This window comes from Rhyacophila brunnea, unplaced genomic scaffold, assembly GCF_057557595.1.
Source record: "Rhyacophila brunnea isolate RB1 unplaced genomic scaffold, BYU_Rbru_1.0 scaffold_9, whole genome shotgun sequence".
Lineage (NCBI taxonomy): Eukaryota > Metazoa > Arthropoda > Insecta > Trichoptera > Rhyacophilidae > Rhyacophila > Rhyacophila brunnea.
In genome coordinates this window covers 41,796,089-41,940,267 of record NW_028233361.1, presented here as the reverse complement: position 1 = coordinate 41,940,267, position 144,179 = coordinate 41,796,089, and the positions used below count along the sequence as shown (strand labels likewise).

Sequence of the window (144,179 nt, the reverse complement as noted above, 5' to 3'; positions counted from 1 at the left end):
ATTTATCACTTACTTGGCAGTGTTGCCGTATTTCAAATAATTCTAGTGTTGCAAAGTGTCAAATATAATATTTTTACTGGATTTTAGGACGAAAAAATAATATTAATAAAAACATCCGGAGCAGTGGAGCACTACAAATTTTGGTGCTCCTGCTCTGTGTAAAACTACATTGCTCTCCTGCTCCGACCTCCGCTCCAACGTTCTGTTCACAACAGCTGATTATTTATCTATGTGGTACTTTACAAAATACTTTACATAGGTAATTAATATTGATAGGTACATACTGTCACCTCTTCCAGGATTACGTGATAATATGCAAGATCACCGAGAGTAATCATTCGTGTTGTTATCACAGGGAAGCTTCATTTTAGATATTATTATCTGGTATAAGCCTCTAAAATGTATTCCACTGTGTTAAACCAATATAACTTGTCTCCGTTGAATTTTTTACCACAGTGCATAAATGATTGGACCACACACTCCACTTGATGGATAACTAAAAGATCTAATCTTTATATAATATGTACGTCATAATATCCATTGTTTGACAATTACACTTACAAATTAAATGAGCACACCCTTTTTTTCTTTCTCCAGCTCGACACATTGAACATTTACGCATCTTTATGGCATGTCTATCGTCGTCTTTGCGTCCCTCTACTGTTTCTAAATCAAGGAGATCAGGATACATATACTCCATTATTCTGAATATTGGCGAGTGCAAGCAGTGACGTCTCGTGGGGGTAGGCAGATTGAGCGTCGCTTGGGGGTGGCAAATCGAGGAAAATCATTTGGAATATATATAAATAGCTACCTACATAAACTTAGTAATAGCGAAAATATCTTTCCATAAAAAAATTCAGCTCACTGGTTTTGTCGGGTTCGGGATATATAATTTACTTCTGTTGCCCTTCGACGTCCTTGGTGACCAAAAACTACAGGTGCAGATTTGCGAATAATAAATCTGATATTTTGTTAGTAATGTATCCATACAACACATTTCTTAGATATTAGACTTATGGAAGGATGATAAAAATAATGTATAAAAAATGAGGCGGCATTTTGGCGCTGCCTAGGGGCGACATTTTATCTTGGACGTCACTGAGAGCAAGTACGTTAAAACCAAAGTTTATTTATTATTAAACTGGCGCTAGGGGCCGTTCAGGTCCATGGCCGACTGCACAACGTTTTTCCAGGCATCTCTGTCCAGCGCTCTCTCTTCCCAGTTGACTATCCCCAGCCTTTCCGCATCCCTTTGAATGTTGTCCGCCCATCTCCGTCGAGGGCGGCCAAGAGGTCGAGTGCCAGCTGGTGTGCCTTTGTAAATCCTATAGAGAGTTCTAGATCGTTCAGATCGTACAACGTGGCCCGCCCATCTGAGCCTTCTTGACCTCAGAATATTAGTGATTCTAGGTTGGTATCGGTCGAAGAGCTCAGCGTTTGTGCGGATGCGCCACCGGTGGTTCTCATTGACGGGTCCAAGTATTCTCCGGAGGATTCTGTTTTCAAACACTTGGAGCGCCTTTTCTTGTTTTTCTGTTAAACCCCACGTTTCACATCCATACATGACGATTGGCTTGATGACCACGTTATACAAACGGAATTTCGTTTTGATGGACAGCATTTTGGACCTGAACAGACGACTCAGCGCGAAGTACGCTGCATTTCCACTTCTCAGTCGGTCAGAGAGCTCTAGGGACATTTCATTTTTAGAGGTAATGTTGGAGCCCAAGTACTTGAAGAGAGAGGTTCTCTCGAACGAGGAGTTTCTTATTCCAATGTTTCCAGAGGGTTCAATGCCTCTTGTCATTTTCAAATACTTGGTCTTTCCCACATTTACTCGTAGATTCAACCTTTTCGCTGTGTCCTCCAGAGGAGTGAAAATATCTCTGACTTCTTCTTCAGATTCTCCGAGCACCACCAAATCATCTGCGTAGTATCTGCGTAAACCAAAGTTTGGAGATCTTTATTCCATCTATAAGTCAAAATTAGTAGATAGGTGTTTATAAAAAATTACAAAACATGATTTCCAATATTAACCAAATTTAAAATGACACCTCAGACGCATACTGTTTGTTTTGATTGCAACGATACTATGGCTGAATAATTAGTAAATTATACAGATTGCGATAGATTTGGGTTCAAGTACGATATGGCACAGATTTATTTATTTATAGATAATTTAAAAAATGTCAGGTACGAATAACATACGGATAACAAACTCATAAAAATAAAAACAGTAAAACAAGGAATATAGAGTAAGTCATCGACATCCGCGAATTTGACTTACGTCAATTCGTACTTACGCGATTAAAAATAGCATGTATTTTTTTTATTTGGCTGCACTTTGTTTTCTGTGTTAATAATAAAGTATTACAATTAGATTATAAGATAAGACACATATATTAAACAAAATAAATTTACAAAAGAAAAAAATAAAATAAACTCCAAGACTCAACACAAAAGTTAATTTTCTGGAACGCCTGAACGAACGAAAGGTATTTAACATGTTGATAGAGAAGAATACTTAGACGATTAGACGAAAGATAGATAGATACGAGTATTAGAGGATAAACGAAAGAGAATGAATCTTTGGTATCCAAGAATGCATTGAGAAGTTCGATCCATAAAAATGAACGTGAAACGAGTCAAATATCTATTCTTTTCTAATATTATGTACAACAGCTGTAGATTTTCTAAATCATGTGTGTCTAATAAAGAACGTTACATTGTTACATACATTGTCCATTGAATAAGAAATAATAAAATTTTATAAACGTAATCATAATTAACAATAAAAAGTCATTATTTTTAATCTGATCAAATAATTTGTAGATACAATTTATTTTCTAGCAAAGTGTTGTTATCGTATTATTAAAATACGTTTCGTAACATTCAGTGGCGTAGCTAGTTGTATATTGCTCGTAATTATTGAGCAATATTTATGTTTTATTAAAAAAATAATTGTTATTGAAAATTTACTATCAGTTATATAGGAAAGCGTCTGTTATCCTATTTGTGTACCTACCTACGTTATGTATCCACTTGTTATCAAGGATTAGATTTGACGGTACCCTTGGATAGAGAATTTTTAATGTGACTATTCCACATCAATCGCGATACAGTCAACGGAGAATCGAAATAGAATGTCACACAGGGCTCGAAAAGTGTAGCTCCGTTTCGTAAAATCCATCGGTCCATAGACCATCGGTCGGTCGCATGAAAGTTAAAATTGCATGAATATACCTAATTAAATTTATTTGATTTACATTTTTTTTATTAAAGTTAACACGAAACTCGACGAACATCTGATACAAATTAACGTTTGTCATGTCGTGCAAGTCTATTTATACAAGTAATAATGAGTTTTTTTTGTTATTTTGTTACAAAGATTTTTTTTGGGATATTTCAATTTCAGTCTTCATCGAACAGATGTTTTTTTTATAAGAAACATCCTATTTTACCACGTTTTTATTAGCTCGTATTCTTGTTTGTTCAGTACATTTTTTTTTCTTATTTGTCCAAAATTTGTATTGGACAATTGAAGATTTTTAACTAACTTCCCGACTAGCTAGACATTTGAAACTTTTAGAATATATCAGAACCCGACGACAATCCATTCTTATAATACTTTTGACCATCTTTAAGCAGAATTGAATTCATTTTCAGTTAATTCTGTTTTGTATGGAAAGTTATTTCGGAAAAAATTCGTAAAAAGTAAAACACTATTATTGGTTGCTAAGGGGGTCCTAGCCACTAAATTATTAATATATACGTGCGTTACTATGAAAATCAATATGAAAATGTCAAAATAACATTTCAGTATTCTATATTTTATTCAGTATTTCTATCAAGTACAAAAAAAGTAAGTATTAATTAATACATATAATTGTTCAATAGAAAATTTAAAAACGTGGTATATAAAAAGTTCTTTTTATCTTTTAATTATTCTAACCTAGTCATTATAATTAAAGATTAATAGACAAACATAAATGAATGCACGTAAATATTAACTGTTGTAATTAATAATATAAATTTTGATTAATGAGTGTTCTGTGCTATTCTATAGGATTTGGGTTAGAGTCCTGGATTTCGACTTCAAACATCTTCAGAGTCTGAATATATGGTATGTTATTACTGTATTAACTTGATTAACGATCGTAAGAAATACATTATTTTAGACATACCATGCACTGCTTATGGGTGACAGGACTGGCAGGTAAAGGAATGAACGAGAATCACACGACTTTTGAGAGTAGATTTGTAAGAAATTATGTTTACGTTACGTTATGTTACGTTATGTATTGAAAAGTTTCAGTTGAAAATGTCCCACTGAGGCGGACGAAACCGGTCCTAATATATTAATTAAAGTGGAATAAGTACTATAAAAAAATGCGTTTTATTAAATAAAAACAACAATACAATGCAGTTCCACCATGAATTGATAGTTAGCAAAATAAAAGAAAAGAAATTATGTCTTTTATCACCTGCCACGCTGGCTAGTTTTGACTGCACGAATCTTCACTAGATCATGCATGTCAGATGTTGTCCGTCCGTACAAAATAATTATAACAAAAACGAGGGTTCTTGTCGGTTTAATTAAAGGAAGCCAGCTGCAATTTTTTTTTTGAAAATAGCCGATATACTTACTGAATTATTTGTTAGGTTAAGTTAAGTCATTGCTTAGGTTAAGGGGGGACATGCTCAGCGTAGGTCAAAATGGAGCCTTTGTTCTATTTTGAAAGCATGATCCTGGACATCCCTAAACGTTGTAGATAATCTATTTACATAATTTTGAAGCCTTACTATCCTTTATATTTATTTTAAATATTTGATGACTGCATAAAGTATTTTTATTACATAAAATGGTATTCTTTTAAACCTCTCGCTCTAATGTTTTAGAAAGTAGTCATATTTCAGTACGTCCATGTGCAGTGGTGTTAAGATTTTTTATATTTATTAATTTTTAAACGCATTTATAAAACCATCGGTATAATTTATATTGACATTATTATAGTGAAATATTTACGATAGAAAATGATATTGATAATCTCTGTGATCCCAAATTTGACAAGAATTAGACAGTTTATTATTCAAAAAATGGGCAAGATTAACACATTTGAAGATAATTCTAAAGATACTCATTATACGCTATGTCTTTGACCATTCAAGTGTGATAAACATTCTACGAATAATGATTGCTTTATAATAATTATTGACCTAAGAATAAGGTAGTGTTTTTTTGAAATACGCCATTTCTTTTGGCATTCCCCAGTGGTTAAGCTACAACATATGGCCGTAGCCATAAATTGACAAACTATAATTGAAGTAGGGAGTAAAATTATGTTAATGCGCGTGTTTGAACATGTACCGTTTAAAAAAAAATCGGTTAGGTACATGTTCAAACACGCAGTTATCGGTTAGGTTAAGTTAGGTTAGGTTAGGGTAAGTTTTCATTCTTGAATTCATGAATTTTGCAAAAATCGGCCATGAAAATTGGCGTGGTTAAGTAATTTAAAAATGTCGAGCTTTCCGGTTCGTTAAAAAAAACTATGTCGAGCGCTGAAAACGTACATATTTCACTGTTGGTGCAGTGTTACACGCCACTGTGAGATGGACAAAATGATAAAATCCCCACTAACTCTGGCACATCTGACACATTCTGGCTTTAATGCCCCCACATGAAGACTCTGCGAGAACTTAACAGTCCAGAACGACAGATTTACAGCCATTATAACGCGATAATATTTTGTTTTATGTCCTCCGGAAAAGCTTGAATTATTATTACTAACTGAGAATTTTCGTCATTTTTTTTCTGCAATTTCTTCGCGAATACAAAGTGCAGATTGTATTTTTTTATAAACGATAGACCTACCGCAGAAGTAGTGCACATATCTGAGCCAATACAATTTTTAAAAAAATTAAATCTATTTCTACAGACGTCTTTGACGAATCAGTATTTACAAAATATTGAGTACTTAACTACGTACAACGTACAGTTAAGGCGATGTCTTTACCTACCAGAGGCACGTAGCGGAAAAATACGAAGCTTGCAATTTGAGATATGTTTTTGATAATTTACAATTTCAAATGTATTATAATTGATAAATAAATATCAGAAAACATTAAAAAGAAAAATATTTTTGAAGTTATACTTCTTTAGGCGTGTTTGGGAAATCAGTTCAGAGTGCATGTTTGGCGTGTGACATGTAACACATAATATATTTCTTCACAGAAAAAAAAACGCATTCGATTGGATTCGAACCACCGATTGTTCGGTTATCACAGTATGACACTGCAATCGTGACGATTATACAGTATAATATTATAGTTTAGAATTGTTCCGTTGCCTAGGCAGCGAATTTATTGTTGTCGGCCATTTGCAATTCCTTACGTAAACAAACTATTAGTAAGCAATAAGTAATTGTAAAGTATTGTAAGTGTATAGAAATAAACCAACGGCGCTTCAATAAGCGGCCCGTTTTCTTAGGTGTGTAATTTAACAAAATAATTAAGAGCTAGTCGAAGAATCTAGGTTATCACAAGTTTTGTTTTTCTTTTGTTACGCCAAAGAAGTATAACTTCTAACGCGCGTACGTAAGTAAACACACTGATTTTTTATTTTAAGTCATAGATAAATTGAAAATTGTAAAAAATGTAATAAAATGTGAATTTGTCGCAGGACCCCATATTATTATGACATATATTTTATGGTCATATTTATTATTAAAATTTAGTTTATCAAGTTTTCTAATATTTTTTATATTTATTTTAAAAAAACATCGATTTTTATAAAAATAGAAATGTGTATAACTTGAAATCCTTTTTATTTATGTACGTTAGTTTTAAAATAACACTTGTATGGTAACTATGCGTCTAGTATAATACATCAATGCCTGCAAGTCGCTTTTAGCGTGCCCATGATACCAGTGCATACTTATTTACCTGTCCTATAGGTACAACAATCCTTCAATTCGCAAGAATCAACTGTTATCAAAGTTTTGACAACGTGAATGTAAAATATACCTACTTACTTACTTAGGTACTTACTTATTATTTACATTAAGTCTACTTAGGACTTAAACAAATGCTTGGAAAAGTGTGGAAATGTCTTTTTCCGCTTTGCTGCCGCTATATTTGAGTCGCCAGCGAACAGAAAGAGGCTACTTCCAGCTTTTCCTTACTCTTCAATCATCAGACTCTCCATCCGGCACCTGAGGAATACAGCGTGGTATCAAATGAATGGAGTGGAGGATTAAAAGAGTACCTATTATAAAATATTATTTATTTTCATTGACTCTACAATCCGATGTGAATCTCAACCGCCTAACGAAAAGGTTTAACACTTTGCTCAACATATTAAAACAAGCATGTCATTCTAACCCGAGATCAACGACTTCACAAGCAAATACATAACCGATAAATTATCATCGATATACGGTAAGTATATTTTTGGTGTCGGAGCTGTCACTGTGTTTTTCACCCTCCTTCCAGCGCCCGAAATAGAAGAGTTTACGAACCGGAGCGCTCGATAATTTTTCGAAAATATTTTCATGTTTATGTGATAGTTGTAGATACGTATAATATGGAAAAAATCACATCGCTATCTAAACTTTAAACCTTATTCATTACACAGCTTGAGTTGAATGCGAAGTGGTTCATTTTCGCATAACGCCAACCAATATTGTGAGTAATGGTAACAATTGTGATGGTTTACAGTGATTTTTGATACCCAATATTTATTTATATGACTCGATGAATTTTGAATCACTTTTGTTATGTTGCATGTTGTGACCAAAGAATTTCAATATCTGTTTCATCACTGTATTCTATTAGTATTTACATGTTAACGTCAAAAATATCCCAGCTCTGTTAAGGTAGAGGTTCGCTCAAAGATTTAAGTCTGTGGCAACCAACGAGTCCTATGAGAACAAGCTGTATCAGCACATATCCGTGATATATGAGTCTTCTCAAATTAATATCATTTCATTATTTTTATGTACATTTTTCACAAGCCGTCAGCGGTATCGGCTAATGCTAAGTCAGTCAGAAACGCCGACGGCGAAAAATAAGATTGTATATCACAGGGATGGCGAACCTATGGCACGCGAGATGATTTTGCATGTCACGCAAATGTTTCATTTTGAAAAGAAAAGAAATTACTATTACATAGTATTTAAAAAGATTTTTTTTATAAAAAAGTGTTACAATTAAATAAAATATATCTACTCACTTAAGTACTTATAGAAAATAATAAAAAATAATGACGATATAGCCATGCGTATTTTCTTCGGTTTTTCATATTACATTGCGCAAACGGAAACGACGAAATTCATGCATAAATGAAAAATCGCATTGTATAAAAAATAGCAGGCAAATCCTTTTCAAGATAATCATTACGTTTAATGTAAATATACAATTTCATATATTATAATAGGTCGGTCCTTTGGATCGGGCAATTAAAAATAAAAATATTTAGTCAACAAACTTTATGAAATTAATTATCGGCAGCCATTCAAATATAATAACTGCTTGTTATTTTGACTCGAAGATAATTTCTAAAAATGGAAAACCGTTCAGTGAAAACTGTTAAAAAAACTTTTTTTTCGCCATGAAAAACTGCTTGGCACGACAGTCGATAAATCGTCTCTGTTCTGGCAGAACACACTAACTGGAGAATACTAGTTTTGAGTAATTTGACTTTGAAGTTGTTAAAATGTTTGAAATGGTCTATCATGCGAGTTTATTAAGTAATCGTAAAAAGGATGACTTTAAAATAAAGACTGTTTATTTATTAAGAAGGTCTCCAGACGGTAAAGTTTGACATAAGGAACATTTTGGTATAACTAACTCAATATGTAATTTTTTCGAATTAGTGTCTTCTGCCAGAACAGTGACGAAATATTATTTGGGAAATTTTGGCACTCGTTCGTAAAAAGGTTCGCCATCCCTGGTCTATCACATGCATTTCAAACGAATCTAATTACGAGTTACAAATAATAATTTTACATCAATAATATAAATAAAATTATGATTATTTGCATTTCTCAGGCCGTCAGCCAATACTTGGCCGACCGAAATTCGTCTGAACTTCAGTGTCAGCAGTATTCAATCGTGTGGGCTCAGTAAACAGCCTACCACGATTGAATTAAAATCTCACTTCGCTTTTATCTTGATCGTGTAACAGTCACTCCGTATCGTCGCGTCAAATGCCGAATATCTCACTCAGTGACGTCCCTAGACAGAATGCCGCCCCTAGGCAGTGCCAAAATGCCGCTCCATTTTGTATACAGTATTTTTTATCATCCTTTCATGACTCTATTATATAAGAAATGTGTTGTATGGATACACTATTAACAAAATATATACCACTAAACATACCAAATTAAATTTATAAATATTTTTAATTAATAAGTCAGATTTTAATTATTCACAAAACTGCACGTGTCGTTTATTGTCACCAAGGATGTCAAAGAGCAACGGAAGTAAACTAGACATCGCGGACACGAAAAAAATTACAGTCCTGTTAAAACTTTTATGTTAATTAATACATTTTGTTTCCAACCAGTGAGCTGATTTTTTAATGGAAGAATATTTTCCTTATTATTAAATTTAGTTACCTAGCTATTTCTAAATATACTAAATAATTCTCCTCTATTTGCCGCCCCCACTCAATCTGCCTACCCCCACAGGACGTCACTGATCTCACTCCATTTTTCATTTAAATTGTATAACTGTCACTCTGTATTACCGCACATCGGGATAAATGTCTCCTTATTATTATTGTAGTGTGCCGCTCCTGTATCCATGCAAACAGCTGTACCTGTCAATCCTCTAAATAAACACGCAATCGTTCTCAACAATCATACTTCAGTTCTTCGCATACATCACACTCATTCTTCAGGTCATACATCACTCATCTCCTCATCACACCATCATCCGCTAACATCCAAAAGTCTAAAACACAATCGAGATCAATGAATAAGGAACATAAAATTAGGTTATTTTTACGGATATTCTTACGAAATTCAGAACTGATTCACCATGTGTATTATAATATAAACTGATCGGTGCGCAGTGCACGATAACGGACGTCATCGGGAAGCTTTATTTAGATTTGTATATTTCATTACAAGACGCATTTTCGTTCTCGTTCATCGCACGCCTTCGCTATAAAAGTTTTCGTAAGAAAGTTAACAGATCCTTATTTATAAAAAGCTCTCCCCGAGCTTTTGGCGCTTAAAGCGACGGTGTGGAAATCGGCGGCCCCGGAGCCATAACCTTACAAGCTTATACAGCATATAATATTACTTAATTATCGACTGCACATACCGGACACGCAGTAATATATTTTACAGATATAATATCGACTGTTAAAACGAAAAGGGATTTAACCCACACACATCAAATTTGACACAAAAATATTTTTGTTATGGTTTTCAGTCAAAGTATTACTGTACAATCGAGCTAAAAAAGCGGAAGTCACATTTTTATCAGTTTTGAGTAGTTAAGTACGCAGATTTAAATATGTATTGACGTTCTCTTAATGCTGAATAGTTGGGAGTCCAATTTCACAAGCTTTTCAAGATACTTCTAAAACAACGGTAGTCCAATTATTATGCTTTAATATTAATAATATTAATACTATCGACCGAAAGTAGTTGATGGAATTTGAATTTAAGGGCGGACGTGCTCAGCGTGGGTCAAAATGGAGCTTTTATTCTATTTTCAAAGCATTATCCTGGACATTCCTTAAATGTTGTAGATAATCTATTTATATAATTTTGAAGCCTTATTATCTTTTATATTTATTTTAAACATTTGATGACTGCATAAAGTATTTTTCTTACATAAAATAGTATTTTTTTAAACCTCTCGCTCTAATGTTTTAGAATATAGTCATATTTCAGTACATAAATGTGCAGTGGTGTTAAGATATTTTACATTTATTAATTTTTAAACGCATTTAAAAAACCATCAGTATAATTTATGTCGACATTATTATAGTGAAATATTTACGATAAAAAAATATATTGATAATCTCTGTGATCCGAAATTTGACAATAATTAGGCATTTTATTATTCAAAAAATGGGCAAGATTAACACATTTGAAGATAAGTCTAAAGAACTAATTATAAGCTATGTCTTTGACCATTCAAGTGTGATAAACATCCTACGAATAATGATTGCTTTATAATAATTATTGACCTAAGAATAAGGTATTGTTTTTTTAAATTCCCCATTTCTTTTGGCATTCCCCAGTGGTTACGCTACAACATATGGCCGTAGCCATAAATTGACAAACTATAATTGAACTAGGGAGTGAAATGATGTTACGGCGCGTGTTTGAACATGTACCTTTAAAAAAAAAGATTTTTTTTTTCGGTTAGGTACATGTTCAAACACGCGCGTTAACATGTTCTTACTCCCTACTTCAGTTTTAGTTTGTCAATTTATGGCTACGGCCGCATGTTGTAGCTTAACCACTGGGGAATGCCAAAAGAAATGGCGTATTTCAAAAAACACTACCTTATTCTTAGGTCAATAATTATTATAAAGCAATCATTATTCGTAGGATGTTTATCACACTTGACTTCCAGACTTTTAGCTGTAATGCACATTAATATACAATTAACATAAACTTTAAGTATAATATGATGATAATTAATTTGGTGTTTTATTCCAATCTGAATACCATTAAAGAAAAAACTAATTAAAATGATGGTTAAGTCTTTTTGACCGCTTCACTAAATTCTATTACCTATTTAAAATTATAAGCTAAATTTAGATAATAATTCGGCATTTGCAGCTTACATCTTTTGAGCAGAGCATGTATTTAATCGTGTTCAATGTTATTATCCAAAATCCAATAGAACCTATTTTGAAAAAAAAACTGAGGGTTAACTCCTTTTTTCTCTTTCTACAGTCGATATGATCGCATGTACTGGGTATGTATTCATATACTATCAAGACTCAAGTCAGGTCAACCGTCAATCGGACAGAATGGCAATGCATACTGTTATTATACTACGATTAAAAACAATACTTTGATATAATATTATTACGTATAATGAAACATTAGCAGCATTAGAAGCTTTTTTCATCATCTGAGTAAATTTCCATTTAAGCTCTTAATCAGAACATAATTTAGCGGGTCTTTTTTTTACGAGAAATGGTTGTTAGATATTCATATATATATATATATAAGGTATATGCCAGGGATAGGCACACATGAGGTCAACGAGAGCCATATTCTGGATTTTCATATACTTATATAAAGAGCCACACCATAGTCACGTTCTCACGTAGTATTAAATACAAAAATTCAAATTTAATTAAATTAAAGGAAAAATATTAGTTATTAATTAACTAAAGTTGAACTCGGTTATTACGATTACGGAAATAGCGAGATCTCGGATATAATGAGGAAACATTCGTTGACATTTTAGTTTAGGATTTACTTCATACATTTATTCACTTTTATAACGAGCTTCTTATCGGATATACCGAGAAAAAATATCGTTAAAAATTTTCTTAAAACTGTTAATGTGTCGATCGTTTAAAAACATTTTCGACCCTAAGCAATAAAATCCGACTGGGCAGGATGCCGCCGGGATCGGATTCCGTTTATGATACTAGTTAAGTGTCTAAGTACCTAATTGGTGTTTTCGACGACAACTTTGTCAAGTCAGTAGGTACCCATCAGCGTTCATTACAATAAACAACTTCTTTTGTAGTTTATGAATGCCATGCTTGTTTCGGGGATTTTTACGATGGTTTTCAGATTTTTTATGTTCTATGGTACACTCAAGACACTCGCGAAAATACAAGTATAATGGGGAAAGAAAATACCTATATTTTTATTAAGAGATATTGGGAGCCGCACTTAACCCAACGAAGAGCCGCATTTTCCCAAATCTGACATATGCAATTAAATCCTTATTCAAGATTTTCGCAATGTTTTCTGCCGTGTTAAGTGACCTTATCTGAAGCACGATTCATCTTCGATGCCACTAATTACGACCACATTTAAACATGTTTAGGCACCTACTCAAAAAATAAATAGTATTCAACCAGGGAACACAAAATTAATGGGGACCGGATTACCCAACCGGGTGTGGTATAAAAGGGTACCGGCGACGAGGGGTGGAGGTAGACCGTTAAGATCCGACATAAATAGTGCACACTAAACTTTGCCAGTCATATTTATTTGTTTTCATTTTCTTAACTAAAACTAAACTGGAAATGATGCTGGTGTTAGTTTTTAAAATTAAATTAAACCCTTCCTAAACCAAACCAAACTAGTTTAGGTATGCTACGGGCGATCCGACAAAAATAATGCACACTTTTTCAGGCATAAGTAAGTGCTCATTTTTGTTTTCGTTGAATTGATAATATGTATTATTACAGATGGTTTTGGTTAGTTTTTAAAATTAAATTAAACCCTTCCTAAACCAAACCAAACTAGTTTAGGTATGCTACGGGCGATCCGACAAAAAGAATGCACACTTTTTCAGGCATAAGTAAGTGCTCATTTTTGTTTTCGTTGAATTAATAATATGTATTATTACAGATGGCTTTGGTTAGTTTTTTCAATTAATTAATCCCTACCTAGACCAAACCATAATAGAGATAGGTAGATTAATATTTTTTCTATTGTGGTTTGACCACCATAAACTAATTCCCGACTTGACTCCTCATAGATACTGGCACAATTCTACCTTATTAATATATTATGAGTCTTCAACGCTGATGTAGTCAGTGACGTCCCTTGGGGGCAGGCATACTATGCGCCGCATAAGGGCGGCAGTTATTTCAAGGGCGGCAAATTCAATAAATAACGAACCGCCTAATATTCTTTCGATTAAAAACATCAGTTGACTGTTATCAATGATATGTGGTCAACTAAAATACGTCGGGATAAATTCCCGTGTCGTTAGATAACGCATATGATATTCAGAAATAAATCAATAACGAGCCTATTTTTTATCAGACGCAAATAATACTCTGGTAAATGACAGAATAATAAAACAATACATTACTAGGTACTGTGGAAAAAACAAAAAAATATTCAGATACCGATGATATTGTAGGTATTGAAAGATTAATAATTAGGGTCCCCGCGCTCAACTCGGCTTTAATCACTGTGCGACCATCAACTTTTTCAATTAAAAATGTTTTATAAAGCATAAAACTCGTTTTTACAAATGCTAAAATGTACGATTCATATAGTCGTCAAAATATTCTAAATACGTGCCAGATCTGACGGACATTTTTTTTGACAAATAAGTCATTTGAAGATTTCAAGCTAATTTTGGCGCCATCTCATAGAAATTTAACAAACTTTTAAAACTAACCCAATATTATGTCACATTTTTTCAAAATATTTTATAGGAGAGTACCTTCAATGATTCAAAGCAGTGACGTCCCGTGGGTAGAGTTGGGTTTCGGGAATTCTCGAGAAATTTTCGAGATTTTCCATCCCGAATCTCGAGAATTGAAATTTTTAACATTTCGGGAAATCCCCTTTTTTCTCGGGATTCGGGATTTCTTTATTATCAAATATTAATTGAAAAAACGATTTTATATTTGAAAAAAGTGGACAGTAAACACGAAACGTTCAAAGACTGATCGGGGCATCACAATTAAATGATCGCAATTTTTGCAACATCAGGGAAAAGGCGTACGCGATTGTCAGACGCAGCGATTAACATTCTGTGTTTTTTGAAACTCCATTTTAAAAAGTAATGTTTTGAACTATTTTTGTTTTCCTACTTCTATTTTTAAATTTCCCGATATCTCGAGAATTCTCAAGAATTCGTTTTTGGAAATCCCGAATCTCGAGATTGAGATTTTTTCGGGAAATACCCAACTCTACCCGTGGTGGTAGGCAGATTGAGCGTCGATTGGGGGCGGCAAATACTCGAAGGGCGGCAAATCGAGAAGAATCATTAGGTATATATATAGAAATAGGTACATAAACTTAGTAATCACGGATATATCTCTCCATTAAAAAAATCAGCTCACTGGATGGAAACAAAATGTATTAATTAACATAGAATGTTTAACCGGAGTGTATCTTTTTGTCGGGTTTGCGATGTGTAGTTTACTTCCGTTGTCCTTGGACGTCACATTCTTAATGACCATCAATAACATGTGCAGATTTGAGAATTATATTTGAATTATAGGTAGATACATATCTACTCGTACTTGCCTAATTAATTTATCCAAATATTTTTGCCAGTCACTCACGAGTTTTGAAAGTTGTCAGGTGTATATTATTGAAATGTATTATATGAAAACCGTGGACTCGCAATATTGTCTTTTGAAGTAGAGGTGGCATTAAAATTAGACATACATTTTGTTAGTAATGTATCCATACAACATATTTCTTAGATATTGGAGTCATGGTAGGATGATAAAAAATATTGTATAAAAAAATGGGGTGGCATTTTGCGCTGCCTAGGGGCGGCATTTTGTCTAGGGACGTCACTGATTCAAAGTGTGTTATTTATTATTAGGTCATTTTAGAAATAAATCAAACATGTCTTGTGTGCTCTTGAGATATTTAAAAGAATATTAACAAAAAAGCTTCCCGTCCTTTAATCAAAATATACAAAGATTCAGTGGCGCACCCAGGATTTAATATTGGGGGGGGGGCCAAGGAGGAGAATGTAAATTAGTCCCATAGTCTCCTTTTCTTCTTCACAGCCTATTTTCTCGTTTATCGGTATTTTGTCTATTGCACTCGGTGTACCTACACCATGGCCCCCACATCCCGAAACGGGCCTTCAGGCTAGGATATTTGGCGGGCCCCCTACCTACCGCTAAGAATAAAGGCAGTGTGAAACACTACATTACGTTTTTCAAATTGTGTTTTAGTTCAAATTAAGGTACCTACTTATAGTGAATTATTGGCGATTTTTACTTTTTTTACTATTAAAGCTAGTTTATGATGTGTGTTTATCTCACTTATCTGGTCAACCGGACACGCTGGGCCCCCCACAGCCCGGGCCCCCAGGCTAGAGCCCTGTCAGCCTTCCCCAGCCATGACCTACACCACTCCGGAATTCGGGTGGACACCGAGAATTTTTTGACAGTTCCATTAGGGATTGGATTTCTAAAAAAACCTGACATTAATGTTTCGAAATTTTTGTGTTGGAAATTAAAATCTAAGAAATTTTCTAAAAAGGTGTTGGAGAATTACAAATCATTTTTTTGCCGTGTTATTTGTTTAAGCCCAAGGTATAGTTTATTGGCTTTCAATTTCAATGTTTAAAATCATTCTGATAATTTTCTTGTTTGGGGGGTGCCAGGGCCCCTTTCCCCCCCTCCTGGGTGCGCCACTGCAAAGATTTCACCATTTCTTGAAATGGATTATCCCTAGATCAATCGTCACATCAGAGTTTGTTATTAAAATTGTGTTTAAAGTGTAATCATATGTGTTTGTAATACTTATATATATTTTTCACTAAATTCTGGCACATCGTTTTGATCCAAATCACGTCGTATTATTCTAAATATAATTATTAAATAAACTGCTTTACTGAATCAGAAGCGATCCTCATCGATGGCACACAGTGAGAGTCAACAACTGTATATCTTCAATGTCTTCTTCTTCTTTGACCATGTCCGATCTAATAAGGTCATACGGGCGGGGCCTCCACAGAGTAGAGGTTTGTATTAAGGCTATACTTCAGCTGAGGCATGATCGAAAAAGATCGTGACTACGCGACGCGCAGATTGTGCAAACGACGCGTGACGAACAAAACATAATTTGTCATAAAAATTCAACATGCGTCCATTTAATGTTGTGTTTATTGTTATTTAAGTAATAATAATAATATATTCATTGACATGTGTTGTTTTTCAAGTAAATACGTAACGTTTTTTAGTCATCTTCACACGATTTAAGAATTAATTCCTCCGACACCATCATAAAACAAATTGACGTGCTCACAGGTCGACTATCGCTCTCCGATTGGCAACGAGTGCGAAATTACGTGCCACCTAATGTTGAAAATTATTTGCCGTTTCACTGAAGTATGTTCTTAATCTGTTAATACAAACTTCCACTCTGTGGAGGTTTTGTATAAGGTTTTTACGAGAAATGGATGTCAGCCACTTGCTCAACCTATTAGGTCCATACTCTGACTCATACACAAATTGAAAAACAATATATAGTGTACTTGTCAGACCCAGGATTCAAACCTGAACCCACGACGCTTAAACCGCGCGGCCATCGTGGAAAATGTCAAGTAGCGATAATATGTATGAAGAGATTTCTCGCAGAACCATCGCCTATAGTATCTTCAAAAGTAACCTTTCATTGCGTAAGATGTTCAACTAATGTGTGCTACCAGTCGCTCACGTATGCGTGTGAAACATGGACTCTTAATGTAAGAGAAATCCAAAATTTGCGAAGCGCAACGTGACCTGGAAAGATACATGTTGGACATAACGCGGTAAAACCACACAAAAGAACCCAATGGATAGGAAGGTGACACGAGTTCGCGATGTGATAGAAGACGCTAAGCAGATGTCGTGGAAATGGGCAGGCATGTCGCTCGGCGAGTGGACAACCGCTGTTTAAATGCCCTCATACTGACGGGGCCCTCTACTGCCACGGCTAGTTCCAAGGGTTTGGAAGCAGAGGTTGTCAATGCCAAGAGGAGTCACAGGCCAAGGTCTTCAGATGGTTGGTAATCAGAATAAAACTCATAGTCGGTAGATGGTCCATATATTGTTCAAGTTCACAAAAGTTCACAAAAGTTCACAATGGTTCATCATATTATAATTATTAGCGTTCAAAAAGTTAATATTATTCACATAAATGTTCGAAGCACAGTATACGGTCATCCGTCAAATGATAAAGTACATTAACACTCCTAACAAAGAAATATTAATTCGGAGAAAAGTTTCATATATTAAACTTAGATTGACAGTCAGGTTCATGCGACCCGATGAGCAGCAGTTAAAAGTCGAAAAGATTTAGGGCCTCCGTTGAGGAACCACTGTACGAAACTATACGTCTCGTTCGAAAATACTAAAGTACCAGATAGGTATTTATGTTTGAAAATTATTCGCGAAATTTTTCTAAGTCGGGGTTAGGTATTTATAAATGATTTCTCGCGCCGAAACGACAGAGTCCAACTTTAGGTATTTTACCCGCAGGAGGAAAAGGGGGAGTTGGGTGGTCCCAAACTCCTGTGCGACTTGCACAAATATATGAATTTGTATGGAAATGTCAGACCGACGTCCTGCGTGGACTCGGTCCCGGAGGCAGTGGAAAACTGGATACAGGATTCAAAAATCCTGGGTTTTTATTTGAATCGGGAGATTTCATCCCCTAGGACGAGCGTTCCACGGGTCAAAAATCCACATATCATTTTCACTATGAGATTTGGACTTAATCGATTGCCCCGCGAAACCGCAAGTCGCGAGAGAGCTGAAATCAACTGTATTCGGTGGGCGCGGGCTGCTGGTATAAATTCGTCGTCGCGGTATCCCGCCGAGCGCGCGATTTCACTTAGCTCTTCATACAATGAGTGCCTTTTTTAGCTTGTATTGTATTTTTAGATTTTAATTAACCAAGTGAAAACTCAACGCATCGAAGAGTGTGATACGTCAATCTGCTCGTCTCCGTTCAAGCTAGCATATGAGTATACACCTTGCGACGCAAGTCTCGCCCTGGTTGAGCGGCGGGAGCTACAAGTTCGGACCTATAAGTGGGCCGCCTATGCGCTACATAAACATTAATGACAAAAATTAAAATTATTAAAATACTAAGTCTTATTCTCTATGCATACATATAAATGTTATATCTAATTAACTTATATTTAAGGCGCTAAAATTTATCTTGTCCTGAGCTCTATATCTCGCGAACCTTTATGGTTACGCGTACTATGGAATAACTGAAATCTCCGCGGTCCGTAGACGCGTACGTCATTTTAAATTTTACGTTGATCGGACATGCGCAGCTCTAGCTATCATTAATAATGTGTTTGTATGGAGATCTCGCGGCTGTCACAGATTGCGTAACAGGGACGGGGCTCCACACATGAGCGAGGAGGCTGCAGTCGCGGTCGGGATAGGGAATTGATCCAGTTGTGCGAGGGAGACAACTGTCCGGTTACCGACTGGCGAACGCAGCTCCAAGAGCCGGTCATATGTTACATACGACCCGCGATAAAAACCGCGGGGCAATCGCGCGCGAGATGCGTGGATTACGCGTATGATATTAATATGGAAGTGATGAAAATTAGAAGTCAGAGGTATTCAGTACCTCGTGAATGTTTTAGATGCTATGTAGATGCTATGTATGGAGCCCAGGTCTAGATCGATTCTCGTCTAATTAACTTAATTAAAATATTGATTAATTATTATCTAGCTTAATTTCGCGGGTCTAATTATGTTAACATTATACTCTAATTATGGCTACAGATTTTTATACTAATGTCGGTTTACAATTACACACGCTGACAATACCTAATCATCGCAGTTATACAATACAAGCTTCATTTTCATTTTAATTACGTTATTACCTTTACTCGAAGTCCAATACAGTATTATGCTATTTTAACATTTATATACCTATCAACTATTTATTTACATGGCAAAATATCTATTACTAACATGAAATACCTATTACTACCATCTTAATTAGGACACATAATCTTTGTACTACGAGCGTAGTTATCTTATTAATTGGATTTTAATCAATACTTTATTATTACTCCGTCGTTATTTACATTCTTACCATCACTCCTCATGGTCCTTGTGACCGACTTATCTCATCTACAGTTCACCCTGGGGAGCAGTGGGACCTGCTGGGGCAACTGTAGGACTTCCTCATACATCATATATGGCTTGGCTTTGTCGGGGGTCGTAAGCCTATTACTTTATAACCGGTGGTACATTGACTATTTTGATCAGATCGAGCGATTGGATGGTACCACTCCTTATGGGAGTGTCCTCTCAGGAGCACACTAATCGTGTTCGTGACAATACAGTGATACCCAAGGGGCACTAAACAACCACGGACGCTCTAAAACAACACACTTATTTTCATAAAATACACATAAAATTAGAAAACTATGTATTTATATATTTTTATATAATATGTAAATATTTTCGTAAAATTATCGAGCGCTCCGGTTCGTAAAATATTCCATTTCGAGTGCTGGTTTAGACGGTTAACTTAATGTAGGTATCAATTTACTGCCTCAATACATAAATATGATTAACTATCGTCGATAGCCGCATTGTGTATAGAATAGACCCACTGTTTCGAAATCACTATCTTGGAGGGATCCATGATTGTGGTATTTACGGATAGATGTTGGTAAGACTTAGGCCAGGGGTCGGCAGTTTGTCAAGTGAGAAGAGCCAAATTGTCAAGGAAACGGGATAACAAAGGTACCAGAGAGCCCCATATATGTAATATACATAATTATTATGCATATGGTATGGATTTTTAGGAGGGGAAAAGTTCAAGATTTTTTATTTAAAAAAATAATTAGAACGGCGTTCATGCATCACTTTTGATAACTTTACTATATCTGGCAAATAGCTAATTATTTTTAATTTAAAACATAATTGTAAATTTTCATCCGTTATTCTGCATCTAAGTTTATTTTAGGGGAAATGGAGTAAGTCTATTCTACCATCACCACGAGAGGTGCCCTGGTTTGTAGAGTCTTATTTGACGAGGAATGAGCTTAAGTTAATACTGAGGCCAAGAACACGGCACACCATGGGCAAAAGATTTGATGTCCTCATGGGAAGAAGCGAATCGCAGCTCTGTGATGAATGTCATGTTTTAGAGAACATTGTACATATAGCACTACAATGCTCTAAATATGAACTTCACAGAGTACAGCTGCGAATTGCGGATATCTATGAGAATGTCGACGAATTGAAGGGTGTCCTGGCGGTGGGTAAGACGGAAGAGCTAGGCAAAATTGTAAAGTTATTTAACAGAATAGGAGTGAGGACCTGATCGACGGATCCCCTTCTAGAAGAGACGAGGCGATATGACAGCGAGTCGCAGTCAAAGCCTCGGTAAAATCACAAAAAAAGTTATTTTTTATTTGGTTCATACATGAGAAAGTTTGTTCGCATATATATGTTGAGCCAAAGATTGTGAGAATACCAAAAGCTAGTTTTTTTTAATACGTCATATGTTTCAGTTATTTATTCCATGTATCAAATTGTTTCTATTTTAAGCAATTGTTTTATAGCTGTCCACTTGTGTTGAGAAATCAAATTGGATTCTCTTTTACAATTTCTTCCAAGCGGCTGGTCAGATTATTTTTTTTAGTTATTGCTCCATAGTTCCTTGCTTTTTAAATCTACTTATGACTACTTCTGGAGTGAACCAGCATTTGTGTCGAAGTTAGAGTTTATATCTGCAGAGCCGCAAACGTCTATGCAAAGAGCCGCATGCGACTCGCGAGCCGCTTCTGTCGACCCCTGACCTAGGCTTATATTTTTATGGAGGCGAGTCTTTCTTTTCTTGTGGACACTTCAGGAGTGAGAAATATACTTGTTTGTAGGAGATATTCTTTGTAGCTATACGTTATGTACAATCTAATTTCATCGGATTGATTTACGATGTGTGAAGTTATGCTAATTTAATTTTGCTGGCGGCAATTAATCGAAACACAATTTTTATTCTATAAAGTGTGATAGGATAGCGTCGTTTTTGCTGAATCACACTTTGAAATTAATTTTGATAGGTGTTTCGGCGTAGGTGATAAATTGCAAATAAAAATCGGTCGGCTTTATTAATAAAAAATGTGGGAGGGACACGCGTTCGTCAAAAAAAACAAAAATCGGCACACCAACCCGCGGATTCTCAACAGATGTGTCGCAACCTTAGAATGATAAAGATAGAGAATGGCTTCAATTGTATTTTCTTTATTGTACTTGGTTCTTTATTGGTACTTGTGAAGTCAATTACTAATACGAGTATGCATGCAAGGGTAGGGTAATTAAGTTTTTTGAGTCAATGCATACTTTATTCTACCGCCCGCGATGGACAAGACGTAGTTAACAATCAAAACTGGACATTTCCCAATTCAGTGGCGAAGGGTGGAGGTAGACTGTTAAGATGCGGCATAAACAGTGCACACTAAGTTTCGTCGAATAAGTTTTCATTGAACTATGACTACAATGTGTAGATAGTGTTTGTTAGTTTTTAAAAATGAGTTAAACCCAACTTAATCCAGAACATAGTAGATAATAGTAAACAAATATTCGTTTCTATAAAATAGGTATCTAAAATTATGCCATTAAACCATACATAATTTTAGATATTTTTTTGTTTTATAATTTCTCAAAATATGGTATTATTACCTTTATTTTAATCAGTTTTTTTTTTATTATATCCGTACCATTTAAATATATATATAATAAAATATATTATTACCTCACTGTATAATCTACTTATTTGACATGAAGGTATATAACTTAAAGTTTGAATACCTACATCTCAATCTTGTATAATAATAATATGTACCCGAAACTGTGTTTCTGACTGATGTTTCATAAAAATATCATCAATAAAGATAAGTAATTTTTTGTAGCGACCACACTCAGTATACCTACTATCGAAAAGTTTCACGTCCATACCCAACATTGTTCCATGGTCGCGCCACACCGGTGTGTCGCCAGTATTGTTAAATATGCCAAGAAAAATTATGGTCTAATTCAAACAATCCACTATTCAGTGTAAATTCTTTACTTACCCATTAATTTATCATGAAAATAATAGCTACAAAATACACCAAAATCAGTATACAATCAAGGCACTTATTCGTAAAGTCAAAATAAGTATATTTTCGCTGGATTTAAAATTGTATTTTCTTCAAAAGAAGACGTTTTTGTTAAGAAAGTTGAATAAATATATAGCGAAACAAAAATTATACCAACAAAGAGTCATATTATGAAGGTAATTAATATCAAATTTAACACGGTCGGACCCTAATGGTCGGCGAGACAGGTGTGGATAAGTACGACTCTATAACTGCGTCCCAGCGGCCACTTTATATGCATAGTCAGATTGCAGCTGAATCGAATATTATCGTTGTATTTTGTGGTTACATGTAAATAATTGTACGTGTTACATTTCACCGTAGCACAGTTCGCCGTGAGCTTTCTTATCGGAAAGAGATGAAAACATTACGGGTTGTTCGTGGGCAGACAATAATGTTCCTTCAAGAATGAAAACCTAACCTAACAAATAATCCAGTATATAAGCTATTTTCAAAATTTGCTTGCCGCTGGCTTCCTGTAATCCGACAAGAACCGTGTTTTATTTAGACATGAATTTTATGTCAGTAATATACGACCCAAAGAGGTTGGACGGTCTTTAATATACGACCATATATTTCCGATAGAATATTTTCCGGATACGCTATTTTGTAAAACCTTCATTCATTCAATAGCATTACCATAAGTGCCCGAATAACTCAGGGGGACCGAGCCTCCTCCAATACTTTCCTCTATCTCCCCCTATTCTGGGCCAGTATCCTCCAGGTGTCTGCGCCTGCTGCTCTGGCATCTTTGTTGACACCATACAACTACCGGAGTCTGGGCATGTCAGTCGATCTCCAGTCCATCCAATATTCCCCTCGATGGTTGAGCACTGGCCATTCTTACTGCATGGTCTTCTATACATGCTACATCGGAGTCCACCAAGTTTAACGAATGTATTTATACGTCATTCCTCTTTGAAGAACTTGTAAAGCTTCAGGTTGTGCCAAATACGTCATATAATAAACAAAATAAATTCAAAACACATTTATTTTGCTACTTTCGCCCAGTGCCAACTTCGCTGATAATCTCTCCAACTCCCTACGCTAGTCAACCATTGAGACGGTTACAATAAATGTAAATTGTACGTAAAACATTTCACCGTTGCACAGTTCGCCGTGAGCTTTCTTATCGGAAAGAGACGACCGTATACTATACGGTCTCCAATTGTATTAGATTCAATAACTTAATTTAATTTTCATAGCTGATTTTGGTAAAATTCATGAATTCAAAAATGAAAACCTAACCTAACCTAACAAATCTATTTTTAAAATTTGTTTGCTGCTGGCCTCCTGTAAAGTGTAAGCCGACAAAAACCGTGTTTTATTTAGACATGAATTTTATGTCAGTTCTATACGTATACGACCCAAAGAGGTTGGGCGGTCTTTAATATACGCCATATATTTCCGAAACAACATTTCACGAACGGCGAACTGCATACGCACAAGTTTCCGGACACGCATTGAGACATGTTTCCGTCACATTTTTCTGAGATAACTGCAGTTCGATTAATTTTCTCAAGATAATTAATGTTCTTTCGTCAAAACCTGATCAGCAAGTATCTTTGGAGGAAGCTTGTTTAGTTGGCTATCAACTGCTGAAATTGAGAGTAATCTTAACTATTTTAAGATAATTAATGACGCAATATTTCATGTTGGACATCTCATAAAATATTTAAAATTTATATCTGGGGGGAAAAATTCCGTTATGATAAATTAGATACATATTCGATTTAATTTCCGCAGCTGCTACGGTATTTTAACAAATCAAAAGAGAGTTTAGTAACCCAAGACCAAGTTGTCGTTGTTGAATTTACGTTAAAATCAAACTAACAAAAAATAATAATAAACTGAATAACATATTGTCAAACATCCATATAAATAATGTGACAAGTGTGTACCTATATCACGGGTGTGAATGGGCAGTGACGTTCCGTGGGTGTAGGCAGATTGAGCGTCGTTTGGGGGCGGCAGTTACTCGAAGGGCGGCAAATCGAGGAGAATCATTAGGTATATATAGACATAGACCTAAACTTAGTAATAACGGAAATATATTTCCATTAAAAAAATCAGCTCACTGGTTGGAAACAAAGTGTATTAATTATTAACGTAAAAGGTTTAACAGGACTGTAACTTTTTTGTCGGGCTCGCGATGTCTAGTTTATTTCCGTCGTCCTTGGAGGTCACTTCCTTCATGACCAGCAATGTCACGTGCAGATTTTTGAATTATAGGTAATTTAAAATTTATCTAAATATTTTTGGCAGTCGCGAGTTTTGGAAGTTGCCAGGTGTTTTTTTAAATGTATCTGAAACCGTGGGCTCACAATATTTCTATTGAAGCAAAGATAGCATTTAAATTAGACTTTGTAGTATATATTTTGTCGGTAATGATCTATACAAGACATTCCTTAGATATTTTAGTCAGACGTCACTGGGAATGGGCAACCATTTCACGTCGCAAAGCTGAATTAAGTTAATTGTAACACTTGTAACCACAGAACAGGTTAATAAATAGAATTCTGATATTCTATACCAGTGCTTCGCAACCGGTGCGCCGCGAGACGATGCTGATGCTAGGTGTGCCGCAGTGCATCGCTTCAAAAAAAAACATCGCAAGTAAATTTGTATTATTAAACAATACCTACACATGTACACAATACATATACATGATGCACGAGCTCGCAAACGAAAGCTTGAAAGTATGTTTAAAGATTAATGTCGCAAAGACAAAAATTGAGAGGATCAACAGCTATGTCTACCTCGGACAGCAAATGTCTTTAGATGGAGGCATAGATGACGAGATTGCTCAAAGAGCCAAGCTAGCATGGAGTGCATTCGGATCTTAACAGCCTACCTCCACCCTTCGCCACTGGTAGGTACAATACAATATTTATGTAGGTAGGTACTGATATTTTTATATTTATTTATTTACCCTTGTACGCTACTGTACTGAGAGATAAATACGGTCGCAGCGGGAGTGCACTATTCGCTTCTTCTTCGCTTAGCCGTCTAATATCTTTAAGAGCGACCTTCCAATATGCCTGAAGCGTAAAGTATTCAACCAGTGTGTGCTATCAGTGCTAACGTATGCTTGCGAAACATGGACTCTCAACACACGATAGATCCAAAAATTGAGAGTTGCGCAACGTGGCATGTAAAGGTGCATGTTGGGCATAACGCGTAAGGACCGCAGAATAAACCAATGGATAAGAAAGCAAACAAGAGTGAAAGATGTGATAGAGGTCACCAAATTGATGAAATGGCGGTGGGCCGGACATCCGCTGGGCGAATACAGTCATTCAGTGGTACCCGAGGGGCACTAAGCGGCCACAGGGTCACCCCAAAACCCGCTGGATTGACGAACTTGTCAGGTTTGGTGGAAGTACGTGGCAGAGAAAAGCAAGGAACCGATAAGAGTGTAGGGAGCTGGGGGAGGCCTTCATCCAGCAGTGGATCGACCCCGGCTGAAAATATATACAATACTTACTCAAAAGCCAAATTTGCGTACATGGCTGGTAATATATTTGAGCAACTGAATGAACTTAATAAAACAATGAAAGATCAGAATGGAAATATATTGACATGCTCTGATAAATTAGAAGGATTCAAAAATAAACACGAACTTTGGCAGAAGGAGTTAAGACAAGGATATCTATAAATTATGTATCAAAGGATCTACAGACCACCATTGAAAATAATCAATTAATTTTGGATCCGGCTCAAAAACATTTAACTTCGCTGCAAAAGAAATTTCATCATTGCTTTCATACAATCAATACGACTGGATTCAAAACCCTTTTGCAACCAATGCCAATAAGTCTATAGAAGCGCTTTCCCTATAAATTCGAGAGTAATTTGTTGAATTGAGGAACGACGGGACGCAAAAACTTAGGCCCAGGCTTATGGGAGAGCCGGTGAGCCAGGTCATCCAGATAAGTGAGATAAACACAAAAAATCTAAGACTAAGGTCACCATGCACTCAAACGTGCTTTGATTGAATTTAGATGACTTTAAGTTAGGTACCCATGAGAGAGGTGAGCACGTAGAGGCAATATTAAAGATTGTAGTAAGTAGGGATTCCGATCCCGGGATCCTGAACTATTTTCGATACGTATGAATCCCGGGATTGGTAAACATAATCCCGAAACTTTCGAGATTGAGTTTTTTTATCATTTTTTATGGAAAATAAAATAAAAATGAAAATATAACAGAAAAAATACTTTTAATAACATACAAAATACATTAGAAATAAACTGAGTTTGAATGAAGTTTGATTTATTACCCATTCATTTTATTTTTTCACATAAATTAATAAAAATGAGAATGGTTGGAAAAAACAATGCTTCGCACTTTTAACTAAATGATTCCACCATGTTTTTTAATGCATTTGTAATTTTTTTTTATTTTAATTGAACTTGTATTTGTTATCTTTTCATAAATAAATAAAACTGTTTTACTTTCACATTATTATTTATACATATTACAATATTATTTACTCCATTAAACCTATGTATTTCCAAGATTGAACGTACACAATATTAACAATAAATGTCTTAAATAGTATAAATTATACTAAATTTATTTTTGACCGATTTTATCAACGTTATTTTTGTAGGTATATATAGAAATTTTATATTAATTATTGAAAAAGATGCCAATCCCTGGACCAGTCCCGGGATTGTCAAATCGTAATCCCGAAATCAAGATTTTGGCTCGGGATTGGACTCACTAGTAGTAAGTAACAAATTAAAGCTAATTCAAAACTGCCGAACATTCTAAGTGAAGAGATTACGTTGGCAGTATGACGCCGCAAATTTTCTAAATGCAATAAAATTTGCCTTTGTGGCGACCAGGTCGGACGGTCCCAACACCTGGTTGAACCGACTTGAGCAGCTCTTCCCTTTCCGTACACATTTTAGGCCATTCCCAGAGGATGTGGTTGCATCCTGTATTTCTACGCCACATGGACATGTTGAACGGGTAACAAGGCCAAGCTCAAAGAGCCTGTCAGCGAAGCCACCATGTCCAGTCAAGAATTGACTGGTGTAATGATCTGGAGTCAAAGCGGTTATCTCCATTCGCCATTTGATATTTGGAAAAAAACATATAGGTATGTATGCCTGCCTTTGGTGGAGGCATCCCATTTTTTCTACCAAGTCTTTAACGCCACATCCAGCGTCATTAGACGGATAGTTCGCTTCCTCATGAATAGTTTTTCACCAGCAAGGCGGGGAGGCGGCGTTAGATGAAAGTCACCGACATCCGCCTACTCGCCTTATAATTAATTTTACCTCGAACATTTTGGAAAACGCTGCTTAAGAGGATTACACTGCCTTTAACCTTAGCGACAGGTAGGGGGGCCCGCCAAAGATCCTGGCCTGGGGGCCAGCTACAGAATGTGGGGTCCATGTTTTGGTGAATAAATTGTTTTTCGTGTGGTGTGCCGTGGAATTCTGGGAGGACCTTTAGTGTGCCGTGGTTGAGAAAAGGTTTCGGAGCACTGTTCTATACCACAATACACCACATTTTGACGCAGGGTTTTGAATGTGTGAGTGTCCTACGAAAATTAACCACACATTATAGACTTGCAATAGTGTATGTTGCAACCTTCAAATACACCAATATTGAATAAGTGTCATTGCATAAACCGAGAGTAGTTGTCAGAACGAAGGACAAGTGTATTCTCTTGACACGTGTTTAAGTTTATCCCATTTATTCCACACTCGAGATCTGTTGCCTGTTACTCCACACCCATTAGGTATATTTTCAGTTCCTATTAATTCTGTGCTCCTTGCTTGTAACCAAGGCTTTAACAAAAACTAACCATAAGTGCGAGTGAGAAAATTTTCAATATGTGCTAGGATAAGATAGGCGACGTATGAATAATCGACTGTCTGAAGCTAGTAAGTGAAGCAGGTAAATATTGGTTTGACTTATATTATATTAATATGGGCTTAGGGAAAAACCGGGAGTATGCGTTGCTGAAATATATAGTTCTTCATGCGTAATATAATATTTTTCGTGTGCCTTAAACTATATAATATAGTGCCTCTTATTTCTAAATTTACAATAAAACATTTAATGTACTATTGCTAATAACCATTGTGACTTCGAACAATATATTATCTGTGAAAATACCAAGTTTCTTTTTATTTACTTTTTCGTGGATGTGACGTTCTCCGACTTCCTATACCAACTCTGGATTCCAGTTCCTTATCATTAACACCGGGTTTATGGCTGTGACAGCCCTGACAGTGTTAATTATTGATACTTGACATATCGACCATGTTTAGGAAAAAGGGCGTAACCCTCACAGAACAAATTTTACAGGAGGCAAAAAACGTTTTATGTGTGATTTTAGTTTAATATATTTTTTTTAAATAGACACAGACATTGGGTGCATGATGATTGATGATTTGGTGTAATATATTTTCGATCTAATAATAATAAAAAAAGTTATTACAGAAAAATCATTAAAATTGAGGATAAATGCTTTTTTCCATGAATTAAAAATTAATTAATCTCAATTTACCTGAATTTATTTAGATAATAATTCGGCATTTGCGGCTTACTTCCTTTTTATAGAACGTGTATTTAGTTGTATTCATTGTTAATATCTAATAAAAAGCACTTTTCGAAAAATTGAGGGTTACCTATGCACTTTTTCCTAAACACAGTCAATATTATTATTATGTTATGAGATTTGCGATTGTGATTTAATTTCTTAGAATTGTACCTGACTTTAACATACAGCCCTTATAATTATAATATAATATATTTAAATCTAGTAACTTTTCTACTATGTAGGTACTATTATTAATTATTGTCACCGAAGAATTAATCTTGGTGGAACGACATACTATTACATAAATAATACTTCAAATGTTCAGTTAAAATTTTTATTAGTATTCCATAAAATATTAATCTAACTCCAAGATCAGTTTCATCCTGACAGACATTCTCAAATAGTGTATAAACTTTACAACATGGCCGCCAGACTATCATGTCAGCATACTTTAGAGTGGTCGGCAACCTTTTCCACATATGAATACGTGTATTAATTAAGGCGCTAAGTACCAAAAAAATAAAAACTGATATTTTTATAGAAAAATGCTCTACATACCAACGCCAATAATGTCAACTATGGTCTAAGTGCCTCAAGCAAGTCAAAAAATACAACAAAGTATTTAAATCTGGCGACGTTGTAAGTCCGTTGGCGTGTTTTATTTATAATGGTGTAAGTACCACTACAGTGGTCAACGGCATTCAATATAAAATGGCTGACGATGGTGTGTTGACAGTGGCGAATTCTTAATTCCTAAAATTATGGAAGCTGCCGAGATTGCTTCACACTGTGAAAACACATTTTTCAAAAGGTCTTCTTCATGCAATTTTACTGCAATGATTCAGTATTTTGTAACCACAGGCAATACTACTTTTTGGTACTTAGAGCCTTAATTAATACACGTATTCGTATGATGGAGTGCAATACCATTGGATTTATGTTGCAATGGATCAGAGGTACTTTACGAATGTGGATCGAGTACTAATAAGAAATTGATTTAAATTTTACTCCTCTGGTGATTTTTTTATGAACCATACCGTTGCTTTTCCGTAAAAGGTAGTTAGTTGTGCTTACATAGAGATGATTACGTATTTGCATTTGTGATAGGTTAAGATATTAAAAATTGTCTAGATTGCCAGGCCAAAATTATATATTTCGTGTAGTGTTGTTGTGTTATTTTGTTGTTTAGTTTCGTTCATCGTTCATAATGGGTGGGTATATTAAAAGTCATAATTTTGGTTCATCAGCGTAATACTGAGTTGATAAATAGATTTATTATATTTCATAATATTATAATTATTATAATAGGCATAATCGTATCACTATAAATATTTGAGAGAAATACAAACATGAAAATTGTTATATTACAAAAAAGATTAATATCATAGATCTACATCATTCTTTGCTACATTATGGTGTGGCCTACATAAGTGACTAAAACGTTGCAATATAAAATAATATAGTAACATTATTGTGAACACATACTGCCCTCTGAATATAATAATTAAATACATTCATACAATATTACACAAAAATCAATTAACCCTTCATTTAAAGCCATGTTGTTATCGTTATTTGAATTTATTTTCATTCGTGAACTGTTTGACTGGATCCACCTTCTTCTGGATGGTAAGCAGATGGTTACATGTAAATTGTACGTAAAACATTTCACCGTAGAACAGTTCGCCGTGAGCTTTCTTATCGGAAAGAGATGACCGTATACTATACGGTCTCCAATTTTATTAGATTCAATATGAACATTAATTCAATTTTCATAGCTGATTTTGGCAAAATTCATGAATTCAAGAATGAAAATCTAACCTAACAAATAATCCAGTATATCGGCTAGTTTCAAAATTTGTTTACTGCTGGCTTGTAAATTACTATAAACCGACAAGAACCGTGTTTAATTTAGACATGAATTTTATGTAAGCACTATACGACCCAAAGAGGTTTGACGATATTTAATATACGGCCACATATTTCCGATACAACATTTTACGGGTTAGTATGATACGGCGAACTGCATGTACAAGTTTCCGGACACGAAGCAGATACCACATTATTTTCACTCCAGTCTCCGAGCATCCGCATGGGCTTGACAAGCTCTATCTTCAACCAACTTATAGTTGCACACAGGCTACTGTTCTATTTTGTGACAAGCACATACCGGTTGTCAACGTGTGCAAACCCAGGAATGGCTGTGGGATAACACCACAAATCAAAAGTCATGGAACTTAAAAATGTTGAATGCCGAATTCTAAAATTGTGTCATGAATACGCAAGTTTGTCGGCAGATGCATCAGTCTTTGATGGTGGAAACCTCACAGATTATGTAATTGTAGCTGACCAACCATGGAACCTAAGCACATGAAGTAGGCAGGTGTTTTGCCAGAGTTTTTCAAGACGAAGCAGAATGTGTAATTTACAACTGTTTTCTTTGAAGTGCTTTACCTGACTCGATCATTTACATCCATCCATCTTCAGTCAATTTACTAACCACATGGCTAACGCCTGAGCGACTTATTTTTGAATTCGACATAAAATAAATATTACTGGGTACATATTCCTTAATTAAAAAAATATTATTTATAGTTCCAACCATCTTTTTTTATCAGATAATTCTTTGCAGTTATAAAATAAATGCAATGCGAATTTATTGTTAAATTAAGAATAATAAATTAATCAGTGCATTGGAACTTTTTTTTATTTTGCACTACACCACTGGAAATCATGTGTAATAAATAAGTTTTTTTTTTACCGTTTCTTAGGCGCAAAGCCCACGGAAAGTGGCAGGTCGGACAGCATAATCGAGTCGTTTATTTTAAGCTACCAGAGACTTGGTTAAAGCCGTGCATCACCCAAGCCACTTTCTTACTCGTCGTCAGTTTTCCAATATAAATGTCAAAAAAATATGCCATCAATTTACTTTCTGTGATAATGATAGGCAAATATTTCACTGCTTCGATACTAATGAATGAGCAGCAATCTACTCGTGAATTCTACACCACGCCACGTTACTTCCAGTCGGCTGTCTTATTTATACCTTGTCTTTTCGGCAAATGTATCATGTAATAAATATTGCAATAAAATGATATTCAGCTGGCAATACTGTGTGTTCACAACACGTACAATATAATAATAGACATAGCAAAAAATTGAGCGAAAGTAACTATCCGGTTATAAATAAATTAAAACTATACCTGTATAATTATTTAATCGTGACAAATTAATGTTGAATATAATGAAAGAATACCTAAATAAGTTTAATATAATAGTTCTTTCAATTTCAAGCAAACTTATCATTTGAAACAGTTGTCTATAAAATTTCTATCAATAAAAAAATATATATACACGAACATGAGAAATTTCATAAAATACAATCATAAAAATATATATTCAATATAAATATTATGTATAATAATTAATTAGATATATTTTTTTATATATATAATAATGTGTAATAGTCTGCGTATATGTGTTTGTGATAAAGGGTGCGTATTTTTGCATGGAAAAACACTTTTATTATAATATAATGCTACGCTTATAGCTAAATTTATTTATTTATTTATTGTGACGTTGAATTAAAAAGATAATTTCTATATTACTACGAATCGGTAACGTCATCGAAAAGCATCGATTGATGAACAGGAACAAATTCAAAATAATGTACTTAATTATTATCTAAGTATATAAGATTCGATAGTTTACACGTGAAACAACAGACGCGATCTAAACACTGTCAGAGATAGTGACCGTAACTTCCTGCGCAAAGCGATGAAATTGTATTTGCACATTTTAATCGTTGGCGGTAGGAACCATTATAATATTGCTGAGGTGGCCAAGTAAGTCTGTAGACCACAGAGTAAAGATTACATTGACACTCTTTTCACGAGAAATCGTTGTTACATTGTAACAATTAAACCTTGTATTTTTATATCTTGATTTTACTGATTGTGAACTGTACTCGAGTTGACAATAATGCATCACTTTCTCCCGCTCGGCACCCTACCAACTATGTCCAGTTTTCTATCAAAACTATCAAAGCTCTCTGTAGGGCTGTCAGTTATTTCCCCATCAATTCGGTTTAAACATCCGTGCAAATACATATGTGTTAATATGCACTAAATAAGTTTTTCCATCCATTAGCTATTTTTATGGTCCGATCCCAAATTTTAGGTTATTCGATAAAATATGAGGCATATGGATGCAATGCGTTCTGTTCAGAAAACAAGAATTAACCGACGAAATCAGACCATCTGTAGGCATGACATTTAAAGGCTTGTTGAAAATGCAAATCTGCTTGCAACTCGGCACCATCATGAATTAATTGTTCCTGATATCTCCCGGCATTTTTCGACAGTGTTACCGAAATGGATTATTGTTCTTCATATGAGAATACTTCATTCTTAATATTACATAAAACTCACCTTTGTGACGGTAATTGAGAAATATAATATATACCCAGTGCTTATTTTCTAGAAACAAAAAATTGGATAGTAAGTATACTGTGTTTTTTAAACAATTACGCCTGTTTTTCAGTTGCTGAACATTACTGCTAATATTGTCTTATGCCGAGATGCATAGAATGTCACTAATCACTAAACAGCTGTTATTCATGTAAATAATGTTAAATGAATAACAAGCATGCGCAATTAACATGCATGCATGCGCGCCGAAGTGCCACTAGTGGCTAAGAGTGAAATAAATCAGACAGCGGTTTTACACCACATGTCAAATAAATACAGTTTTTATGTCATTTACTGAGTACTGGTTATCTACGTAAACACGAAAGACTAGTAGTATTAAAAACAGCTTATTATATTATGTCAATAGACGCCATCTTAATAACATCTGTAATTTCATTGCGATCTCAATAAAAGAAAACGAATTATAACTGGATAAAGCAATCATTAAATTATCGTATAAAGTTCATAAATTTGTTTGGTTTGGTGCCAACGTTGCCTTGCTAATATTTTTTTTGCATGTCATTCTATTTTTAAATATGCATGACTTTTAACAATATTTAGATTTAACATAATGTCGACGTTCTATGCATCTGAGCCTTAGTCAACAAAGAAGATCTTTAAAAAGTTGATATACTCTTAAAATAAATTGAAAAAAATAAAGATGTTTAAAAAAAGGTGGGAATACGGTTTATCCCCAGAAAAAAGCACTGAATTATATTTTATGTATAGCTTAATGAATAGGAATAATGAATTTTAGCTTATGGTATATTATTATGAAAGGAGAGAGGGACTGCAAAACAATTGGCTTGTGAAGTTTCACATCGCTACAATAAATGTTATTTTAAAAGTTGTGGATATAATATATACCTATATGTAGCAAAAATTTGATAATTATATAATATGAAAATCTAACTACACATTGTATGTATGATGAGAAAAGGGAATATTTCCCTAGAATAGAATTTTATTGTAATAATTGGACACCATTATGTATTTACAAAGTAATGTTTTTGCGTAATTGAGAGAAGCTGCTTTCAAATGCAGAGAATCGAGAATCTGATGTCAATAAAGTGCTAGATACGTTTATTCCAGAGTCAAAATAGCAATATCGACTCAACTATCAAAAATATAAGCCGTCTAAGCGTCATTGAAAAAAATCAATAGACAGAAAATCTGTAATTTTACCAAATAAGATGTATACAGAAGTAGAAATATGACAAAACCGCCGCTTAGACAAAAAAGACATTATTAGGATTGTCCGCCATTGTTGTGTCGTAAGTTTAACAGATGGCATTAGTAACAGCTTCAGCCAAAAGCGACCAATATGCCACATCACTACAAATTTAATTGCACACACTTTTATTATTCTGATTAACAATACTAAGTCAACCCAGTATACATCAGTGGATGTGGATGCAAAATTAATGTCAACCTAACTTTGTCTAATTGCTGGAAAACTGCTTACTTCAAAACTGTCCAAAACATATTCAACAACATTCTTATTTTAGTTGAAGGCTTCACTAACAGATGGCAATCGAAACGCATAATAATTTGTTATTTGATCCATCGATACATAATGCGGTCCAATTGTGATACCGTAGAGTAATATAATTCTATCAAGTCGATTTATAGCGTTAAATGAAAGACGATTCACATTACCGTATTTCAAGCGACATGATTATTTTATAGCCTTATTTTCCGCCCCTGTTCTGATCGAGTGACACCGATACAAACAAACCAATCGCACACGTACAAAACATACACAGATATTACATTTTTCAAAAACATTTACAACACGTAGCAATTTCAAAAAGCACTTGGGTGTACTAATTTATATATATGATTTTTTTACAGTGACACCTTTATTAAATAAATCATATCAGAACAGGGCAATTTACAGTACAATTCGCATGCTAAAAATTCGGTAAACTTCTGAGAGAATTTTTAAATAGTTTTTAAAACTTATTTGGCCTATGGCTGTCTTACATACTGGCAGTCACGTGGACATCGCTGTATTAAATTCATAATGATTATCAATTCATCCATTTACAAGAAAAAAGATAAATTATTATAATAATGCAAATGAGCTTTATTATTGTTAACCTATTATTTACCTCTATATACATATTATTATTTTGTATGATTGTTTATGGTTGATATTATTTGGTTGTCCATAGTAGATTAATGCTGCGATTACATTATGATCACATCACATGCTGTCATGTGGCACGGCGACAAATTTAATCTATGGTTTCGTCATTCTGCAGAATATTTTGAATGAGCACTATCTCTACAAATTCAATTATGAAAAGTGCCAACTCTAATTTATTAGTATTTTGAATTATTATTCATCATTTATGGTAATTTCAATTAATTTTAACAGTTTACACGTGTGCGTACGTTAAAATTACTTGCGATATTGGATCCATAGATAATATTTTGAACAGAACCCAACCAGCAGACCATAGATAATAGACGTAAACACCAGAAAAGATAATAGTTTAATAGAAAATCCACAGAGAAAACACAGAACACGCGATGAGTCGAAAATGTGTAGGCCTGCAGAAAATAGAAAAAAGCGTTTACTGACTAGTGCGGTTCATGATGTAGCGCGATACGCGTGAGGTGACCTCATTGTTGTTCTGGCGATTTTGGTAGATTTTGCTAACTGACAATGTTCGTTCAAAGGTTCAAAATGTGCTACGGGATGGGAGCATCAGTCTGATAACATTTTAAATACCAATTACCGACTACAGATTTTTTTCCCGTAGTGGCAGCTTACTGTGACAGCATGTAACATGACGATAATGTATTTGAAGCATTAACTGCATTTTTTTAAATTTACTGTGAGTTGTCATCCAGACATGTGTAAAAAATCAGTGTTTAATAGAAAATTGTTATGTTGAAGAAATTGTTATGTTGTTTCCATGTTACTATTTTGTTTCGCCCTGAATTTATCAGAAGTAGTATAAAGAAGTCTCTTACAGACGTAGGTTGTTCGGAATATAGAGATATAAATTACCTAATTATAATACTATTGAAGTAGGCGTTTTATTGTTTATGATATAATAATACAATATCTTATATATTCAGAGAATTTATGGCCATTAAGATAATGGCTTTCTATATGATTACATAAATTATTTCATTTCGTTAATAATTTTGAGATCAAAGCATGGATCCAAACGTCATACTCCAAACACTACATAATTTTATTATCCAATATTACTTTTAATTAATATAATAATAATTATAGTATATACACTGCATCAGTGGTAGGTCAGTTTTAGTGTTGACATTACAATAAAATTATTGGTGATACTTGTAGCAGCAATCCAAAAATAATAGTATATCCCATAGACAAATTTCATTATAGATTTCATATTTTATCATGCTACATATTACTTATACAGAGAAGGCTACAACAATTAATATCATACTTAAATATAAAAGATGTAAGATATAAATCAATATAATTATTATTTTCACAATTGACAACATTTATATGAATTTATAAATTGTGGGTTACTGCCATAAGTTGGTAAGTCTCGAAATCATGTTATGGAGTTTGACATGCCCTCTAAAATCAGACATAATGCTAATTTCTTTGGGCTTTATGTGCATGTTCTATATATCAAATGACCTTAATTTTTTTTTCCTAGCATACATATTTATATATAGACACATAATCCATCGCTAACTCTAAATACCTAAATTATCAACTTACCAACTTTTGGCAGCAACACCACAAAATTCGATACCTCGGTAGTGAACTGATCTACTCCACATACATTTAAAAAAAGTCAAGATGTTATAAACATACCACATAAACGTGAAGTTCGATAGTTTTAACAGAAAATATGACACTGTTAGAGCGAAGCCGAACGCGAGAAAACGATGAAATAGGCTTCATGTAAAAGCAGTTGGAAACAATAATTAAAATTTATTTTACGTAATTCATGCACAGTAAACGATATCGCAATCTACGCAATTTTAAGGTTATGTTCTTCGACTGTAAAATATGCATTTAACACTTCAGTTACTTTTTGAATAAATTCCGTTCCATACTTTGTCGTCACACTGATTTCCCATACTAGTTTCCCGTTTTCTGTGTAACGTGATTTGACATCACAGTACGGGAAAAGTTAATGAGTCATAATAATTTTAAGCTTGATTTGAAATTTATGAATGTGTAATAGATAGGCCAGTTCACCAGCAAGGCAACGAAATAATTCTTAAACATTATTACACGATAGATTTTCCTCGAATACAAAACGAATAATGCAACGTTAAAATGTCACAAATTATAATAATACACAACGATCACACTATTCCAAATCATTTAATCAAATATACACATCGTTGACTACTTCACTCAACACCTATATTATGTAAAAATTAAATATAAATAATATTACATACTACACAGGTGACCTTATATAACATAACCTAACTAAATGTACGAACGCAAAATAGTTGCGATTTATTAGAAATTTACACATCCCGATAATAAAGACATTATTTCACTGTGAAAATAACAAACCCATTACAAGTGACTGTATAATCCCTGTGGAACCAAATTATCAAACGTGGAGTGTAACATAATAGCGCCTGCACACGTCAGTGGCGAAGGGTGGAGGTAGGCTGTTAAGATCCACCATAAATAGTGCACATTAAACTTTGCTGTCGTACGTATTTGTTTTTATTGAAAAAAGACTACAATTTACAGATGGTGATGGTTAGTTTTTAAAAATCAATTAAGCCCTGCCGAAACCAAACCATAACAGTTTTGGTATATTTTGGGCAATATGACAAACTTGTGCACACCTCTTCATTCATATCGATTTGTTTTCATTGGATTGAGAATACACGTTAGACATATTGTTTGTTCATTTTTTTAAATTCATTAAGCCCTGCCTAAGCCAAACTATAATAGATAAAATATATTCTATCCATAAAATATCTATTATGTATGATTTAATTGCATAATTTTAGATATTTTATGGATAGACGAGTAATTTTTGACTATTATCTATTATGGCTTGGTTTTCGCAGGATTTAACTGAATTTTAAAAACTAACCAACACCGTCTGTAAATTGTAGTCTTATTTCAATGAAAACAAATACGTATGACTGAAAAAGTTTAGTACATAATATACACTATTTATATTTCATAGCCTACATCCACTCGTTGCCACTGCAGTTGACAATATCTGTTTAAACAAGCTCATTTTCAGTTTTGATTTGACGCTTGAATGGCTTTCACTTTATATGTCTTTCGCTTTTTATTTACAAACTGAAACAGTGTTGCCATGGAAACGTTTTAGTTTGGCTAACAGTTAACAAGCGACACCGGGTAAGCTACTGGTTGGTAATTTAAATTTCAGTCAAGTCATCACATTCACTGCTGACCATTTAATCACTTTAATTAATTACCACATTTAATTATCATGCTAATAGTATCTAATGGCAACGCGCCAGTTGCGTTGTCAGCGCTAAATGAGTATCTATCTCAGTGGGCGAAATGCCTTAAACTCATTATTGTTTATGATAATTTGACTCCACAGGGATGATATAGGTATTTAATAATTAATAAAAACGTTTAAACACTCGTAGCTAACCCGCCTCAACACACAATGCTATTTTTCGACACCAACCAAGCACCCAACTCTTAAATATTTAGAATCACAGGAATAATAAAAAAAAAAAGCGAATAATTTAATATCATAAGAGCTGCAACTAGGAACGTAGCCAAAAAATCATATTCCAGGAATGTCTTCCGTGATAAAAATCGTTGTATAAAATATTTTCCGCTATCGATAATTGATTATTATATTTATATGCACGACTACGTGTCAAAATATTCTGCTGCCTACAAAATTAAATAAAAAACAATTTTCATAGAGAAAAAAGTACAAAGATTCGGCTAAGTTTAAAAATAACATTACAAATAAATTTTCTACTTAATATTACGATAGCATTTGATAATAATAAATTATAAAAAAAAAATTACACCATAAGGCCAGTTTTAACTATTTGACCTCATCCATTTGAACTGCGATTGCTGCAATGTAGCGACCAACGAAAAAACGCAAAGTTTCACTCACCAAGCGGTATTACCTCTCTTTATAATCGCAAATTGACTTTTGAAATCGATTTACACAATTTGGTTACTAGTACACGTGTATTAATTAAACCGTCAACATCTCATTTGTTAAATTCAAAAATTCTCCCAACATATCAGCATACAAAATTTTGGCTTCTTAATGTATAAGATGATAGCCTCATTTAGCAAGTCTTTTCAACATTCTGTTATTTGCGTGTTCAGGGAAAACGTAACAACTGAACAATTGTATAATATATGCAGATAATTATATGGATATATTATATCATTTCACCTGTTTTCCAACTAGTCCTATATTTGAAGTACTGACAACCTAAAACGAATCAACGCATTGGTTTATAATATCAAAGGTCTGGCAAATACACATATTGTTTTTAAATGTGTAAGTGTAAGAGTATGGACCTAATAGGTTGAGCAAGTGGCTAACATCCATTTCACATAAAAACAAAAATCTGTTAATGCCAACCTTCACTCTGTGGAGGTCCTATGATCTTCTTAGGATCGGACGTGGTCAAAAAAAAAACCGATGGGAATGTTACTGAGTTCTACGAAGCCTCAAAACTACAGTACCTCAGCCACATTGTGAGAGGACAACAATACAGCATTCCCCAGGTCATTATGTATCCTAGGAAAAATACAGTAAAATTTGAAATCAACGTAATCGAAAATTAAATTTAAAAAAATCTAATTATAAAATGTATGGCAAAAGAATAGTAAAACTTTGTTAAAAAAAAATATTTTTGTTGCAATTTTATAACATTGTTTCCGTATTTTTTCAATTTACAGCGAATTTCAAATGAACCGTGCGTATTAACGGGGTTTTACTGTATATGAGATAGAGGAAAACGCTGCATTTTGTGGATTAAGAACCTCTGTGATTGGTTTGAGTGACTCTTCGGATAACGATAAAGTGAAAATCAGGGTGGCAGGGAGATGACACTTTACAATGCGAACTCGTTATCGGAATGGGAATAGCTGGGACTCACGGCCGTATTCGGTTAAAACCTAATGTCGTCTGTTTGACGCTTCCATTCTAATGGTGCTGGTTTTCAGTAGCGAATGCTCAGAACAACCATATACTAAGCTTCGACAACAGATGCTTGCAGTAGATCTCATCACATTGAAAGTGAGGAAGCAATATTAGAACTTATTCACGAGTCTCAACCTGGCCTGCCCTTTACTTCAAGCCAAACGGATTTCAACGCTAAAGGGTATACACAATGGATCTACGGGATGATAGCTAAAGACTGGCGAGCGACAAAGATTTCTGGAAGCACCGTGTGGTGTCCATGTGCTCTAATAATAAAATTAAGGAACAGAAATGGACCTAGCAAGAAAAATTAAATTAAATTGCTTATAATTAGAACTATATGCCTCTAAAGACAAACGAAATTGATTTTAATTATATATAAATATTCACATTATTTGATAATGATGAATACATAATATTATTACAATATAGCTTAAATATTATGTCTTTCAAGAATGACGTAATCAAATTTACACTAAAAGTTAGACAGGAATATAATATGATATATATTTTGATACAATCGCACCGTAGAATCACAGATAATGCGACTGCAGTCTGTTTTATGATCTCTAACATTTACGGCTAGCCGGAGAACGATTATGTCGTCTCCGATTCGAAACAGCTTTCATTAGAGGCTACAGTTAACATTTTTTGTGCTTTCTCGTACTTACCGGAGAGTTAAACATATAAATAATGACTCAATAATGTCATACGAAATATATAATATGTAATCATAGTCTGGCAAATATTCCACTCGCCTATAATAAATTTGACAGTTCATACTTGTCATAGTTTCAGAGTGTTAACAATAATAATTTACCATTTGTTATTTACTAATGTACCTAATTATAAATTTAATTAGGTCGATAAGTTTCCAATAAAATACAGTTGAAAATAATTGTCAATAAATAATTTCTACAGCCAATATTATAAAATAATCAGCTGTTTACACATAAAACACACATTATTACAAAATAAATGATTTAAATTACAATTTCTATTATTTTTAAATCTTTCACAGGGTCCAACAAGTAGAGTCAAAGTACGTAATCTAATTTTTTTGTTATTTTTATGCAACAGATTTTGTTTTACAAATTTTCTCAGTTGACAACACTGTGAAAATGAAAATATTTTATAGCCATGAAAGTAGTCTTCTGTTGCAACAATTTATTATGTAATATAATTTAATGCATTGATTTTTTTATTTAAATACAACAAAGTTTACATGTTTCAATGGGTAAATGGTTTTATGGCCCTTTACTTAATAATATGTCATAGTAAACTAATTATTGGGCATGATTTCAGAGACAATAATTGCCTTTGTTATTTATGGTATTCTTAAGTCAGATGTCAACAACAAGATAAAGGGGTAATTTTGTAACTATTGAAAAGTGAAATTTTAAGCAGCCATCTTTGACATAAAATATCATTTTTCATAGAAAGTTTTACATAATATAGAAATATTTACAAATATAAATCAAATGCGTAATGTCATTTTCATCAAAATATCTTATAATAATATTATCTCTTCCACATAAGTACCAAAAAAAAGATAACAAATAATCTACGAGAGATTGTTGATTTCACATTTTGTTTCAACTTTTCTTTACAAATAATAGGATAAATTTTGGCAATCATAAGATCAAATGTAATTTTCGTTGGATCTCTACAAAATCACATTAAATACATTTTACATCAACAACCAAAAGCACTTAAATATCTCCATTAGTTATCCAGCAAAACTCATTAAATAACACTATTGTATATATCAGAGAAAATGATAATTTTGATTTTCTTCTTATAATATTACGCATGAAATAAATTAAATAGTGATTTAGTCTAAAATAATTTGGAATATGTACAAATGATGCGTTTTTGTGATAGATATCAAAATTATCACGAAGACAAACGTACTTAGTGAGTTTTACCTTTAAACTGACGTAATAAACTTCAAAAAAAAGTCATTAAAATTCGTCAGGTAACATTATCCTTGTGACAGCTGGTTTCATTCATAATACAGTGAGCATTCTTTCTCATAAACATAGTCAAAATTTCACCAACAGATGTCCTACCATATTATTTTTTAGTCTATGGAAATATAGATCTTTATATTGATTGACTGCATATCAAATTTATCTATGGTAAGGGCACATCTGCTATTTAATTTTTTTAACAATAAAGAATTAATTTTTTTCTAATACAATCTGCCATTTTGCATGGCTTTTAAAAGACTTAGTCTATATCTACTAATCCAAAATTTATTTGACAATTTATTATTATCTTTAGAAAAAAAGACCCAGATGACTTGGGTCTAATTAGTTGGTTTAGATATAGAATAATAAAAATATATCTAACACCAAAAATATTAGTGTTCTATTTAAAAAAAAAAGAATTCATATAGGAAATGATACTTGTTCATTAAGGTTTACTCGATCTAATAAAATGTTTTTTAGAATCGATTTAAAAGAATTTTTTCTTTCACATTTACAATTTTAAATGCAATTCGACAATAGTTTTATGAAAACAGGTAAAAAAGCATTTAGCGAGGTAGTAAAAAGATAGACCTAGTAATCGATTCAGATGCAATCAAAATTGTGTGTATCCTACACTGTCAAAAACACCATACATTAAAATTGTATATTAGTCTCAAAATGATATGGGGTACTGATAAATAGTGTAGGATGCTCTTAGCTATACGAAAACACTTCAGAAACAATGATGCCATCTGCACAATAAAAAATTGTAAAGTTATCAAATTCTGTCGGTATTCTTTTGTTTCTTCCAATTGAACAAAGATAGTAGTATTCAACTGTCTTATAGTATCCAATATTCGTTGGTTTTTTTTCGATGACAATTGAAGTGTTCTGTCTTCGAATAATTCGAAATTCACCTTCCCCGACCGTAAACAATAAACAAAAAAAGAGCGCTCTCCATTTTCAAAGAGAATTCATTGAAAGATAGGTAGGTAATATTGACCGGTGTTATTGTTGGGCTGTTGTGGTCGGGGACTAATCGCACTTTGTGTCGCCCCGTTCCGCGGGTCATACGAACTCCATGCGTTGCTTGGAAGAAATGGACCGCCGCTGCGATTGCCTCTCGATCAGCTTCTTGATTTCGCTTACGATGAACACGCTTGACGTTAGGCAGACTAGGAACAGTAGATCTGAAATGCAATTAAATTCACAGGTCAATAAAATAGCATCCATAATTCAATTTCATCAGGAATTAAGGCTGTTTTTTAGTAGCCTTCCATGCTAACAAATTGCTAATACAATAAATCACAGCACACTTGTGTAAAAATGATAAAAATACTGCAATGAATCAGTATATTCCTTCCTTTCTTTTTTTATTCGTTGAACCAAACCATAATATAAGATAAAAAATATTCTTCCATCTCTAAAATATTTGAAATTATGACGATAAATCATACATCATTTTAGATATTATTTCATAAATACAAAAATATTTTGTATCTATTATGGTTTGGTTTAGGCATGGCTTAATTGAATTTTAAAATCTAACCAACACCATCTACAATTTTTATTTTTAGTACAATGAAATCAAATTGTAAGTATGACTGACAAAGCTTAGTGTGCACTATTTATGTCAAATTGTCAGATCTCCACAGCATACCTCCACCCTTCGCCACTGTAGGCTAGCATCGTCTTGAATTGAGAAATTGTTAAAATATCTAACCTCCGGCAGTAAGAGCTTCGGTCTGAAAGACCATCTGCAGCGGTGGAAAGTAGATGACGAGTAACTGTCCCACGAGGCTGAGGGTGACAGCCACCAGGAACATCTTATTGGCGAAGAGGCCGATGCTGAAGACCGATTTTATCTGCGAGCGGCACGACAATGCGTTGAACATGTCGAATAGGACGAAGCACGTGAATGTCATTGTGGTGTCGCGAGGAGTTATCTTATTGTCAGACATCTGTAATAAAAAAATTATTCAGTTTGGTTACAATACGATTTCAATTCACGCATAATAATGTTGATCTGTTGTCGTTAGACTTGCAATTAAGAAGCTGATGATTAAAAGGATCCAAGTGCATTATGTAACCAAGTCAAGTGGATCAATATCAAAGTAAAATATGCGATTGTAAAATGATCCATTATGGCTATTCCAAGAAAAAATATTGACATTTCATAGTGTATAAGGTGTACCTGCACCGTCAACAAAAACATTCAAATTAGATATGTTGCGATGAAAATATTAACAACATTTTATACACAGAAGTTCATTGAGTGTAATCCAATATTAGGAATAAACTTTTCATACAAAACAGTTACACGTTTGAATCCTTTTTCACTTAAAGCTAAAAAAAAGTTGAATGTGATTCTGAAGGAAAAATATTCAATTTGCTCGTTAGAACATACAATTTTTGGAGACTGCGAAAGAATCTTTATACACTAAGGGCGCGGTAAAATGGAAAAGTTTGGAAACCTTTGTTTTATTGTACAATATATACTAATTTGTCTTGATTTATCTGTCGGTCCATCTGTAACACAGCGCACAAGGCTCTGTGGGAAAGAGGGAGAAAAAAATAATCATATACGAAGCTGTGTGAGAGAAATAGGTAACGTAAACGTAATGAAAGAGCTTAGTTGAAGAGACAAAATAAAACATGTAAATGTGTAGGAAAGAGCGAGACAGGAAGGAAAGTATATTAAATAATATGTAGTGGTAAAGTAAGACAGAACATACACGTAAACGTATGAGAGAGGGGGTGACAGAGGGAACATGTTTAAAAAAAGGTGAGAGAAAACATAATGTATGTAAATGTGTGTAAGCGATGGATAAAGAAAGAATATAATTATTTAAAGTGGTTAGGTAAGATATAGGGAACATAAACATATTGAGAGAGCTCAGTTAGTAAAATATAGTATTATTGAACGCGTCAACAAGAATGTTCACAGGTGGCAGTTTTTTTCCAGTATGATTCATGCGTTTGGTGAAATAATGCACGCAACATAATATTTAAGGATATGAGTTGGTGAAAAAAACATTATTTTTATACCTCTCTGTTGAAAACCCACAAAGTCCCTGCGATGATGATGGCAGCGGAGAGTAGAACATTGAGTACGAGTGATCGGGATATCATGTGCAGTTTCGTATCGCGGGGTTTCTGCTTCACCACTTCGTGGTCAACGGGCTCCACTCCGAGAGATTGCGCTGGGGGACCTGGAATGTTATTAACAGATAGCAGGACATCCAAAGACTTTGCGGTTAAAACAAATCGTTTCGGCAGATTTATCAAGTAAATTTCCAGTGTACTCTTTATCAGCGTTCTGACAATTTCCATGGTATTATTTATTTATTTATTTAAGAAAACAAAACATTGTGAACATAACAAATCTAAATTCAAGACGTACATAACATGAGATCCAAGTGTCTGTTTATAACTCAAAAATTATTAGAATCTCAAAACGTTCCAAAGCGAGATAACATACCGCACTAGCAACAATGCGTCACAACTAGATAAAACAGTAAACTAGCAGCAGTGGAGTGGTGGGGTGAGGTCCCGACGATCATGTCTGAAAGATTATACTAATGCAGTTGGCCGTATCACAGTTTACCATGAGATGTTGTATCAGAAACCGACGGCCGTATGGTATTGATGAATTGAATTAACGTCTAAACAAAATATTTAAAAAAAAAAAATACGTAACAAAACCACCAGAATACATACAAGGGAAAGATAGAAAAAAATAGTAAGGTAAGTAAATTTGAAATAAAATCATTTTGTATGCATAAAATATACAGTATAACCTCGTTTTTACGTGCCCGGAATTCACGTTTTCCCGGCAATTACGTGTAATTTTTTCAGTCCCGATGTATTTCAGTACATTTAATACCCGCATTTACGTTTTTCTTTCCCGCGATTTACGTCGGAAATATTCAAAATATGCGAGTTACGCGCGCTTGATAATGATTGGGTCGTGACATTCGAACGGCGTAAGGTGTTTGGAGATTGTTGACAGTCATTTAACACCAGCAGACTTGTCTGCTGAAGAACTGTCTGATGAAGAAGAGGTTGATGAAGAAGAGGTTGATATTCCAACAAAAGAAGAAGCAATGAGGTTCATCGAGGGTTTAAAAACCTACTTTACAAGCTTTGCTGATATTCAAGATGACACTTTTAAATGTTTATATAGTCTTGAAAGAAAATTACATAACAAAAAAACAAAAATGCAACAAACTAATTATACATGATTTTTTTAATAAAAAATAAAAAAAATTTCAATAAAAATTTAAATTGAATGTTGTTTTTTAATAAAACGTTATTTTTTTAGAAACAAAATTTAAATGTTCTTTTTTTCAATACCCCCTTTTTACATTTTCCCTCCAATTAGGTTTTTTTTTTCAGTCCCTTAAAAAACGTAAAATAGGGGTTATACTGTATATTTATATACAATTCTGAATGGTTCAAAAGTAGGTTAACAAGTAGGTGATAGTAAGTATCAAGTCGTATCCATCAAACAAATGTTCTTATTGAATCTAATAAAATTGGAACATTACTATCTGCAAACAAGTGTCGCATCTAAATGGTTTTGTAACATACATACAACTCACTTCACGGTGAAATGCTCCACGAACAATGTGTAATTTTTCGATCTCAATGCTATATGGCCATCTAATTCTGATAAAACATCTCACGGTAAACTGTGATACAGCGAACTGCATACATACAATTTACATGAAACCGGTAGATCTAACTGATGTATATCTTATTGATTTCAAAAAATTCTAATTGAATAAGTAGTCTATTTCTTCTCTGATCTTTCTGTTGATACGCTTGCGGTTTTTGACAGACACGAGTGAAAAAAAAACATTGTGAAGTTTGCTACAAATAAACATATGAGTTTATTAGGTACACTTTAATATTTCGATGACCCAGTATTAAACGGCAACAAGTCAAAAATTAGACATTTCGCGATATTGGTATCAAAATACTCGTAAAAATGAGCTCTTGTCGGTTTTGTACAGAAACAATTCGAAAAAAATAATTTAGATACCTTGAGAGCCAAAAAACCCATACGAAATTTTACAAACTTTCAAACAAAACCAGTTTTGTACAGATCCATTTCGAAATTGTTTCCATTTAAAACTGGCGATTGACCATATGTTTCAATTTAAAATAGATAAATTCTGACATGTATCCTTTTAAAACTTGTCAAATCTTGTGTATTGTAAAATATTCAAAATATTAAAACATGATTATCTCAAAAATACATTTTTGAGTACCATTTAATAACTGGGTCCATCGATTTAATAATGATAATTAATTTTGAGTCTATATCGCGAGTGGAGGACTACAAGGTTCCAAGTGTTTGCCTTTGGCGAAACAAAAGTAACAGTGAGGCAGCTTAGAATACTAACTACTTCACTATTGGATTTATTTTCTCAAGGATGAAAAACCTTGTAGTATTAGACTCACGATATAATATAAAGGAAGTTTTTTTCAATGTCTTTAGTTGTATGGGCAAGACTTACCATCCATAATGATATTTATCCATAAGATTTGCATAGCATTGAGCGGATTGGGAATCCCCATCAGAGTTGCCAGCGCAATCAGAGAGAGCGCCGCTATCGAGGTGGACAGTTGAAACCTCACAAAGTTACGGATGTTGTAGAAAATTCCTTTGCCCTCTTCAATTGCAGCACTGCAAATATTAAACATTATTATATTTTCATAGGTTTACCAATTTATTAGATATCAAAGGTAATGAACGACATTTTGTTCAAAATACGTTTTTTTGCATTATTTAACTCTTTTACTCCCAGCTGATTTAGCCTAGCATATGCGAAAACTCCCAAGCGTTTTTTGACAACAAATCGTCGATTTAGTTTTTTTTAAATAACTAATTCTACACATGTTTTAAAAATTTGAAACTTTTTTTGTGTGTTCTCAATGGTGTATAAAGCAATAATAAGTAATAATATTGATAGTTTACATCAATAAAACAAAAGAAAAAAATAATGTATCAATATTTATTTAGAAATGAACGGATAAAACTATGTTTGAACAACAAAACAAGTGTGACAACATTTTTTTATTTATAATTGATATATCAAATTTTATAATATAATCTATCCTTATGTAGTAACAGAAAAAAAAATAAACATATTATTATTTCTCTATGAAATAGAATTTTTATAAAGTAATCAAAAAAAATCGTATAGTGTCAAGGTATTCAAGAATATTATTCAATTCACGAAATCGCAAGAGAATTCGATACAGTAACTGATATGGAATGAAGTAATTTCAAAAAATAAGTCTCAAAGCACTAAATCATTTATAATATTATTTATATTCATGTATTTTTTCACCATCGTACCAAAAATACAGTGGCATCCATTGTTAGTTCAAAAATTACAAATTTCATTTTGTAATGTGATATATGAATCATAAAACAACTAAAAGAAATATCAGAATTTAAAATGTGTCATAAAAATAATGTTTTATTATTTTTATGACCCTCTTTGGTCTCAAGTTCGACAGCAGAGCAATTATGACTTGTGAGTTATTAGGGTATGGCATAATTATAAACAATGCCGACACTAAAATAAATGTTAGTCACCACCCAACACACAGTGAATATAATGCTTCGTCTACATGAACGAAATATGACGGGAAAAAATTTGGAATAAATCGTAAATTTGGTTCCAAACTTTCGGCCGATGGATCGGCCCAGATGGAGTTTTCGCATAGGTATGGTGGGCCGAAATATCGGCCCCGTGGGAGTAAAAGGGTTAATACAGTCGAACTCGGTTATTACGATCACGGAAATAGCGAGATCTCGGATGTAATGAGGAAACATTCGTTGACATTTTAGTTTATGATTTTCTACATACATTTATTCACTTTTATAATGAGCTACTTATCGGATAGGTATACCGAGTAAAAATAATGTCAAAAATTTTCTTAAAACTGTTAATGTGTCGATCATTTAAAACATTTTCGACCCTAAGCAATAAAATCCGACCGGGCAGTTGACTCATTCGACGCGGATGACACGGCTGCAGTTGTTATTTAAATGCGGTAATTAAAAATTAATTAAAAGGTACGCAGCGATTGTGTTAACTAGACCGATGCCGCCGGGATCGGACTACATTTATGACACTAGTGAAGTGTCTAAGTACCTAATTGGTGTTTTCGCCGACAACATTGAAAAAATATCCACGCATATGGTTGAAATTTCATGTAAAAAATCCAAGCTGAAGTCAGTGGGTACCTACCAGCGTTCATTACAATAAACAACTTCTTTTGTAGTTATGAATGCCATGCTTGTTTCGGGGAAAAATCCTAATTATTGTGTATTTTTGTTTGAATTACTTTTTGTGTTATGTGATCGCTGATTTAACAAAACCTATTCTCTGATATAACTAGTAATGCTTATAACGAGCAAATTCAGTCGGTCCCATCTCTCTCGTAATAGCCAAGTTCGACTGTATATTGCTAGTATTGGCATCTACCGACGAAAGCTGAAAATTCTTAAAAAAATATTTACATAGCCCCTAAAAACGTCTAAACGATATTTCTTATCTACTAAGTCAACTATTCAACTAATCAGGGACGGCTCTTGTATAGGAGTAAAGGTGCACTGATCTCCCAAATTATTACGTAACTATGTAATAATAAGTACGTATTCAAATACCTACACATTGTATGAATTAATTATTGTAAAATATCTTTATTTTGTCGCCCGTCTGCACGCATAAAATGCGCGTAATTTCTGGCGGCCTGCATGTATGCGTAGGTACGTCCTTCGTAGTATTAATTGTGCAGGAGAGAAATCGAACCGCCTGGCGATGATTTTTTTTCACGCTGCCGATAATGTGGGCTCAGTTGTGATCTTTTTTTATTTCCGAACGTGCAATATTTACCTCACTTGGGACACTGTGCCTCCCAATCTGAGCTTACGAGCGCAGACGACATTTCACGACAATGCTGTGTTTGACTGGCGCGAATAATAACAACTCACAAACGCTTTTGAAGTCCGTACAAGATTCCCGCGTAATATTTCAAATTATTATATTATTATTTCGTACGTTATGAGGTAAATGCTACGTTGTTTGCCATATAATATTGAATCGATCAAAATATCGATTAGAGTGATATTGTGTTCATTAAGTTAGGTGTAGCAATCTCAACATACAAATACCAATTTTATAATTATTTTACCTTTAAAAATTAAATAATTTTATTATGCCTAGAGCAAAATAAACTTGTAAGTAAGTAATTGATAAACTATTAATAACCTTTACATAATATAATATACATACTACAATTTTTTACGTACCTACTTATACTACTCTAAGAGAAGTAGTTATTTAACCCTTTAACAGCCACTGACGAGTGGTTCTCGTCATGGGCATCTACTTTCGTGCGCCCGTGACGAGCGAAACTCGTCGCGCCGTTTTTGCGCCTAATATGAGTCATATATTTATTTTTTCAATTTTAATACGTGTATTGACATCTATGGGCAAGCTCTGCAGGCAGAAACGTTTGAAAAGTCAAATACATCGCGAGAATAAAGGGGATTCCCGAGAGGCCCATTCAGGGTTACCGATTTCTTCCCATGTACTGAGAAATTGTTGACTCATTAGTTCGCCCCGCGATCGCGTAATACTTGGTCGTCGGGATGATAGTCTGATTTGCGTTCTAAATGAAAGATTTTGCATTTTTTCTTATTGAAATTTAATTTGTGTTGAGTTACGAAGTGTTGTGAGTATTTATATTTATATTTTGCGTATGATTTGCGTATACAAGTGTTATATTTACGAGTTTACTTTTAGATTGAATTGAAACATTTTCGATATTTTCAGATTGAAAATTTTATTTGTGTCGAGTGACTAAGTACTGTGACTATTTTTATTTATATTTTGCATTCAATTTGGACAAACAAAAGTGTTATATTTACGAGTTTAGTTTACCAATTTTTCCAATTCAAAATGGATGAATATTGTGAAGATGGTGAAATTGACAATCTTTTAGAAACGATTGAATCTGAAGACGATAGTGATGATTCCGAAGTTGATGAAGTTGACGATACTTTGGAAGTTGAAGAAAATGAACCAACTACATCCGAAGCTACTGAAAGGCCGACATTTGAGTGGAAATCGGATTTATTTGACCCGCGCGCATTTTCATTCGATGATACTGAATCGGGATGCAAAGCAGATAGTTTAGCTTCGGATGCACTTGAAATGGATTATTTCAAGTGTTTTATCCACATTTCCTTTATTGAAATGATAGTGCGAGAGACAAATAAACAATTTAAATTTGCTACAAAAAATATCACAGTTCTGAGTGGGTAGACTGCACAACCGATGATATATACACATTTTTGGGAGTGTGCATGCTCATGTCACGTAATTCTCGCAACAAAATTACTGAACACTAGTCTATCAAAAATATAATATCGAAAATAATACCGATATTGCAAAAAAATGTGTACTTGTAAAATTTATAAATTTTATAATTTTTTTTTTTGAATTTTTTAAAAATTATTTTTGAACTATTTCTTGTAAATTCGCAGTGTTGTGATAACCCTAACCTTGGTGCAAATTTTCCGACATTTTCATGAAATTATGAATGAAAAACCCTTTCGACGAACTTCAAATGATGTCTCATCATATGTAAGTGCTAGATATAAAATTTTCCACTGGTAATTTATTTTTTTATATATTATTTAATTCTTGGGCCCTGGAGTTATACCTAGTATTATCAGCTGGGCTGCTAAAAGGTTAACAAAAGCGTTACATTGTAACAATTTCTACAATATTAGGTATTTCAATAGTGTATGTGGAGTATGAGCGTTATTTTGAACGTAAAAGAGGATAAAATATTTTTTAAGAAGATGAACAAAGCAATTTTCCAATGTCAATTATTGAAGAAAAGAAATATAAATTATTCTATCAAATACAATATTCGTGTTACCGAAGTATTTTTCATTTTGAATACGTCTTTCAAATCAGTCCCATTTGGAGTGCAATTCTGGAGTTGAGGTGTACAAAGTATTAGCAATTTTTTAACAGATAGTAACTATATCCCGTTGAAAAATCACCGATCCATAGTATTTATCAAAATGATACAGCGCGTAGGTATATGCAGAGAATGTGGGATGCAAATAACCGAAAGGGGAGTATAAGATATGCCCGAATTGCGTCAGTATGTGAACTTCAACCGACCATAACCCGCGTACTACCTATCGGAGCTACACAAATGAGGAGTTTACGGCTTTGCACCAATGACATATTGTCTAAAATACTTGCATCAGTTATAATTTATGGAAGTTAGGAGTGTCAAACGTGGAAACTACGTTGGCACATATGAAATGTATTACAATAAAAATCGAAAAGAGTTTGTATGCCTTTTGCATCATACCTATCATTATCCAGAAGCTTGGACTTTATAACTTTGACAATAAATAAATGCTGTCGGTGAATGTGAGCGTCGTTTCGTTTCTCAACCCCCCCCCCCCCCCTAAGATGTATTATATATTTAAGCATAAGCCTACCTCCACTCTGAAGGCTATTGCCGATTTTTTTCAATACCACAAAAAGGAAAATGCTTGTCTTTGCATGAACTCCCTAATTTTATGATCACCGGCCGCCACTGCAACTAATTATAACTCATAAACGCATCATTTTGTTTGCAAACCACCTGTCAGATGCATGCAAGCATTCTTCATACTACATACATACATTATTCACTATAGATGAAAAACATTGATTTGTAATATCAAATATCATACACATAGCGTGCAGGCGAGTTGTTTCCCTCTCCTGGAAAGTTGTTATTTTGTCACTTATGAGGTGTCGTTTCTTAAACCTCGATGTTTGATTTACCTGTCTATCGGTAATGCAGAGAGAGAAAACATAATCATATACGAAACTGTGCGGGAGTGAGAAGGAATATTAAAAGGCGTAAAAGGTGAGAGAAAATATTACGTCGTTTCCATTGCAAAATTGTATATCTGCAAACTTTTCAGGGGAGCATAAAAACAGTTTACAAAATGTATGGCACTCGAATCAATTCAAAAAAGGTTTTTATAATTACAGCGAAAATGCAATTTTTGTAAATTGTGTTGTTTTGCATGTGTGTAAAGGCGATTTTTGCAGTTTTAATTATACAAAAATATCAAAAACACATATTTTGCAATGGAAATGACTATATCGTCGTTGAAACTAGAAAATTGTGTAACTCCGTTTTAATCGAAAATTGACTTTGAATGCCATCTAGTGGCCGTTGATAATATCTATCCGTCTTGCAAATTTTGTAATTCCAGAAAAATTGTATCATTGTTAAATCATGGATGATTTCACTCCAAAACCATACATTTGTATAGGAAACCATAATGTTTTTTGTCTCTCCTGTAAAGTAGTGTTTTTGGAGTTACACAATTTTCTAGTTTCAACGACGATATGTAAGTGTGTGTACTTGAGGGAGAAAGAGTATATTAATATCATTGGCGAAGGGTAGAGGTAGGCTGTGAAGATCCCGACAAAAATAGTGCACACTAAACTTTGTCAGTCATGTGCGTATAGTTATTATTTTTATTTAATAATCATTTATCTCTGCACAACTGGCAGTCTTGGCATAACCTAATATTTTGCTGCCTTTGATAAGAAACTTTCACTTACATGATGGTAGCAAAATCATCATCAACCAGAATCATGTCAGCGGCCTCTTTGCATACGTCAGTTCCGTTCTTTCCCATCGCAATACCAATGTCTGCCTTCTTCAAAGCCACACCATCATTGACTCCGTCACCTATAAGATAGGAAACAATCAATAAGTCAATCAATACATTTGACTAGTGACTTTTCAATACATATCGATTGCGCTTAAGTTAAAAGAGCGTTAGACAAAATTTACAACGTTACAAGAGAGCTATTTTAAAAACAACGGTTTCATTATATTTTTTTCACCAACTACTATTACACCGCCAATTGAGACCTGCTGCACGTAGATCACTTTTGACATGGTGAAGGAATGTTTGAGGCTATGCTATTAGCATGTGGAGTATCGCATTTTCTGGCGGTATCCAGTAGCGAATATTCTTGCTTACGTCAGTTACCGAGGACTGACGTGTCAGCTCACGAAGTCGAGTGTTTGTAACGCGGTTGTACAAGTATACCAAAAGATTCGGTGAAGACATCGGATTCACAAAGTTCAATTGTCAGGATCTTTTCGGCCTGGTAGGAGCACAGGTAGCTTGCACACTTTGAATAAACAAAATTTGGTTTTCACAGAATACAGTGTTGACCTCTATACGACACCATTGGCTAAATGCAGACCCTGCCATATCCATGAAGATTTCATATTTAGTAGCAAGACCGCCAGCGTCGGAAACTGTGACACCTAAGTGCTTGGCCAGAGTGAACGCGCGGGTAGCAGGACAGCAGCGGCGTGTGAAACTCAAACGTATAAGCGTGTGTAAAACGCCCAAAAAAAAGACACTGTATACGAAAATAGCAGTATTTAAACGTAGTCACCAGCTTGACAGGCAGACTGTAAACCCACAGAGGAGTATCAGTGTCAATGTGTGCAGTTTGTAGATGGATTTGGTCTTCACTGCATTCAAATGAAGACTTACACGGTTCAAATTCACGGCGGGCTTGCAGTATTTAAGGTGCCGTTTTGACAAAAGAAGCATCACTAACCTGTCATGGCAACAATTTTTCCTCGTCTTTGCAGAGCTTTTACGATCGCCAATTTGTGCTTTGGTGTTACCCGGTAAAATACACTGACCTGTTGGAGAAAAGACGTTTTGTAGAGTTGCAATATAACATTATCTTCGACGACAACAAAATGTATGTTAGTAACTTAATAAAATAGGTGATAATTTAAATGTTACAGTAAAACCTCGTAAACATGAACAAACATTTTTTAACAAATTTTCTGTCCCGTCGTTTTCGAATTAACAGGGTTTTACTATGGTTATTTAAAAATATAAACTGATTACTAACGTGTTCAATCATATTGTCCAATTGGTCAAAGTCTAAATTGTCGAGCTGGTCTCCAGAGAGTGTTTGCATGTTGATTGTATCCAAGCCGATCATTTGAGCTGTAAAAATAAAGGTATATTTCAATTAATCAATTAGGATTGACCTCATGAATCTAAAACGGCCGCTAATGATCTAAAACTGAAGCTGAAGCTAAAGATGCTTTTAAACAATCAGTTTTGCTGATCGATTTGTCTCCGTTTCAGTTATTAAGAATTGTTAGAAGAAATTATTAAGAGTGAGTCTTTCCATACAATTGCTGTGAACTGTTTAAAAGATTATGACAATATGATAATACATAACCATCAAACAATTCCACCTTGTACTACATCCTGTGTTAATTGATATCTGCAGTTGTTTGGTTTTAGAAAATCTCACAAAAAAGATGAAAGCTCCAACTTACCGACGGCGATTGCAGTTTCCTGTGCGTCTCCGGTAACCATCTTAACAGCCACGCCTGCCTGACGCAGGGCGGCTAGCGCGGGTGGAACACTGGCGCGAGGCGGATCACAAACACCCGCCACTCCCAGGAATGTCAACTGCTGGAGGCTGGAGCCACTTGCAACACCGATTACTCTTAAACCTGAAAGTATATTATATTATATATATATTGATCCTGAAATTGAATTTGAATTCTAATTTTGTTCTAAGAGTTTTGTTCTATTCTATACAGCTAACGTTGGAATACCGCAGCATCAACGATCGTACTTACTACCCAATAGAATATATCGTCGGTGTTTTATAAAAAGTACTCAAAACGATAATCGTAAGGGCGAATATCCACATAGTATTATAAATAAAAAGCGAATATGACATCTTAGGCCTTTTAAAATATTATATTATAATGCCTATTATAAGGACAGTATTCTTTCTATGCTTCATTATAAACTTGTTAAGACATTTATAATCATCCACAGGTAATTAATAAATAAATGTAAAAAGCTAAAAATCCTCATCCTGTAAAATATGTAGCATTTTGGTTAATTCTCCATTTTTACAAAACACTGACGATATCTCTGTCCGGGTTCATTTTCAAATTGAATTTATCTTGCAGAAAGCTAATCAGTAGTTGAGCTTCCAGAGTGGTAAAACTAAAATGAGAATCCTCAAAGGCTTGTGGAACTTGAAACCGTTTTTTGTGACATATTTTTATACAATGACTTTGAATGTTCTTGAGTAGTAATATCTCATCATGGTTATTACAGAAGTATCTGACGAGTTTTAATTGTAAAGGTAATTTTTGTACAAACAAAAAACAAATGAATAACAATAGTCTAATAATTATTGAATTGTCAGTAATAAGTGTTGCCGTCTTCAACGGACTATTCGGTTTGTTTCTGCCAACGCATTTTTGCAGTTAAAGCAAAGTGTTATGTGTTTTATTGGCGTGCCCATTAAATGTGGAAATGTGTTCAATTGATTTGGATATTCGAAGATCAGGTCAGTCACGAATTATTGCTTACAGGCAGTATATTCTAAAGAGGTGAAAAAGTAAGGCGAAGAAATGTGATTAATACAAACTATTGAGTAGATACCGTTGAGGTGAAAATTTTTTCGCCAACAATGCACATGGTTGTTTGCGGATATATTTTTCAAAATTAATAAAATGTAGTAGGTAATGAATTTTCATGAAATTTGAACCTGAAAATGGGTGGCACTTTGCCTACGTAAGTATGTACTACAGTGGCGAGGGGTGAAAGTAGCCTGTGTAATCCGGCGTAAATAGTGCACACTAAAGGCAGGTTTTAATTGAATTTTAAAAACTGACCAATTCCATCTGCAATTTGTATTTTTAGTTCAAAGAAAACATATACGTATGATTAACAAAGTTAACTGTGTGCTATTAATGTCGGATCTTAACAGCCCACCACCGCCCTTCCCCACTGATACTTACTTATGTATCGGCCAAGTAGGGATTCCGTAATTTTTGTACAAAATGTTTCAAGCGTTCCAAAAAGGTTGGTCACTATAGGGCAAGGACAAAATACGTATTATTGTGGGGAGCACGAGCTAAGATGTTTACACGTGAATAAAAGAAAATAGTGACAAATTAGTGTTCAATATTTACCTTTTCTTCCGATAGAATAAGTGTCGGCCAGGAATTCATTTTCTTTCTGCTTGGTTAGTGTGACGAACTGTCCTTCGGGTGAAACATATCTGGTGCACTGCGGTAATATTTTCTCCACAGCACCCTTCGCAAAGTATATCTCTTTGTTGGCATTCTCGCCGTACTTCGGACTGCATTTCACCGCCATCATTTTCGTCTCAGAGCTGGAATTAGAGATTCAATCGTTTATTTCATCGCATTTTATATTAATGGCATCATACACGTAGGCAGGGGTTCACAAACTTTTTCGTTTTGAAATCAAAAATATTTGGCAGGCCACCCTCTTTCTTTTGTAAATATTTTCAGTTTTTAAAAAACAAGGGCAAAAAATTTAAAAAAACATTTCATTGTGTAAGCTTATATTTTTAACAAAATATACATTATTATAACTTTTATTAGAATACTAAAAAATAATATTAAAATTTTTTTACCATGTGATTTATGCAATTTTATTGTTTGTTTGAAACTAAATCCTGTAATCTAGGCTCAAATTTTGTGGTGTGAATACGCAAAACAGCCTGTTAATTTTGATCTATGTTTGATTTATTAATGCTCATTGTAGAAAATGTTTTTTCACAAATATAGGTACTCCAAATAAAGAAGCCATTTGATGAGCATGTTTAATTATATTTGGATATACCCCAAGTGAAAGTTTTCATTCTTGCCAGAGAATATTTAATATTAAATGTAATTTTTAATATTCGATATGAAGAATAAAAAAATAATACAGATTTAACTAAAATCTCGCGTCACACATAAAAAAAATTACGCGGGACATAATTGGCCCGCGAGACACACTTTGTGATCCCCTGGCCTAAGGGATCATTTACAAATTACTTGACACGATTATTATTATTTTCTTAAGGGATCAGGTGCTTCCCTGTCTTTTCATATCTCAATGTTAATTTCTAATTCGAAAAAAGACAGGGAATTATAATGACACATTCATATTTCATACAGTCTACAGATTATGCAGGTTTAGCTTTTGAGGTTAACCCAAATTCTTAATTTTCTATATTCACACGGCACCTGGCCCCTTAATATCACCTGGGCCATATTTATTGGACGCTAAAGACGCGCGTAACGATTAGGTGACCATTAGATATATGTAATTAGCATGCTATTTAAATGTGGTAACAATCAATCCAAGATATATAACGATACATTAGGCACAAAATAATCATAAACTATTACCTGAAAGGATATTCTTGAATTCTGACATACTGGTCTCGAGCGGCGTATATTCCATGCTTCATGGCAGCGGCTAGCATGGCGCCCTCTGTTGGTTGGCCGAGTAACACATCGCCATTTATCACAGCGTTGTTGCAAACCGCACCAGCCTACATAAAATAGGAACATGTCGTTTATTCAACAATTGAAATGAGATTCACTTTGTCGAAATCCACTTCACAAAGCTTTTCCTACAAATATATTGTGTTACAGCCAAAATAGCTATCAACAACAAAAATTAAAAATAGTTGAATTTTCATTTATTCCTAGTTGCTTATTAATGGCACCGCATTTATGCATTAACAGCTAAAACAATCTTAGAATGCCGTGAAAGAAATTTTACACAGAATTTGAAACGATGTTTCATAAACACTACTGCCGTAATTTGTCATCATCATCAATCGTGGTCAATTCACTGCTGTGTAAAAGCCTCCCCTAACTCCCTCCACTCTTCTCGGTCCCTAGCTCTTCGCTGTCATGTACATCCGTTGAACTTTATGAGTTCGTTCATCAGGTAATTTAGTGCCCCTTGGGTACCACTGCATGATGGCATTTGTCCAACGGTTATTCACTCGCCAAGCGACATGTCTAGCCCATTGCCATTCCATCTGCTTAGCGAGCTCTATCACATCGCGTACTCTTGTCTGCTTTCTTATCCATTGGTTTATCATGTAGTATTTGCGCATTATGCCCAACATGCACATTTCCATGCCACGTTGGGCTACTTGCAATATTTGTATTTCCTTACATTAAGTCCATTTTTCGCACACATACGTGAGTGTTGGCAACACAAGTTAGTTGAATATTTTACGCTTAAAGGTTCAAATACATTATGATGCACGTCGCTTACTGTCATGCTGTTATGGCGACAAATTTACTCTATGGTTTAGTCATTCTGCAGAATATTTTGAACGATCACTATTTCTATAAATTCATTTTAAATTATTGTAGTATTTTGAATTATTATTCATTATTCATGCTAATTTCAATTAATTTTAACAGTTTCTACGTGTGCGTACGTTAAAATTGCATCCTGCAGACCATCGATAATAGACAACATTTTTATAGAAAATACATAGTGCCAATTACTCTATGGTTTAGTCATTCTGCAGAATATTTTGAACGATCACTATTTCTATAAATTCATTTTAAATTATTGTAGTATTTTGAATTATTATTCATTATTCATACTAATTTCAATTAATTTTAACAGTTTCTACGTGTGCGTACGTTAAAATTGCATCCTGCAGACCATCGATAATAGACAACATTTTTATAGAAAATACATAGTGCCAACCACTAAAAACAAAAAACACGCAATTTCGACATGAGTCGAAAATGTTTAAGTATGTAGAAAATGACAAAAAACATTGATTGAGTCATGTAGGTGTCGATGCAGTGTGGTATGCGTGAGGTGACCTCATTGTTATTCTGATGATTTCGGCAGATTTTTTAAATGACAATGTTAGTTTAAAGGTTCAAAATGTGCTACGGGATGGAGCATCAGTCTGATAACATTTTAAACACCAAGACAAACGACATTATACCCCATTTTCCGTAGCGGCAGTTTACTGTGACATCATGTGACAGTATGCAACGTGCATCATAATGTTATCACAGTATAAGACACAATAGGAGGTCACTTTTAAAGATACTAAAATGTATTAACCCTTTGGCTACTACGATGTTGTGCAAAATCCGGTCGAGGATTGCTACCAATAATTGTCGATAAATTAAAGTATTGTATTATTTTTAGACACCTTACCACTCTAATTGATTCTGCGAAATCGGAATATTATGAAAACACGTTTCGTAATTAATTTATCGTTTTGAATAGATAATGAGGCAATTAGATATCGCCCGCTGCATGTGCTATTAAAAGTAATTGACATATCTCTTTCTCGCTCCATCATACGGGCGATCGCGAGAGCGAGCGAAATGCACGATCCGCGCACGGAGTTTTGATTTTTACCAGTTATTGGAAACAATCGGTTATCCCACACGAAGGATAATACAAAGTAGTGGAATTAGGAAACTACCCGGCCGAAAAGAAATTTTTTGCATGGTGGCCTCGTTAAAAGATCGCGTACAATATGCGTGATTTGTGAAAAGGGTCTTTATGGTGTTTCTTTATTGGAACATTTAAAATATGTATTGGAAATGATTTTCTTTAATTATTTTTTTATACTTAAATGAAACTGTTTTTATATAGCACAAATCCAATTTACTTTAAACACTGAGTTGAGTAAAAGACTTTCCCATTATTTCAAATGGATAAAATAAAATAAAACATTGTCCTTCCACCAAAAATTTTACTGTAAACAAATGTTTACATTGTAAACTGTAAATTGTATTCAGAATTAATGTTTCTACTGTAAAAAAGGTGATGCCATGAAAAAAAATACAATAGTTATAAGTTCAAAACCTACCCAGTAACAAAACATATGAATCGGGTTATGTTACACAACAATACAACTAAATAGATGGTAAAGCAATGTTTCGTACCACTGGTGCAGTAGTATGTTCCCAAATCAACTTAACATTTCAGCCATGCAAAACGACGATCGTTGTTAGCATTTCTGGCCAGTATCAAAAACAACGATATATCGTTGCGTAGCATTCTAAGGGTTAAAATAGCTATTTATATTCTATGTTGAATTTGCTGGGATTGCATTCCTATGTTTACAGGGATTTTATTTTCATGACATACATAAAATACTGTAAAACAATAGTCCACACAATGTTTCTCACCTCTAGCAACGAGAACACTGACATTCTCGCAAGATCGGGATTGTCGCACTTGTGTATCATGATCTCGCCGCGGTCGTTGTAACCGGCTCCAGTCACATCCGCATGGTAACCGTCCGATGTTGCCAGCATCACTACTGTCATTTCGTTTTTCGTCAGAGTACCTGTGAAACAAAAATTATAATTAGAAAATTACATACTCGGATACACCTGAATACAATACGGTAGAACACACCATCCAAAACATCTACCACACCTGCACCGTTATTCAATTGTACCCACCGCGAGTGGTATGTATTGCGATAGGATTACTAGAGTAACCAAGGTAGTAACAACTTAACAATCCTGGCTGACATTCCACCCGGTAGAAATATAAACACAACTCAGAAATTCCAACAAAGTTGTATTCACTCCCGGGCACACGGACGCGACTTAATCCATAGAATCGTGATGTCAAAAACTGAACTGATGAAATTCTCTTGTTGAAAGAATACACATAATTCGCAAACACCTCAGAAAAATATCTATCATATTAAAATAAATATGGTGACGGGTGGGATCCAGCCAATGTGCTTTATCAATTTAGCCACCTGCACCCTACCTAATTAAATTATGCTAATATTGGCAACTGGCTTATATGGTTTGAATCAAGGTGCCAATAAAAGGTACATACCTTGATTCCTAACCAACTTTGGGATCTCCAAATTTTTTGTCTTAGCGTACATGCACTTGCCAATAATTTAAGAAACTATTTTTTATTCAACGAATAATTCACAAGATTTAAGAATGTAATATTCTGCATTGGAATATACATAATACGGAAAGGTTTCAAAAGGTGTTTCCGAATTACGAGTATGTACAGGTGGCCCTCGACTTTCATATGTAATTGGTTCCTGAAGATGTGTATGAATGGTGAATGTACAAAAGTAGGGCAATGTAAAAAAATTGTAGTTTAAAATATTTATTTTTCAAAATTGGTATAATAAAGTTAATGAGGCGTATTAGCAATCAGGGGTTTTTTTTATAAACTTGTCAAGAGATAGTTGAATACCACTCTTTTTTTCATTTCTTGATAAAAAAGCTGTATAACATGCTGTGTCTTTATAAATTGCTCTACATACTTGAGATATATGCTCTCCATCGAGATCACATTCTTCCATGATAGTCAAAAAATTGTGAAGATGCATGAAGGCTTCATTCATATTTTTGATTGTCAATGTCTTGACGATTAGTTTATAAAGCTACGCCTTCTTCACTTTCATTTTGTATTTCATTTAACTCTTGCCCAATTAAGTATTTATTTGACAGAGGTTCTGAGTGAGTTTTAATTTACCATATTACTTCCATCTTTGTCTCGATTTTATGAAGTGTACGAGTCCTTAATTTATTTTTGTCCGTATCAACAGTGCAGTTTCCCCGTTTCTCACTCATGTTTATAAATTTATATGGGTGAAATATTTCTATAAACAAATAAACTGGCAAAACGCACAACACATCGGCATGCGTCCTAACTCAAGTTACGTATTTGAGAAGGTGACGGGGGAACGGACGAGAGAGAAGCGACTTTGTGGAAGCGCACAGTTTTTGCATTATCAACAAAAATCTAAATTTTAAGAAATGTGCGAAATAGCGAATTGTACGAAAGTCGATGGCCGTCTGTATATTCAATAAAGAATGTTGCATTATTAAATCTTGTGAATTATTCATTGAATAAAAAAAATATTAAATTTTTAGCAGTAGGCATTAAGTAAGACATTATGTCAATGAAATCCAGTGATAACAAGATTCATAATTTGATAAGAGCCATTAAACAAACTTAGCAATTGTTAGTAATTATTAATTCAAGTGGATTATATTAATTCAATGGACATTTTAACCCTTTTACTCCCATTCGGCCAATATTTCGGCCCACCATACCTATGCGAAAACTCCATCTGGGCCGATCCATCGGCCGAAAGTTTGGAACCAAATTTACGATTTATTCCAAATTTTTTCCCGTTATGTCATACCCTATTAACTCACAAGTCATAATTGCTCTGCTGTCGAACTTGAGACCAAAGAGGGTCATAAAAAGAATAAAACATTATTTTTATGACACATTTTAAATTCTGATATTTCTTTTAGTTGTTTTATGATTCATATATCACATCACAAAATGAATTTTGTAATTTTTGAACTAACAATGGATGCCACTGTACTTTTGGTAAGATGGTGAAAAAATACATGAATATAAATATTATTATAAATGATTTAGTGCTTTGAGACTTATTTTTTGAAATTACTTCATTCCCATATCAGTTAGTCCTCGATACTGTATCGAATTCTCTTGCGATTTCGTGAATTGAATAATATTCTTGAATACCTTGACACTATACGATTTTGATTACTTTATAAAAATTCTATTTCATAGAGAAATAATAATATGTTTATTTTTTTTTCTGTTACTACATAAGGATAGATTATATTATAAAATTTGATATATCAATTATAAATAAAAAAAATGTTGTCACACTTGTTTTGTTGTTCAAACATAGTTTTATCCGTTCATTTCTAAATAAATATTGATACATTATTTTTTTCTTTTGTTTTATTGATGTAAACTATCAATATTATTACTTATTATTGCTTTATACACCATTAAGAACACAAAAAAAAAGTTTAAAATTTTTAAAACATGTGTAGAATTAGTTATTTAAAAAAAACTAAATCGACGATTTTTTGTCAAAAAACGCTTGGGAGTTTTCGCATATGCTAGGCTAAATCAGCTGGGAGTAAAAGAGTTAAATATCTCCTGTTAATTCGTAGTATTCTTTATCAAAATCGTACACGACTACGTGGTTTCCGAATGAAAAGATAATACAGGTAAATAAAATATTAGGCCATCAAAGATATAGGTCGCATAATCATTATCATTACATCAGAAAGATTTCTTTATTCCACGATAAAGAAATAAATATTTAGTGTCATTGTTTTATATCTCTATGATAATATTTTAATCGAATTTCAAAAAACTCCAAATGCAATTTAGTGTGAGACAGTAAAAGGGAGATAAATTTAAGATAACATGGTTTTGGACACCTTTGTAAGTGAGAAATTTACTAATTTAACATAGTTAATTCTACTCATCCTCTTTCTCAATTAAGCATAGACGGATTAATACCTCGTTTACACACGCATGGATTTAATGCTGATGGTACATATTATCGCGGCCATGTACATTACATGTGCATTTTCTTGTTATGGCCAAGATAATACGTACTGTCAGCAGTAAATCCATACATGTGTACACGGGGTATAAGACTAATTTGATATAAAGAAATGATTCTTTTTAATTTTTAGACTGACCTCCCTTTTCCTGTGGCATAGATTTAACCTGACTGAATTGGGGATGTTTTTTAAAAATGTTGTGAAGACAAGACAATCAATCAATAATCCAAATGGTTATTAGAGATACATAATATAATATCATAGAAAAATACAATTATTTCGAATAAAATTCAGGTCTAGCCATAGACTGCACACAGAATATTCTGTATGCCTATTGTAACCTTATGATTTCTGGTTTCCTCCGTAGGAACAGCAGAGGTTGAAGCAAGATTTCAATGTGTCAATTTAAAAATGGCAGTTCCCACGTACCTAGTCACAATGTTTTTATTCGAAAAAAAAACATACATTGGACAATAAATATCACGAATAAAATTCAACAGATAATATATAATAAATAGGTACAGAATGTCCTATCTTAATGAGATCATTAATATATGGGCCTACAAAAAGTGAAAGATTAACAGATTTTGTTTTTACAAGAAATGGATGTCAGCCACTTGCTCAACCTATTAGGTCAATACTCTCAATTGCTCAAACACAAATTGAAAAACAATATGTATATTTGCCAGACCCAGGATTCGAACCAAAGGAGCCACGACGTTATTGACCGACGCTTAAGCCACGCGGCCATCGTGGGCGTTGTTCTAGGATAGAGCTTCAAAATCCCCACAGAATAATTACATTGGTTATGTTTTCGAAATGAGTTTACATTCTAGTTATGGCTAGATATTACGGGGACATTGATTCTTGGGTATGCGGCTGAACTGCCACTCCATTCGAATGGGAAAGCATCAATTGGTATATTTTTGAACTTTGCCTGTCCCAGTATCGTGGGAATTTTGAAATTTAAATGGCCATCTTTGACCAAATCTCACAAATATAATAGTACACCGTCTCTCACACCCTGACAATGCACTTTTGTGTCGGTAACACGATTATGATTATTTTAAAAAAGACGAAGAATGAAAAAACCTACCTGTTTTATCACTGCATATAACATTGACGCATCCAAGAGTTTCCACGGTCGGTAATTTTTTCACAATGGCTTTCCTCTTGGCCATTCTCATCACTCCGAGAGCCAGGGTGACGGTAACCACAATCGGTAGACCTGTAAAGCAATATTGTTTAATATTTTCCATTATATTTTATATTATGGTTTTTATTATTTTAATTTTGATGGAAATTAAAAGATTCACCTTCAGGAATAGCGGCGACAGCCAGACTCACTCCGATGGTGAACATCTCTCCGATGGGCTTTCCCTGGAGATAGCCCAGCAGCATGATGGCGCCGATGATGCAGAACGAGTAAAGGGAGAGTTGCGCCCCTAACGCGTCCATGGAACGCTGCAGGGGGGTCTTGGGTGCCTCCTCTGCCTGCATCATGCGGAACACTTCGCCAAACTCGGAGCGTTCGCCAGTACTCACCACTATGCCCTTTGAGAGAAATCAATCAAATATGGATTGACTAAGTTGGAGGACTAGGATTTGAATTTATCACATAGAATTAAAACAATTGTATTTGAGAAATTAATATTAAAATTTAGCTATGTTGGCAGTATTTGTAATACGTAAATAAAAAAAATTTGTAACCTATTTTAATATTTTACTTTGGTAATTAAATTATTTAACATTGTTTGCAAATACCATGCTAGAGGGACTAATATAATCTTTTTGTATTAAAATACTTGATAGCAAATCCACAATGTTTTTTAGCGTGGTTGCATAGGCAACCACAGAAAAAATTTATGTGGCCACTGTACATATTATTCATCTTTGGCGTCCTATTCTGATGTTTTATTATACTGTACATGTGACATAATTTTATTCGAAATCGACTATAGTCAAATAATAAAAGTGTATTTGACTAACCGCGGCTGCATATACATGGCGGGTGGAGATGGGAAAACTCAATCAACAATAATAAATTTGTAATTTCCAACCATCCTCACAGTCCGAGAACAATACGAAATAATACAACCCCCCACACGAAGGACGAGCAACCTATTTTTTACGAGAGTAAGTCCTGATGTCTTAGTATCTGTTGTCAGTTTAACCCATTGGAGACAATCGGCACCAATTTGGCACCACTATTACAGGATGCAGGACACGGTGAAAATCAAATAGTTTTAATCATATTTTGATTTTTTTAAAGTTGAAATTACTTAATAATAGATGTAGCTATCATTTTATGGTGTTCGTTATATAGTCCGATATATTTTTTTAAAATCATTTGATTTATAAAATCTATTTTTATTTAAATTTGTCAAAATAATGATCAGTTAGGTAGGTATGAGGTGTTTGAGAGTGAGTAAAAAATATATGAACCCTCATCTACTAAATACCTTGAAAAGTATTATATTTAGCTCCGGTTTTAGTATATCTTTATTTTATCATTTACTTCTATCATAGACTTTTTACCTTTGTCATTTTGTATAGAAAAAGGTTAAAAAAACACATATATCTACATTTGACATTTGACATCCACTGATATACAAAATTAACTTAAAATACAGATAAATAATATTATAATAATTCAATACCTATAAATATTTTAGGGATTTATTTGAATTAAATGAATAATAAATGAGTTAAATCAATTCTAGTAATCATTGTGTCTTTTTTAAGTGATCCTAAGGCCTTATGGTAAAACACTATATACAATAATTATTCATGTGGTCTAGTTTCACAGAAAATAATATATAGTAAGCAAATAATATATAGTAATACAAACCTTTCCATTTCCGCATCTGACCAGCGTGCCCATGAACGCAATATTCCTCTTCCCACTGGAGTGTCCGCCGTTGTTGGGCGATCGGAGCATCGGTCCCGTAACTTTCTGGGCCGGCTCCGTCTCCCCCGTGAAGGAGGACTCGTCCACTGATAGGTCGTTGGCCTCGATCAACCGTATGTCAGCTGGAACTCGGTCGCCGATGTTCAGAAAGACTATGTCTCCAGGCACAAGATCTCGCGCCAGAAACGTTTCCAATTTGCCATCTCGGAGGCTGTTGAAAATTATAAATTACGTCACAAAGATTCAAGGTTTTCACAATTTTGCGATGTATGTACTAAAATTTAACATACTTGAAATATGGGGAAATATTAGGCAGCCACATTAATTATTAATTAGAAATATACCAATAATACACACTGTTTTAATTATGTTAATAATGTATGCAGTTCGCAGTATCACACTTCACTGAAATAAATGTTGTATTGGAAATATATGGTTGTATATTGAAGACTGTCCAACGTGGGTCGTATAGTACTGAGATAAAATTCATGTCTAAATAAAACACGGGTTTTGTCGGTTTACATAAAGCCAGCAGCATACATATTTTGAAAATAGCCAATATACTAGATTTTTTTAGGTTAGGTTAGGTTTTCATTCTTAAATTTATGAATTCATGAATTTTGACTAAATCGGCCAGGAAAATTGGTGCGGTTCCCACCTGGCTTCCTGTAAACCGGCTTGTACCTAAAACACTTACAAATAAACTTAAAATAAAAACTACCGAAATGCAAGGGAAAGACTGTTGAAAATAGGTATGTACCTAATGAAATTAGAAATACAGAATAACGAGTAATTTTTTCCATCTTGGTGCTATAGAGACTTGATGCTGCATGGATATTATCCGTAACTTTATCCAACTGACGTTCTCATGGATATACTCATATACCATAGTTTAAAAATTAAAAGGAGACATTTATTTAACAAAGTATTTTTCCAATTTATGTGTGATGTAAATGAAAACTCGCAGAACTAAAGTGTCATTGGTGATGCCAATTAGGAGGGCTATAACTGTGTTCGACTGAATTATTTCAAGTGTTGTATAGTAATAATTACCAATGGCATGACGGCGGTACGAGCTTCGTAAGTTCTTCAAGTGATTTTTCAGATCTGTACTCCTGCACAAAGGCCACGGTCACCACGATGATTATGGCCACGGTGATGCTAACCGCGTCATCAAACTGTTTCATGCAGATGCTGACAAATGCGGAACCTGTGGACAACAAAACAAATATGGATTGAATATAGTTAAACATAATATACTTGTAGTACGTAATTGTTTATGTAGTTACATAATTCAAATTATCTATTTTACATAATTAACAAATTATAAATTCATAGCGTTCAAGACATGACATAAAAAATAAGCGTTAACAAAATTGAAATAAAAATACAAGTTAATATGAGTAAAAATAATAAAAATATAAGTACATGGAAGCACACCGAGTAAACTAGGTAGATAGACCCTATCTTAAAAATTTATAATCTGTAAGCGTAATTCGAAAAACCTAGCAGTATTTGTCAGCCAATTGAAAGAAAACTATTAATAATACAATAAGTTATAGATGTTGAGCACATTCAAATCGATACCAACATAATCCCTCATCATAAAACCCAGTTTAAATGTGCATGGATTTCAGTGGCGAGGGGTGGAGGTAAGCTGTTAAGATTCAACATAAATAGTGCAAACCAAAATAAATAGTGAACTAAACTTTCAGGAACCAATTATTATGTACGAAACTCGAGGGCCGCCTATATGTTTTTTTCAAGATTTTTTCTAATCAGTGTGTTTCTGTGGGTCTATTCTATACACAAGGCGGTAGTTTATCATATTTATGTATTGAGGCTGTTAATTGCTTTCATGGTGGGCGGTAGGGGTAACTCTGCTTTATAAATTTTATAAAGTAAAGTTACTTTCCTACTTTATAAATCACCATTACTGTGGAACCGGTGGGCGGTTAGAAAATTGTACTATTAAGGCCTATGGGTTCATTCGTAAGAGCCACAACAAAATAGCAATACGAGCGCGCATAAAAAAACAAACAGCGTCTCTGGGAGTAGATACGAAATCAGAGGTTTTAAAAGTGTTGAATTAATAATATTTTTTTTCCTAACAAATTTTATAAACATTTTTGTGGTAGGTAGAATAAATTATAAGAATAAAAATAGTAGACCTCCAAATAAGAACCTCATATTATTGATATGCTGAATTTGTGAAGTGACACCTTTTCTTGAACCTATCATATTGTGGGTTCAAATTCAAATATTTTTCAAAAAAAAATCTAATACTTATGTATGTTTCTGAGGTGTTTCAAATTGGTATATTATTTATATATATCGGTGTGTATGAATACAAAAGTTATTCATTTTTTCATGAGCTCACATTACAAATTATAAGTTTAAAACATTCACAAGATGCATAAAAGATTTCTGTTATTATTGCGTTTTTATTGAATTATAAAAACATGACTCATAAAAGAAAGCAATTCAATGAATATTTACAACTTTTTACAATTTTTTTTAAATTTATTACGCAACAATCAAGATTTAAGAAACCATTATTATAATAACGTGTATTTGACGGCAGTACGTTTTGGTCACCGCGGAGGATTTCGGAACATTAGTGTGTATAGAAAATTAATAATTGGTTCTTTAATTAGTGTACAGGCTTAACGGTATGTAATGTATTAGAATAACTATTATAAATTATTATTTTTTATTATTTTTTATTTTTTTTTCTTTTCTATTGATAGCATCTAATATAATTATGATATTGAGGGTTTCTTATATCCATCGACCGTGTTAGTCTAGGATCAATGAGTTCAGGCAATATACAATTCATATAAATCTTGTCAGTTGTGATGTAAAGAGTAATATTGTTTTTATTATTCAATGAACTAGGTTCTTACCTCAATATATTTTTTACTTGTGTTAAATAATTACTAATAAATGCCTAAGGTGATTCCATTCAATTCAACTCGGCATTAAATATATTAAATTCTAATGGATTTAAGTTTTGTACTATTTCATTTGAGTCGTTTTATGCGATCCTGGTTTCGCCTTTCGACATCGTCAGGCACTATGCGCACTCATCAAATACACACTGACAACGAAAGCAGCTAATTCTCACTTAACAATAAATTAATACAATAAAGTAAGGTAAAAACTTTAACACCTACCTATTAAGTCAAAGTGCACAATGAAAAATTTAACAAACAATTAATTATGAATAGTTGAATTGTGGCAGTATGAAAAAAAAAGATTTTACCACAAACCATCTGAAAAATACATACATCATAAAACATATACGTGATTTTCTGCCCCAAAACACTTATTTTATTATTATTTTGACGATTAGGAAAATTATGACACATGTTTCAGTGGCCATTACTATGACAGCATTCGAAAACGTATTTTACTTTAAATTTTCTACAAATTTACTATTTGTGACATAAACCACTTAAGATCGATAATAAATAGACCTTGAAAAATAATATTATTTTGTTTCTATTGATAATGCCAATAAACATACTCCTGGATACGTCCCTTTGAAAATAACAAAACATGGCGACCCAGGTACATAAAAACTGTATTAAGTACATGCAAAGTTTTTCAAATCGTTTAAAGCCCAACCAAGTAGGTATTTATCAAAATAATTAAAGTCCACCTATATTTTATCTAAACTGCTCAAGTCCAAAATATTTTTTTTTATAAATGTTGCACCGAACGAATACCTTTAGGACTTCTTTGTAGACACCGTGGTTATAAGATTCAATTATCTTACAATATCTCACATGCTGCAACCATTTGTATTACAAGATAATAAATAATATAATATAACTACATTTTTCTCAGTTTGACATTCACTGGTATTTTATGATGTTTGATTTGTCAACACAAATTATAACACCTGGTCTACGTCATGTGGTCTTGCCAATTTGATTGTTACTGCAATGCGAGTAAAGGTCATTTTTCTATGAGTTAAAATACTGTTCGCGACGGATAAAAATTTGGAAAAAAAAGACGTCCTCACCCGTTGAAATTTAGAAGCCTACTAAGGTTAGAAATGAGAAATTAGAAAAACTATATGGATTAATCGATCAAATGGTCTCTTTTTGTTAATTTTGCAAAATAATTATATATCTAAATTGTCTGAAAATAGGATAAATACATGAAAACGTACGACGTGTTTTGGTAATATAGCGTCACTAATTGTACCGAATTTATAGGGTTTTATTTATTTTTTCATTGTTAATTATTATTTATAGTATTACGGAAATGTTATATTATAATAAAAAAATATTTTTATTGTGCAGTATATATTATTTTGTGAGAAAAAATCATTCAAAATTGGCTGATGTATACTCAAACTAAAATGGCTTTAAAATCTTTATTTTTCTGAAATTAAAAAAAGTACGTGAGTTAATCAATGAAATGTATTGTTTTACCCATTTCTTTCATACAATATATACCTGCAAAACTATTATTAAGTTCAAAAATTCACTGTGGCGTGACAGTCGTTTTGGCCAATTTCGAAAACAGGACCGACTATTTGTCATTTATTTTAAAAAGTAAAGCGAATCAGAAAATTTTAATGACACAAAAAGTGTTATTTGAATATTATTTATTAGATTTTAAATAAATAAAGTGTTTATTATGTGTCAATTCGTGTTAAACGTCCTTGCCATTTCCACGATTCTGAGAAGACAGGAAAAAACGGGTCCAATGGCCTTAACAGAGATACAAAAGTGGGCGGTAGGTATAAAAAGGTGTTTTAACAGCCCCTCTTTTGGCCATGTTAACTTTTAGAGCGAGATAGACAGTTTTGACAGTTTTAGACAGCTAATTCATTCTAACAATTATAATACCTCAATAATTAAATTAATAAATATGATAAACTACCCTCGATAGCAGCCTTGTGTATAGAATAGATGCGCAGATGTGTTTCCGAATTATATAATATACTTGGGTGAAGCTATAATTAATCGTAAAAGCAATAAATTCAATAATAAGACTGCTGCAGGTGATAACAAACACTAATATAACAAAAAAATGTTGAACATATTTTTAATCGAAGAAATGTCCAATAAACAACAACTGTAAATAAAAAACACAATGTATTCAGTAAGCTTAATATAAATGATAGGATACTGAATTAATTGAGACCAATTACATACATATTAAAGTGGTGATAAAATTGGCAGACAATATGATCTTTAATGCGGCACAAATTGAATTTTATTGCGTCAAAGCGGCATGTCACAAATCCATTGGTAAATTACCGCATATAAAATGGATGGTGAACCATTTTTGTGTGACACGTGAGCAAAGTTATGATATTGAATTTTGTATGGAAAAGAAATTAACGATGGATATACAAATGAGTCCACTTAATTGAGCGACCGGTTAATTGGGCCAGATCTCAAGAAACGGAAACCAAACTAATAGCGACTGTTAGTACATGTGCATGTATTTACTGGCATTGATAGTGTGTAAATTAAACCATCGTGATAAAAACTGTTTACACGTAATAGTGCTGACTGTCTCGCCATCTTATTCTTATTGCGTAGCGAGACGCGTTGTTGTCATTGTATGGTGCTATTTGGTAGGTTGTGAAAAATGTTCTCTCCGCGTAGGTTCGTCACTATTATTCTACTGTGCATGTACATACGTCATGCAAGTTCCAACTGTCGCGTGAAAATTCAGAAGCCGCTGAATATTTTTAATCCATGCTTCAATTTTGCAACTTTAATACGTGTTTACATGTGGATTTTCTTGTTATGGCCGAGAAAATACGTACTGTCAGCAGTAAATCCATCCACGTGTAAACAGGGTATAAGGAACTAACAGTAATTTACATCGCTTAATTGGGACTGTAAATGCGGTTGAAAAGCAGAAAAATACAAAAATTCCTACTTTTTAGAGAATTTTTGTGCAGATGACATTAATTACAATGCTGATGAAACCGGCCTCTATTATCATGCAATGAGGAAACTGAAGAACAAATTCATATTGTTATACACGGACGCAATCATGAACAACCGAATACAATTCTACCATAAACAATGTGGAAGCCGGTCTACAGACATACATACATAAAAACACAATGGTCAGACGTTCTTGGGAGAGCGCACTATACCTAATTCTATTTTGTTATGATGAAAATGAAGACTGCGAATTAAATTCTATGTAGCTACTTATTATTTCATTTTAGAATTTATTATTCTCCTGACATGGAAATAAATCAATTTCTTTTGAAAAAAAAATATTCATTGTTAAATTTTATATGGAATTCGCTTAATTGGGGTAGCCGTTTCATTGGGCCAAGATGCCCTAGTCCTGATGTGTCCCAATTGAGTGGAATCAACTGTATTTAAAATCTAGGTACTGAATATTTAAAATCTCCTTCACCATCTTGTTTAATCAGCGTCCGAACAGAATACACGTCAATTCGAATAGTATTTGAATAAAAATGTAATAGTATTGGATAATATACTTTTAAATAAATAGAACTCATAACCCGACATATTAAATTCAATGGAAAAATTAGCAATCACATTTTGAACAACTTTGGATGACCATATAATTGAGAACAACTATTTTCGTCAATGAATAATTATAATTTATCAAACCAAAAGTAAGACACCGTCTTAGTAAAGATTGCACCAAAGTACATGTAGTATTAAAAGTCTCCAATCATATTAAATAAATTGACGTCAGTCAAATGACATCAATTATCCACCAAATTTAGAAAATTTTGGTTACATGATCTTTTTGTAAAATTTACAATAAAAATAGATTTGATACACACGTGGAAAAAAGTTCACCATCTCTAGCCAACAATAAAACAGCCTTCTGAATTATCTTTATAGGTCACTTGAATTTTATTTGACGACATAAAATCAATAATCACTTGTAAAAAGATAACAGTTAAATATCTCTTTCTGAAAACTTTTTTATGTGCGCATGAAAATTTGGTAGTAGAGTGAATTCTGTTGATGTGTAATGGAAAAGTGTCATCACTGATAAGAAAACAGAAAAATATGGATCGGCAACAGTCGGGATCAAACCTGACACTTTTCTATTCGCAGTCTTATGCACTGCCAATAATTACTCTATTCCGGCCATCGCTAATTTTTATCAATATCATTTGGTGGCAATTATATATTTAATTTATTCGTTGATATTACATACTCCAATCAACAACTTGTATCCCATATTATTGAATACTAGTATAAAAGCCCATTCATGGATGTATGAAAAAATATCTATATTCCTATTAATAATTATTAGGAACTTTATGCTGGCATCTATAATTTAGCAACGTGCCTCATGTAAAATAACAGAAAAAGATTGCATTAGTCCTCCTATAAAGTTGGTACTTAATTCCATCATCATGTTTTTACCGCCGCCAAGAAAAAATTCATAATAAATAACTATTCTTTAATTGGTAAACATCTTTTCAGTGCGTAAGATGAATGTTTTGTTCACTGTCATCATTTGACTACAAAACAATGTTTTTGAAATTGAGACTGAGCAGACGACGCGTGCGCATTTCAGGCTTAATAATTTAGAAAATGTAAAATAGTATAAGATATTAATGGATAAGGTACCAATGGTGTGATGGATGGCCCCCACATTCTAAAGAGGGCCCCCAGGCCGCGATGTTTAGCGAACCCCCCAACCTATCGCTAAGGTTAAGGGTAGTGTATATCCCACATTAGTGTTCTCAAAATGGTATTCCGTGGAACTCCAGGGTTCCGCCAGGTAAACTTAAGGGTATTCCGTGTATATTTAGCGATTTCTTGTATTTCTAAACAAATCTACTTGAATTATTGAGCTATTAGCACTCGGCATCGTATTATGAAGCATTGATCGCGACCCCTTTTTGTGATAACCAAGTAAAATGCGACCCTTCGCCATATTGGATAAATAGTAATTTTTATTAGTCAGGAAACACACTAAAAATAATTATAAAATTATAAAAACTTTGTGGTATATGTTTATACATGCGCGGCTCCCTAATTAGGTCAATTAGTCAATGACCTCCCAAAATAAATACCTTACAATCGACAGAATAATATTAATAATATCTACAATGTCATATATAATAATAATCGGTGGATTTGAAATTATAAGGCGTACGCTTGTTTTTGTTTTGTATTCTCGATAGGCGAGAATTCCCCGCCAATTGCCGGACAATTCAATTCTTGACCCAAAATTAATATTTTTATAAAATTTTCTCTCTCATTTCTCATACATTAGACAGAGAAAGATAAATTCAATATTCGACGCTTTGAGTTCCAAAGATCCGTGCATTAGAGGCCTTTCGCCCATTGTCCGAGTGTGAAACAAAACATATTTTCAGCTAATTTTGCGAAACAGAATGATAAAGTCGACTGAATTGAGTCCCATGCTTCTGCCACGCCGAAAATTATTGTAAGTATACTTACTGTATTTTGTTCTGACAGTTGACAAGTTTCGGCGAATGTATTTTGGTTGTTTTAAACGTATTTAAATAGTTTTTGGTGTAGTTATTATACGAATTTACACACAAAGTTTGGTTTTTAGTGATTTAATACATTTTCGTGAAGTTTTGTGGAATTCACGACGGTTTATTTGTTTGAACTGACACAAAATGTCTAATTCAGTGGATTATATTTTAAACGAAATAAAGAATGGGACATTTAACTATGATAAACGTCTACAAGCGAAGATATTAGGCAGGTACATGCCGGATATGAAAATAATTCAAACAACAAAAGAGAAAAGCAAAGATGTTAACAGATATTTCAACAAGAAAAGCTATCATTTTTGTGAATGGATATGTGGTTGCAATGAAAGGAATTTATTTTTTTGTTTTCATTGTTTAATTTTTGATTGCAAAAATGAAAAGCAATGGACAGAATTTGGTGTTGGTGATCTAAAACATCTTAAAGAAAAAATAAAAAAGCATAGCAAGTCAACAGCACACATAAATAATTCTATGAGTTTTGTTTTATTAGGAACAACAGACATCCGAATTCAGTTAGATAGTGCATACCGCAGATCGATTGCTGATCACAATGAAACTGTAGATAAAAATCGTTTAATTTTAACAAAAATTTTAAAGTGTATTCAATTTTGCGGATCGTTTGAGCTGGCCTTACGAGGCCATGATGAGTCTAAAGAGTCTGATAATCCTGGTATATTTCGTGGATTAATAAATTTCATGCAGGAAATAGATATTGTTATGAAGGAGCATTTAGAAAGGTCAACTTCATTCAAAGGAATTTCGAAGACTATCCAAAACGAATTGCTAGATTCAATATTAAAAGTCACTCAAGAAGAAATTAGATGTGACATAAAAAAATCTAATTACGTAGCTATTCAAGTTGACGAAACGACAGACAGCTCTACAAAAACGCAAATGGTTTTCGTTAGATATTTAAAAGACAATATAGTATGTGAAAGATTTTGGAAGTTTGTAAATCCAGAGGTGTGCACGGCAACAGGATTAACAGAAGAAATTTTAAAAGAGCTGAGAATCTTGGAAATTCATCCTCGACAGCTAATAGCGCAAAGCTACGACGGAGCGGCAATAATGAGTGGAAAAACTGGAGGAGTTCAGACGAGAGTCCGCGAAACTTTTCCACTAGCACAGTACATCCATTGTTATGCTCACCAATTTAATTTAGTTATGCAAAAAGCATCCACCATAACCACTGGTCTGAAAGTTTTTTTTGCCACCGTCCAATCATTTTCTGTCTTTTTTTCGAGATCACCAAAAAGAACGAAAATATTAGATGAATTCGTCAAAGTGCGTCTACCGAAAGCAGCTCCAACTAGATGGTGCTTCAATGCTAAATGTGTGGAGACAGTTTTTTTGTACCGAGAAGACATTTTACAGTGCTTAAATTCAATACTGGACAGAGAAAATGACACCAATACCCTAAGTCAAGCCCAAAACTTAATAAATAATTTGGAAAAAAACACTTTTATTTATTGGTTAACTTTTTTTCACAAAATAATGCCTCATTGTCAAATTTTATTTAAACAAATGCAAAAAAGAAACTTAGACGCTATTAAGATAAAAACATACATCGATAATTTTAAAAAATATATTTCCGAAATCAGAAATGAAGCTAGCACTAATCCGAATTCCAGCTGTGCAACGGGTGACCATAAAAAGAGACGGATAGATGACAATAGCAACGCAGTAGCAATTGAAGTCTGTGATACAATTATAGTGGAAATAGAAGCACGATTCACATCCAACGATCATCTCATTATATCCGATTTGTTCAATAAAGAAAATTACGCTGATTTTAAAAATAATTTTCCCACAAGTCAAGTAAATTTGGTAAAACAGTTAGAAGAAATAAACATAACCAAGTTAAAAAATGAATTATTGGTGTTTTATCAACGAGATGATTTGCATGGCGCTAATAGTGCAGTTTCTCTTCTACATTTTTTACTCAGCAATAATTTCAATGAAACATTTTCCGAGTCGATCAAAGTTCTCCAATTTATTTGCGTCATACCAATGACAACAGTTGAAAGTGAAAGATGTTTTTCCACTCTCAAAAGAATAAAAACCTTTCTACGCAATACGATGGGCCAAGATAGACTGACCGCTCTTGCAATGCTCAGTATTGAAAAAAAATATGTGGGAAAAATAGACAATTTTTATAATCGTGTGATTGATGATTTTTCAAAAAGTAAAGAAAGAAAAGTGGACTTAATTTACAAAAAATTATAACGCGTTGTGTGCAATTTCGGTTAACGATGGGTTGGCGTTATGAAAAATGGACATTTTTTGAAGGGTAAGTAGGTACCCACCTATAACAATTTCTAGCACTTATTATATAATGTATTAAAAGTCAATTTGCAATACGTCTTTTAAGTATACAACGAAAAGGCAAATTGAAATAATATATTCAAAATTGACCTACCAGTTTTTCGGGCCTAAGGCCGCCAATGTGTTTATATCATTTGGCTGGTCAACCCGCCATGCCGGGCCCCCCGTAAGCCTGTGCCCCCAGGCTAGAGCCCTGTCAGCCCCCTCTTGTAGGAACCATGGTGTGATGGTTACCACTCTGAACTTTGAAATCAGTGCAGCGATCCCAGTTCACTTCTTGAAGTTTGTTTATAACTTTTAGATATTTTCTTCTGTTCAATGGAAAGCAAACAAAATAAATTTTAATAAATGCGTCAGCGTAGTCTACTATTAAAACGAAACGCATAAAACTTATCATTCAACAAGCAGATTAGATATTTTTACTACGAAAATACTATTACCGGAATTGAATAAATAAAATGGTAAGTTCTGCATGAATAAATTGTTCCGACTAAAACCATTCGTTGACACGTATAGATAAGCGATAGAAATATACATCATCATCAGCATCAGCAAAGTGGGTCCTGGCAGCTTTCCCTACCATCTGTCTGCCGTAAGTTCCCTTCACCGCCTAAGCCTTAGAGATACTATTTCTTTCGACGCAGTCTTACCACCGCAGTCTGATTCTTCCGACCCTTCGTTTCGCTTCTGCGGGTCTATTCTATACACAAGGCTGCTTTCGGCCGCTACGACAGCTAACCTAGGATAGGTTCGTATCAAAGTATTAGCACTTATTGTAACAATTACAATAAGTTGGTTGTAATTGTTGCAATAAGTGCTATATTTTAACAGCACCTCTCTTGGCTGTGATAAAATTTAGAGCGATATAGACGGCTAACTTATTGTAACAATTATAATACCTCAATACTAACAATAACAATAGTAATAAATACTATCACTTTAGCTGTCAATAGTCGCCTTGTGTATAGAATAAACCCGCTTGTCTCAATAAGCAAAGTGAAGAAATAAAAAAAATATATAGCCACATTCCTAGGGTTCCGGCCAATGTGCTCTACCAATTTAGCTACCAGCACCATATGTTATCATGATAAAACGAACGAATAACTATGCGACTGAAGGTTTAACAAATTTCGTTGATATTGGCGACTGACTTTTATGGTGCGTACCTTGATTCCAAGCGTAAGGATCTCTCGTTAAGTAAAGTACTAATAATTTTAAATCAAACAATTTTAACAGCATGAGAATGTAACATTCTTTATTGAAATTGAATTTTGTTTTGAAGATACATAATTTTGAAAACACTTCTGAGAAAATATATTATAACCAATAGAAAATTCTTGTTTGAAAATAGTAAGATACCCAGCAGGATTCGAACCTGCATTTCTCAGATTTCGCGCCCATGCACATAGACCACTATCCTACAGTGGCGAAGGATGGAGGTAGGCTGTTAAGATTCGCTATAAATAATGCACACTAAACTTTTTTAGTAATATGTATTTGTTTTTATTGAACTAAGACTACAATTTACAGATGGTGTTAGTTAGTTTTTAAAAATCAATTAAACCCGGCCTAAACGAAACCATAATAGTTTTGGTCTAATTTGGGCAATACGACAAAATTGTGCACACTTTTTCATTCATAGTTATTTGTTTTCATTGTATTACAAATACATATTACACATATTGTTGGTTAATTTTTTTAATTCATTAAGCCCTGCCTACACCAAACTATAATAAATAAAAAATATTATTCTATTTATAAAATATTCAAAGTTATGTATGATTTAATTGCATAATTTTAGATATTTTATAGATAGACATGTATTTTTTGACTATTATCTATTATGGCTTGGTTTCTCAGGGTTTAATTGAATTTTAAAAACTAACCTACACTATCTGTAAATTGTAGTCTTATTTCAATGAAAACAAATATGTATATGTGAAAAAGTTTAATGTGCACTGTTTATGGCGGATCTTAACAGCCTACCTCCACCCTTCGACACCGCTATCCTATAGGCGCCATACTTAATTGCGACAAATTTTATGGCTCTTAATACTCTGAAGCCCTTTCCAAATTGAGTTACGAGTTACGTTAAAAGATTTTTTTCTATTGTAATAATTAGAATGTCACATTCTTAAATCTTGTGAATTATTCGTTGAATAAAAAAAATAGTTATTAAATATTTTGTTTTATCGATTATACATCTGCTACACGGAAAGTGCTATCTAAATACCTACAGCGAGTTTTTGTGATACGGTGTACCTTCCTCTTATACATTGTTGAAGCAAAGTTTTAATTACGCTGGTATGTTAAAAAAATCAATAAATCTCTGACGGCTTGACATGTGGGTGGTTGCATTCTGCGTATAATATACGTTCAATTCACTGGCCTATACCAGAATAACACTACGAGTCGTCTACTATAATGCGTTATGTAAATTGCCAGAACTGTAGAATATTTTTTAGAAAAAAAAACATTTATCTCGTGTTTCCATCAACACAAAATTTAATTCATAGATTATTTACAGAAAACTGTCATTGATTATTATCCGAAACATAATATCTCTGATACTTCCTGGTGACCAGCCAAATATTAAAGAAGTATTTATAATATTAAAAATCATTCTGTTAATAACTAAAATATTTTTTTGACAAACAGATTCAAATATTTATTAAGCAATGCCTAACCGCGCGGCTTATAGATAGAGAAGATAAATTTAGAAAGAAAAAAAACACCGGAAGGAAATGAATAACTTTTTATATTATAACAATGACAATTTATTACGTACGTATTGTGAAAGTTGTGGTTAAAATTATTCATCTCCTGTTATCTTACGTCTTTGTTATGTTACATTTCAGGTAAACCACAAATATCTATTTATATTATACAGCGTAACTGAGTTGCAAAAAGCGTGGGACACATTGCATTTGACATTCTGTCAAGAATTACAAGATGATTTAAAACAAGATTTTAAACAGATCTGGCAACGTTCTCTTAGTTTTGTAACCTATACCAGCGATGCGAAACAATGGATATCTTAATTAAATTTTTGCATTTAAACTATTATTAATTTCAGTTTCATATTATGCCTTCGAAATTTATGTATATTATTCTTTTTAACACTACAACGGGCCATAAAGGCCAGTTCAGATTAGTCAAGTAATTTCGTCGAGTGGCGAGTAATTTAGTAAAAATCCTTTATTCGAGTCAATCCATTTTGTTCTAATTTTTCGGTTGAGTAGCGACCCCCACCACCTCTCACTAAACACTAAACAAGCCACGAGACATGTCTGAACACGTTATCTTTAGTCAAGTTCATTAGTTGTCGTAGAATTTCTTCCTCCAATTCTTCTAATATAGCCATTATAAATGAAGTTATTAACTTATTTATTTTTTGAACATACATAATTTGAAAACACTTCGAATCAGGTTCATATTGGTGTCATATTATTATAAAAAAAAATGATTTTTTTTCTATTGGTTATAGTATATTTTTCAGAAGTGTTTTTAAATTATGTGTGTTCAATAAAAAGAATGTTACATTCTTATCTTGTGATTTATCCATTGAATAAAAAAAATAAAATAGTCAATTATTTATTTTTGCTTTGTTCATTTTGACATGTCACTCACTAATGTACTGTGTTTGGATACTTTTCAGTTACTAAATCATTTAGTGGTAACTAAATCACTCGCCACTCGACTAATCCGAACCGGCCCTAAGATTAGTGTAGTGAAACCGTAGTGTAATCAGTAATAAAAGTGAAACAATCACAAACACCAAGGCTCTGATAAAATCACATAAATATATTGTGACCTCACCGGGATCGAACCCGGAGCCCCCGGATGAAAGGCCAACACCTTACACATTGGACTACGGGGGCCGACACAGCGCCACAGTATGTGGTATTGGTGCCGAAGGCTTTGTGTTTCTTGGACAAAACACAGGGCGACCTCAACGCTAGATGAAGGAATAGCTTTTCGGTACGGACCGGATAACCCGGAGAGACTGGAGATTTGGGAAGCCTCCAGGGAAGGCAAAACAGAGGAAGAGTGTTAGCGCGCTGTATCGACCAAGTAAAGGAGCTGACTGGGGGCAGTCTTCACTCTGCCCTGAGAGAAGCAGGGGATTATCAGTCATTAGGGAACAATCAAGAAGAGAGTATCAGTGGCGAAGGGTGGAGGTAGGCTGTTAAGATCCAAAATAAATAGTCCACAATAAACTTTGTCAGTCATACGTATTTGTTTTCATTGAACTAAGTTTACAATTTACAGATGGTGTTTATTAATTTTTAAAAATAAATTAAACCCTGCCTAAACCAAACCATAATAGTTTTGGTATATTTTGGGCGATATGACAAATTTTTGCACACTTTTTCAATCATACTTATATGTTTTCGTTGGATTAAGAATACATATTACACAAATTGTAGGTTAATTTTTTTAAATTCATTAACCCCTGCCTAACCAAAATATATAATAGATAAAAAAATATTATTCTATCTATAAAATATCCAAAGTTATGTATGATTTAATTGCATAATTTTAGATATTTTCATAGATAGACGAGTATTTTTTGACTATTATTTATTATGGCTTGGTTTTCGCAGAATTTAATTGAATTTTAAAAGCTAACCAACACCGTCTATAAATAATTGTAGTCTTATGTTAATGAAAACAAATACGTGTGACTGAGAAAGTTTAGTGTGCACTATTTATGGCCGATCTTAACAGTCTACCTCCACCCTTCGCCACTATTGTACATGACAGAAAATAGCTAGGGACCGAGAATGTGGTGACCTTCATTTGTCAGCTGATGATGTAAAATATAACTCGGGTTTTTACAGTAGCATTACGAAAGGTTAATTACATGCAATTTCATCACATGACACTCATTATAGTATGATTATCCAACTGTGAATACATATTGTAAACAATGATTTTATCAACATAATTGCTATATAATTTATTGATGGTAATACTTGAAGTCATTTGTTATTACTATTTTTATAAATTCGATACAGAATGAAAACAGATATTCACAATAAATCTGTATATTAAATTGGCTTAGCCTATTTATTTCATTGAGTGGATATTATAACAGACTTGTTCTTACGAGGAATAGTTATCAGTCATTCGCTCAACCCATCAGTTGTCTGCTTTGAATTAGTGTTCTCTTTAAGAGCATACATAAGTGAAACGGCAAATAATTTTCTACAATAAGGTGTGACGAAATTTCGCATTCGTCGCCAATCGACGAGCGGCATTCGAGGTGGGAGCACGTCGTATTTTTTTGTGATGGCGTCGTAAGAATATATTCTTATATAATGTAAAGATGACTAAAAAACGTTATGCCTGTACTCGAAAAAGAAATATATGTCAATGAATATATTATTATTATTACTAATATAATAATAAACACTAAATGGACGCATGTTGAATTTTTATGACAAATTATGTTCCGTTCGCCACGCGTCATTAGCACAATCCGCGCGTCGTATAGTTACGATCTTTTTAGACCATCCTCCACTGAGGTATAAAGCCGTAAGAACACATGAAAAATAGATTACCACATATAACCCAATCGACTTTCATCTTCTTCTTCGCATTACATCCCGGGGAGGGATTTGGCCTCCCCCACAACCGCTCTCCACTCACTCCGGTTTCTCGCCACACTTCTCCAGTTACCGGGTCTTCCTCTATGAAGCCAGTCCACTTCTACGGCGTCAGCCCATTTCCTTCTTGGACGACCTCTGGGTCTCTTCCGTTGGGGTAGCCACTTCGTCATGATCTTGGCGCTCTAACTTAATGCATTCTCTCCACATGTCCCGCCCATCGTAGTCTTTGGGACTTACAGTATCTTATGATTGTTTGCTTTCGATTGATCGACTTTGATACCCAGATAAAATTTGTGAATTGAAATATAAATTGGTACACATTATTTTTATCTAGTATGATGCCCAGTACGGGTATAAATGAATAATATTTTATAACCAGAATAATATTTTATAACCAGAATAATATTTTTTATTGATTATAGTTTTGTATAGGCAGGACTTAATAAATTAAAAAAAAAAACTAACCAGCACCATCTGTAATATGTAGGTAGGCTGGGTGCAGGTAGGCTGTTAAGATCTGTCATAAATAGTGCATACTAAACTTTGTCAGTCAAACGTATTTGTTTTCATTGAACTAAGACTACAGTGTGTAGATAGTGTTTGTCAGTTTTTTAAATTCAAATAAACCCTGCCTAATACAAGCCGACTAGGTAATAGTCAATAAATATTCGTTTATCTATAAAATATCTAAAATTATGCCATTAAACCATACATAATAATATTAGATATTTTATAGATAGAAGAATATTAATATGTATTCGTAATTTAACGAAAACAATTAAGTATGTCTGAAAAAGTGTGCACAATTTTTATCGGATCGCCCATAGCATACCTTAACCATTATGGTTTGGTTTAGGCAGGGTTTAATTGAATTTTAAAAACTTACTATCACCATCTGCAATTTGTATTATTGGTTCAATGAAAACAAATAAGTATGACTGACAAAGTTTAGTGTACACCAGGGGGGGGCAAACTTTTTAGATGGAGGGCCAAATTCAAAAATTCAAAATGAGCGGCGGGCCGCAAGTAAAATACCATTTTTAGATAAACACTATTTATTATCACGAAAAATAAACACTACAAAAAAATTATGAGAAGAATGAAACTGTTGTACATTTTTTTTAAATTAAGGTGTTAATTTTGTAGTTGATATTCTCAAAACTGCTTGTAAATGGGCATAGGAGATATTTGATCGTAATTTTTTTTTATTGAGGTTCATGATCGAAAATGTTTGTTCACATATATAGGTTGATCAAAAAATAACGAACATTTTTCTTGCATAAGTTGGTCCAATTTGTCTGAATTAAGGGCATTGTAAACTTTGGAGATTTCTTCACGACGATGCAATTTTCTTAAATCAGCGTCACACTTCAGATCAATAATCTCAAGTTGTAGTTCTGTCGGTACACTATCAATATCTATTGAAAATGGATCGCGTACTATTGCTAAACAAATTTTAATCTATGTCAATATTTTTTTTTTAAATTATAAAAAAGTTATTCGTAATCAGAAGTACAGTTAATGATGGCGGGCCGCAAAAAAATACCCGGCGGGCCGCAGTTTGCCCCCCTCTGGTGTACACTGTTTTATCGGATCTCCGCAGCCTATCTCCACCGTTCGCCACCGGCATATTATATACGGTGCATATGAACTAACTAGCGGAGTCTCCCAGCCTCGACTGATGGTACGTAATGTGTACCCATCCCTGATTGGCTGATAAATGCGGCGGAGAATTTCCAAAGCAATCAAAGGTACGCCGTAAATATATAACAAAATCATGGGCGGCACGTGCTCTTTTTTTTTATTTTCTATTTCACAACTACATTCAAGCGAGCTGACAATATTGAATCCTCCGAGCCGTTATTGACCTGTGAAATTGTAAATCGAAATTTGTGAAAATCGAAAATAGTAAAGCATGAGTGTTTAAAAAAAATTAAACAGGAAGTCAGAATGAGTTTACGACTTGGCATTGTGACAATTCCGCTAATCAGCGTTCGTCAGTAGGCATTTATAAAATAGTCTACAAAAAAAAGTTGGCGACCATTAGGGCTATCTTTGCTTTCAGCACTTCAGTCCGGAGTGTTTCTCACGGTCCCCATTTATCATTATCATAACAACGTATTCCCAAACAATTGAAACCCATTTATTTACTCAGTTAGGGAATTCCGCAATCCATTATTAACATTTTAGTAACATTGGTCGAACTGACATGATTAACAAGGGAATAATTAATTTTATTGCCTGCCACCCAGAATAGCTTGGCGAAGCTGCACACATACCAATCACGGAGGTTCTTAAGCCATAAAATGCGGCGTCTTGATTTATCCTTGGATAATGAGTTGAAGAATGCTGTACTTTTGTCTAGTGTCTCTTTGAATATGGGTCGAGTATCCGGTGTTCTTATGATGTTTCCTATAAGCTTATTTTATAACGCGTCTAGAAGACATTTATTCGATGTCTTTATTTTAAGACATTTAACTATTTTCCTTTCGATAATTCGTCAAATGATTATTTTCCGACCGCCTTTCTACAAGGCATGCTTACTTTTCACTCTCTTGTATCTCGTCGGTCTCTTCTGCTCTTGAAACACTTTTGCCTGTTATCGCGAGGGATGGTTTCCAATCCTGGTGTCCTAATGAATTTGAATTTACATGCGCCTGTTAATTACCTACGTGGTCGCAGCCATGATTTATTCTGGATCGGAACCGTTTCCTCGTGTCAAGCCTATCAGACAGCATTAGCAAGGGGTGCAGGATTAGTAAATGCGCTCCATAAAGACATAGACATTTTCAATGATGTACTTTGCATTTTGTTTTTGAAACTTTATTTTTCTGTATAAAATTGTGTTTTGATTTTTTTTTGTTATTATTATTATTATTTCCTATATTCTCTTCTTCTCTCTTGTGAGGGTAATATTTGTTATAATGTAAATCTCATGTTGTGTACGTTTTGAATTTAGATTTGTTATGTCCACAATGTTATGTTTTCTTAAATTAAAAAAAAAAAAATGTGACTGAAATATTCTAGTTTTCTGGTTTTTTGATACTAAGCAGACCTTCTAGGTCCTTTCCCATTCGTATAAGGACATAAATATTAAGGAGATACAGACGAAAATAGTTGGAAAATGAACTCTACCTACATTGTAATAAGAGTCAATTTATTATATCCTAAGAGGATAATTTGAATGTGGAGATTATATGGAGACTATATTAATAGATTTAGATAGACAACTTATTACATCCATACTCTGGGTCCGAACACACATTGAAAAAACAACATGTGAATTCAATCCCGGGACCCACGACATTATAAGCCGACACGTTACCACTCTGCCTTTTATATAGGTTATTATTGTCTATTCTACCAACGAAGGGTGGGGTGGGCTGTTAAGATCCGACATAAATAGTGCACACTAAACTTTGTCAGTCAAAAAATATTTTTTTTCATTAAACTACGACTACAATGTATAGATAGCATTTGTTAGTTTTCAAAATTCAATTAAACCCTGCTTAACTCAAGCCATATTAGATAATAGTCAAGATATATTCGTTCATCTTAAACAGGGGGTGGCAAACTTTTTGGATGGAGGGCCAAATTCAAGAATTCAAAATGAGCGGCGGGCCGCAAGTAAAATACCATTTTTAGATATACACTATTTATTTTCACGAAAAATAAACATTACAAAAAAAATTAATGAGAATAATGAAACGTTGTACATTTTTTAACATTTTTTTAAACTCAGGTGTTAATTTTGTAGTTGATATTCTCAAAATTGCTTGTAAATGGGCATCGGAGATATTTGATCGTAAAGAATTTTTATTGAGGTTCATGATCGAAAATGTTTGTTCACATATATAGGTTGATCCAAAAATAACGAACATTTTTCTTGCATAATCTTAAGTTAATATATATTGTTATATATAAGTTAATATATAAGTAATATAATAATATAAGTTGGTCGAATTTGTAAAATTTGGAGATTTCTTACGACGATGCAATTCTCTTAAATCAGTGTCACACTGCAGATCAATAATCTCAAGTTGTAGCTCTGTCGGTACACTATCAATATCTATTGAAAATGGATCGCGTACTATTGCTAAACAAATTTTAATCTATTGTCAATGTTTTTTAAAAAATTATAAAAAAGTTATTCGTAATCCGAAGTACAATTAATGATGGCGGGCCGCAAAAAAAAACCCGGTGGGCCGCAGTTTGCCCCCCCTGATCTAAAATAATACCATTAAACCATGCATAATTTTAGGTACTTTATAGATAGAAGAATATTTTTTATTGATTATGGTTTGGTTTAGGTACGACTTAATGAATTTTAAAACAATACTCAATCCCGACCATGTCCGATCCTAATAGGATCATATGGGCCTCCACAGAGTAGAGGTTTGTATTGACAGATTTTTTTTACGAGAAATGGATGTCAGCCACTTGCTCAACCTATTAGGTCCATACCCTGACTCACACACATATTGAAAAACAATATGTGTACTTGCCAGACCCAGGATTCGAACCTGGGACCCACGGCATGATAGTCCAACGCTTATGCCGCGCGGCCACCGTGGGCCACCACTCAACACTATCTCTAATCTGTATTCTTAATTCAACTAAAACAAATAAGTATGACTGAAAACCTATGTACGTTTTGTTGGCTTGCCCATAGCACACATAAATTATTATAGTTTAGGTTAGGCAGGGTTTAATTGAATTTTAAAAACTAACCAGCACCATCTGAAAATTGTATTCTTAGTTCAATGAAAACAAATAAGTATGACTGACTAAGTTTAATGTGCACTATTTATATCGAATCCTAACAGCCTACCTTCACCCTTCGCTACTGCTACCGACGCCGTCAATGAAAATTGACCACCAAATGTTTTTGTAAGAATACATATGGTGATACAAAAGAAACCAATGGATATGGAGACAATACATGATGTGATAGGCTGCACCAAGCTGATGAAATAGCAATGTCGCTCAGTGCATGGACAACCACTGGATAAATGCAGTCATAAATGTCACTAGTCGACCACAGGGGTGCCTTAAAACCCACCCAATCGACGAAACAAGTACTGTGGATTTACGTCGCAGTGAAGAGCCAAGGACTGAGAAGAGTGGCTAGGGTAGGCCTTCTCCCAGCAGTGAATCGACACTAGCTGATAATATTAAAACATTCCTTAGATCCCAGCGCGTCTATTCTATACACAAGACTGCTTTTCTGCTTTTCGGCCTCTACGGCAGCTATCTAGGGTAGGTTTGTATCGAAATATTAGCACTTATTGTAACAATTACAACTAATTTATTGTAATTGTTACAATAAGTGCTATGTTTTAACAGCACCTCTCTTGACTGTGATAACTTTAGAGCAAGATAGACAGTATTGATTGTTTAGACGGCTAACTTATTGTAACAATTATAATACCTCAACACATAAATATGATAAAGTGATAATATTTATCACTTTAGCGGTCGATAAATATAGAATTGACCCACTGAATTTAGTTATAAATCGTAATAATATAAACGTTAAACATGATTTAAAACGGACTTATATACAACATAGAAAATTGTGAATTTCCATTGTTGCAGATAAGCCTGCCTACCCACTGTGACTGAAAAATGCATTTAAATTGAATTAAAAATACATTCAACAACGGAACCAATTGCTCATTTCATAGCAATTTTAATAATACAATAAATTTACAATAAATTGATAAAATTGGCATGACTTTATGGTTTTATCAATAACGAGGCATAAAAACATTTTTTTTTATTTATTTAGAGTGATTCCCAACCTTTTTTATTTGGTGGTAAACTCCAGATAATTTATACAGAGGCACAAATGCAAAGTATTTTTAGTCTCAATATTTATTAGAATTCATTACCTACTATATTTTATTATTTCTGCGTGCGAATGCATTGAAAAGACAATCGTACGGTTCTGATTTACACAACCACAAACAATTACATCCTTGCTCGCGGCACATGGCTGGGAATCACTTAAATAGCGTAGCCAAAACAATAAAAAATTAAAACTAGAATGAATTTGTATTGTTTTTAAACTACACAAAATTTGACAGTGAATATTATGAATGTCATGATATTGATGCAGAAATTCCCTAGGAGTGTTTCCCAAACTTAACACAGTCATGAGTCAATATATTTCAGTGTAATTTTTGATTGAGTGCTATGTCCGAATATATAGGAAATTTTGTTGATTATTTGAGACGATTTAAGTTCCTAATGCATAGATGACAATTTAGCTAAACAATCAACAACATGGCGAAATTAAACAAGAATTTTTTTTTACTGAACGGTTTTTATTAACTGTCAATAAATTTGAGACATGGCAGAGAAAGTGGAATGCCTCAAGGGCAGGCACTATTATTTGTTTTCAATTTGTAATGTGCAATGGCGATTGGAGAAAAGCGCACTAACTCCTGATCACTAAACCACTCAATTTTTAACTTTGGTGGCGAGCTCTATGAATTTGGACTTGTTACTTGACTAACATGTCGTCGCTATAGGATTGGTTTGTCGAATATCCGTTTTTGTCAAAATCGACCTTTTAATGCAGAATGACTTATTATATTTAAATGGACTAGAACCAACACTTTCTTTTAATTGGTTTGTAATGAATACAGCATTCATATGCTGTAAAAACATTTGCCATTTGGTCTATTCGACAAACCAATCCTACAGCGACGATGTGGCGAAGAAGTACAGAATGCAAACGACATCCTCTGGGAATGCCTTGAAATGCGGTGTACAAAAAGGGAAGAGCTGCTCAAGTCGATCCAACCACCTGTTGAGCTTGGAAGGATTATAAATATTTTTAAGAGAATTCGAGAGGTCCTAAAGATGGATTCTCACTCAGAGGAGAAAAGGCGATATGACAGCAGGACTCGATAATTTTTTTTTTTTTAAAAAAGGCACACTTGAGATGCTTTGCAGCAAACGTAGGGCCTTGTGATACGCCTGATTAAGATGGGTTGTTTTCGAGGGGTCTATATTTGTGTCAATAAATTCCTGGTGGAAAAATATAGTTAAATGTTTCATTGAAACGGATGATACCGGTTCTGATTTATACATCAAATATTAGTACTATATATTGTGTGGCCCTCGTTGTCCAGTGCATAAGGCGCTGCCTTTCATCTAAGGACCCCGAGTTCGTTTCTGGGTGATGTCACAATATATTTTTATGCAATTTTCTCAAAGCCTGGGTGTTTATGATTGTTTCTCTTCTATCACTAAATATACTACTCGCGAGCCTAATACTACAAGGTTCTAAGTGTTCGTCCTTGAAAAAACAAACTCAACAATGAAGTAGTATTCTAAGCCGCCACATTGTTACTTTTGTTTCGTCAAGGACAAACACTTAGAATCTTGTAGTTCTCCACTCGCGTACTGTCAACGGGCTTCATGGCCTATTGTAGTATTAAAAAGTAATATCTATTTGATTAATAACAAACAGACAAGACAGACAAGGGTTTGCTAATAAAAACCTTAAATGGAAATGGGCTGGCACATAGTTCGAAAAAAGGACAATCGTTGGATAAATTTAGTCATCCAGTGGTATCCGAGAGGTACAAAACGTCTGCAAGGTTGACCTAGAAGGCCGCTGGATCGACGAAATGATAATGTTCTGCGGAAGTACGTGGCAACGCAACGCACGGGACAGGAGCAGTGAATAGATTCAGGCTGATGATGATACTACTTATATCATTCTTTATAAATTCCATGTCAGATATTGTCTTCCGCAAGACATACAGGTGAAAGTTCAAATTTGGTTGATTTCAGTTATGAATGGACAAATATAGCTTTCGTAACCCTTGAATAGGTGTCAAAACACCACAATCTAGATTCACTCTCAATCAAAAGTTATTAAAGAAAAAATATGGCTGTATATTGAGACACAGACAGAAACTAATTTACCTAACCTAACCCAACACTGAAAGGTATATATTATATTCCAAACTTATGTATGTTCGCAGCGTATACGGCTAAGAAAGGCCTACGATGTAAGGAAATGTGATAAAAATACCACATGCGTCAATGACCCAAGGTACATAAAACACAAATCATAGTGCATTAAATTATGCATTACTTTTTAACCTGCGTTAATATTTACGATAAAAGAAAAATAGCACCTAAGAGTGGCTTATCTTGTCTCTGTAGAGATAAAGTAAAATACAAATCATAATAATTATTAGTACTGCATTTTACGATTGAAATTAAAGTCGTAAAAAAAATTACACATGCCACATAAAATTAATATTGACTAAGAACTATTATTGTCACCTTATACAAATACACCTACTGTGGTGAGATAAACTATAAATTTTTTATCAATTGTTTACCTTTAACTATGAGGAAAAGATCTTACTGTATATAGCAGGGTAAATTATCCTGTATATAGCAGGTATTAACCTACTACTCTTTGAAGGCATTATATTGACATAGAGCAGTGTTTCCCAAACTTTCGACATCTATTTACACCCCTCCTATAATTTTCGTAACACTGAGTACCCTCGTCAAAAAAAAATTGCGTATACTTTAAGTCTTTGGACACTAACGAGTGGCCATTAGATATAATTAGCATGCTATTTAAATGTGGTAATTAATTAGTAATTATTATCTAGTCAGCAGTCAATGCTTTAATAACAATCAATATAGCATATTTAATTTTTCCTTTTTTAGTACAAAAACAAAATAATAATAAACGAAAAATAAAATTAATTCATAATAAAATATAAATAAAATAACCAGAATGATGTTAAAGTACACTCCTTATATTTATTTTTCAAGAATCCATCTGAAGCTAATCACAACAATTGCTCTTCTTCTGCATGTGATAAACCTTCTAGCATGGATGTTGTATTAATGCTTGTTGCACCAGGCGCAGCCAAAACCCGGTGCAGCGCGTACCCCCACCAAACTCTTCCCGTACTCCAAGGGGTACGCGTACCACACTTTGGGAAACACTGAATAGAGCATTGTTTCCCAAACGAAGTTCCAGACCGTAAAATTAGTGGCTCCTGGAAAGTTGTTGGTTTTTGTAAGTTGTAATGTACATTGAACGCACAGGAAATTCAACTCGACATCAATATAATCTCAAATCAGAACTGCCAACAATGTTCGATTCACTGCTGCGCATACAGAGGTGATTAGTTGTGAATGTCAAAAACTCAGCTGTCAAAAATTCAAACTGAATAAACACCATTGTTCAAAAATGTCATCAGATGACGAAACAGAGATTATTATTTGAAAGAAGTATTGTTTCGTTTGTCGGCTATGTTTTTAAGAGGAGTCATAGCTGTCATTCTGACGGATGGATTTGAAGTGGCTGATAGCGAGTGGCACATGCGCGTAGCAGTGACAAAAATAAAAGTGAAGTTCGACAAACATGCTGTGTGGAGTTGGTTTTGTTGAATGCGAATTTTTTTAATTAACAACATAAAATCAATGATGTGTGCAACTGTACATTAAGTTACATATGTTTTATGAATACACATATCAAAGTTTACACATCACATTAAGAAAGTTAAGTCAAACAGACATCAGACAATCTGGTCCATCATCAGAAAAGACAGACTCTCCTCGGAAGTAAAAATCGTGATATTTGTTCAAATCGGAAGTCGGAGAGAACGAGGAAGAGCTCGCTCCAGATAGACACACCAAAACAAGACTGCCACATGTTTTCCACCGACACCAACTCTGTGTGCCGCTGAATACTGAGAGGCGTAGTCCAGCATTGAAAAAGGTGATTCTCAAGTCACGAGATCCCAACAAAGAAGAATTGATTCCAGGTACAAATACTCTGCCTGGATCAAATTTACATATTATCGTTGTTTCAATGTGTGCTTGGATCCATAGCATGGACCAAATGAGCAGAGCGAAGAGCTAACAACCATAGCTTGTAAAAGTGTGTTCAACATAACCCTACTATGTTTTTCATTGCCACGTACTTCCGCTAAACTTGATTATTTCATCGATCAGCGGGCAATTAAGATCTTTTAATGTCAATTGGGTACCACTGAGTGAGCATGAGCCTAACCATGCCATTATGTCAATTTATATTTCGATCCTTGTCCATTATGCCCAATATGCATCTCTTCAGAGACTGTGAGAGGTGAATCCGAAATACTTTGTTCAGACATCCGAAAGCACTAAGCTATGATTCCCGGACAACTTCATCAGCAATTTCTTCATCCACATACATTTGCTATCCGAGATATATGCAACTTTTGAATTGTTCAACGTGGATTTCTTGAATTTATTAGCAGTAAATCACAAGGCAACACCAATGTCCTATTGATTTTGTGGTAGAAATGCCACTTATATTCCACACACCCTACTCTAGTGAATTTTAGATAACACGCTTGTTAAGGAGTGTGCACATGTGTTCTCATCAACAACTTGTCCACACACCAGATGTGGCCTTTAAAATAATCATAAATATTTATACACCACCATTGTTTTAATCGTACACTTCCACATTAAGAGGCATATATTTCAAAAAACCACATTTCAATATTTGTGGTAAACAATGTTTATGTGTTTCAAGCTTAAATGTTAGTTTCATTTTTCCTCATACGATTTCAATTGTTTTATAAGTGTTGATAATAAGTAGGTATCATAAAGTTGTTTTATTTCAATCATATATTATTATGGTCCACATAAATAATGATTTTATGTAGGTATGTAATACTAAAAGAAATATCTAATTATAGTGTTTGAGGCCGCGCGGCTTAAGCGCCGTCCTATAGCGTCGTGTGTCCCAGGTTCGAATACTGGGTCTGGCAAGTACACATATTGTTTTTCAATTTGTGTATGAGTCCGAGTATGGACCTCATAGATTGAGCAAGTGGCTTAATTCCATTTATCGTAAAAACAAAATCTGTTAATGCAAACCTCCACCCTGTGGAAGCCCATAATATGATCTCATTAAGATCGGACATGGTCGAAGAAGAAAAAATACAGTATTTCGACATAGTTTTCTATCATTGATATACATATCTATAGACCGAAGGTACTTGATAGAATTTGAATTTAAATTCTAATTGATTTAAGTTTTGTACTATTCCATTTGAGGCATTTTTTGCGACACGGGTTTCGCCTTTCAACATCTTCAGGCACCGTGCGCACTCACCAATGGCAAATACATACTGACAACAAATACAGCTAATTACCGTTTATATAGCAATGTAAATACAATGAAAGAAAGTAAAAACATTATCACCTAAGAGGGTAAACGAAAACCTCTATTTATAATATTGTGTTATTTATAGTATTAAGGGGGGACATGCTCAGCGTAGGTCAAAATGGAGCTTTTGTTCTATTTTCAAAGCATGATCCTGGACATACCTTAAACGTTGTAGATAATCTATTTATATAATTTTGAAGCCTTATTATCCTTTATATTTATTTTAAACATTTGATGACTGCATAAAGTATTTTTATTACATGAAATAGTATTCTTTTAAACCTCTCGCTCTAATGTTTTAGAATATAGTCATATTTCAGTACATAAATGTGCAGTGGTGTTAAGATTTTTTACGTTTATTAATTTTTAAACGCATTTATAAAACCATCAGTATAATTTATATAGACATTATTATAGTGAAATATTCACGATAAAAAATTATATTGATAATCTCTGTGATCCCAAATTTGACAAGAATTAGGCATTTTATTATTCAAAAAATGGGCAAGATTAACACATTTGAAGATAATTCAAAATATACTGATTATAAGCTATGTCTTTGACCATTCAAGTGTGATAAACATCCTACGAATAATGATTGCTTTATAATAATTATTGACCTAAGAATAAGGTAGTATTTTTTTGAAATACGCCATTTCTTTTGGCATTCCTCAGTGGTTAAGCTACAACATACGGCCGTAGCCATAAATTTACAAACTATAATTGAAGTAGGGAGTAAAATGATGTTAACGCGCGTGTTTGAACATGTACCTAACCGAAAAAAAATTTAAACGGTAAATAGAAAAAAAGCTCAATTTTGACCCACGCTGAGCACGTCCGCCCTTAACCCAATGCTTACGGGCCCTTTTAATTAATTTTGTAATTAACGTGTTAATTTGCATTTGAAAAGCAATTAGCAAAAATACAATTTTGTGCGGCCCGTAAGCCCGTAAATATAAGTGTTTGTAAAAACCCATAGTAAATGACTGCTATACTATTAATACATTCGGTAGATAAGAACATTAAAATATCATTACTGTGCTTGCCTAAATGTATAAAACCGAGCCAAATACTAAAGGACCACGGTCCACTGATTAAGTTAGCTACAGGTGACTGCATTGCAGGTTCATTTGCAGAGAACTTCACACTACTGTACTGCTATGACATTTATTTGCCATTTTGCAGTGCATATAAAAAGACAATCTGTTACGATGAGTAGATAAGCAGCTAATAAAATAAATACACTTCCTGTAAAATTTAAGTAAAACCGTTTATAACTGCACTAGAGTAAGTAATCAAAACGAACATTAGAAAATGGCTGCCATTGCTTCTTGAGCAATAAAATTGGAATGTCAACTGAACGATCTTAATATTTATGGAGTATGCCAACTTAATCATGCTTCACGTACTTGGAACATAATTTCAAATGTCATAAAACTAACGTATATGAAAGCCTCCTTCTATTTATAGGTATTTTAAATTCTGTGAGATTAACTGTTTAGATATAAACATACCACATTAGGTACCGTGAGAGTTTTGGCATAGTCGAAGGTGCGCCAAGCGAGAGAAAGCAATGTTGTTGATGTAATTACAACATTATCAAAAGTAAAAATAATAATTAAATAATTCCTAATTAAATATTGAGTAATTTCTGCACTCTAGAAGAAATTGCATCTGCACATTTCAAGGTTAAATTGCTCCACTATATGATTATAAGATTATTCAAATGACTCACCCAGCAGTAAGAGAATGAGCGGGTTAGCGAACTGCTCGGCGTATCTCTTCCACGCGGGATCCTTGGCCCCGACGGTGAACTCGTTCCTGCCGACGATACGGATTCGGGAGTCGGCCTCTCGCCATGACAGACCGGAGCGCGGAGACGCCCGCAAGCGCCCCGCCACCTCTTCCCACGGCAGCAGAGCCGCGTCCGACGCCTGCAGCCACATCTCGGGTGAAGCGGGGCAAGGGGAGTTCGACGAGCCTGTGCTGGAGTGCTGGTGAACATTGAAAACGTACCGCATGAGATCAAAGTCAAAACAGCATCATGGCATGAAAACTGTAGCGAAACTCATCTAGTACAAATGACTTTATAACATCCACTTTGACTAATAAAAAAATTCAATTTCTACTTTCATGGTTATGTACACAGAACAGATTAATAAATAGAATAATACCGATAGGCTATAACCCAATATACTACATTTTGATACATGGTTTTGAATGTCTGTGTCCTACGAAAATACACACATTATAGACGTGCAATAGTGTGTTGCAACCTTTAAATACACCAATATTGAATAAGCGTCAGTGCATAAACCGAGAGCAGTTGTCAAAGACAAGCGTATTCGTGACACGTGTTTAAGTTTATCCCATATTCTTCCGCACTCAAGATCAGTTGCCTGTTACTCCACACCCGTTAGATATCTCAGTTCCCAGGTTATGTATATAGATTACATGTGTATGTGTAGTATAATGTCTACTTTTGTAGCTTTCATATAAAATTTAAACCAAATATGCTGTTTAACAATATAAAAATTCATATCACGTTGGTTGCAAAATCAACATAAAGAAAACCAACGTATTGTTCAATGGCACCTGTCCCGATCCAGATTTCCTACTGAAAACCCCCTGGTTATGTACGCGCCAGTTGAACACTTTAAATGTCTTCAATATAGACTAACAATTATTGTTGGGTGTGGTTGTGAATCTGTGTTATATTTCATTGTAGGATTGTATTGTAAGCTTAAATACATATTATGTGGTTAATACATTCTATATATTTGAATAATAAAATTACATGTCCAAATGTATACTGAATATAAATTGATACAGAGAAAAACCTTGACATCATAAAATGCTTAGCTGAAATTAGTAGAATTAAAAATGTGGCTAATGATAATAGGAATGGCTTACGTCAGTCATTATTTAAAAAATAATCGAGCCTATGGGTAATTAAATTTGAACAAAATACGTTTTTTAAATTTTGACAGATCGTACATGTATGGAAACGTCAGTTTTTAATGTGTAATTAAAAACGTATTTAAATAATAATATGTAAGTACATTTGTTGCTAATTCTTGTTATAAAAGATAATTAAATTATAAGAAATAGATGATTCATGTAAATTTTACATTATGAAAACGTCAAACAAACTAACCTTAACATTGAAGTATGTACGCACTCGCACTATTTAATATATTTTTCAAGTAGGTATGTACCTAATAAGTAATAGATTAAAGAAAAAAAAATGAATAGACAAAAATGAGGAAAATATTAAATAAATCAAATCTCTCTGATGTACTTTGAACGTGTCAATATTATTATAGATATTCCGGAAATGAACAAATTTTAAATAATTTGAATTTGGAACAGAAGGTGACGGACACTTTTGTAAATTTAATTATATACGTCAAATTTGAATGAAAATGTTTCTAAATTATTGGGGACATCGCAAAGGAATGTTGACTTCATTGGGAATGCTGTAAATTAATGTAGCAGGAATGTCAAAACCCATTTGACGGATCGATGGGTAACCAAATAATAACAAAATCGATAAGTTCGGCACTCACCACACTCGCGGTATCTTGGCTGTTCAGTGAAGAATCATCTATATCCAGATCAGTTTGCTGTTGTATTTTTTCATATTTCCGATCGGGACTGCTTTTCATGATTCGCGGAGGTTATACGTTTGTACTATTCTGAGTTGGGCATTTTCAAATACACCGCAACAATTACCACCGGAGATACGACCTAAAATTGACACATATTGCATGCGTAATGAAGTTGGCTGATATTGGTAATGTCAAAAATGGCACAGCTATTATCACGTCAGTATGATGACGAATTTCAGGCATATCACATTTTAGTTACTAGCCATGTAGAGTTGATATTTTATCATATATTTTAATTATTTTAGCACAAGAAAAACTTTACACAATTCAATAATAAATTATCAGCATACTTACTGACATGTTCATTGCTGCCATAGTATTGCCTAAACCTTGTTTAGACGGTATTTCATTTTGCTTTAGTATCTTCACCTATCAGTCCAACAAACTTTATGTTGGTCGAAACTTTTTTTTATTGGCTCTACGACCCAATGTCTAAATATTTTTTTTTTGTTGACAACATATTCGACCTATAATCTAGATCGAACCACACATTAAAAAATAACATGTGCTTTTGCGAGACCCAGAATTCAAACCCAAATTATTTGCTTTGGGTTTGAATTACGAGGCCGCAGAACAGGAATCAGAATCACACCTGCCTTCTAGATTTAGCCTAATAGCGCCTGCACACATGTATGGGTTTACTGGCACCAATAGTTTGTAAATTCAAATATTTCGATAATAACGGTTGACAAGTAAAAGTGCTGACTGTCTCACCAATCTTATTCTTCTAGTGTAAGCGTGACGCATTGTCATTTTATGGTGCTATTTGACAGGTTTATTTAAATTGGTAAACGTCAAAAATGAGTTTTTTTCCGGCAGGTTCGCCACTGTTGTTTTACTGCGCAGGTGCAGATATCTCACAAATTCTGTCGCGTGAAAATTCAGAAACTTTTTAACCCATGCTTGCAACTTGCAAGATATTATGTGTTTACAAATGCATTTTCTTGTTATCACCACAATAATACGTACTGTCAGCAGTAAATCCATGCGTGTAAACGGAGTATTATAAGTAAATAATAACTTACCTTTGTTTATAGACTGCTTATGTTGCATCCCTTAAATCCTGATTCTAGTATGTAGCTAATGTCGAACAAGAACTTCTTGTCCATGTGTTAAAACTGTGAACTAACAATCCCCTCCAGTGCGGTTAATCGCACCTCCGTTTTCAAATGAGGTATGCCCCCAAATTTATCATTTCACTTTATGCTCCCGTGATGTACAGATTTATCAATTTCCGTAATTTGAAGTTTTTTTTTGTAATAAAAATATGTCTAAAACTGTCAGGAGTGATGTTAGAATTATTATTAGTAAACTTTTGGTAAATAGCGAAGAAGGAAAGGAGTCGCATCTAAAAAGAGAGCCAATAGATTATTCAAACACGCCTCTAGCATGCATTGCCGCCATGATAAGTACGTCACTGAGAAGTCTTCTTTAATCGACTACAGCGAATTCCTGTTATCGCCGATTTCTTTTTGTCGGACAACATGTGTCTAGTAATCCATTACAGGGGTATTCACGAATATGTAATGCGGCATTTAATTCTTTAGCAAAACGCTTATCTGTCTCACCCTACCTACAAAGGTCAGTGCCTAGTGCATCAAAATCATTTGATACTGTGTAACCAACCGTACAAGAATTTTGGTTTTTGTTCCAAACACATTTTTTGTAAATACCCCAAAACAAAACAAAATGGCCAAAGTGAATTTTGGAAATGGGCGACTCATATGTAATATCTATGTTACCTCTCTTTCTAGTGATGCCTCCTTTGTTATCGGCCATATATTGATAATTGTAGGTATTTTAAAATAAAAACCATATATTATTTTCCCGTCTATACTTCAAATTACAGGTAAATATTAGAAACGTAATATAACAAATCACAACTAATTTGATAGGGAATACCAAACAGAATTAGTAATGTAAATACAATAAATTACTTTTACCAAGATTAGAAAGATTAATAAAAAATCTTTTTTAGATGTATGTTCGACTATTCCCAATTAACAATGATTTATTTTAAATCATACATATATTATTTATCTACAATACAATATAAATAATCACTGTGAAGAATTATTAAGTATGTATTTAATTTTGTACACAAAATTCATCAGATACAATGAAGGATACATTTAATATGTATATACGTTCCAAGCAGTATACTTGACAGGAAGTGTATGATTATTCACGTACCAACACAGACAAGAATCTATTTAGAACTCTGATTTGAATACACTTTGTATCTGATGAAATTGTATATACATTTCAATACAATCAATATAAATTAACATTCATTTGATAATAGCAATTAATTATTTATAGAAGAGCTGCTTGAATTTTGTATCCAGGGCCTGGTGGCTCTTCAGTCAGTGATGTCAGATTTCCACAAGGTTCAGCCGCAAATCTACCATTCCTGAAATTTAAATATGCATGATTTACTATAATACGAATTTTTTAATTATTGGTAAATTTGTAATTGGATTAATAATTCAAATTACAACAAAATTTGAATTATAACCTTTTTAATTTGAATATATATTTAATTCATTTCACAAATATGAATTGCAAATTGTCACCTCAATACTACAACTAGATAACTTGATTTCCAATGTTTTTGAGATAGCTATTGAATATGATTCTACATTTCCTTCTCTACAAAATGATAAAACTATCTATGTCAGAAGTTATTGGGAACTGTATTAATTTTGTGTTTGAAAATATTATAAGTCCGAGGACAATAAATCGTCCGATTTGTCTATGCTCTGCTACTGATCAACGAACGGATAAAAAAGTCGAGCAGTCAAAAGTCAAAAGTTGCGATTATCGTAATGTCTTCTGATAATCCTATAATTTTATGTTATTTATATGTAGACTTGCATAAAATAATATAGCAGTGAAAACAACACAAGTTTTACGTTTTCTTCTATGAATTTCATAAATACAAATAAAAAAATAATTGATAAATCTCTCATTTTCTAATGTGTAAATTAACAAATTAATCGATGAAAATGTTTAAAACAATTACAGATTTTATTTCGGTCCGAATGGTCGCGTATTAATGTCAAATCGAATTTGCATAGTAATCGACGGACGAAGTCTGGCAACTCGGAGAGTAAAATATCAAACATGTTTGAAATCCAACGAGCCTGGTCTGTGGATTAAAAAGTCCGCAGATCTGGGGTGCTCCACGCGAAAAAAAAGTCCAAAGACTGTAGATCGTCTGACTTGCGTGCCAAAGGAGCGCCGGCATAGATAACTTTAAAACCATAAAATATGCATTAAATAAAGAAAATAATATATCTATAATATTTTTTAATACAATTGAACATTACTTAAGGCGAATTCTTCACTGAGCCTTTTTTAAAGAGGCACCTAGCGGAAAAATACGAAGCTTGCAATTTGAGACATTTTTTTGATAATTTACAATTTCAACTGTATTAATGAATACATATGTATCTGAAAACATTAAAAATAAAAATATTTTTTATTTTAAGTCAAAGACAAACTTACAATTGTAAAAAATGTAATAAAATGTGAATTTGTTCTATCGGTCCGCACCCTATTATTACATATATTTTATGGTCATATTTATTATTAAAATTTAGTTTATTAAGTTTTCTAAGCACCACCTAAGCGATTTTTGACAAATTCATAGTTTTAATATTTTTTATATCTATTTTAAAAAACATCGATTTTTATAAAAAATATAAATGTGTATAACTTGAAATCCTTTTTATTTATATCAAATCAATTATTTTTATAAATATAAATAAAATATTTATATTAATATAAATAAAAAGGATTTCAAGTTATACACATTTATATTTTTTATAAAAATCGATGTTTTTTAAAATAGATATTAAAAATATTAAAACTATGAATTAGTCAAAAATCGCTTAGGTGATGCTTAGAAAACTTAATGAACTAAATTTTAATAATAAATATGACCATAAAATATATGTAATAATAGGGTGCGGACCGATAGAACAAATTCACATTTTATTACATTTTTTACAATTGTAAGTTTGTCTTTGACTTAAAATAAAAAATATTTTTATTTTTAATGTTTTCAGATACATATTTATTCATTAATACAGTTGAAATTGTAAATTATCAAAAAAATGTCTCAAATTGCAAGCTTCGTATTTTTCCGCTAGGTGCCTCTTTAAAAAAGGCTCAGTGAAGAATTCGCCTTAATTGTTCCCAATTAGACGAGCACAAATTTCCATTTTTATTTTAAATAATAATTATAGACAAGATTTATGTTAATCAAGTCAAGTTTAAATTTCATTTTCCCAACAATGACCAAATCAGAATTATCTAGTTGTAGTATTGAGGTGACGAAATGTATTAACAAAGGTTGGCAACACAAAAGTCTTCTGCATGTATAGTAAAAACAACACAATGATTCGGTTCGTGGATTGTATGCGTATGTATACGTACGAATAGGCGCTCATCGGCTGCCAAGTATTTAGTACGGCTCCCCATCCGCACGCACACCATTGACCAACCGAATCATTATTTTGTTTTTACTGTAAGTAATTATTGAAAGATTCAAACTCATTCAAAAATATAATATAATATTAGCTAGAAGTATGTAATAAATTATTATAAAAAATTATATTATTAAATACATATTCTTCTTCTTAGTTATTTTAATAAGCATAAAAGTACTTTTGATTTTTTTTTTTCTAGATGAATATAAAATAAAGTTTAAAAAAAATAGTTTGTAGCTATGTAGGTACCTAGGTCCTGGACGAGGTTGGTTTCCAGCTTTCAGTGAATCAATAATTTCCACAATATCCTCAGGCTTCAAGTCTTCCTGTAACACAGAAATACATATTTTATGTACAATCGAACTCAGTTATTACGATCACGGATATAACGAGATGAGGAAACATTCGTTGAAATTTTAGTTTATGATTTTCTCCATACATTTATTCACTTTTATAACGAGCTACTTATCGGTTAAAGATCGTCAAATATTTTCTTAAAACTGTTAATGTGTTGATCCTTTAAAAACATTTCGACCCAAAGCAATAAAATCTGACCGGACAGAATGCCCCTGGGATCGGATTACGTTTATGACACTAGCTAAGTGTCTAAGTACCTACCTAATTGGTGTTTTCGCCGACAATATTGAAAAAGTATACACCCATATGGTTGAAATAAAATTGCATGTAAAAAATCCAAGGTTTGTGAAGTCAGTAGGTACCTACCAGCGTTCATTACAATAAACAACTTCTTTTGTAGTTTACGAATGCCATGCTTGTTTCGGGGAAATATTCTAATTGTGTATTTTTGTTTGAATTGCAACTTTTTGTGTAATGTGGCTGCTCATTTAAAAATACCTATTCTCTGATATAACGAGTAACGCTTATAACGAGCAAATTCAGTCGGTCCCATCTTCCTCGTAATAACCAAGTTTGACTGTATCTATATTACCAATATATCGGCTGTGAGCAATGCATGTGTGGGAGTCATGGTGTGGTAGATGATGAAGTTGAGATTTGGTGGTTGCTCCAATAAATGGAGGAGCGAGTTTTATTTGCAGCGTAAACAGTCGGTACAAGAGTATGTTACAGTAGTTATGTTACAATACTTGATATGATTGATGATACAGTTTCGAGGTCCGAGTCTCGGTAGAATGAGATGTGCAGAGCAATACAGAGAACGAGATACTAACAGAACGGGATCTTATATTCGAGTGACATGTCCAATGAATTATGATCCGCTATTTATTAACTAATTATAATTATTTATTAAACCTCTACTCTGTGGAGGCCCATATGATCCTATTAGGATCGGACATGGTCGAAGAAGAAGAAGATTTATTAACGTACTCACAATCAAAATAATATCTTGAAAAGAATATTTAGGAAATAATTATTATAATTGAGTCAGCTACTATATTGAGTTTGCGTCATCGGATATAGCTGACTATGTGGAAAAATGAATATGCGAAAATTATCATTGCATTCAGCTATTTACAGAGTTTGAGATGATTACACACATGGGAAAAAGGATAGGAATTTATAATTGCGGTCAGTTATTTAATATCACTGATCAATATGCTGACACGGATTGAGTTGTTTATCCCCATACATGTGACATCCACTCTTTATATTGTAATTATTATAATAGTTGATTGCAGCAAACTTATTCTAAGTAAATTTACATTTCAGACATTAACAAGAAAGTGTTTTCAGGAGATATGCAGATATTGAACTATTTTTTGTGTTGAAACATATTGTCCAGAACCATAATATGTAACGCAAAATTGATAAATCTCAAGATAAATTATGTTGCTGTTGCCAAAATATTAATGGCATATTAACTAAATCCACAAATGCATAGTTGTTAATAAATATTCATGTGATTATAAACATACAATATAAGCGAGAATTTCGATAGTTTTGACAGAACATATGACATAGTTAGAGCGACACCGAGCCAGAGAAAACGATGCAATAAGCTTCATATAAGAGCAGTCAGAAATAACGGTGACAATAATTAAATTTACCCTATGTAATTCGTATGCAGGAGAAGAAATAATTGCAATCTGCGCAATGTCAAGTTTAAGTTGTTTCACTATTAATTGTATAGGCAAAGGCGCCTTCCAGATTGCGATGGTTATAGGTACAAAGAATGTTGCATTCTTAAATCTTGTATATTTTTCATTGAATAAAAAAATTATTTAATTGAAAAACTAATAGTTAGTCGAGGATTAGTTTTTAAAACATATAATTATTTTCTTACGTAATAATCGTCGTTCACTTGAATCATGGGTGCGTTGACACAGGCACCCAAGCACTCTACTTCAGAAAGGTGGAACATGCCGCACGGGCTGTTCTGTCCAACGTCACACTTGATTTTATCCTTGAGGGCTTGCAGGATCTCATCGGAGCCACGAAGCCAGCACGGTGTTGTAGTGCAAATCATGATGTGGAACTTTCCGATTGGCTTTCTGCAAACGATAAAAAACCACATACATATAAGTAAATCATCAACATATCATAATTAATTTGACGTGAGTTGAAGGAGCTAAGAGTGTGGACCACGCAGCCTCTCGTCAAATTGAGAGTGACAAAAAGATGTTGGTTATCGGGTAATACTTCTTCGAAAATTATGAAAGAACGACAATGGCGTCCGCTATAGGCAAATGATGCTGATTTTTTTGTGGCCGGAATTGGAAGATTTTGATTTAGAATACATGCGGTTTCAACAGAATGGGTCCACATGCCATACAGCTTGTGAAAGACTGGCTTTATTGTATGAAAATTTTGATGGCCGTTAATTTAAAGACCAAGTGACTTTAATTGGCCATCAAGATCGTGCTATCTGACACCGTCGAATTTCTTTTTTTGGTGCTACGCAAAAGGAAGCATCTATGATAACAATCGGCAAACTGTTGGCGTGCTTAAGGGAGGACAGGCTTAGCGTGGGTCAAAATGGAGCTTTTTTTCTATTTTCAAAGCATGATCCTGGACATTACTTAAACGTTGTAGATAATCTATTTATATAATTTTGGAGCCTTATTATCCGTTATATTTATTTTAAACATTTGATGACTGGATAAAGTATTTTTATTACATAAAATAGTATTCTTTTAAACCTCTCGCTCTAATGTTTTAGAATATAGTCATATTACCTAACCGAAATTTTTTTTTTTTTTGAAACGGTACATGTTCAAACACGCGCGTTAACATCATTTTACTCCCTACTTCAATTATAGTTTGTCAATTTATGGCTACGGCCGTATGTTGTAGCTTAACCACTGGGGAATGCCAAAAGAAATGGCGTATTTCAAAAAAGCACTACCTTATTCTTAGGTCAATAATTTTTATAAAGTAATCATTATTCGTAGGATGTTTATCACACTTGAATGGTCAAAGACATAGCTTATAATGAGTATCTTTAGAATTATCTTCAAATGTGTTAATCTTGCCCATTTTTTGAATAATAAAATGCCCAATTCTTGTCAAATCCGGGATCACAGAGATTATCAATATAATTTTTTATCGTAAATATTTCACTATAATAATGTCGATATAAATTATACTGATGGTTTTATAAATGCGTTTAAAAATTAATAAATGTAAAAAATCTCCACAAAAAACCACTGCACAATCATGTACTGAAATATGACTATATTCTAAAACATTAGAGCGAGAGGTTTAAAAGAATACTATTTTATGTAATAAAAATACTTTATGCAGTCATCAAATGTTTAAAATAAATATAACGGATAATAAGGCTTCAAAATTATATAAATAGATTATCTACAACGTTTAAGGTATGTCCAGGATCATGCTTTGAAAATAGAAAAAAGCCCCATTTTGACCCACGCTGAGCACGTCCGCCCTTAAGGACAACATCCGTAACATTATGACCGAGATAGAGCCTGAAGTGTGTGAAAACGTCATCGAAAATTGGCGTAAGGGGGTCGTGAGCTGCAAGATGGCCCAGTAAGGTTATTTCAATGATATCCTGTTCCATGTATAATTGCTAAGACCAAATTATTGATTGAAATAAATACATTCGCAAAAATTTAACAATGCGTGTATTATTTAAAAAACAATTTTGTACCAAAACTCGGATAACTCTTTAAATAGTCAAAATCTAACCTGATAAACATGGTATAGAAGGTGGCTACTTCATACACCCTCATCCGTGGTAAGCTGAGGATCTCGGCGACCTTGTGCATTGCCGAGATGGGTAACCAGCCATGCTGCCTTTGAGCTAAATCCAGCAGTGGAATCATCGCTGCACGCTTGTGGCCTTCGGGATAGATGGCCAAGATTGCTTCCACTCGCTGTTAGAACATAATATATATATTATGTTTTTTAAATATGAGTATGCAATTTAAGACATCGGTATCTACAGAGATAACATAATGATTATTACCCAATTTACACAAGCAGCTCGGCAACTCCCACTGACTGCCGGTTTCACTATGATCTTTTATATTATTATTAGTCTGTGGTTTTGTTTCCTAATGACTTTACTATGTATTGCCATATTATGAATGTATACATATTATTTTATTAAAATAGCATTTCAATAGAGACTGGAACAGATGTAACAGATGAACAGAACAACAAGCAGTCATCAACAATAGGAATTACACACAACTCGCATGTGCGATGCATGAGTATATTCGCTTTTTGTCAATTTAATTTAAACATTTATGACCTTTACCAAGATGTCAAGAAATGTTTTGACACTTTCAAGTAGGCTTCGGCGTAAGTTATAGCGTTATTTAATGCAGGAAGGCAATGAAGGAAGGCCTACATCTGTACTGAATAATAGTGCTGATTTTGTTTACAAAAACATAGATCTTCCAAACCACCCGCCCCGTACAACACTCGGTCTTAATCGAGCGTATCACGAGGCCCTACAAGATGTAATGGTCAGCATAGTTGCCTTGCAAAACAAAAGACAGAATACACATGATGAATTATTGCAGAATTAAATTGTATGTACAGGCAGTCCTTGACTTCCGTACATTCTACTTTCATACAATTCGCTATTCAGTAAATTTCTTAAAATTTAGATTTTTGTGGATAATGCAAAAACTGTACATTTCCATGCAGTTACTTCACTACCAAAAATATTTCACCCTTATAAATATATACCTAGACATGAATAAGAAATGGAGAAACTGCAGTGTTGATACGGACAAAAATAAATTAAATACTCATAAACTTCATACGTTCGAGCCAAAGATGAAAATAATTAGGCGTTCTGAAAGGGGCGAATCTTTTACTTCAATTGGCTGTTTGTAAAATTAGAACTCACCTATGATGGCATTATATCATCAATGATTGTTTCCAAAAGACACGGCATAGTGATGCATGAAATGGAGAGATCTTTGTCATCATTGATTGATGATCGACATCAAAAAGATGGCCCTCTTGAGTTTTTCAATTATTCAAGCAAAAGGCTTTTAGTTTTCATGGAGATTGGAAGACTCGATTAAAAGAATATTCTATCATGGAATTAAGGCTGTTTCAACAAATTTAAACTGAGGTATTGTTTACATAATATTAAATTCACCGGAGAAAATGTATTTATTATCCAAAATATTTTAAAATACATGTTTTTTTTACATTGATTTTCTTTCATACATTCAACTTTTGTACACATTTTCTGGAACCAATTAGGTACGAAAGTGAAGGACCACTTATACCTACATATTGTTTTATTTAAGAATGTATCATTCTCCTGGCTATTAAGAGCCGCATGCAGAATCTAAGAAATCGTTGCTAAGGATAAGTCGCCGAAAAGGATGACTTAACTATAGACAATCCTGAGTATAGAGTTAAGGAATCCTTAACCATAGACTACTTTTGTTATGAACACGCCCCCTTCCGTATTACGCATGAGTGCAGGACCGTAACAAAAATATCGATATTTTGAAGTATCAATACTTTATGAAAGATACATCGATATTTTGCTATTGATAATTTCTTTCGATAACGATGGATATATAATAAAATTATAAATAATCCTTCGCAAACAACCATAATTTGACAACGATATTTACAAACATGTAACAAGGGGCTAACAGGGCTCTAGCCTGGGGGTCAATCAGATAAGTGAGATAAACACACATCACAAATTTGCTCTAATACTAAAAAAGTCGCCTGCGCACAATTTATTTCAACAATTTTAATATTTTAACAATAGTAGTACGATGCATTATTTTATTATCGTATGTCGCGATACTTGACAACTCCACAATTCAAATAGATATAAATTCTAATGGTTTTAAGTTTTGCACTATTCCATTTGAATCGTTTTTTGCGACACGGGTATCGCCTTTCGGCGTCTTCGGGCACTATGCACACTCACCAATGGTAAATACAATTGACACACCGACCCGGGTCGTATAAAAATGACCCATTCACTGCGTCCAACGCAACTGGTGCGTTGCCCATCAGGTGGACATTAGATATAATTAGCATGTTATTTAAATGTGTTAATTAAATATTAATTAAATGGTCCGCAGTGAATGGGGACTGCGGACCTTTTAATATAGAGATATATTAAAAAATACACAAAATCACTAAAAATACAGTGAATATCCTTCATTTTACCTCGAACACCATTTGAATGCTGTATTTCGAAAACGTTGCTTGACACATTTTAAAAAACAGTGACATAAGTTGCAAAAATCTTCATATTACCTAAATACACAAATGTTAGTAGTTTTTTTTAAAGACAACGGTTAATATTTGCTATAAAATAATATATTTTACATCTACCTACCTATTTATTTTTATACCTATAGGAATGTTTTCACTATTTTGACTAAAAAAACACAATAGTGACTTGTAACGTTTTCAAAATACAGCATTCATTTTGAAAACGCTAATATTGAGCGTCACATTGCTTTTAACCCTAAGTAAACTTAAAAATCCTGGCCTGGGGAGTGGGGGCCCGGTTCAGGTTGTGTGGGCCATCCTTTCCTTAAAGGACGACACTTTCTTTCGATACGATACCCATTCCATGTATCGATACTTTTTCAATGGATAGACAGGCCTATTCTCCCCCTCTCTACTTATGTTCGCCTGATACCGCGCAAAAAACAAGAGTGTTACCATGTTAAAAAAATATCTTGCGGTGCCTGTAGAATCACGTATAATGACATAAGAGTATTATAATTAAATATTAATATGTATTTATAGTTATTGCATTTATAAAGTGCAGTTGTCATATTTTTGTCATCGTTTAACAATTATAAAATAATTTACCTAAACTATAGGAAAGAGAATTTTTCAATATGGTATTATTTTCAATAGAAAAAACGACCTAAGCTTTAAGACGAGGTGAACCATAGACAACATGATCTTAGCTAAGGACGATGTTTGTGCATAGTGTTTTGTCCTGGAGAAATCTTAGTTAAGACAAATATTTCTGCATCAGGCTCTAAATACATAGAAATAAAACGATTTTAAAGACAAATATGTCCTGTTTAATGTGGAATTTGCTTAATTGGGCAAAAATACATATTCTGATGATATTGATGTCATTGCCCGGCCCCAGAAGCCCTCAAACGGGCATTTATTTTGGTAGAGTCAGCTGCTGCAAACATGGGACTACGGATAAATGAATTTAAAACAAAATACATGCCAGTTCTCCACAGTGCAACAGATGATAATAACAGTATTATCATTAGCGGCAATGTTTTTGAAACTGGGATCACCCCAGCCAAAATGTGGTATTTTGGTCTCCAAAGGCTTTTAAAGAACAAAGCTCTCTCAAGGAAAACCAAAACAACCTTATATAAAACTATACAGTATTAACGTATGAATCAGAATGCTAGGCATTCAGCAAACAGGATTAGAGAAATATGGATATCTTTGAGAGGAGAGTTTTGAGAAGAAATCTTTGGTTTATTCAAGAAAGTGGCATTTGGAGGTGAAGGTATAATGAGGAGCTGTATACCCTTTATAGGGAACGAAATGATCACGTGGCATATAAAAATACAGAAAAGAAGTCCCAATTAAGCGGAATCGACTATATTTTACCTTGTCATTTTCCTTGGTGAACTCAAACACCACATCAGGGTTATCTTCTGGACTATCACGATGGACATACAAGCTGTCGTGGAGCTTAGTAGATGAAGTCTGGAGAGACCTTACTGCTGTAGCCTTCCACTGGTAAAAAAAGAGTAAAATGAATAAGTGAACTATCTTTGGTCAAGCATTCGTTATTAATATAAACCACTTTGGGTAATTGGATCTAGGTTGCTTCCAGGAGACAGCTCTACTCCTCTCTTTCTACTCACAACTGCAACCATCTTCGCCGCCTTGCCAAATAATGTTGTTTCATTTTATTTAGTCTATTTATCTCGGTTGAGCATATCATTAGTAATGATTGTCAGATAATAGTCTGTATTTACTAAATATACATTGTATAATCAAACAAATTCATTCGTACTGTCAAAAATTAATAATAAATTTACACCTTATTCAATGTTATGTCAATGTTTCATAAATATAAACGAATGTCTCCAACCAAAATGATAAATTTTACAAAAGCTATGATAGTATGTATTCCACAAAACGTTAAAACATAGGTTCAATCTATATTGTCGGTGAAAAGTCTGTGATACAATACGCTCTGTGAAAATGTCAACAAAATATTTTTAGGTTATGTTATATAATAATTTATCGAGAATAACAAATTAAACAATATGTTCAATGAATGGTTTTCGATATTAAAATAATTGAATTACCAGCGTCTGTGCCGCATTTTTGACACTCGACAGCATTTTGGAGCAATTTCAGTTTATCTATTAGCCAACCTTCACTTATAATTTTGACTTTTCTACTAGTGTTGCTATATTTAATATTGGGGGGGAAAAATCAACATTTTATTTTCCATTACTGGCAGCTTTGAAGCTATTGTTACAATCTTACCAATTTTAGGTAAAAAAAATATATAATTTTTTAAACTTTTATAAAATAAATATATTTATACAAAGGAAAAACAATCAACTAGTTTATAATATTTTTTGCGCTCTCCTTAAAAAAGTGTTAACGGCAATGTTGTAATGCTAAATAAAATTATATCGGTACCTATGCATGTTTTTTAAAATCATGTTTGTTGCTATTAACTTACCACATTACCCTGAGGTTCGATAGATTTAGCACGAAACAAGACATACTCAGAGGGACTCCGAGCGAGAGAAAACAATCCAATTGGCAAGATGTATATGTGATTGTCAACAATAATCACATTTTTTTCCCCCCGACCATGTCTGATCCTAATAAGATCATATTATGGGCCTTCACAGAGTGGAAGTTCATGTTAATAGATTTTGTTTTTACGAGAAATGAATGTCAGCCACTTACTTAACCTATTAAGTCCATACCCTGACTCAAACACAAATTGAAAAACAATGTGTATTCGCCAGACCCAGGATTCGAACCTGGAACCCACGACGTTATATGCCGATGCTTAAGCCGCGCGGTCATCGTGACACTGTCAATAATAAATTACATTAGCCCTGCTCAATTCCTGTGCACGAGACGAAATTATATCTGAATAAATGGATTCACTATAGCGTGCAGTTTTATTGATGCCACAGAATATGGAATATATTTTTAAAATAGTTAGTCCTTAATCGATACAGAAATTGAGAATAAACTGCACTCTATAATAGTCCGTCCTGCCAATTGAGCGTATTTATGCAGAAAGCTGCCAATCCACTCACAACACAAAAACAGAAATAGGCACTTCTGTGTTAGGTGTAATTATTTAAAACTACACACCTACATAATATAGGTAATATTATATTATTTAGCTTTAAGTAACTTTAGTGAATAACTTCTAAGGAGATAAAAATTAAATATTTATCTTATTTTAGTGTTAATGTAATGTTATGTGTAGGGTGACGTGTTTCTACAAATCGAAGGTGGCATATTATCCTACAATCAGTGAAATTTTCTTTATGGGTTTGTAAAATATTTTTTTGTCTGCAGTGAGTGAGCCTGTGTGATTAATATGCAGAACAGTAAAAAGACAAAAACTCATTTTTGACAAAGTTATGGATTGGCTACTTTCTATAATATAACTATGCTCAATTAACATGAGTAAATTTTGCACAAAGTTTTGTTGGCGATAATTAATGTAGATAATATACAACTTGTCCCTGCTTACTTCTAATACACGAGAAGAAATGATGCGTCTAATTCCATAAAGCGAAAAGTTCACATTTGGTCAAAATCAAGAAAAAAATATGCACGTATTCTTTGTATAATTTTACACAATATGTATTGATCTATAAATTCCAAAACGCGACATAACCCTACGAAAAAAAATATTTTAAGTCTTGATTTATTACAAAAAGCGCAAATCCATTTTTCATATTATTTAAAGCTTGGTTGATTTTGCGCGCGTTTATGTCAACCGATAAGGGAACGTTCAATATTGAAAAGGGCGTCTCCCATGCTGTAGCATCTGGTAAACTTATGACAGTGCCACGGAAATATGTGCCTTATGCGGGATAAATTAAAAAGTGAAGTACAAGTAGCTCAAAGTCCAATTTTATTTTGCCTATATTTATTACATTTAAGAGTTTATCGGCTGAAACAAATTGCCATTTGGTTCTAATTTCGACATAGAATACAACGGCAAAAAAAATCTCACGTTAAAACAAATAGTTGAAGCTAGAAACATAAAAACGTTGTTTCCCGAAAATATTGAATTGTGGACTTGTCGCTTTTTGTAATTAGACGCCTCAAATAATAGTATCTACACGCTTAACATATTCTGTATTGACACTATACACCTCTATTCATCCAAAATCATTCCATTGGTGTTAGCATACAAAATATGTGCTCTCTTTCTTCTGCGATTGTTGCAATTGCTCCATTGTTTTTGCCGTCTTGGTGAAATAATCTCTAAAGTCCGGTTGAAAGGTGTGGAGTCGGTATGATTTAGAGAAGGTTGACTAATAAACAAAATATACATTTTACTAACTGATTCAATTTATTATAATATAGTTATGTAAATACAATATATTATTATTATCATACAAGACATCCCAGTTGAATTCATATAAAATGGGTGTATAGAAAATTTAAAATGTAACTCTATGTTGTAATCAACAATAAAATTTATGTAGTTACTGTACAAAAACAAAAAACAACATCTTAAATAATACATAGACAATAGAAAATGAATCACACTTGTCATTATTTTCTTGCATCAAGAAACAAAATAAATGAACCCAAACATTTATCTTCACAGGAACTCATTCAAATGTAATATTATGACTGACTGTAAAACAAAAAAAATCTATCGATTTTGACATTTTCTGACTAGTGACAATGTCGAAATTTAACATTTGTAAACATTAATATTATTAATCACAGGGATTTGATGCCAGCATATTATCACTAACCCTTTCCACTTAAATTATTCTTCTCACATACAAGAAGATAAGTTATAGATTAAACAAAACAACATAAATTGTCACTAATCACTAAACAGTAATCAGCCATTTTTTAGGTAATGAGAATTAGTGTGTATAGTGTACACTCGTCCAACTTCTTTGGTACAAACACATTTTGCGTACAGCAATATGCAACGGGTAACGTAGAGTGAAACAAATCTGACTGCTGTCATATTTTAACTAGAATTCCCAGAAATTAAATAAAATACAGTTTCTAATGTTGCTCTATCCAATTATTTTTGAAAGTAATAATACATTAATTTATTGAGCCCTTCTCAGTCCGAATCTGCTCAAATGATATGTCATATATTTGTTTATATACCAGCCAAACATATATATACAGTAAACTCCTGATTATCCGCGTGCGAATTATCTGTGTACAACGTTATAATAGCCTTTAGGAAAAGTTGAACTGATATTAGAAAATCATTAAAAGATTCCTGCAAACAAACCAAAATCACAGATTTTACTTATCTTATATTAATAAATAACGAGTATTATTGTACTTGATCAAAACCAAATACCGCCTATTCGACGCTTGCATTCTGACGGTGCTGCTTTACAGTAGCGAATCATGGCACCTTACGAAGGCTCAGAACAACCATATACAGAGCTTCGAAAACAGATGTTTGCGACGGATACTGGGTGTGCGGTGGTATGACTTTAGGAGCAACGAGGAGCTAAGGGAACGCACCAAGCAGCCTCTCATTACTGGACCTGGCTCGGCCACGTGCTGCGGATGCCAGAAGAGAACCTCAACCTGGCTTGCCTGTTCTTCAAGCCGACTCCGTGCCGCTTCTCCCCACCATTATTCCGGATAATCGGGAGTCAACTGTATTATATAATATCAACAATAGATGATTTATAAAGTATGTATCACATATTTTTTGAAACGGCATATCGTGTTTAAACGCACTTATCTCAACACCGAGATTTTAGGATAACGCTACTTTTATGAAGAGGGTCTCAATTATTATTATTGTAATGATTGTAATAAATAAGTAAAATTAGGCAACACTAAAGAACAACAGATTTGCAGAAATTAATGGCTATTGAATAAATTAAATGTTTTTGCTAATTTACTCACAACGGGGAATGTCACAAAAATATTTACGAACATATCCATGTATGGCGTGAATATATTTTAATAAGTCTAAAAACATCAATCCTCAGAGCAGCTATTTGTACATTTAGCAGTCTGTGGTAAATAAGATTATATTATGTTTTCGGATGTTTTTAAATTTTAGTAAAATGTTTGTAAATTCTCAACAAACTAAAATTTTCCTGCGCATCTATTATATACACAAGACTGCTTTCAGCCGCTACGGCAGCTATCTAGAGTAGGTTTGTATCAAAGTATTAGCACTTATTGTAACAATTACAATAAGTTAGTTATAATTGTTACAATAGGTGCTGTGTTTTAATAGCACCTCTTTTGGATGTGGTAAATTTTAGAGCGAGATAGACAGTTTCTACTGTTTAGACGGCTAACTTATTGAAATTGTTACAATAAGTGTTAATATTTCGATCCAAACCTACCCTAGACAGCTGCCGTAGCGGCCGAAAGCAGTCTTGTGTATAGAATAGATGCGCTGATTTATCACAGAAAACTAACCTTACAAATAGCTGCCTTTAGAATTGATGTTTTCACGCCATATATGGATATAATTTTATACTAAAAATACTACACAAATAAATCTCAATCAACTGTTTTTCCAGTCAATGGTTTCATAACAAGTGCGTGGACATCATCACAATAATTTCCATATTTATAATTTGTAATACACGACACTCAATTTTTAGTAAAAGACACTAGCTTTTAGGTCTATAATATGTAAATATGTCCCCGACCCCGGCTCATATCCGTAACACTGAATACAGCGCTATAAAATCGCAGCCAAGATATTATTGTTCTAGAAAATCGTAGATTCTAGAAATCTAGATGAATCGTTAGCTGGGCAGCCTAGTTGAATAGGTAACTATTGGTAGATTTTGTAGGTTACAAAGAATGCTACAGCCAAACGACAGGACACGAAAGATTCAAGTGGGTACTCCAGCAGAAGTGACATAAAGTCCTGACTTGCAAGGGTCAGATTGACTGTACGGAGGAAGACCGGAGAAAGATGGAAAATCCTGGAAACTGGAGAACATTGGCGAGTGACAGAACTTAAAATGTACCAGTGGCGAAGAGTGGAGGTAGGCTGTTAAGATCCGACATAAATAGTCCACAATAAACTTTGTCATCATACGTTTTTTGTTTTCATTGAACCAAGTCTACAATTTACAGATGGTGATGATTATTTTTTAAAAATCAATTAAGCCCTGCCTAAGCCAAACCATAATAATTTTGGTATATTTTGGGCGATACAACAAAATTGTGCACACCTTTTCATTCATACTTATTTGTTTTCGTTGTTATTTATTAATGTACTTTTTAATATCACCATGTAAAAATTGTAAAACCGAGGTAGGTAGATACTGCATTCATAGCAGTTTTTTCACAATGTTACTTGGTGAGTTTTGGCCGGCTAGCACATCTAAACTCGTTTCGTCAGCAACATATCGAATACGTCGATGTGACGTCATCGTTATTCACAAAACACACATTGCCAAATGGAGCTCCGCACATTGGAGGTTTGCAACATTTTAGTTTGAAAAAAACATCTAGTGTTGCTAGCAACAAATCGCATGCGTCTCGGGCTGCGAATTGAAGCCGCCAGTGTTGCGGTAACGCATATGCACACGCTACAAATTGATCATTCCTGTTTAGACATCGGAGCTCGCCGGTCGCCGCACCCCATAAATATCCACATTTTGAGAGGTTCCGCGCGACTGTCGCTAGGCGCCGATGTACACGATCTTCATATGAAACATTGCTGCGACATTCCTAGAAAGTTTGATTTATGGTTGTGCAGCAGATGAGGCGAGTTTAGAAATGCGAGCTGACTTATCTTTGAAATGACGATATTATAAATGGTTTCAATCTATAATATTCTAACTAATAAATAATATTATAAAGCGTTTTATTAATTTCATGTTATCCAATATCATTATCACATCAGGAACGGCTCGACTTTATGGACCGCAGAAGCCAGGCCCCACTGGTATTTCTGTAACCAATCGAAAATAATTGGAATTAAATAATATTCCCATCTTGTAAATTTCATTATTTTCTAAAAATACAGATCAACTGTAAAAAGGAAAAGGGACGTAATCCTCAGTTTTTTCAAAATAGGTTTTATTAGATAATAATGGTGTACATGACTAAATACACGTTATGTCCAAAGGATGTATGCTGCAAACGCCGATTTAGTATATAAATCTAGCTGTCAATTTTTAAAAAAAGAAGGAAGTGGGAAAAACGACTCAACCATCATTTTTGTTTGTTTTTTTTAATTAACTCAATAATTAATATCAGATTAAGAATATAAAAACCAAATTATTAATTATCATGCATATCAAGGTATTTTAACTTTGAATGAAAACCATAACAAAAAATAATGTTATTGTGCCTCCTGTAAAATTTAATTTGTGTGGATTATGCCCTTTTTCCTTTCTAAGGTCGATATAGATAAAGTACTTGTGACGATTTCGCCGCATCCGGCACGTACATTGCTGTCAGCAGTGAAATATGGAGTTTTTTCTATCTCCTCAAGGCGTAATAAACTGGCGGGTCTAGTAGTGACAAGCCTGCATTAAGCTATTATATTTATTTGCACTTATAACTAGCAATTATTTGTCCATCTACGATCATAACTAAAATTCGATTAAGGAACCCATTTTATTAGAATTACAATTCAAGAAACATAGTGCATTATTAGTAATTTAAATAATTGCCATAAGTTTTTTTTTGTGTTATACTGGCCCCACATCGTTTTATGATAACAAGCCGCCGCTGTGTGACATACGGTTTAATTGAGATGTTGAAAATTAAACAAGTACAAGTGATATATAATTGCAAAATGAGTTGGAAGTAGTTTTTACATAACAACACAATCTATTTATGAATGAAACAAGATTTAGCCATGAAACTGCTTTGTATAAAAAGATACAAGTACCCTTTTTTTCATTAAACATTAACATTAAACTATATCCCATGGAGATGGTGTATAAAATGTTGTTGTGTCATGACTTGTCCTCCTTCAAACACAAATAAATATTAATATTTATTCATGGAATAGGAATAATGAATCATTGGATAATGAGAGCTCATTTACAGAACGTTAAATACGGTTATGTAAAATTTATAATCACATAATTAACTTTTGTTGCTCACCAATGTACTTGTATTCAATCAATTCCACCACCTCAATTATAGCGCCTGTACACGTGCATGGATTTACTAGCAGTAATAATGTGTATTTTAAACTATCGCGATAATAACTGTTTACACATAAAAGTGCTGACTGTCTCGCCAATCTCATTCTTTAAGATTAAGCGAGACGCGATGTTATTCATTATTAGTGAAAATCAGTTAACCTCAAAATGAGTCTCACGCGATGTAGTTCGTTTTTTTACTGGCAGGTTCGCCACTATCATTCTACTGCACAGGTGCAGATATCGAACAAATCCAACAGTCGCGTGAAAATTCAGAAGCTTCCGAACTTTTTCGATTCATGTGTGCAATCTTTTGAGAATACATGTTTATACATGCATTTTCTTCTTATGGCCGCGATAATACATACTGTCAACAATAAATCCATGCACGTGTAAACGGGGTATCATCCTACATTCGATAAATAAACTATCAAACATTGATATCTAGTAATACATAATATAATCCAATTATTACCATCATTAAAAACAATTAAACTGAAAGTATTTTTGGATGCTGTCATGTTTAAAATGACATGGCTTTGACATATTATATAATTATAACATAAAAAGGTACTACCATTCTAGCTAAGTAATAACATAGTATTAACTTTAAGAGAATGTTTCTTCAAACCCATTAGATACCTTTAACGTAGATAGAGATAGATGGACTCTCAATAAAATGTTTTCATTCGTTTTATTCTTATAACCATGTTTGTTTAATATCTTATATTTTAAATATTTCTGTATTTTTATAGTTTGAAATAATAAAAATTGATATTTTTTACACTCCCTACTTTCTCTAATACTTGCGGTCCTGTTATTAATACTAAAAGTTGAATGTGGCCCAGAAGTATAAAAAGGGTACTGTCACCAGTCTTAAACAAAGAGCCCATAAACATACCGAAACCGACCGCATAAACATCATTATTATTAATATATTGTTTGGTACACTGGTAATAAAACTAGAGTACATAAATTGAAAGAATCTATATCTAGATGTACACTTAATGGTGGTAAAATATTTTTATTCAATAGACACGTAAATACACATACACTAAAGCCTCGAGTTGTCGTTTTCGAATTGCGTTGCTAAAATATTTTCTACTTAATTTGCGTCGTTTTTCAATGGTTTATCTTAAATTAAATTATATTCCATTTATGTAAATATGTATATTAGGCTGATTTTCCAGTCACACTAACCGTCGGCGCTGACGACGATGCGTAGCTGCTCGGCCCTGACTGTCAGCCCAGACTCGTTCTATTCTCATGCGGATACTTATGGAAAAAAATGACAATGGCTCATTTTGACTGTACTCATCGTAACGTACGCTCAGCGTGACATTGCAATGCTCATTGGCAGAGAAGGCGCGTACAGTCGCGTATGGTCGGCGCCGACGCTCACCAGTGCTGAGCAATCAGTTTTATTAGGAAACGCTACATTGTGATCATACATATTCACCGATCAGCATCGACCGTCAGCGTGACTGGAAAATCAACTTTATGTACTACTTATATATTATTTAAAAAAATATTCATTCATAATATCGTCACTGTTCTGGCAGAAGACACTAATTCGAAAAAATGACATATTGAGTTAGTTATACCAAAATTTTCCTTATTTCAAACTTTACCGTCTGGAAACCTTCTTAATAAATAAACAGTCTTTATTTTAATGTCATCCCTTTTACGATTACTTAATAAACTCAAATAATAGACCATTTCAAACATTTTAACAACTTCAAAGTCAAATTACTCAAAACTAGTATTCTCCAGTTAGTGTGTTCTGCCAGAACAGAGACGATATTATCTAAAGTAAAAAACTGTGTTTTTTGTTTTTTAAGAAGTATGAATTACATAATCTAATTCCAGTCCAATCAGTAAAGAACGTATTTTTCATTATTACTTCAATGCATACAAAATGCAATTTCGAATAGAGTCGATACTAGATGCGTCGCTTGAATGCATTAACGACGCAACTCGAGCTCTAGTGTACATACTTTATGCGATATGGGCCCAAAGTACTGCATTTTTTCGCAGATTTTTAATGTCTAGGGTACTCTCAGTCGTGAAGAGTCGATACTAAACGTTTATTTAATACTTATGTTTATTTGTAGAACATAATTTAATTACAAGAATCTACGAAACAATTAATACAATTACCACGGATCAGTGGCGAAGGGTGGAGATGGGCTATTAAGATATGACATAAATTGTGCACACTAAACTTGACACTAAACTCAGTCAAAAATTTGTTTTCATTGAACTAAGACTACAATGTGTTGATAGTGTTTGTTAGTTTATTTCTTATCAGACTACTTCCTCCCTTATTATCTGGGAATCTTTATTCAGAAATATATAAAAACAGCTAACGCCGTATTACCAAATTCAGAAATAAGAAACTGACCACTGAACGAACGCTGTTTACCAATACAATTTCGTCACCCTTTACTGTGTATGTAGAGTTGGGTTTCGGGAATTTCCCGACGGGAATTTTCGAGAAATTTTCGAGATTTTCCATCCCGAATCCCGCATCTCAAATATTAATTGAAAAAAAAAACGATTTGCTATATGGAAGAAGTGGACAGAAAACACAAAACGTTCAAAGACTGATCGGGGCATTTAACACAATGAAGCCAACGTCGACTCAAAATGAGCGCAATTTTTGCAACATCAGGGAATTTTGTCGCGCGATTGTCAGACTGAATTATTTTTGTTTTCCTACATCTATTTTGTTTGTCTTTATTGTCTGTTTTTACACTGATTTTAGGATTTTTACAGGTTTTTTTTTCAATTTCCCGATATCTCGAGAATTCTTTTCTGTAAATCCCGAATCTTGAGAATTCAAAATTTCACCATTTCGGGAATTCCTGAATCTCGAAATTGAGATTTTCTCGGGAAATACCCAACTCTATGTGTACTGAGGAGCAATTTTTGAACGAAGCAGTATCTAAGCTATTCAAGCAACTTGCTTCAATTTTGTATTAGAAATTTTATTAATGCTTCGATTTTTACAACCGCATCTAAAAGTGGCGGATGCTTTTGAGTTTCACATGCTTCGGCGTTGGTGTCACTAGTTTCTGCTGACGGCCGTCCATTTTAATTTTGACAGATAATGAACAGATTAAATGTTGAAACGAAACATCTAAAAGCTCTGTTATTTATTGTTTTTTGTCTTTACATATTATCGCTGGAAGTGCTATTTTGTATTTAAATTTTCAAATAAGTATTTATTATGATTTTGTAATATAGATACATACATATTTAATTAATATTAGGTTTGTAAAATACATCGACAGTTTGGTTTCCATTCTCGTATTTACCATTGTAATATCAATATTAGGTAAATAATTGACGTAAGTAGCCTCTTTAAGGATAAATTGGCTACGTACTACGAATAAGTGGTTTTATTAATGCTACATACTATAACGGTTACTAATAATATATGACAATGTCATTACTATATTTTAGGTTATTTTCGTGTTTACATTTTAACTTGAGATATCATTGTAATGTTAGCATAGACAAAAATATAAACATACTCTTACGCAACCATAAGACCCGTTTCACATGGGACATCTGTGTGGCACCACCGGTGTGGCGAGTGGCCACATCTACACATAAATGAATGGGCGCGTTCATACGGGGACACCTGAGTGTCGCATTCATTTATACGTAAATGCGGAATCTCGCCACGTCGGTGGCGCCACACAGGTGTCTCGTGTAAAACGGGTTTAAATGTCCGCCCAATATTTTCATTGCATTATTGGACACCGTTCGAAGCACTATGCTTATTTTTGAAGCTATTTCGCGTTTTTAAGCAAGCAAGTTCTCATATTTTTGCTTTGTTCAAAAATTGCCATCCTGGTGCACAATTTATTATTATTGTTTTGGTTTTTTCTCTAATTAAGAAGTATTCTTCGCCACTATTCGCCATAATCAACAACTATTATCTAAATTTCGTTATTATGCAATCGTTAATAAGCTTTGTGAGAAATTTTCTTCTACTATTTGGTTAAACTTAGCTACCTTTATCTTTATAATTATAATATCTGTTGTAGACTATCAGATCTATGACGGAGTAGCAGATCCGAGACTTCCTTGAGCATCGATCTGTTCTGGTACATGTACGCTTTTGTCTCCCACAGAATGGTGACGATGATATCGTTGGATTTCTCATCCATCGGGACGTCAACGGACATCGGAGGATTGAAGCGGTAATAGGGAATGCCCGCGGTGGAGCACCATGCCCTCGCTCTGTCGACAACTCTTCCATCTGTGCACGTGGCCTGTGACAAAAAGACAATTGTTTTTTATCAGTACATATTATGATAATAATATATTATATACATAATAAAATTATTTAAATATTTAATTATGAAACCATAATAATAAACAATATGAAGGTCAAAGTATGGGGGGTCCTCGTTATCCGAGGGTAATTGGGACCGAAAAAATACCTCTTAAATCGAATCTGCTTAAAACGAGCACCAAAATTACTTAGTAAATGGGTTTAATTGGGACACGTTTAGAAAAGAAAAATACGCGTGAGCATGACAGAAATAGCGTAGGAGTGTGTGATTGAAAGATTGAAAGTGACAGTTGACGACTATGAGTTATTATGCTCGTATTTTTATAGTGTTCCCTTTCCTGCGAATTCGTAACTGTGGGGACTCGGATAATGAGGGCCCTCTGTACATAAAAGTCGTCTACCGGTCTGTCTTTTTGATCTTTTTTCTTCCGTTTTAATTCGAAAACTATTGGACCAATATTGATGAAACTCGCACAGCTTATTGACTATATTATTGGTACGAACATAGTGGAAGTTCATCTTCTTCCGGTGTTCTAAACATGGCGTTGCTTCTTTCAATAAAACTCCTCATGGTCGATTAACTTATCGAGATATTTGATTACGAAACGTTTCATTATTAAGTCACTAGTTATCAAAGTATCGGCTGAATAGTAAATAAGCTAACTAAATTAAATACCCATTGACAGTAGGTACATATAAAATACCAATTCATTATTTTATTTAATCAAAACATAAAATGATTTCATACCAAATCGATGAGGAGAGTTCCGAGCTTGACAAGCCTTGAAGCCATTTTGATGGTCTCCCAGATGGTTTTTGACCACGAGAGATCCATAGACTCCATTTCGGAAATTGGAACCAAACCTAAAAATGGAAACATATTATTTTAGGTAATTTTTTCAAAAGATTCAGGCTGTACCGAACGGAAAGCCCATATTGTCGGTGTTTTGTAAAAAGGGCGAATCAACCATTTTGGCGAAATCTAGATTTTAATGAAAATACAATATGTACCCCACTAGCTTTGTTGTGTAAAAACGGCGAATTTTTATCTCCACAGGAAAGTACTTAAAAACGATAATCGACTAAAATTAAATTAATAAAAATTACGATATAAAAAGCAAATGTGACATATTAGGCCTTTTAAAATATTATATAATAATACCTATTATAATGACAGTATTCTTTTTAAGCTTTATTATAAACTTGTTAGATATTTATAATCATCTACAGGTAAAAAACAAATAAATGTCAAAAGTTAAAAATCCTCCTCCTGTGAGGTAGCATTTTGGTTAATTCGCCCTTTTTACAAAACACCGACGATATAATCGCACCCCCGCAACTAAGCCGCTATGTGTTTTGAATTATGAACTACGTTTAAGAGTCTATCATTCATAGTACATATCGCAAAAATTCCATATTTCGAAGTCATCAAATACTATATAAAATAGAAAGATACGGCATTTTAGCTGCGGACCTCAATGCTTGATTATAATAATTTTATCCGTCAAAAGTGCCATAACTCAAAGTTTGACTCACAGAGACACGAGTTAGCAGCTTTCATTATACTTGCAGTAAGGAATACCTTCCGATTGATTTTACTATTAACTCCATTATTCTTTAACAGTACCTATTCATTGCAATATCAACAAAAATCACGTGTGTAGTCTAGTCATTCTGCTTATATTTGCCAATTACATAGCTTTGATTTCAAATAAAAACACGGATGAGACATCACACGCACGAGTAATGCGCCAAATACATCATCACGTTATGTCCGGTCATGTGCTGTCACACCGCTACGGGAAAAAGTGTGTAATGTCATTTTTCTTCATATTTTAAAATGTTATCAGACTGATGCTCCCATCCTGGAGCACATTTTGAGCCTTTAAACGAACATTGTCAGTTAGCAAATTCTGCCGAAATCGCCAGAACAACAATGACATCACCCCGTACTGCGCTACATCGGCAACGGCATGACTCAATGAACGTTAACAGTTAACATCAGTGTTTTTCTAATCTAAAACTTTTTTGAGAAATTGAATAAATAAACCAAGACATATTTAATTTACCTTCTGAAGAAGTTAGACGTTTCAGCTATTTTACACTAAACTATCTTATCTTTATAGAAGGTAAACCATTGCGCACTACCAGAAAATGCTATTCTGAAGACAACGGCCGCCACTGCTATCTACTATGGCTTGGCTTGGAAACACTATCTACACATTGTAGTCGTGGTTCAATAAAAACAAATAAGTTTGACCGACAAAGTTTAGCATGCACTATTTATGTCGGATCTTACACCCTACCTCCACCCTTCACTACTGGTACCTAATCCCATTATCATTTTTTTGCCACTGCAAAGGAAAATGTTAAGGTATTATTTCCACAATTAATAATAATTAATCCGAAAATGGGTTTAGACCCCGAAACAGCTGTCAATGTAAATGACTGAATTAAAGTGGAGTTAACAAAAATAACTTTGTTTCAAAACCGTTTCAATTAACTCATTTAGTGCTAACACCGCGACTAGCGCGTTTGGAGTACTTGACCATTAGATATAGTTAAAGTGTTCAGCAGTGATTGTCCAAATCATAATCCAAAAATCATCCAAATTGCAAGAATATCTTTTATTGAAGTATTCCACCACCTCCTTCATTCCTAGACATTTTGAACTCATTGCAGAGGCCATTCTCAAGAGATAATCCTCTCCAAAGCCCAAAACGTCGAGGAGAATTCAGGTACTCAGGAACATGTTCCAATGAAATTTCCTCATGATATGAGTTGATCCACCGGACATGATGTTGTTTGGTTGAGGGGTGTGTGCCAGTAGGAAATATGGGACGAAAGATAAAATGTTATTTCCGTGACCATTTTGGAAACTTATTTATTCACATTAAATTATACAATTGCAGTGTCCCCCGCCTGAACTCAGTTCACCGTAGCCCTCAGGACGCAGCACTCATTCTCTAATAAGTACTACCAATGTGTTTTTCTCTTTTATTCATTTTTAATAGCTCTCTCCAAATTCACATTATATTGCATTATATATAATGTGAATTTGGAGATTTTGGTGCTTGACTGTGTAATGTGCGTGTGCTGTGCCCGGAGGCCTACGACGGACTGATTTCAAGTGGGACACTGCACAATTATACTGTATGAATAAATCAAAAGGCGATTGCGGATCAGGTAAATATATATAATAATAGGTTAAGTTGCAATGAAAGGCACACTTAGTATCTGACAGCGGAAATTATGTCACAAATAATTTATTTGTAATTACACGTTGCCTCTAGCGGCCAGTTTCCAAGTTACATTCTACCTTGTTATTTTTGTCCACATGTGTCGCTGTAGATAAGCTCTAGAAGGAGTCATAGGACTTACCAGTTCCGCAGCTGACGACTACGGATGCCTGTACGGCTTTCTCAGGCTTGCCAGATGCTCGCATCGCCAGACCATGTTCCAGGATCTCCGTGAGGGCATCTAGAGTGGGGTTGTTCGCGATGAGGCCCCCATCAACGTAATTTCGATGCGATTTGAAGTAGGATGGGGCAGCAGAAGTACTACGGGCTACCTCCCAAATCAACTCGTCAGTCATCTGTGGTCCACTTCTTGTTTCAACTGGATATAAACAATATAACTATGCATCAAAACGTAATTTAATAGAAAAATATTTTTATTATTTTTGACATCATGACATAAGCGCATATACTGTGGTTTAATCCGACAGAAACAACGCAAAAATTGTTTGTATTGAGTTGTGAATGAGATACCGTTAGAAAAAAAAAAATATCTTTTCAGTTTGCCTCAACTCTTCTTCTTCGGCCATGTCCGCACCTTAGTTGGAGCATATAGACACCACACAGTGCGTCGGTTGCCAGAGTTCTTGCACCATTCCACATCATACCAGCATCCCATAGCCTCACTGTATACACTCCATAGATAATATTTAGCGGCCTTCCAGAACGCCGGAATCTGGTTGGCTTGAAGACCAGGCGAGCAAGGTCCAATGTCACCTCTTCACTCTCAGCGTTATGAGAGGCTGCTTGGTGCATTACTCCTAAAGTCACACCACCACCGCACACCCAGTTTCCGTCGCAAACATCTGTTCTTGAAGCTCATTATAAGTTTAGTGCAAAGATATTGTATGTGCAGTTTAGTATGTTTTGTGAAAATCTATGTTTAAAATTTGAGATGCATGAGAAATACGTATATTGTGTATTTGAATGATACAGTATCTTCTCAAATATCCTATTTGGACGTATAATATTTTTATAGCATAAAGATATGATGCAGATGAACATCTTGTGTATGTTAACTCAATTTCGACAAAAACCGGACATACAATATCTTTGCACTAAAACATCGAATGGTTGCAAAGGTGCCATGATTCGCTACCGTAAAGCAGCCCCGTCAGAATACGAGTGTCGAATAGGCGGCATTTGGTTTTGACTGACTACAATCGTCCCAGACATAATTTAATTAGTCATACAAAGTCTATGAATTGTTCTGACGTAGCTCCCAAAAATTCCCCAAATTCTTCATGTTTGACCATCATGCAAACATGGGTTCGAACCCATGACTGTCAAATAATGCATGCCATTTTTTTAATGTGTGTTTGATTCAGTACAGTGACCCAATGGGTTTGGCGAATAACGCTATTCCTTATAGAAAATAATGTAAATACTGAAAAGTCCTCTAATAAATAAAACTTACAACTGTTGATGATTTCTGTGGGCGATGGATAATTTCTGAAGATGCAGAGTCTTAGAGGTTTCTGAGATGCCAGCACACCCGTTATCATCAGCTTGGGATTCTTCAATCCTGACATCATGGTATCACCACCTGAATGAGATAAAAAATTTATTTACATATATAGTTTTACAAGGACACCACTGATTTTAACGCAGAAAATTGTACACTAACCAACACAATCCTTGAGTATTCCTTCCAGCGCTTCACTGGAGTATGGCCTGTCTCCAATGAAAGCCTTATCCTTTAACTTGAAGTACAGCATCTGGCATTCTTTCAGTGACTTTCCGGAGGCCAGGGCGAGTGCCAGGATTCCTCCGGTACTGGTGCCAGCTATCCAGTCAAAGCACTGGATGATCGGCGTGCAGGTATATGCTTGTAGCTCCAATAGGATCTGAATCAGGATCAGACCTCGGATTCCTCCGCCATCTAGGCAGAGTAACCTTAAAAATGGAAGGCATTTATTATTCTTTTATGAGAGTAAAATTGTAGGTATTAAATTAATCAATACACAATATTGTTTTATTAAAACTAAGGATTATAAGGTTGTGTATTTCAATATGAAATCAAGAATTGAATATCCAGCTACCTTCCACCTTCCATAGGTCGTTTTTCAATAGAGGCTCTTTCCATCCCGGCAACGGTGAGCATCTGTTCGAGAATACTGGAGGCTTGAGATTTTGGGGCGCACATGTCAGGCGTGCCGTCAAAGTCTCCGTTGTGGCAACACATTACAGTGCAGCCACCCATGCTTGATAAACATCTGCAGAAAAAATATTTTTTCTTTATAATTACATTCGACAGTTTTTTTAGGTTTAAACTGATAGGTGTCAATTGGTGATTGACGTTCGGAAATTATGTCATTTCCTACTTCAACGCCGTGTGTAATGTCTGCGATAAAGGAAGAGCAGTTTAAAATTTGTTATCACCTGACATTTATACAGCCACCAAAATCATTTTGAGTAGTGCATTGAATGCAGATTGTTTAGAACTACAGTTGAACCTCGATTATCCAGACTTAATGGAGATAAACCTGGATAATTGAACGGTTCCCCATGAGCTTTCTATCGGAAAGAGATAACCATATAGTATATTATGGTCTCCAATTTTATTAGATTCAATATGAACATTAATTTAATTTCATATTTAATACAAAATTATTATTATTATTAAACTAACTAACACTAACATTATATTTAACACAAAAACAATAAATTTCAGCAATACATGCTTGCAGTTTTTGAATGAATGGAGTCGTTCAAACCAATATTTACCGGCGACGTGTACAAAAAATATTTAATTATACCCATTACTCTAATGTATATTTCGAAGAATATAAGCGTGCCGAATGCTTTCTCATTCGCACTTAGGGTTCGTTTTTGTTGAGGCCTTGACAAGCACTAAAATAGATATTTTACTGAAAAAGGTGTGAATCGAACTAGCGTTAAAATATCTATAGCCTCATTAGTTGAGCTTCTTATCCAATAGACAGCAAGAACAGAGTCCACCGCACGCAAAATAACATAGTCATAATACACGCAAAGGCGTAGTCGTTAGAAGCATAACTCTTTCATACAGCGAACCTGACGAAACAAAAATCTCAAGGACAAATAGTGTCCCTTTGTTTGTGTGTGTGCTACCAAAAGATTCTATAGATTCGGATATCTTAGTATGTGAAGGTAAATTTTAAATTCAATTTAAATTACTCAGAGACTCTGTTGGTATTTTTTACTTTTGAAATGTCTTAAAGTAGTTAAAGTCTATTTTCCAAGATTTTTAACTAACTTCCCGACTAGCTAGACATTTGAAACTTTCAGAATATATCAGAACACAACGACAATGCATTCTTTTAATACTTTTGGTCATCTTTAAGCAGAATTGAATTCATTTTAAGTTATTTCTGTTTTGTATGTTTCGGAAGAAAATCGTTAAAAGTAATATTTACTACTCACTATTATTTGGTTGCTAAGGGGGTCCTAGCAAACAAATTTTCAGTTAATTCTGTTTTGTATGGAAAGTTATTTCGGAAAAAAAATCGTAAAAAGTAAAACACTATTATTGGTTGCTAAGTGGGTCCTAGCAACTAAATTATTAATATATACGTGCGTTACTATGGAAATCAATATGAAGTGTCAAAATGATATTTCAGTATTCTATATTTATTCAGTATTTCTATCAAGTACAAAAAAAGTATTTATTAATACATAGAATTGTCAAGTTTATATGATTCAACAGAAAATTTAAAAACGTGGTATATAAAAAGTTCTTTTTATCTTGTAATTATTTCTTAAGAATGTCGGCTTTCAATAATCACCTAGTATAGTCTTCATCGCTGGTATAGGTACATAATTTTTTACAAACCTTTTAGCTCCAGCAACGTGCAGTATATACGTCATCCTATCCGCTCCTGACTTCAGATCGTGTAGTAAATGCCTCGGAGACTCTTTTTGCTTATTTATATAGTTCGCATCGGCACCAAAGACAATGAGAGCCTTCAGTAAATTGAGAAAATTACTCTTTATTGCCAAATGCAGGGGAGTGTTGCCGTCACTGTCGCCGATGGACGCGTTCGCACCGCTGGATAGGAGGGTCACGACGCAATCCAGCCGATTCCTGAGCACCATCACATGTAAGGCGGTCTGCCCTACGAGGTTGATTGCGTTGATGTTGCAACTCGCTTTAACGAGGGTTTCGATTACTTCAGTGGACATGCACCAGTGCAGGGGGGTTCCGCCATATTTCATATCGTCTCGGCTGAACTTCTGCTCGCTTCCTTGGAGGATATCACCCACAAATAGTGGAGTATCTGACAATAAATTAGAATAGATTTAGGCTGGTAACGATGTTACAAAATAAAATGCCACCCAGCTTTCGAGAATAAAGTCTAGGATTTTCAAATCTAAATAATGTGATAACATAATTGGAAGCATGGCAAATGCAGCTAGACTGATTGACAACTTTGAGAGGAAGATTCTGCGGCGAATATACAGATATTTATGCTGTCAAGGAATCAAGCTTAATACCTATTGTAAATACTTAAACCTGGGAGCGAAAGTGGGATGCCTACATCAAGGCCAATCACCAAAGATGTTTAATAAACCTTATTCTATAGAGATGGAGTCAAAATGAAATTGAAGCAAAAAAGACATCTGGTCCACTGATTAAGTTAGCTACAAGTGACTTCATGTTGCAGGTATATTTGCAGAGAACTTCACAATACTGTTTTGACATTTATTTGCCAATTTGCAGGGCGTCACAATGAGTAAATGAGCAGTACAATAATACTACACTTTGGCAAACATAAAAGATGGTCACCATTGCTTGAAATAGAAAATCGGAATGGCAACTGTACTGAAGTTTAAAATAACATATTATAAAACTTTTCCTATTTATAGTTCAAATTCTTTAGTAGGCACACATAACATTTGTTTGTTCCTAATGTGCGATGGCAATTGGATAACCGCTTTGACTCCTGACCATTATGCTAGACATTCTTTGACTAGACACGGTGGATTCGCTGTCAAGCTCTATGAACTTGGACTTGTCACCCGACTAACATGTCAATGTGACGGAGAACTACAGGATGCAAACCATATCTTCTGGGAATATCCGAAAATGTGTACGAAAAGGAAAGAGATGCAAAATTCGGTCCAACCAGCTGTTGGGTGACTCGGGCCGCTCACCTTGGTGGCGACCAACTTTACTTCATCTAAAAAATTACCACTGTCTTACAGCGGACGTGAAGCTTTGTTTTTTGTGTCGCTGAGTTTCAAAACCCGCTATAACACTTTTTCATTATGTTGAGAAAATCAACAAAAACTTTTTGAACTAAAAAGGTTTTTGAATGTTTCAGTAGTGTTATAGCGGGATTTGATAGACACATTGATTTTGTTTCATAAATGACAGTTAATCGTAGCGGCTTTTGAAAGAGGCAATAAAATTTTCATGTAGAGATTTTAATAACGAATCCAACGATACATATATCTTAATTATTTCAAAAAAATGTTATAGCGGGTTTTGAAACTCAACGACACATTTATTAATTAGTCATTCATCTTATGTTAGTTCACCGTGCTGTGGACACTTTTTGTTAGAATGAGTGACAGTAACATCAGTCAAAGCACACTTGAATTGCTTGGTGACAATAGTCTTGGGTATCTGCTCCTGAGACATTCCCAGACGTAAAAAACTGCTGACGCTTCACATCAAACATAGGGCCTCTTGATATACTCAATTAAGATGGAATATGACGTGGGGTGGGTTGGTTTTAAGGGGCCTATGTTTGTGTTAATACTTTGAAATAACAGATCAGTTGCATATTGTTAAGAAATTGCTTTTGCATTCGGCGATCAAATAAAAAACAGCATGTGATTTGTTATCAGACACGGGATTTCAAGCTGTACGGTTCAGAGACAAATCCTCTGTCTACTTTACCATAATTCTTTCTATGCCCTAACTTTTAAATACCGTACACAAAATCTCACCGTTGGAGCTCTGCCGGCATTCTGATCCTTGTGAATCTCGCAGCGTACAAATATTGGCATTCGCCCCAGCTATAATAAGTGCAGTGACGCAGTCAGGCTTATCTGCCAGACACGATAGGTGGAGCGGAGTGTGACCGTCGGCATTGAAACTGTTGACCCATCGACAAGCTTCTGGTTTCTTGAGCAAACACTACAATCAAGAAAAATATTTTATAATATTATCTAATCAAGTCTGAAATTTCTTGTAATGAAATTATGTAGAGTGCAGTGGAATTATTACTTAGTTGTAACATATCAGCTATGTATTGTCACAATGTGACATTTAGAGACGCACGATTAAAGAGTTTTAATATTGTCATTGAACAGCAACACAAAAGTTTATTGTGTTTCCTAGACTGACACACTAGTATGTTGGCAATAATGATTGCTCCAGTAGAGCCAATTAAGGCGCGCGCAATTAACCAATCACGGTGCGTGCGGCCATCTTAAGAAATTCAGTTGATCGAGGAATCGAACGCTCTCTCAACTTCCAACCGTCTTCAATTCCGACATTTCGGAAAGAATCCAGTTTTCATTCCAAGATGTCTCGAGGATAGCCGCCGGAATGATGATTTGGTATTATGTTTTAATTGTTAAGTAGATTTAAGTTTGTCAAGATATTTCGCTTCGTATTTTATGTTCAAGGTAGATTCTATCTTAGTTTGATTAAATTTAACGCACCCAAATTGTGGGTAGATGTAAGTAACTACGTTTTGTTACGTTTCTTGTATAATAACTTATCAAGTATTTGAATATATAGCGTTAACCCGAGATGCAGGTTCGATTCCTGCTGGGTGTCTTTTGGGTGGGTTTTTCTATTGGTTATAATATATTTTCTCACAACTGTTTTCAAAATTATGTATATAGTGTTTGATTTAAATTCCAATTCATTAATTTGAATTCTTTCCCTACTGTTTATTCCATAATGTATAATGTAACTAGAGCTGGATGGCGCCCTTAATATACAGCTATACCTTGGAGAAGTATTGGTAAAGTACACTACCACGACGTATCGTCTTGGGTTCTGGATCCCTAACGGAATCTGGAATATCCAAAAAGGATCGCGTCGAATCGCAATTTGAGGATCTGATGTAAAACCGCAGAGCTAGGCGGTGGGTAAAATGGCAGAATCATAAGTCTTTTAAATAAATCATTACAGTATGTTCGGTGTTTGGCAATCTTCCGTATTGGGGAGCCTTATCTACCAGTTTAATGACTAATAAATATGTACGATTAGCATTAAGGCCATGCATTAGTTGAGGCACGGTCTAAAAAGATCGTTGCTAGGCGATGTGCGGATTGCGGGTCGCGGGTGCAAAAGACGCCTGTCAAACGAAATATTATTTCTCATATAAATCCAACATACGTCCATTTTATGTTCTGTTTATTATTCTATTAGTAACAATAATAATATATTCATTGACATGTTTTCTTTTTAAAGTAAATGGGTAACGTTTTTAGTCATCTTTACACGATTTTAGAATTAATTGGCCTGTCGCCATCACGCAGCAAAGTGACGTATGTCTGACTCGACGTTCTCTCAATGAATGCGAAGCGAGTACAAAATTTCGTCGTGCGTACAGTTGAAAATTATTTGGCGTTTCACTGATGCGTCACCTTAATAATTGATACATCACCATTATACAGATTACAGACTATGACTACTACTTTCCAATTTATTTATATACAGTACACTCTCAGTAATCCGCCGCTCGATTATCCGACAACTACTATAATCCGCCGTTATTTTTACTAGTTGAAAGCACAAAATCAAGCTCTTTAATTCGCCGGTATTTGACTGTCAAATTCATTAGTCAGCCGCGTACAAGTATACAACGCAGACGAGACGGGTTTATTTTGGAAACTTCTCCTTCGTAAAAATGTATCTTCATCGTGAAGAAAGTAATGTACCAGGGAGTAAATTGCCCAAGGACCGCATCACAATAATTATGCCGTGCTCCAATGCAACCGGGACACACAAACTGCAGCTTTTGGTCATAGGAAAAGCCAGGAATCCTAAGCCATTCAAGAATATCTGCCTCACTGAACAACTGGTTGTGTCAAGTGATTTGTGTATAATTTAGTAAATACTTGTTTTGATTATAATTAAAACCGTAATTTGCTAGTACAGATTTCTCAAAGAAACTATTTTTATGAAATACCTGTTTTAATTTTTACCATATTTTGTATGTGTGCACTTTAATCCGCCGCTTTCACTAATTGGACACTTGTCTGGTTATTGGGGTGGCGGATTACTGAGAGAGTACTGTCATAGATGGGGAATGGTTTTACTAACATTTAATATATCTTTTGTGGTGATGGCTGCATAGTGGATAACCGAGCAGTGGCTGTGTGACAACTTGTCCACTGAGCACTGCAACGATAGCAAGGCTTGAACCGTTGGTAAATTCCCAGTTTCGATGGCTATCTGTAAAAAAGAACATACAAATTGTGAATAAATACTTTATAGACTTCTAATCATAATCATCATCAGCCGGGGTCAATCCACTGCTGGATGAAGGCCTCCCCAAGCTTTCTCCAACTCTCTCGGTCCTGTGTCGTTCGCTGCCACGTATTTTCGCCGAACTTTACCAGTTCGTCAATCCAGCGGCTTTTAGGGCGACCCTGTGGCCGTTTCATACCCCTTGGGTACCACTGGATGACGGCATTTGTCCAGCGGCCGTCCTTTCGGCGAGCAATGTGCCCCGCCCATCTCCATTTCAGCTGTTTGGCAACGTCTATTACATTGCGTACTCTTGTCTGCTTCCTAACCCATTCGTTCCTCTTACGGTCCTTTCGCGTGATGCCCAACATGCACCTCTCCATGCCTTGCTGTGTGACTCTTAGCCTTTGGACATCTCTCGTGTTGAGGGTCCACGTCTCGCAGCCATACGTGAGCACGGGTAGCACACATTGGTTGAACACCCTACGCTTAAGACATAATGGTAAGTCACTCTTGAAGATAATATTCAGACGTCCGAAAGCACTCCATCCCAGCTTTGTTCTTCGAGCAATTTCATCGTGCATGCTTCCGTCTATGGACACCTGCTGTCCGAGATAGACGTAGCTGCAGACTTGCTCGAGTTGGGTGCCAGAAATACAGATAATCGCAGGGTCCGAAAAACAGTTCCTCATCACTTTTGTCTTTGAGACATTTATCTTTAGACCGACCGTTTGACTGACATCCGCGAGTTCTTGCATTCTACCTGGAGGTCTTTCGGGTCTTGTGAGAGTATAACAATATCATCTGCAAAGCGCAGGTGACTGAGGTGCTCGCCATTAATTGGAACACCTCTTCTAATAGCAATAGATAAACTTGGAAATTGTGTTCATCACCATAAAAATACACATCTAAACTGAAAATCAGGCAATTCAGATGTTAACCATGGGAAAATATAAATTTTGGTCGCCATCTTGGCATATTGTGTCAAATATCAAGTTTAATAGCAGTACGTATTCTCGCGTGTAAACACGTATTATCGTGCATGATGCAAGACTGCATGCATGGACCAAAAAAGTTTAGCAGCTTGTGAACTTTGTCAGTCATACGTATTTGTTTTCATTGAACTAAGACAAAAATTGCAGATAATCTTGGTTAGTTTTTAAAAATCCACTAAACCCTGCCTAAATGAAACCATATGAATTTTGGTATGCTATGGGCGATCCGACAAAAATCGTGCACACTTTTTCATTCATACTTACTTGATTTCGTTGAATAATTATGTATGATTTATTAGTAAAATTTTAGATATATTATAGAGACGAATATCTTTTGAATACTATATATTATCGGTTGGTCTACGCAGGGTTTAATTGAATTTAAAAAACTAACCAACACTATCTGCAAAAATTGTAGTCGTAAATGAAAACAAATACGTATGTCTGACAAAGTTTAGTGTGTACCATTTATCTTAATGGCCACCCTTCGCCACTGGTATTTAGTAACAGAAAAGAAATGATCACAAACACCCAGGCTTTGCGAAAATCACATGACCTCATCGAGAATCAAACTCAGGACCCCCAGACGAAAGGTCGGCGCCTTACGCATTGGACTACTAGGGCCGCATACATATGATAAAAGTTCTTGCAGTAAATTCCTTACCATAATGGGTGTCATGCCTTTATCACTTTCCACTTCATCTATGTACTTCTGCACTTCTGGCTCCTCGAAGAATTTGTACTTCCCTTGGAACGCCAACAAATGGGCGATAGACCAGGAACGGTGCAGTCTAATGATATCGCAAGCCTCTTGAAGAATTGCCGTGCTACACTGTTAACAAAATATTAGTAATTAAATTAATGAGGAGTTTGGATCATAACTATGGAGAGAGTTTTGTATTAAAATACTTGGCGATTCCACAGTTTGAACTGTTCATTATACTGTGTGGACATTTCTTAATGCCTATCTTGAGTGGTAATTCTCAAATTTTGAAGATCCAGTGTGGTGGTGTCTATTAATGCAGTCACATCCAACCATGGCCCCCACATCTTGAAGTGGGCCCCTAGGCTAGAATCTATGGCGGGCCCCCTACCTATCGCTATAGTTAAAGTCAGTGTGACTATCTACAGTTGTGTAATACAAATAGTGTTCAAGGTAAAATTTAGGGTATTTTATAGCGATTTTTTGTATTTTTAATACACCCACTTGAATTGTGGAGTTGTCAAATATCAAGAAATAATAATCGAAAATTGCATCGCACAAGTACCTACATATTTTGAAATGTTAGTTTGCTTGAAGTGAAATAGCGCCGCAAGCGACATTCTTTACTATTAGTGCAATTCTGTGATGTGTGTTTATCTCACTTGGGTGGTCGATCCGCCACGCCGGGCCCCCAGGCTAGAGCCCTGTCAGCCCACCTTATGGAGGCCATGCATCCAACAAGTCTGGTCGTTTAGTGCCCCTTGGGTTCCACCATATGATGGCAATTGTCCAGTGGTTGTCCACTCTCTGAGCAACATGCCAGCCCATTGCCATTTCATCTGCTTATCTTATTAGGATTTTTTAAAATCAAAAATTAATATAAATTAGTGAAAATCAAAGACATACCCTTTTGGAGACCGCCAGGAACTGAGGGATGACATTATTGAAGGCGCTGAACATCTCGACCGCCTCAGTTTCATCATTTGATCGAAACAAACTATAAATTTTAATACCAATATAATAATTAACAATACAGTAGAACCTCGATATAACGGAGTAATATGGTTGAGGGGGTGTTCATTAAACCCGAAAGTCAGTTATATAAAAACACAAATAAATTCCTGTTTATTCGCCATTGGTTGATATATCCCATCATCCACACCAGTTGTGGAGTGACGTTAATGTTCAATGTCGACGCGCTTGCTTTCGGTAATCCTGCTTTGAAAAAAGAATCAAGTTTTGTTTGCACCTTTGAAGACTGTTATCAACTGTCTAAAATGACGAAAATGCATGTTGAATTTTGATATCTGACAAATAGTCAATAAACGTTATTAGTTTGTCAAGATGCGATCTTATTACTGATAACTTTGTTTATGTTCTATCTTCACTTCCATCGCCATTTTCTAGGATCATAACTTCATTTGCTATTTCACCTTCAGTCATGATGTGATATGTGTAAAAAAATGTATAACATCGTCGCCGAAGATGTCAAGGGAGCCAGTCCACAAAATCATAATGCTGAGAAACAGGCACTCGATTTTGTGTGACAAAAAAAGTAACATTTTTTTATTGAACTTTTTTGTTTTTAAAGATATAACGGTGAAACTTTCAACATAGAATATAGTTTGTGGTATTATCTTTTTATTATTTTGTACAAATAACTAAAAAAAATAGTATCTTATGGTACGTTTACATCTGACACTTATACCGTTATACTTATTTTATGTGTCGGACATAAAATTTCATTTACTGTTTACACCTGCATGGATCTGACATAAAATTCTGGTATACTTCTCGTTGAAATAAAGTCTCGACACTTTATTCAATGGCAACATTGGATTAAATATATGCGGTGTTTACATATGATATTGTAATTTATTCGGACACTTATTTTGTATACTTCTCAAAAACGTTATGTCAGTTGTCAATATGGGAATGTTAAAAAAGAAAGCAGCGAGTGTTATTATTTTAAGTCTTTTGGCAACAAAAAGGAGGAAAAAATGGTCTAGATGGGTGCGGGAATGGATTCAGCGACGAGAAGAACTAGGTGCCTTCCGTTTAATGTCAGAGTTTAAAATCGAAGATCCAACTCAATTTGTGAACTTTATTTTGCAAGATTGGACCTTTTGCCAAAAAACAAGACACACAATTCAGAAATGCGTAGAAGAACGATTAACAGTAACATTGCAATATCTAGCACTTGATCGTCATTGCATATTCAATATAATATTATCGTACCTAATACGAGTGCAGGTGTGGGCCAAAATGAATTAGGTAATACCATTTGAAGCGCATTTTTTCTTCACAGAGTGCATCAGAATTAATCGTATGTGCCGAGAACAAGCGATATTTTATTTTCGAACAAAATCCATAGAACACGGCACATCCGATTTATTTCTCATTGTCTATGATTTTTGACAGATCGCTACAGTACATTTATTAACGTATGTTATGTACCTATGATTATTGATTGTCCGTTGTTTTAGAAATATACATATGCAATTCACTAGGTCAAACTACGAATATTGTGTCAGGTACTTGACATAAAAGTAGACGGTGGTCCAACTTCGGTGATATATCGCTCCAAGTTCGAACTTGTCGAATACGCGGTGTTTACATTTGCGTATATAAGTAGATTGAATAAGTGGTAGGTGAGAGTCGACACACGCAAAATAAGTGGCAGATACAAATATACTTACTGTTTACACTTAAGTGAATATGGTGTCATACATAAATATGACGATATGTAAACGTACCATTAGAAGTTATGTGTGTTATATCTCTTGACCACTGAATATTGAAATGTACAAAAAATGTAGTCAAAAGAGTTTTGTGGCTTAAATCCATTGACCACTGCATCTTTGATGATTTTAAAATGCTTTTGTATACTTTACTCATTTTCGCCAAATTTGTGGCTTGACTCCCTTGACATCTACGGCGACGATATATTCAATTTGAGTGAACAAATTGACATGATTGATTGATTGATTAATTGAAAACAATGTGAATTACCGGCCAGCGTTGTAAACGTCAGTGCTACATTCAGTCTACGACCAGGACGGCATTATGACTCGAATTTGAGTGCGAGTAGTATGACATGATTATAATGCGCAGAACATTGTTTACACCTGATCCTCTTTTGCATGGCTTTTTTTTGCACGGTTTCGAAATAACATGGTTTTAAAAAAGTACTGATTATTTTTTATTTAAGCCGATTTTTTTGCTTTAACACGGTTTAAAAAAACTAAAAAGAATAAAAATACGTATGTATGTACATATTTATCAAAAAAATGCGATGAAATGGATCGCACGCCACTGGTGCATACATATGTTGTCACCGGATGCCGCCCAGACATACATATGTGCAAACATACGTACATACATGGCGCCACTAGTCAGTCTCTTTCGGTTCGATACGAGAGATGCCGCGTGCTTAGGCGTCAGCATCATTAAATATTACCAGATAGTGATTTTTCGCCGGCGAAAAACAGCAGTAAACGGGCACATTTATTGTGAAGAAGCGACAGTGAATGAATATATTTCCCTTTGCTATATTTAATGTAAATCGAAAACTACCTATGTATTTTAATGTATATTTAATAAATAAATTCGATTTATTTTCGAGTTCAAGAATTTCGTATTTTGAGTTGATTTTAAGTAATGGAACCTATCTACCATTTTTGTATGGGCACCTTATCTTTTTTTACACAGTTTTGTTTTGCAAGGTAGTCTTTGGTACGTATCCCCCGTGTAAAAAGAGGATCGGGTGTATATACAACATTACTTAATGGGATGTTTTTAACAATTTTCACATTTGACTATAAATTTTGTCTGTTATATAGAGGTTCTACTGAACTGAATACACACAAAATTTTAGAATGTTAGATTTTTTATTTGTATGCGTCAGAGATGGATAGATAGCACAAGACTAGAGCACTCATCCAGAATATGAAAGATGTGAGTTTGAGTCCAACTTTTTTTTCAAGAATATTTTATAATAGACATATTTCTGAGGTTTTTCAAAATGATAGATTTTCATCTATATTATATTCTTGTAAGAAAGTCGCTCGATAACCAGAAACAATAATATCATCGCATTAAGTTTTTGGGTTGCCACCGTGCAGTGGTGAAGGGTAGAGGCAGTCTGTGGAGATCTGACAAAAATTGTGCACATTACACTTTGTCAGTCAAACTTTTTTTCTTCTTTGAACTAATTATATGTGTAGATAGTGTTTGTTAGTTTTTAAAATTCAATTAAACTCTGCCTAATGCAAGCCGTAGTCGATAATAGTCAAAAAATATTTGTTTATCTATAAAATATTTCTTATCAATCGTAGTTTGGGATATTAAAAAACCAACCAACACCTGTAATATGTATTCTTAATTCAACAAAAACAAAAGTATGACTGAAAAAGTGTGCACTATTTTTGTTGGATCGCCGATAGCATAACAAAACTATTATTGTTTGGTTTAGGCAAGGGGCTTAATTGAATTTTAAAAACTAACAAACACCATCTGTAAATTGCAGTCTTAGTTCAATGAAAACAAGGACGTATGACTGACAAAATTTTGTGTGTACTATTTATGAGCATTATGAATACAAATCGCAAATGGTGTTGGTTAATTTTTGAAATTCAACTAAGCCCTGCCTAAGCCAAACCATAATAGATAATAAAATATTCTTATAATATATCGCCTGCAGAAAACTATTGTGTATCAGCACATTGAATTAAGATAATCTGGCTTTTTTTTCGAACAACCTGCGGCTCGGCTCTATCACAATTTGAATACCACTGAAGTAATGTTTCCAAGAATGAAACTAAACCCTAAGCCATTTTCTGTTAAGATTATTTGAACTATTTATTTATATAAGATTATTTGAAAATCCCTATCACGGGGAAGAAATGAGTGACCCCGCATTGGTACAGCATGAAAAATACTTTGAAATCTTTTGTGTCAGTCAAAGTAAGAAAAAATCTCAAAACCACAGTCTGAAAAAATGTACAATTCTGTAATTTGCGAGAGTACAAATCGATCTATAGTCCATCAAAAATGTGCACACTTCATTTGACCATGGCAATACAATCCTGCCTTATTTGACTTAAGGTTGTGTATAAAAAAAAAGAGTTTACCCATAGCTGGCGATAATCAAAAAATTCATGCACAGGAATATTCGGAAGTGAAAGATTTTGCATATAGTCGATGTACTGTAGCTAAGGATAATCCATGCGAAAACAACACAACTACTGCATTTATGTTGTTTTCGAACTGACTTGATATAAAATCGTGTTGCATATTCACAATTGAGTTGTTTTCGAAGAGAATGGTAGGTCTACCCTCAATAAACAATAATCCGTAATAAACGCATTTTGCCATTTTGTCTCAGTTACGGGGTTTTCGAAATGAACAGTTCATTTGGATCATGTTTTTCAGAAACTTTGAACAGTCCAAAGATCTATCGGAATTCGGATTTGACCATAGATAATTCATTATTACCTACCTATAAGTTTCGTAGGCACTCTCTGTAGGTAGAATCACGTCGTAAGTATTTTTATTGGCAGAGAAGAATCCTGCTGATACACCTTCGGGGCTGTACAGAAGGATTCCATTGCCGCGAGCTAGTTGCGCACGCGAATGGTAACTATCCTCCTTTACGGAAATAACTGTCGTTGGCAACGCGGGTAACGCTCGAAGAACTGAAAGGAAAACAATAACACATTGAAATCCATTTTTGAGCGAGTTATCTTGCGTAGTAAGATTTCAAAGGTTAAACGTGAATCATCTGTCAAAATAATCCCACATTCTTAGGAAGTGATTTCACATATAAAATTAAGCCATTTTCGTAACTCACATGCGTTAAACATCCTGCAGGGAAAGCGTCAAAGCCTTGAATATAAATTATACTATCGCTGTATGTTGAAAGGATAACTTTTCAAAGCAGGATAAATTTGAAATCATACTAAAAAATATATACGACCATCGTCTGTCACTTCCTGACATTTCAAAGTCACAGACAATAAAATCATATGGCAATATGGCACCAAGTTTTTTTAATAAAAAAAAAACAATAAATTTATTTACATCATTATTTCAAAATATGTCTTATGTATTTATTTAATGCCAGCGCTCCATTGGCGAGCCAAAAGTCCGAGGACAATAAATCGTCCGATTTGTCAATACTTTGCTACTGATCAACGAAGGAATAAAAAAGTCGAGCTGTCAAAAGTGAAAAGTTACGATTCTCGTAATGTCTTCCGTTAATCCCATAATTTTGTGTTATTTATAATATGTAGACTTCTTCGCTGCGCGCAGACGTCAAAGCGAAGTTTCGGATTCATCCGCCAAACATCGTTTGCGGGTCGAATGCGTTTCGTTTGCGTTTTGTTTGCGTCGATATATCGACGATGCTGTCCAAACATCTGGACAGAGAAAACACGGTTTTCAAGGAGATTCATAAACGCCTTTTTTTGAAACTGCATCTTGCTGTGAGAGTATTTATCTCTCATTACAGTGGCGTACACGGGTAAATAAATCAATATAAAATCAGTACATAATATTGCATTATACCTACATTTATTTTCCCACTATTGCTTCTTTTGGAGCT

General features: G+C 34.1%; 3 protein-coding genes across 4 annotated transcripts; all 3 read right to left on the bottom strand.

Moving 5' to 3' along the window:
• Positions 1–42,086: 42,086 nt before the first annotated feature.
• On the bottom strand, positions 42,087–99,665 carry SPoCk (secretory pathway calcium atpase). 2 transcript variants are annotated; one of them, XM_085959797.1, is made up of 17 exons: positions 99,465–99,665; positions 97,631–97,889; positions 69,282–69,438; positions 68,169–68,439; positions 66,634–66,871; positions 66,414–66,545; positions 62,114–62,274; positions 59,327–59,472; positions 58,094–58,296; positions 56,429–56,608; positions 55,990–56,087; positions 55,684–55,771; positions 54,661–54,790; positions 48,505–48,674; positions 46,028–46,191; positions 44,703–44,940; positions 42,087–44,169 (listed from the first exon to the last, which is right to left on the bottom strand). In XM_085959797.1, exons 1-17 carry the CDS (start codon positions 99,561–99,563, stop codon positions 44,048–44,050), a joined length of 2,856 nt encoding a protein of 951 aa, XP_085815923.1. In that variant the 5' UTR covers positions 99,564–99,665; the 3' UTR covers positions 42,087–44,047. The 2 variants fall into 2 exon arrangements, with proteins under 2 accessions (XP_085815923.1, XP_085815924.1); XM_085959798.1 differs by lacking the exon at positions 99,465–99,665 and adding an exon at positions 99,053–99,106.
• Positions 99,666–101,368: 1,703 nt separating this feature from the next.
• Positions 101,369–112,915, bottom strand: ND-24 (NADH dehydrogenase ubiquinone). The gene is made up of 6 exons (XM_085959815.1): positions 112,813–112,915; positions 112,103–112,231; positions 108,194–108,381; positions 106,326–106,533; positions 104,312–104,388; positions 101,369–101,979 (listed from the first exon to the last, which is right to left on the bottom strand). The coding sequence occupies exons 1-6, from the start codon at positions 112,846–112,848 to the stop codon at positions 101,883–101,885; spliced, it is 735 nt and encodes a 244-aa protein (XP_085815941.1). The 5' UTR covers positions 112,849–112,915; the 3' UTR covers positions 101,369–101,882.
• Positions 112,916–117,797: 4,882 nt separating this feature from the next.
• Positions 117,798–143,593, bottom strand: iPLA2-VIA (calcium-independent phospholipase A2 VIA). The gene is made up of 14 exons (XM_085959799.1): positions 143,427–143,593; positions 143,076–143,271; positions 138,482–138,572; positions 137,537–137,704; positions 135,731–135,862; positions 133,396–133,585; positions 131,273–131,717; positions 129,501–129,674; positions 129,086–129,354; positions 128,876–129,004; positions 127,544–127,780; positions 124,911–125,026; positions 123,880–124,139; positions 117,798–118,646 (listed from the first exon to the last, which is right to left on the bottom strand). Exons 1-13 carry the CDS (start codon positions 143,437–143,439, stop codon positions 123,894–123,896), a joined length of 2,406 nt encoding a protein of 801 aa, XP_085815925.1. The 5' UTR covers positions 143,440–143,593; the 3' UTR covers positions 117,798–118,646; positions 123,880–123,893.
• Positions 143,594–144,179: the final 586 nt, after the last annotated feature.

What these genes read in the sequence shown, in the direction of transcription:
- SPoCk (XM_085959797.1), bottom strand. Translation starts at nt 99,563, where the DNA reads ATGAAAAGCAGTCCCGATCGGAAATATGAAAAAATACAACAGCAAACT. An exon ending in TGTCGCCGCTATTCCTGAAG is followed by an intron (nt 66,546 to 66,633) that starts GTGAATCTTTTA and finishes ATTGCTTTACAG; the next exon opens with GTCTACCGATTGTGGTTACC. An exon ending in ATTCAAGAATATCCTTTCAG is followed by an intron (nt 58,297 to 59,326) that starts GTAATAGTTTAT and finishes CTCTAATTCCAG; the next exon opens with CTCTGAGACGAAAATGATGG.
- ND-24 (XM_085959815.1), bottom strand. Translation starts at nt 112,848, where the DNA reads ATGCTGTCGAGTGTCAAAAATGCGGCACAGACGCTG. An exon ending in TTCTATACCATGTTTATCAG is followed by an intron (nt 106,534 to 108,193) that starts GTTAGATTTTGA and finishes TATCGTTTGCAG; the next exon opens with AAAGCCAATCGGAAAGTTCC. An exon ending in AAGTGAACGACGATTATTAC is followed by an intron (nt 104,389 to 106,325) that starts GTAAGAAAATAA and finishes TCTGTGTTACAG; the next exon opens with GAAGACTTGAAGCCTGAGGA.
- iPLA2-VIA (XM_085959799.1), bottom strand. An exon ending in ATGCCGGCAGAGCTCCAACG is followed by an intron (nt 131,718 to 133,395) that starts GTGAGATTTTGT and finishes ATTTATTGTCAG; the next exon opens with ATACTCCACTATTTGTGGGT. An exon ending in AATACTCAAGGATTGTGTTG is followed by an intron (nt 129,005 to 129,085) that starts GTTAGTGTACAA and finishes TATCTCATTCAG; the next exon opens with GTGGTGATACCATGATGTCA.